Source organism: Hydra vulgaris, chromosome 04, assembly GCF_038396675.1.
Source record: "Hydra vulgaris chromosome 04, alternate assembly HydraT2T_AEP".
Lineage (NCBI taxonomy): Eukaryota > Metazoa > Cnidaria > Hydrozoa > Anthoathecata > Hydridae > Hydra > Hydra vulgaris.
Genome location: NC_088923.1, coordinates 2,969,091 through 3,113,269, shown reverse-complemented (window position 1 = coordinate 3,113,269; position 144,179 = coordinate 2,969,091). Strand labels below are relative to the sequence as shown.

The 144,179-nt window shown below is 27.7% G+C and overlaps 1 protein-coding gene and 1 long non-coding RNA gene across 2 annotated transcripts in view; both read left to right on the top strand.

Annotated features, from left to right (window-relative positions):
* The first annotated feature begins 44,508 nt into the window (after positions 1 to 44,508).
* LOC136079123 (uncharacterized) lies at positions 44,509 to 104,974 on the top strand. The gene is made up of 10 exons (XM_065794840.1): positions 44,509 to 44,622; positions 49,606 to 49,723; positions 56,551 to 56,676; positions 60,561 to 60,701; positions 67,967 to 68,082; positions 68,414 to 68,471; positions 84,276 to 84,323; positions 100,142 to 100,243; positions 100,932 to 101,048; positions 104,955 to 104,974. Exons 1-10 carry the CDS (start codon positions 44,509 to 44,511, stop codon positions 104,972 to 104,974), a joined length of 960 nt encoding a protein of 319 aa, XP_065650912.1.
* Positions 104,975 to 120,461: 15,487 nt separating this feature from the next.
* The window catches only part of LOC136079518 (uncharacterized), a 25,850-nt gene continuing 2,132 nt past the window's right edge, over positions 120,462 to 144,179 (top strand). The window contains exons 1-3 of the long non-coding RNA XR_010637979.1: positions 120,462 to 120,611; positions 121,384 to 121,443; positions 135,424 to 135,468. This is a non-coding gene — a long non-coding RNA (uncharacterized LOC136079518). The remainder of the gene's footprint in view (positions 120,612 to 121,383; positions 121,444 to 135,423; positions 135,469 to 144,179) is intronic.

Below are 144,179 nucleotides of genomic sequence, written 5' to 3'. Positions count from 1 at the left end.
CTTGAGTTACTGTCCTAACTTTAGGAACAGTTTTTTTTGGCGATTTAAACCGTCTATTATGCAGTAAGGCTTTGCTTATAGCTGTTCGTTTAGAAAGCGATGTTGATGGAGTTAAGGCAAGAGGAGGTAAGAATGATTCCTCGGTCACGCTTAAAAAAAGAAGAAATTGAAAATCAAGAAACTAATATTAAATTGGAGTGTCAGGGTAAACATTTACAGAACACATGCAACTTAATATAGGCTATGCTATTTCAATAAAATTTAAAGGAAATGTAAATGTTACCTTCTACATGGCTTCTTTTCTCTACAGGGCCCGTTGATATTCTATTTACATTTTTTCTTTGTAAAAAATTAAATAATTTTTCTTTAGTGACAAAACGCAATAATTCTAAACGAGAACACTTAATGACTGAGTCATCGCTTCCAAATGAACATCTGCAAAAGATATGTACAAATTTAAATGGATTAAATGTTTGTATGACTATTGATTTTTTATTTAATGCTTGAATAGTTTGAAAGTTTGATGAGTAAAAATAACTTACAACATTATAGTTGCGCCTGGTCCCAGTGATTCTATAAGATTAGTGCAATATTTATCAGATAAGGTTTGAGTCCTAGCAATTAATTTCTGAATAGGATCTACTTGAGTGCGTCGCTCCACCTTTCCATCTTGCAAAACATCTTCAAGCAAAAACGCCTCGCTTGAATGCTTAACCTCTTTTGTTAGTTTGCTATAATCTGGGGCTTTTGGGTTAAAGGGATAGATGGTATATTCTAGTAGATGGTATATTAAATGAATTTCTGATTTTGTCTTTGCTCATAGTAGAACAATAAAGCGGAACGAAAACTGGGGCAAATGTTAATAATGTACATATTATTGTTCTTTGCTCTGTATTCTTTAACACGCAAGTCCCATGCTTGTTTTAATGGGGATATTATCCCAATATTGAGAGGTAGGAGGAAATGAGTAGTATTTTGAGGAAGCAAGAGAAGATGTATTTGCAGATCGACCAGCTATTTCACAAAATGATAATTCATTTTTGTTTCATGTTTGTCTGACCAGACAACGAATAGTCTTTGTTTATTGTTGTTAATAAGCCATCTGTCAAAAGCATTAGCTAAATACTTAAAAAAAGGTCCTTTTATATATAGCCAGACTTGCTTTTCCCGATAGCAGCAAATGTTTCTGGAAATGCCTCGTACACATTCATCCGAATTCTTACGTTTTCATAGATAATTAAAGTTGGAGGGAGAGACCCATCAGCACCGATATTTGCTGAAAAGAAAGAAACGAATAGACCTAAATGAAACCCAAAATTTAAAATAAGCATCTAGTTGAATGAATTTTAATGTCCAGTATTTTATTAAAATAATTAGGCATAGCAAAGATATCAATAGATATAGGCAAGAACATTACGCTAGATTGAATGCATAATAAGAGAAATATTACCACGAGGTTTCATAGGTAGGCTAAGCTTACCAAGCACTGCAACACGTTTTTTTTCATTTAATGATGTTGCATAGTGGACATTTTTAGAGCTTTTCTCTGCCAAAATCCTCCTAATTCTTGTTAAAAATTGAAAATAAAAAACCCTGATTCATCAATATTAAAATTCCTGTTTGCCTCGTTTGTTATGTTAGATATATTATTTTCTGCCAAGTATACTTATGTCTGCAAACCATTGCTGCAATACTTGCTTGCTAAAATTCATTTTTGCTGCGCTCAAAGATTCGCTGGTGTGCGTGACTATATTTGAGTGTCTCTTCACGAAGAGTGAAAACCTAATGAAATAAAATAAAATTTTGAGTCAGTATAGCTTATTGATATATTTACATATATATAAATTATTAAATATAACAGACCAATGTTCAAAACAAGAAGTTGAAACAAATTCCAAGAAACAAAATGACAACTAAAATTGTAGTTTTTGATTCAATAGTATTTAATAACTAACCATTTATCCCCAGGCACCAAATCCCAGCTCGCTAAAATTTAAATGGCCGATTTTTGTTTATCTCAAGGAAATTCTTTTCATTAGATAAAACCGAAGATACAAGTGATAAATTGGTATCTTTTGTCACAGGCACAGCACACTTTTGGGCACTTAATATATAATTTGCCAGCACTTGTTCCCCTGCACCAATCAAGAATGTGTTTGGATCCATCTTTTTGACAAATGGGGCTCTGCCACTAATTTTATCATGCAAGTAATCCAAGGAATGTTTTAAAATTTGGAAGCTTTTGAAATAGACTTCCTATTACTGAAAAATATACAGAAATTTATACAGAAAATTTACAAAATGTTATAGCACGGCTTTAACTACAGTATAAACTGAATTTAGAACTAATTAGCTAATAGAACATTAAAAAATGTCCTATTTACTTTAATTGCATTGTCAATGTCATCTTCAGTATATCGGGATCTTGATGCCATACTGGAGCAGCTGCTTATTTTAGGAAACATCTTTATTTTACTTTTAATTTAATTTATTCATGTCAAAACACAGAGCAGGAAACAAAACCGCGACAGATAAAATAAAGATAAGATTAATATTAGAGATTTTTTTATTAACAGTTTTTCAAGCTGCAACACTGTTAATCCCTTGGAGATTAATTCTGAAGTAAAGAATTCTCAAATAAATAAATGTTTGCGTTGTTATTAAATGTGATTATATTCTTCAAAATCATTCGATCAGCGAATTAACGAATCGAGCCATTAACGATTGCAGCCTGCAATCGTTAATAATTTACGAACCTTAAAAAGTCCATAAGGAATTGTTGTTTAACAATCATAACAATCCATAAAGTATTATTATTTTATGGTAAATCTTTAAAAATCCTTGCAAACAAAAAAAAAAAAAAATTTCGTCGATGACTACAATGCGGTCTTGTCGAATAAAATTCTGAAATAAAATTCAATAACTTAAAGAAGTATTAGTTTTAAACATAAATCTCTGCCCAAAATTACATAAAATATGAGGCTCAGAACCCTAATTATACGATAAAGTAATAATAATAATAATAAATCTTTTGTTTTTTTGTCGAATACTGGTAAACATAATAAACTGCTTCCAGTCTTCGACACCCCTTCTATCCCTCACTTCCATATCATTTTTTTTTAATTTTAAATGATTGTAAAATTAATTTTATATATTTCATTATCAGCATAAAAGAAAAAAATTTCAAATAAATTATATTTATCATGCGTTTCTTGTGGTTATTTGGAAATAGTTATGAAAATTATTCTGTAGAGTTAGGGGTAATTACGGAACTTTTTTTGCTCCAAATCATCGTATGCGCTTATTTTCATGTTTTCAGCAATTAACGTTTTTAATCGTGGATCATATTTTATTTTTGTGGTATTACAAACGCATTTTGGGAGCTTATAACTTCAAGTGTCCGTGGCATTTAAACTTTTTCGAAAAAAGTTTAAAGTGCCTAGCATTGCACCATCTTGTCAAAGTGTACAACTAAAATATTTTTTATTATTTATTGCTTATTGAATTTTGATTTATGTATAACGACTAAAAAGCGATTTAAACCAAAAGGTTTAGTAACCACTGTTTAAAGTATTTAAGTTTTCTGCGCATGTCTCCTTTAAATACCATTCGTAGTAATTTTTTTAATCTGATCTTATTTGTTTTCTATCGGACTTATGATCATACTAGCAGAGTTGATATGTTTGCCTCTTTTATATCTGAATAACCTCCGGTATACAGGAGAAATTCCATTAAAAAATGAAAAGGTTGAAATTTAAAAACATAGTATGCAGAATAGAGAAATTAGTCGTAGAAATAAAAAATCCATGGTTGGTAAGCCAACAAAGGTGTCAGAAAAAAAAGCAGTAATTACGTAAATAAACAAAACATATTATGTCAAAAAGCCGATAACCCAGCAAACTTTCCAAAATGTCTTTCTAATAAAAATTCATGCAGTATTTTAAAAGGTCTTTAAAAAGACTTGAAACCTTAAGTGTTATTAAAGTCAGTTTTGTTTTTCAGTTACATTATTTTATGATAAAAATAAATAAACAAACTTTAACCATTATTCTTATTGTTTTACTTTAAATCTTTTAATCAATATTTGAAAATAAAATAAATTGACTCGTAATAGTAATTTATGTAAAAGTTTATATTAACAATTAGTTAAGAAACTAAGAAAAAAAATTAACTTCCATAGTTAAAAATCTTTACATTTAAGATTCGTTTTTTATAAAATATTTCTCTCACACTTTTTTTCATTTTTAGTTTTAGCTAGCCGATGGTTAATCTATTCATTAACCATTTATTTATTACTTGATTGCTTTAGTTATGTTAGTAATTTAATAATACACGAATATATATCTAATAATGGAAGTGTGATGTCCACCAATTGTTAATTATTCTGTAAGAAGTAAGCTTTCATTAAAATCTTGTTAAAATTCTTTTAGTTTTTTTATGACTATGTCAGTCTCTATGGTCCAATTTTGATAAACTAAAATTTTTCACATTATATCTTCTTTTTACTACTGTAAATAAGGTAAATATAAATGCTTCTTGATTTTAATTATAAAAATTAAAGTTCGGTATTTTCTCAACAATAATTATTTTTTTTGTTATTGTTCTATTAGCAAGCTAGTTTCTATTCAACAAGCAATACCAACACGCATTGTTGAAGAGAACTATTAGATGTCTTCTATACAAGAAAATTTAAACGTCTTGAACTAAAACAACTATTAATTGTCTTTGAAAATCCGTCTCTATATTAGTGGTCTTTAAAAATCCCCAATACAAACAAAGTTTTTAGGCGTCTTTAAACTACTTAAATATGTTAAATGTATTTAAGTAATGAAAATGACTAAAAGTCTGTATGAATATATTTCAATGGGTATAGAGTGTACGGAAATACAACCAAAATACAGTAAAATTACCAGTATTACTTCCAGTGTTATACTAATAATAATACCTACTACTAATCCGTATATTTACACTTACCTTACTTTAAATAACGTTAATAAAGTTTAAGTGATTTTGGTGTTTTAAAATATAATAAAAAATATGGACTAATTAAATAGTTTGTACACTTTTTAATAACGTGATATTTTATAAAACATCATGTTAAAAAAACATTGGTGCTTTAAATTTATTACACCATTTTACTCTAAACATGTTGTTTACATTTATTTTACGTTATGACAGTTTTAACATCCTGAAATAGAGGTAGGTGTTTTTAAGACTTAGAGTTAAGCATTTAAGTTAAAGCATTTATAAGAAAAAATTTTTACTGATAAAATCTTCACTTTAGTGGCAAAAGTTATGTTTAATACGCCAAAAAACACGATTGAAACGTGTTTATACATTTTTTAGAAGTGTAAAGCCTGTGTTCTGTGTGCTTTTAGGAAACTTTCACAATGATAATAATGAATTCTACTTAAGTTTATTTTATTATGGTGTCAATTTTTTATAAAAAAATAAATAATTATTTTATGTTTTTTATCCGAAATTTTACTAATATTGCATTTATTATTTAGTTTGTTATTTTTACTTTCTAAAATTACTTTTAGAATTTTTGATTAAGTATTTAATTTTATCTGTTTTTTTTTTATAAATAAAAGCTATTAATACTAAATAATAAAATATTACTGAACAATAAAATATTATTACATATAATACTAATTAATAAAATAAAAATAAAAAAAATAAAAGTTATAAATACAAAAGTTTTTTGGTAAACAACAAAATACTTACGCGAAACAGTAGTTTTGTGTTCTGAAAAATACACAGATTACGCGAAACAGTAGTTTTGTGTTCTGAAAAATACACAGATTACGCGAAACAGTAGTTTTGTGTTCTGAAAAATACACAGATTACGCGAAACAATAGTTTTGTGTTCTGAAAAATACACAGATTACGCGAAACAGTAGTTTTGTGTTCTGAAAAATACACAGATTACGCGAAACAGTAGTTTTGTGTTCTGAAAAATACACAGATTACGCGAAACAGTAGTTTTGTGTTCTGAAAAATACACAGGTTACGCGAAACAGTAGTTTTGTGTTCTGAAAAATACATAGATTACGCGAAACAGTAGTTTTGTGTTCTGAAAAATACACAGATTACGCGAAAAAATATGTTTTGTGTTCTAAAACAGTTTTGAATAGAATTGATATCAAGATGGTTTCAATTTCACATTCTCCACTAAAGCAAGATCTTTTTGTTGCAGAAAGAATTGATGTTGTAAAAATGCTTATCTTACCATTTGAAGTTTTTTATTATAATTTTAAATATCGTGAGGGAAACATTTAATTTTTAACCAATATTGTAAGATTAATTAGATTTAATTCCTAATTTTTACATTATGCTCTTCTTTTGTAAATAATATTCGAGCTTATAATAACTATTTTAATAACTAAAAGTATATTAGGAAAAGTTTTAAATTGCTGAAAATGGATTTAAATTATCTAACACTCTTACCCCCAAGACGGACCAGCGCAATATAACTTTTCTTTTAAAGCAATTTAAAAAATTTGTTTTGTAATGTCGCAAAGTAATTTTATAATTTAATGTTATACTGTTTGATTCATAAAGTTGAAAACTTGTTTTCACATTGCAGTGCATTAAAGATAGAAAATGAGGTGATTGGCTATGGTGAGAAAAGGATTTTTCTCAGCTTCATTAAAGGGAGGTATCTATGTATCAAGTCTAAGACCCTGATTACACTAATAGTTACTTATATGCTAGGTACAGTTTTATACATTATGATAAAACTGTAAATGATCGCGATATAGACCCAACCGGTTGATTCAGAAATCGAAAGCTGAGTAATATATTGATATAAAAGCTGTTTCAATTACTGATTATTCTGTCAAAGTAAAATTGAAAGCTCTTATGAAACATACAGCTGAGCGATTAAAATAACTAGGGAAGAGTGTGTATGAAAGAGCCAGGTTTTGAAGGAGCCAATACCACTATCTCTAACTTACTGGCATCCGATCCTTATTGTATTTGACTCTTTGTGTGGCAACACTGGATACCTGAAACCCACAAAAAATGTACAGTTCCACTAAAATAAATAGCGTCGTAAGGGAGCACTAAAGATTTTGGAAATAAAAAGTAATTTTTCGGTGGTTTACTTATTTATTTTTAAGATTAAGTGTAACATTTTATTTGATAAAAGAAACATGCTGCATTCTTATATATATATTTGCCCTTCATTTACACAAAAAATATTAAATTAAAGCTTTTGTCAAAGTTGTTTAATTTAAGGTTATATATTTAACCAAACAATTTTTTGAAAGAGCCGACTGTTTATGCTATGAATAAGCCAACTTTTTTATTAACCTTTTTTTATACTAAATAATCATTAGGCGCTTTAACAACTTCATATATTTTTCGTAATGTTTTATTGATACTATTCTATTGAAATTAGTTGTTTTAATGACTTTTCCTGAAGTTGTAAAACATAGCTTCGTTTGAATTTAAAATAATATTTAATAACATTTTTAAAAGTCAAAGTTCTGAATATGTCATACTTTTTTTTTTAAGTTTAAATAAACTTTTAAAACTTTTTTTGTATTGTTTGATTCATTTTATTATATTCTATTATGTATTTAATATATTATTATGTATTTTTATTATTATGTTATTTCACTATTTTCGTTCTCATTTAATTTTTTGATTTTGAATAATTTGTAAAACTATTATTAAAGCTGTTTTATCATTTGCTTTATCATTGATTATCATAGAGTTATAAAACTTTAAATACAATCTGACTTTTAGAAGTCTACTTAACAGTGTAATATTTTTAACAGACTTGATAGTGTTCAGAAAATAGTTACGGCTTATTCATTGCATAGAGGTGGCTCTTTCATTGACGCAATGTTATGAAAGAGCCGTTTTCTTTCTTTTTTTAAAACAGGTGTATAATAGATTATTGGCATTGTTATCCGATTTATTTTAGTTTTAAAATATTACCCAACAATGTAATTATTGAATTATATAAAAAAAAAAAAGTTATTACAATTGAGTTTTTTTCACGCTATTTTAAAACTGGCTCTTTCATACACACTCTCCCCTACGTCGGGACAACATTGTTCCAACGTCTACCGTATCATTAGAAAGACGTTGGCATGATGTTATAAATGAAACATTGGAAAAACGTTGTTTCTCAAAGTTATTGCACTAATGTAATGATGACTTCGTAAGAATGTTACAATTGAGCTAAATGATGTATGAAAGGCGTCGAGCGAAATTAAATTTTAAGAAAAAAGACGTTATAAATCCGTCGGGCAACTGCTGCATTTTAAAAAACGTTGAGAAAATGTCTTTCCTATAGTTGTTTAGACGTTGGGCTAATGACAGATATGAAACATAGGTCAACGTTATTTTGATAACGCGTTTTCATCCTGTAAAAATTTTGATATTCAGAAAAAAACTCTAATTATTTTGAATGCCTCTTCCAGATGTTTCGTCAGAATTTCTAACTATTTTATACTATTTACAACCCTAAACTAAAGAAGAGACTTGTTTAGGAATTATTCATCTTAAAAGAGTATTTATCGAGTTTACTTGTTCTACACGGTCGTTCAGACTTATTAAACAAGTGGAAAGTTATTATACGCAAGCGCAGTAAATTTGGATATTTCAAAAGTTTTAAAAATGCTATGCAGACCGAATAAAAAAAATTTCTCATTGACAATGAGCTACTTTTTCTAATTTTTGGCCATTAAATATGCATTTAACCGTTTATTAAAAGGAAACTGTTATAAAAGTAATTTCCTGTACGTTATGCAATGATTCAAGTAAAATATAAAACCTCTCAAACTGAATAAAATGTAATTTCAGCAATAGCTACTTTAGTGTGTTTTGTTTATTATTTTCAAAACCTTTTTAAAAAATTTTTGAGCGTAGAAATTTATTATTTTTTACATTTTCAGATAGATAACACTTTTATCTTTTTTAGAATGTTTACTAATATTAGTATTTTTTCCAAGATTAAAAGATATTTTTTCAACAATACCTTTCGGTAAGCTGTTGCTAGGCTACTCGAAAGTCACATCACATAATTACATTGATGTGATATGAGTTATATACGATAAATATACATATATATATGTATATATATATATATATATATATATATATATATATATATATATATATATATATATATATATATATATATATATATATATATATATATACATATATAAAAATGTAAATATATATATATATATATATATATATATATATATATATATATAAACACATAAATATATATATATATATATTTATATATATATATATTTATATATATATATATATATATATATATATATATATATATATATATATATATATATATATATATATATATATACCTATCTATATTTGTCTCCAAAAGGCTATTTCTCCTTCTGTATGTTCATCAGGAAGAACCTGATGATGAACTTACAGAAGTAACACTTAAAGAAGAAAACAGCCTGTCAAAACAAAATTAGATAAGTGTGTATATATATATATATATATATATATATATATATATATATATATATATATATATATATATATATATATATATATATATATATATATATATATATATTTTAATAAACAAGACAAAATTTTTAATTAATAAAACCATTTTATTAATTCTAAACAAAACAATACATGTTTCAACTATCAATAATCATCTTCAGTTGAAGTTTAATTTTTAAATTTGTTTAATACCTATATTGGTGATTTTCAAAAACTTTTTTTTAAAAGTGTTTTTTCGTTTAAGATTCAGCATCTAATAAGTTCGAATTAAAACTTAAAGAAAGTATGTTTATAGAATGGTTAAAACCTGGTATGAACAAACAGGTCAACCACGTCCAATTGACACTTTCTGTTTAGTTATTACTTTCTATGTATTTTTTTCTTAATCTATTCTTTCGTCACTTCCTATTTGTTTTTTAGTATGACTTGTTATTCTTATAATAGTTTTTGTTGTATTTTTGTAATTAAATTAATATTTTGTACACAGATAATTAAATTTTGTATTGGTATAGAAAAAACCACCTAAGAGGTATTTAAACAAACTTAAAAATTAAAATTCAACAGAAGATGACTATTGATAGTCGAAACATGTATTGTTTTGTTTAGAATTAATAAAATGGTTTTATTAATTAAAAAGTTTGTCTTGTTTATTAAAATACTTACATTTTTTGTGCTAAAAAGAAATTTTATATATATATACATATATATATATATATATATATATATATATATATATATATATATATATATATATATAAAAGAACTAAACATTTTTTATTAAGTCATTCCCATCATGTTTTGGTAGAGGCAGTGAGGTTGTAGGGGTATTATAATAAACAATTTATGAACTTTTTAGTAAAACATTCAGATTTGACCAATACATGAACCATAAATAAATTTAGTTTAAAAAATGACGGCTACAGGTAATGGAGTAATAACATTTTAATAATTTTATTACTCTAAAAGTTTGTGGAAATTTATAAAAAACTTTCTTGAGCTAATTTCATTTAAAACTATTAATAAATAGTTTATAATAAAGTTAGCTTGATTTTAAATTTATATATATATATATATATATATATATATATATATATATATATATATATATATATATATATATATATATATATATATATATATATATATATATATACACAATTGGCTATAAATTAGAGCAAACTTTTTTTTATATATCCTGTTGGAATAAAATAATTTTGGAAACTATTTAACTTTTTAAATAATTTATTAGTTCTAATTAATAAGTATCGTTTACTATTTAATTGACATTTTGTTTCCATAAAATTTATTTTGTATCCCTAATTATATTTAACTTTATAACATTGACTATATTATTTTGTTTTGTTTTTTTGTTTGTCAAAAGTTAATGCTTACTGCCTTATTTTTAAAATTAATGTAATATATTGATGATTTTTTTTGATAATTTTAACTTAGTTTTTATTAGCATTTAATAACTCTAAATTTCTAATTTTTAATTTTGAAATAGAACAAAATACACAAATACATTAGATATAAAAAAAGCTACATAACGAGCCAAGAAACACAGCATGAAACTCCATAATCATGGTCGAGAATCTTTAAAAAAACACGTTACAATTCTATCTTTTTTTTAAACCAAGAACTATACCATCTTCAAATAGTTAATAAGTTAAATATTGGATATTCAGTTGTTGCACATATTTGAAGACATTATACTAAAACAGATGACATTAAAGGTTGATACAATCCTTAATGTCATCTTTAGCAACATCTGTCCAAGCTTTTTTTTAAATGAAAATAATATGTTTTATTTATTAATTTTTTTCTAAATCCTTATGTTTAAATTTTTCTTTTCGGATTTTTATAGTACATATAGATTTAACTTATAATATTAAAAAATAAAAAAAATAACATTTTCGTTTTTAATTTAGTTTGTTTTGAATTAAGGTTTGAATTAAGGTTTGAATAAAGGCCAATTATTGTTTTGATTTAAAGTTTAAATTAAGGCCAATGGTATATATATATATATATATATATATATATATATATATATATATATATATATATATATATATATATATATATATAATTAATTATTGCTCTGTATATATAAATATATACAGAGCAATAATTAATTAGTAAAAAACACTTATCTAACTTTTATCTTCGACTCGGAGTTTCACCATCGCTGGATCATCAGGAAGAGTTACTAAATCTCAAAAAAAATTCAATTTATAGAAAAAAATATTTTACAGGAAGTTATAAATTATTATAAAAAATTTTTAATTACTATATTTTTTTGTTAACGGGAAGTTACAGAAAGTAATTATGAAATAATTCTTTGGAATGGGGATAGTTTAATTTGGTCATTTGTTTTTATAATTTTTTAAGAGGTATTTATTTTCGTGCCTACATTTAGAAATTAATTCAGATTTTTTATTTAATAAATTTTCTTGATTCAAATGAGTAATTATTTCAAATTTTTCTTGCAAACATAGCATACATTTTTTGGAAATGTTATTATAGGCAGGGGCAGATTTTAGAATAGACCATTGTAAATTAAAATTTTTATTTTTTTCTTTTAAATCCCAAATATATTTTGACAGCATAGTCTCTTTTGAATATTTTTTGTGTTTAAACGATTGTTTGTGGTTGGCATAACGTTTTTTCCATTCCCCCTCGGTTAAGCCAATATATTGTTTATCAGGGTTGTTTTGTGAGGAAACAATGCACTTGTAAATTACATTTTTCGAAAGGCATTTTCCATTTAGAGGGCAATCTATTGTTTGTTTACAATTACAATAATCAGTGTTTTTTTCTTTTATATGTTCATTTTTATTAATTAACGCGTAGTTGTGGCCTTTTATAATTCTTTCTACATTTTTTGTACAACTATAACTTACTTTAATGGTATTTCTGTTAAAAATCTTATGTAATTTATTAGAGGGAGGAAAATGTTTGTCTACTAATTTTAGAAAAATTTTACCAATATTTGTTGAAACATTTTTGCTGTACGGGGGGTTGAACCAAATTATGTTTCTATTTCTATTACGCTTTTTTGCAATTTTCTTTTCAAATTTTAGCTCGAAATTTTGAAAGCCACTTTTTTTAAGGGCATCTTCATAAACGCGTTTAGAGGAGTTAAAAATATTTTCATTAGAAGAGTTTTGGTTTAGCCTATTGTTAATTGAAATTGGAATTTGTTTTAGAATTTGAGGGGGATGGTTCGAATTTACATTAATATACAATAATTCGTCATTAGGTTTTTTGTAGGGCTTATAGGAACTTTCTGAGAGGTTAAATGTGACATCAAGAAAATTGACAATTTTTAAATTTATATTTATTTCAATTAGGAAGCCAATATTTTTGAAAACTTTAATAATATCTTTTCTAATTTTATCGAGTTGTGGCCCTGATTTTTTATGCATTATTACTAAACCGTCGTCGCGATAATTGCAAGAAAAATTTGAAATGAGTAATTATTTCAAATTTTTCTTGCAAACATAGCATACATTTTTTGGAAATGTTATTATAGGCAGGGGCAGATTTTAGAATAGACCATTGTAAATTAAAATTTTTATTTTTTTCTTTTAAATCCCAAATATATTTTGACAGCATAGTCTCTTTTGAATATTTTTTGTGTTTAAACGATTGTTTGTGGTTGGCATAACGTTTTTTCCATTCCCCCTCGGTTAAGCCAATATATTGTTTATCAGGGTTGTTTTGTGAGGAAACAATGCACTTGTAAATTACATTTTTCGAAAGGCATTTTCCATTTAGAGGGCAATCTATTGTTTGTTTACAATTACAATAATCAGTGTTTTTTTCTTTTATATGTTCATTTTTATTAATTAACGCGTAGTTGTGGCCTTTTATAATTCTTTCTACATTTTTTGTACAACTATAACTTACTTTAATGGTATTTCTGTTAAAAATCTTATGTAATTTATTAGAGGGAGGAAAATGTTTGTCTACTAATTTTAGAAAAATTTTACCAATATTTGTTGAAACATTTTTGCTGTACGGGGGGTTGAACCAAATTATGTTTCTATTTCTATTACGCTTTTTTGCAATTTTCTTTTCAAATTTTAGCTCGAAATTTTGAAAGCCACTTTTTTTAAGGGCATCTTCATAAACGCGTTTAGAGGAGTTAAAAATATTTTCATTAGAAGAGTTTTGGTTTAGCCTATTGTTAATTGAAATTGGAATTTGTTTTAGAATTTGAGGGGGATGGTTCGAATTTACATTAATATACAATAATTCGTCATTAGGTTTTTTGTAGGGCTTATAGGAACTTTCTGAGAGGTTAAATGTGACATCAAGAAAATTCTCAATTTTTTTAAATTTATATTTATTTCAATAAGGAAGCCAATATTTTTAAAAACTTTAATAATATCTTTTCTAATTTTATCGAGTTGTGGCCCTGATTTTTTATGCATTATTTCTAAACCGTCGTCGCGATAAAGACCTAATTGATTAATTTGGATTATTTTAGCAGGGGTATTTAAAATATATAAACCTACAAATTCGCAAATTTCTGCTCCGTCGTAACTTCCCATTGTTACATCAAAGCATTCGTGCGTGGTTTTTTTCTTCCACGTTTCCTTATCAAAATAGAGTAAATTTTTTCTGCAGTGCTTAATTATACGGATAGTGTCCTCAGTAATTTCTAAATGGCATTTTCCAAATTCTATTGTTTTATCTAAAATTTCTGCTGTAATTGAGGGGTAAAAATCAATAATATCAAATTGTATAAATGTGCATTCATTTTTATTGTTAATTTTAGAAAACCAATCTATAACATCAGTGGTATTTTTCCACTGATGTAAACCTAATTTTTTCCGAATAGAGTAATTAATTTTGTCTAGTTTTATTTTACTAACGTGCCCTAGTTCACTTTTTGAAGGTACTAGTAGCCTACAAGGGAGTTTATTTTGAAAATTTGGTTTGTGATCTTTTAGCGAAACAAACGCTTGCGCTGGTGCAACTGATTCAATTCTCGCATCTAAATTAATATTTTTGGCGATGTTTTGAGCTTCTAAATTAATGGCGTTTTCCAAGTTTTTTGGTGCTTTTGTATAATTATTAGAAATATTATCGCGCAGTATTTTTTGATGAGTTTCTGGGGTAATTTGGTAAATGTTACTTGTTTTGTCAGCAAAAACTAAAATATTAGTGTTCAATTTTATATTATTAATGTCTAATTTTAATTGTTTTTGGAATTCATTATTTATGTTTTGGAATTTTATAGTTTCAATTAAGTGTAATAAATCACTTTCAAAATTTTTCAGGTCAGAAATAAATGGTGGGGCGTTTTTTGTTTTGAATCCATAATTTTCATTCTGTTTTTTTTCAATTAAAGGGTTTTTATTTTTTTCAGATTCTAAGAAAAAATGGGCTTTCCAACGAATTCTTTTAATAAAGTGTTCTACTTTGTCTATTAATGAAATAGTATAACTTTTTTTGTCTGGGATCGGGATATTTTTGAGAGAGTAAGTAAAATTGTTAGTTTCCATGTTTAGGTTAGGTAAAATACAATTAAAGAGTGCTCAACAAGTATAAACTTGGAGCTTAATATGTAAATTATGTTAGTGTATTTTACAAATAGAGTGCTCAATGTTCTTAAAGAACAGAGCAATAATTAATTAGTAAAAAACACTTATCTAACTTTTATCTTCGACTCGGAGTTTCACCATCGCTGGATCATCAGGAAGAGTTACTAAATCTCAAAAAAAATTCAATTTACAAGTGCATTGTTTCCTCACAAAACAACCCTGATAAACAATATATTGGCTTAACCGAGGGGGAATGGAAAAAACGTTATGCCAACCACAAACAATCGTTTAAACACAAAAAATATTCAAAAGAGACTATGCTGTCAAAATATATTTGGGATTTAAAAGAAAAAAATAAAAATTTTAATTTAAATGGTCTATTCTAAAATCTGCCCCTGCCTATAATAACATTTCCAAAAAATGTATGCTATGTTTGCAAGAAAAATTTGAAATAATTACTCATTTGAATCAAGAAAATTTATTAAATAAAAAATCTGAATTAATTTCTAAATGTAGGCACGAAAATAAATACCTCTTAAAAAATTATAAAAACAAATGACCAAATTAAACTATCACCATTCCAAAGAATTATTTCATAATTACTTTCTGTAACTTCCCGTTAACAAAAAAATATAGTAATTAAAAATTTTTTATAATAATTTATAACTTCCTGTAAAATATTTTTTTCTATAAATTGAATTTTTTTTGAGATTTAGTAACTCTTCCTGATGATCCAGCGATGGTGAAACTCCGAGTCGAAGATATAAGTTAGATAAGTGTTTTTTACTAATTAATTATTGCTCTGTTCTTTAAGAACATTGAGCACTCTATTTGTAAAATACACTAACATAATTTACATATTAAGCTCCAAGTTTATACTTGTTGAGCACTCTTTAATTGTATTTTACCTAACCTAAACATGGAAACTAACAATTTTACTTACTCTCTCAAAAATATCCCGATCCCAGACAAAAAAAGTTATACTATTTCATTAATAGACAAAGTAGAACACTTTATTAAAAGAATTCGTTGGAAAGCCCATTTTTTCTTAGAATCTGAAAAAAATAAAAACCCTTTAATTGAAAAAAAACAGAATGAAAATTATGGATTCAAAACAAAAAACGCCCCACCATTTATTTCTGACCTGAAAAATTTTGAAAGTGATTTATTACACTTAATTGAAACTATAAAATTCCAAAACATAAATAATGAATTCCAAAAACAATTAAAATTAGACATTGATAATATAAAATTGAACACTAATATTTTAGTTTTTGCTGACAAAACAAGTAACATTTACCAAATTACCCCAGAAACTCATCAAAAAATACTGCGCGATAATATTTCTAATAATTATACAAAAGCACCAAAAAACTTGGAAAACGCCATTAATTTAGAAGCTCAAAACATCGCCAAAAATATTAATTTAGATGCGAGAATTGAATCAGTTGCACCAGCGCAAGCGTTTGTTTCGCTAAAAGATCACAAACCAAATTTTCAAAATAAACTCCCTTGTAGGCTACTAGTACCTTCAAAAAGTGAACTAGGGCACGTTAGTAAAATAAAACTAGACAAAATTAATAACTCTATTCGGAAAAAATTAGGTTTACATCAGTGGAAAAATACCACTGATGTTATAGATTGGTTTTCTAAAATTAACAATAAAAATGAATGCACATTTATACAATTTGATATTATTGATTTTTACCCCTCAATTACAGCAGAAATTTTAGATAAAACAATAGAATTTGGAAAATGCCATTTAGAAATTACTGAGGACACTATCCGTATAATTAAGCACTGCAGAAAAAATTTACTCTATTTTGATAAGGAAACGTGGAAGAAAAAAACCACGCACGAATGCTTTGATGTAACAATGGGAAGTTACGACGGAGCAGAAATTTGCGAATTTGTAGGTTTATATATTTTAAATACCCCTGCTAAAATAATCCAAATTAATCAATTAGGTCTTTATCGCGACGACGGTTTAGAAATAATGCATAAAAAATCAGGGCCACAACTCGATAAAATTAGAAAAGATATTATTAAAGTTTTTAAAAATATTGGCTTCCTAATTGAAATAAATATAAATTTAAAAATTGTCAATTTTCTTGATGTCACATTTAACCTCTCAGAAAGTTCCTATAAGCCCTACAAAAAACCTAATGACGAATTATTGTATATTAATGTAAATTCGAACCATCCCCCTCAAATTCTAAAACAAATTCCAATTTCAATTAACAATAGGCTAAACCAAAACTCTTCTAATGAAAATATTTTTAACTCCTCTAAACGCGTTTATGAAGATGCCCTTAAAAAAAGTGGCTTTCAAAATTTCGAGCTAAAATTTGAAAAGAAAATTGCAAAAAAGCGTAATAGAAATAGAAACATAATTTGGTTCAACCCCCCGTACAGCAAAAATGTTTCAACAAATATTGGTAAAATTTTTCTAAAATTAGTAGACAAACATTTTCCTCCCTCTAATAAATTACATAAGATTTTTAACAGAAATACCATTAAAGTAAGTTATAGTTGTACAAAAAATGTAGAAAGAATTATAAAAGGCCACAACTACGCGTTAATTAATAAAAATGAACATATAAAAGAAAAAAACACTGATTATTGTAATTGTAAACAAACAATAGATTGCCCTCTAAATGGAAAATGCCTTTCGAAAAATGTAATTTACAAGTGCATTGTTTCCTCACAAAACAACCCTGATAAACAATATATTGGCTTAACCGAGGGGGAATGGAAAAAACGTTATGCCAACCACAAACAATCGTTTAAACACAAAAAATATTCAAAAGAGACTATGCTGTCAAAATATATTTGGGATTTAAAAGAAAAAAATAAAAATTTTAATTTACAATGGTCTATTCTAAAATCTGCCCCTGCCTATAATAACATTTCCAAAAAATGTATGCTATGTTTGCAAGAAAAATTTGAAATAATTACTCATTTGAATCAAGAAAATTTATTAAATAAAAAATCTGAATTAATTTCTAAATGTAGGCACGAAAATAAATACCTCTTAAAAAATTATAAAAACAAATGACCAAATTAAACTATCCCCATTCCAAAGAATTATTTCATAATTACTTTCTGTAACTTCCCGTTAACAAAAAAATATAGTAATTAAAAATTTTTTATAATAATTTATAACTTCCTGTAAAATATTTTTTTCTATAAATTGAATTTTTTTTGAGATTTAGTAACTCTTCCTGATGATCCAGCGATGGTGAAACTCCGAGTCGAAGATAAAAGTTAGATAAGTGTTTTTTACTAATTAATTATTGCTCTGTATATATTTATATATACAGAGCAATAATTAATTATATATATATATATATATATATATATATATATATATATATATATATATATATATATATATATATATATATATATATACCATTGGCCTTAATTTAAACTTTAAATCAAAACAATAATTGGCCTTTATTCAAACCTTAATTCAAACCTTAATTCAAAACAAACTAAATTAAAAACGAAAATGTTATTTTTTTATTTTTTAATATTATAAGTTAAATCTATATGTACTATAAAAATCCGAAAAGAAAAATTTAAACATAAGGATTTAGAAAAAAATTAATAAATAAAACATATTATTTTCATTTAAAAAAAAGCTTGGACAGATGTTGCTAAAGATGACATTAAGGATTGTATCAACCTTTAATGTCATCTGTTTTAGTATAATGTCTTCAAATATGTGCAACAACTGAATATCCAATATTTAACTTATTAACTATTTGAAGATGGTATAGTTCTTGGTTTAAAAAAAAGATAGAATTGTAACGTGTTTTTTTAAAGATTCTCGACCATGATTATGGAGTTTCATGCTGTGTTTCTTGGCTCGTTATGTAGCTTTTTTTATATCTAATGTATTTGTGTATTTTGTTCTATTTCAAAATTAAAAATTAGAAATTTAGAGTTATTAAATGCTAATAAAAACTAAGTTAAAATTATCAAAAAAAATCATCAATATATTACATTAATTTTAAAAATAAGGCAGTAAGCATTAACTTTTGACAAACAAAAAAACAAAACAAAATAATATAGTCAATGTTATAAAGTTAAATATAATTAGGGATACAAAATAAATTTTATGGAAACAAAATGTCAATTAAATAGTAAACGATACTTATTAATTAGAACTAATAAATTATTTAAAAAGTTAAATAGTTTCCAAAATTATTTTATTCCAACAGGATATATAAAAAAAAGTTTGCTCTAATTTATAGCCAATTGTGTATATATATATATATATATATATATATATATATATATATATATATATATATATATATATATATATATATATATATATATATATATATATATATATATATATATATATATATATATATATAAATATATATATATATATATATATCTATATACTGTAATATATTACATAGTATACTATGCTTGGACATGTATTATTTTTTTTCTGAGTTTGACTTGTATGCATTTAAAGTGTGTTCATTAATAAATAAAATTGTACAATAAAAATTGTGCATTAATAAATAAAATTGTGCAAACAAATTTATTGCATACAATAAATTGTATTTAATATATGGTTAAATGATTATAATATATTATATTGTAATATATTATATAAACTATATTATATAGTTTATATTATCCATATTATAAAAACAAATTTAAATTAAATGCAAACATATCACATAGTATATAAACTATGTAATAAAATAAATTTATATACAATTTATATAATTATATTTTGTAACATAGTTTATATGTAACTAGTAATGTAGTTAGGTACTTAAATATTGGCCGTAACTTGAGTAGGAAATTGCCCTTGGTTTTTCATATACTTATATAAACCCAATTTTTAGTCATCTCTGGAGAGTGTGTTTTTTTAAAACCAGACTGCTCTTTAATAATAGGCCTGTTTGTATTTCAAAATTGAATACTTAATCTTTTCATAAATAACTTGGAAATCCTTCATCCAGTATGTTGTTAGTGAAAAATTTGATTTTCAAAACAAGGTAAGTTTTTATTTTCGAAATATTTTGCTTTTTGTGCTAGATAGTCATTTTTTTAATTAATTTTGCATGAGCTTATATGTATCTAATTTACTATTATGTATTTTTTATGTAAATAAATAACCCAATTTTAAAAATAAAAGCTTACTAACGAGCGTACTCTCAAGTAACTTATTATTAATACCGATAATGGGCATTTGTGGTGTTGCACAATCCAATTTAGAATAAATGTTTTAAACATATGTTTGTTAAACTGCTATTGTTATTTTTTCAAAATATGGTTGAATACTAATTTCATAAAATTAGAAATTTTTTTTACTTAGTTATAATGATAATAAAGTGTAGTAAATAGTGCTTAGCTTAAATGGCATAATAATTAATAAATCAATAATAAAATAATTGAAGTAGCTATGTCTTATTTATCATAGGTTAGTTGCTAATTCAAAGATTTATTTAAAAATTAATACTTAGTAGTTTTACTTTGTTTTTATTAAGTTGCCTAGTTAATTATTAAATATATAAATCACTTTTTTTTTATTTCAGTTTTTTACAATAACTTGTTTTTGTGACATGGAGAAAATAATTAAAAAGGCAAAAGACTTTAAAGATCTTCTTTGTTTCCAAAAGTATAAACTACTTTTAAATGGTTTTGTGCACAATGTTTTTTTTACAACAGAACAGAAATGCTACAGAAACAGCTAAATATTTAATTCAGCAATTTAATAAAAATGAATGTAAAGTTTCATCATTAACACTATCAGTTCTGAGAGTTAACGAAAAAATCCAGTTTTTTAAAAGACACATACATTATAGCCGGGATAGGATAGTTGTTTTTTTAAGTGAAGACTTCAAGTTTCCACTAGCCAATGCATCACTTCTCCCTGTTCAGCCAAAGACACCTCCTTCTGTGTCTCCATTAAAGACAAGGATTGACAGAGAATGTCATTCCTGTGAAAGAAGGAAACTTTATAATAAAGCCTTACTTACTCAAAACAAAAAGCTAAAGATGATCAGTGATCAAAACAGTAAAAAAAAAGAAAACAACAATCAGTAAGACTTTTCATGTCAAGAGAGTGAACCAACTAACTAAAAGAACCTTAAGCCGGATCTCAAAATATCAGTTGAAGGCCCAAAAATTTGAAGCTGATCTTATATCTTTAACAAAATCTTTGAAAAAATTAAACCTCAAATGCAAAAGTTTGGTTAAAGAAAATAAAAGTTGTATGCAGACGATCCTGACATTAGAATTTACTATCTTAGATTTATAAAAAAACTTAGAGCTCAAGACTTAGCATTAAAAGAAAATGATATTATAATAGACCATCTAAACTGCGACACCAATCAAATTAAAAGGGGTTCAATTTTTACAAAAGAAAAGAGAAGTTTCAATGCCTAAGTGCGTCTGGTTGTTTACCATTTTCTTGAAAGCAACGTGCCTATAGATGCCATAACTAAAATGATCATGTTATGTGGAAGTGTTGGTAACCTGATTTTGAAGCTCAAGATCTGCCCAATCTGTCAACGATTGCGAGAAAATGGGATGTCCTGAGAAATTGCTCTGCTACTAGTCGCAGAAGCAATAATAAATGCTAATGTTATGACATTAGCATTTAATGCAACAACAATTAAGGGCAGTCACATAAATAAAATTTATTTTGGTGCTAAGCAACAAATCCTTACAGCCAGCATAACTGAATTATCAGGAGGCAAGGCAGAGGACTATGTAAAACACATTACTGATACCTTTGAGAATTTAGTCAACACATATGCAGCATATAAGGATATAAGCTGATGTAAGGAAAAAACTAATGGGCAAAATAATGTCAACGCTGACAGACAGGGCCTTGGTTAACCACGCAGCAGTTTTAAAGCTAAACAGCATATTTGAAAAAGAGCTGTTAGAGTTAAACTGTCATCTGCATCCACTTGAAGGAATAGCCAGTGAGACCAGGAAAGCTCTTCAAAAGCTGAATGATACAATACCCTGTACCACTTATGGGTCAGGTTGCAGAGCTGCAAATCTTTTGTACAGCATTTCAAAGTTAAGGTCAATGTTTGAATTATGTCTTTGATCCAAATAATGTAAACAAACTGCATATTGTTACTTTTTTTTTATAAAATTAGAGTTTAATTGCTTGCTATATTTTAAGTCTGAATTATTGTATTTCAGATACAAGGCCAAAGGAGATCAGCATGGATTTAAATCCTTTCTCAAGCAAAGTGGATTATCTTGCAGTACTTTTCCAAGGTATGTTGGCAACCGATTTCACATACTGTTTTATTCAGCTGGCATAGTATACAGGTACTGACACTTGGTATCCAACTATCTTGTCCATGCACTTGATTTTCCAATAGAAAATGCATAATTTGTTTTGTTTTGTTTTTTGACACAGACAATTACTTGTCAACTATCTGGAGAAGTACTGCAACAACACGACTTTACTGAGGACATCTCTACTAAGAGATTTCAAGAACGAGGAGATAATGACCCATCTACAAGCCCTTGGAATCTGGTGCAAATTCTTAACTGGACTTGGATGGCCCTTTTTTATGCAGAGGAAAAACAAAGAAGCCATTTTGAATTGGGATGCAATTTTTTATTATTCTTACAATGTAATGTAAACATTTATTTATAATCTAAAAAAATAACTTCTAATCAAAAATAATTTCTTTTTAGGCTGCAATTAAGGTTGTAGAAATACTTTGTGATGAGCCCGAATTTCTTTTGTCGTCACAGTTAGATGCATTTGGTCGCCCACTGATTTTTGATGAGACATTACTTGCATTACGCATTATTGAAGGGAAGTATTTAGAGCAATTGCTTTCTGTTTTAAAAATGATAGCTATTGCTACAGTGACAGTTTTAAAAACGCAGCTGTCAAGGTACTTGACTGGTGAATTCTCTACACCGACCCAGTTTATGCAAGATAAGGCAGTTGGTGCCCTTGGCACGATAGACTTGCTTACTCGCAGGGCGCCCAATAAAATTTCATTTTTAGATGGCAAGACAAAGGTTAAGGTGAACAAATCTCTGGACTGGCTGTGTGATAATACAAAATAAGAGCAAGAAAAAATAGTTAAATTTTGTATATCTAGGGGTGCAGTTTCAAGAAAACAAAGTAAAGAGATGATGTTGAGAGGAGGAGAGTTAGCAAAGTTACGGTTAAAAGAAAAAGGTCAGAAGAGAGAAATGAAGCAGAGAAATAGATTAGCTCGAGATATAAAAAAACTTATTTTAGAAAATAGTTTAGATATTGTACATAATTCCATTTTCTCTTCGTTCTCAGAATTCCAAAGGGTCAAAGTATTAGACATGTTAAATGAGGATTCAGTTAAAATTGAAGGAGCTAGAGTTAAATATTTATGGAATGAGGAGGGGAATGATGTAGCTTATAAGGGAAGAATAGTTATGAAGTTACCGCCTGTTACTGGAAAAGTTGTTAGTTCTAGAATTGCATATTGGAAAAAGGATGAAGAAGAAGATGATGCAGAAGACTTTAAAATACCAGTAGATAGCCTCTTGGCTGACGTTGCTCTTGGTGATTTAGTTTTCTATTGATTCAGGTTCTGCATTAAGTTACCGGTATTTTAAATATTAGACAAATGTTTACAATAGTATTTTATTTTAGTTATGCATTTTAATCTTTTTGGTTCTTTTGAACGTATAATTTTTTATGATTAATTGTGTTTAACTTTATGTTGTTGTCAATTTTATTCCATTTAAAAAGATTTTCAATATTATATTAATAATTAATATTTATATGAGCCTCCTTTCAGCAGGCTAGTAATTTGTACCTTAAACATAAATTTTTATGTAATGAGTCATATACCTTAGAAAAATTAGTCTTCTTAGCACTTAGTTTGTGAACTATTAATTTTTAAAATGCGCCCTCGTCAAAATTCACCCCCATCCCACTTTGTTTTTTGTATCTGATAAGATGAAAATTATTTGATCCATAAAAAATGTAACAAAATAAAGATCTAATAATGATGAATCACTGTTTTAAATTTTATTACATTATCTCAGTCGGTTTTTTAGTTATGCAGTTTTTAGTGCCAACAACACAATAATTATATATTTGTCTGTCCTCATTTGTCTGTCTATGTTAGTTATTACAAATAAGTCATAATTAACATAGACAGACAAATGAGGCGTCATTGGATAGCTCTCATTAAGCTCTATGTAACAGTAAGTTTTGTAATTGTATTATTATATTGAGTTTTTTATCAAAATACCTAATGTAGTTTATATGTGGACTTTGTCGCCTATTATATGCATTATAATCATTCACATATAACTATATATGTATATATATATATACATATACATATATATATATATATATATATATATATATATATATATATATATATATATATATATATATATCATATATATATATATATATATATATATATATATATATATATATATATATATATTCATCTATCGATCTGTCTATCTATCTATCTATCTATCTATCTATCTATCTATCTATCTATCTATATATATATATATATATATATATATATATATATATATATATATATATATATATATATATATATATATATATATATATATATATATATATTTAGCTATATAGATGAATGCAAGTGTATTTATAAATTAAGACAAAATCTATAAAATAAAACGAAAGTAGTTTCAGGTGAACTCTATTTTTGTTCAGAAAAAAAATTACTCAGATCTGATGATCAGATCAGATGAAAACAATTATGATGATCAGATCAGATGAAAACAATTTCAAATCAAGATAAGACTGTTTTAAATAAAAAAGTAAAAATTAATAAATTGTCACGCTTAAATTTTTAGAAGAAGAGTTTTGAAAATGTATACAAATCACGTTTTTAACTGTTAGATAAATGTAGAAGAGAATCCCAGTTTTTTATATACTAAAACATCTTTATCTTGTTTTTATCATTTTTGAATCAGCAATTCAATTATCTTAATAATAATTTCATTTTATCAAAAGTATACAAATTATAACTACTAAGTAAAACTTTATATACGTTATTACTACTCAGAAAGAATTTTTGTATATAAAGGCCGTCACCATCTTTAAAATTATAATAATTTTATAACAGCACAGCGCTTGCGTTTAACAACTTTCTACATAAATATGACCGTGTCTAATAATAAGCCCCGCATATTACTCAGCATTGAACACTCGATTGAAACACGGACTAACCTTTTTATGTTTTCAAATTCTCCATCGCAGTTTAAAAATGAATGATTCTTAATTCAAAATAATATTTGATAGTTTGAAAAATTTTATTATCTGACAAGTTCTGTAAAAATATTATTAATGTACGGTTTTTCACATGAATCAATAAATAAAATAAGATTCTTTACTGTTGGTAGCAATTCACTCCTTACATAATTGTCTGAAGATTTTTTTCCGTGTATTTCATGGTACATAAAAGTTTCTGCTCGCTCATTTTTAAAATTATGAACGCAAAACATAAAACTTCATCGTTTTCTTATATAAAATACATCCTGCACAAGTATGATTGGAAGCGCAAAGTTTTGCATGAAGTCAAAAAACAATGGAGCAGTTATATCATGTGACTTTTCTTTCTATGTTTTTCTTTCTTGGTAAAAGTTTTCGACTCAATTATTGTGGACCATAAAATCTACGACAGCGGCTTTTTAAGCATTTTAATTCAGTAAAGGTGACTTTGATTTAGTAGTTTAATTCCTCGCATTTATTTCAAACATCAATTTAGGGCTGACCAAAGTGTAAATTGAATTTTTCTTTAAAATATCTTCTGAAGAAAACATATAAAACTTTTATTTCTGAATTTTTTTTGCAAAAGTTATTGTACAATATTGTTATATTTAATTGTGCATCCAAATAGTATAATATTTTTTAGGAACAACGAACACTTTTTACATCATTTTAGCTCATATGATTTAATAATTTAATACAAACTTATACCTGATATTGCTATCGAACTTCGAGATAATCTCTCTCATATTTATTAATGTTTTATTAACAAAGTAATATGTCTTATTAACCTTAGTTGTAACTGTAGGAAGCCAAAACCAAAAGGAAAGTTGGCAGTCAAGATAAAACAAAGTATTTTAAAGTTTGATGACTTAACGCTAGAGTTTGAGAAAAAAAAAAGTTTAATTTTTTTAAATTAGCACTTGGAAGGTTGCATACTTCCAAGTGATTCTTCTCGCGATACCAATACTTAGTTTAGCTCTAACACATTAAATAACAAATTATATTTGGGTGAGTATGTTGAACTTGAGTGAAGTTTTTATAATCTCATTTTGATAGCTAAAATGGTTTAATAGAAAACATATCAAAAACAAGTAGTTTTATATTACAATATATTACATATACATATTAAATATATCCACAGTAATCATAATTAAAAACTGTACTGTTTTTGATTTTCATTAACGATCTGCCAGATCAATTCAAAAACTCTATTAAACTTTACGTTAAGCCAATATCATTAGTAATGATGACTACGTTTATACTGATACATTATTTGGGTAATCTGACAAATAGTATGAATTTTACATTCTAACATACAGCGTAATTATTTGTCTGTTTTCTTTATGCTATCTTTCTAACTTGAATTCTTCTGACCTTCACTCTAACTTTTTTCTTTCTTCCTAAACTCACATACTCTTGGTCAGCAAAGTGGGTGATGAGTTCAGTTTTTGAGTGAGCTGAACTTGTCTTTGCTAGCCGGGATATGTGGCCTCTATTTAGCAATTAGCTGGAGGAGGATAAATCACAATACCCAAACTTTACGTTACAGAAAAATTGTAAGTATAAAAAATCCTAATGATTCAATAAGCATTGCCAAAAATATACTAATATTATAAAATCATGGGCATCTAATTGGCTCACCAAATTCAATTATGAAAAATGCGAGATTATGCGTATTGATAAAAAAACTATATTTCACATTTTTAGTATTTTAAATTGATTGCAAGTAAAATTATACATTATGATGCTGAATGTGAATTGAATTATGGATCATTAGGATCTAAAATAATACTTACACGTTGACTATATTGCCAGTAAAAAAAAACGCAATGTTCAGTATTATAAAAAAATGTTCAGTATTATAAAATGAAAAGTTCAATACTAAATGTAAACATAGTAAAACAGTTCTATAAAACGTTCATAAACATTGAATTTGCAGTTTAGTCATGATCAAAACTCAAAAGATCAAAACAATGGCAATCAAACCGCCTACAAAGAAAAAACTATGTTTTTAAGCAAGGTTAGATATTATGAAATTAACAACAATTGAAGAGCATAGCCTACATTGGGATCTTATTCAAAAGTATCAAAAAGTCATTAAAACCATTATAAAATAAATTGGATTTGAAATCATCATCAAAATACATCAAAATAATGGAACAGTTAAAATAACACGAACTCATTTGCAGAAGTATATTGCGGTACTTCTTTTACCAAAATCAGGATGTGTTTTCATGAAGTAACTTACTTTCGATATAAGGAAAGCTGATTTAATAAATAAATTTAATAAAAAAAACTTAAAAATTTAACTTTGAAAAGACTATTTTTCAAAACAAAACGTAAAAAAAAAACTATTTATGTCTTTTTAAAAGGGGTAATTTCTTTTAATAGGAGTTTGAAACATTTAAGTCCCTGTTTAATCCATTTAACCATTTTTTAAAATATTATACTTCCCAAAAGCGGATCCAGGCTGTAGGCTGTAAGTAGGTTCTTTTTATTTGTTACATACAAATTTTTTTCATGTAAAAGATAAAAATAATCTTAAAATTTTCTAAGTTATTGCTGAGCAAAGTTGACTATATTACGGAATTTCAAATAAGGAATTTCATTCGGAAAAATGAATTGCTTCACGTAAAGATCCATGTTTTTTAAGGGTTTTGTCTCACAAGCCTTAAAACTTTTGAAAGAATTTTGCAGCGTATCGACTTAAATTGGACTGAGAGTTAGATAAAATGGCATAATAAAATGACTGTAGCAACTGTAGCAAAAGTCAATTTGTCATGTTTTAAAACGACTTTATACATACCCCAGATAATTTGTTATATATTAAAGCTATTTACGTGCAATCTTTTTATTAACAAGGAGGTCTTATGTAGTGACTAATAGTAATCAAGCGAGAACCTGTAGCAAAAATAGAACTTGCGTAGCAAAGACTGTTAAATATCCACTCTCCGTTTATAAAACCTTTTTTAATGAAGTGGAAAGCAATCATTAAATAAAAATGATAATTTTTAATTATGAAGACTAAATTAAATCGCACCGTTTGTTGGTTCGCTTATACTGTTTCTTTTTTTAGTCTATTATAAAAATGGTGAAACTTGTTTATGTTTATAAAAAATGGTGAAATATGTTTATTTCTAATCTACAAGTTATTTATCATTTAATTCAAACAATTTAAAAACATTTCAAAGAATTTATAGACTTCCGAGAGACAAAAAGAAGTAAACACATTCGATAGAAAGTTTACCCAATGCGAGTTTTAAAACGTCCAGCAGCACTACAGAGTACGATCTGGTTGGCATCAAAATTTTAAAAAGATTAAACTAAAATAACATTTTGCACAATATTTTTCACATAGAGATTTTTAGTTTATTCTAAACTTGCAAAGAAATTTTTTTCTAAACTGCTTTTTTTTCTACCTTGAAGATGTCTACTAGAAACTATTATTCTCTGTGACAAGGTGTATGTTACAAAAATGCAATTGTATCAGGAAGTTGCTGTTTTCGGAAAACCACTGATATGAATTCTCATTCAAAAAGTGTTTCAAATGTTATGATAACTATAATACAAAAGGTATGTTTGATGGTCCTAAACTTCTTTTGAAAATGTTGTGAAAACCTTTGAACAAATAAATTCCTATATGATCAAGTTCAACTTTAGAATTAGTAAAATAGTAAAATAGCAAAGCAAAGACAATTGATGTGTGATAAAAACCTAGCTCTATCCTTTTATGAAAAACCTTGGTTAACTACAGATGGAACTCTTTTGCTGTTTGACTTTGGTCCACGCTATTAAAAAAATACATGATAATGGACTCAAAAAACAAAAAGTTTTTTTTCCTGATAATTCTTACAATGCTCTTCTTAATCAACCTAAAACTTCTAACATCTCGACCGTTAATATGACTGGTGATTTGATTAAACTTGCAGTCAATTAATGGAAAACTTTTAATTTAAACACAATTACTTGAAACAGAAGTTTAAAAAAAGTATTTGTAGACATATTTTTAAGTGTTCTTTGAAACCAAAGATGTCTCTTGATTACACTAACATGCATTTTGAAACTATTTTTCCTTATTGAAGTTAGATTTTCTTAATGAATATGAATTTTTGACCAATATAATGTTAATTTTTTAAACTTTAATCAATATCCAAAGTCCTTTGTAATAGGTGGATTAAAAAGTTCTTTTAACAATACCGATCAATGGGTTTTCTTAAACTTGATTGTTAATAAAATTTGTTTGACCATATTAAATATTTTTATGCTTTACTGCATTACTTTATAGAAATTGAGTGCTATTATCACAGTATACTTTCCTATATTATTTTATCAAAAACCACTGAAAATTTTTTACACAAAAACCGAACAAAGAACAATGTTGTTTTAATCAAAGAACCATCATAATAAGTTTGTCTTGTAAGTTTGACATTTATTCATTGACACTTGTTTTAATCATTTGCTGAGATTTTGTAATTGTATCACTATTAGTTGTAATATGCCTGAAGTTTGATGTTTTTATATTTTAAAAGCATTCCTCAGGGCCGATGACCCCCAGGGGGACCAGGGGATACGTGCCCTTCACATTTTTTCTCAAGGCCCATTTTTTTGTTTTAAGAAAATTCTAGATATAGAAGATTTTTTTTAAGAATTTAAAATTGTGCCTCCCAACTTTAAAACCTGTGTCGTTGGTCCTGTTCCTTATTTATTTAAAGCCTTATTATTATTATTATTATTAATAAGTTTATAAATAATATTGGGCCTAGCCCGTAAGGGTTAGTGTTACGGTCATCGGGCTCGACTATTTTCCAAATCACAATTACTGTCACCGCGGAAGAAGTTGTTTGTCTCTGGAAGTCGCATGGGCTAGTTTTTCAGTCATAAGTCAGTTATAAATCCATGCATAGGTGTTTAATCCATCATGGTTTTCTGGAGTATGACTGGGCTGGCTTGGTGTAGTTAAGAGATAAATTTTTTACGCTGGTTACTAACAACACAAGACTCAACAACATAGACAGCACGGACTTACACATTACACCTATACACCCTTATGCACATATAGCCTTTTTACTTCTTTTGCATGATTTTTGTTCTTTTATATGATAAACTATCTTTGTTTGAACTCATTCTTATTTAGGTAATATTTTCTTTTAATATATAGTATGTGGTTGGAATGTTAAATGCAGATTTGTATGTTATGTATATGTGGTTATCATGTGTGATTGTTTTTTCATTTTAGGATTCATATAAATATACATAAGAGCGATTCTTTTTGACTAGCGGCTTTCGACATGTTTTGCTAATGGACGTCTTTTTGTTTGTTGTTATGGTCTCAAAATTACGTTTAATTCGGACCGTAGAGAAAGCTTTACTTTTTCGGAAACTTCGATTTAGATATGGTCTCAAAGTTACCTTTAATTCGGACCGTAGAGAAGACTTTACTTCTAAACAATATTTTTCCCGCTTCGTACATCGTTTTTATATCACGACTATTATTATTGCTTTATGACCCAAAATAATTTTTTAACCACTCATTTGGCTTAAATTTATCTGGTCTTATTTTAGTATTTAGTTAATCTTATTACAATATTTTTTAATATATGATTTATCCGCTGATTTTCATATTTTTACTAGTATCAAGGAACTTTTATGCTATATTATCTTACATTCATTACTCAGCTTTGTTTTAATTTTCAAAGGCGCAATTTTCGTCTTTTATCATTATTCGGAGAATTTCTTATATCTCTCACTACATGTTTAATTCTTTACATTTTTGCAATCGATATAAATATATGTTTTTTTCTACTTTCAAATATTACTTGATTTTTAGTTATGATTTTAAGATGCGCGGGTTGTTTCATTTTCTTACACTTTAGATTGGTTAACAAAATTCGAATGAAGTATCTATGATAGCGTTAGAGTTATTTGAAGACTCTACTATGTTTTATTTTATTTTAAAGAATGAAAAAAAGAATGGAAAAAAAACATTAATGCCAATGTGTAAGCATAATTTGTGTAGTGATTAAGTAATAAACATCACCTCAGAGTCGCGTCTATTATTACTGGCGTTTCGATGAGGATCAGCACTTATAACTAGTTTATGATGATATATCTCTTAACTACACCAAGCCAGCCCAATCATACCCCAGAAAACCATGATGGATTAAACACCTATGCATGGATTTATAACTGATTTATGACTGAAAAACTAGCCCATGCGTCTTCCAGAGACAAACAACCCCTAAGACCATTCAAACCACTTAGGTACTTCCAGCACAAATAAACCAAAAACAATCAAATGGCAATATACCCTATTAAAAGCCCTTTTAAAATAAAATAAAACATAATAGAGTATTCAAAAAACTCTAACGTTGTCATAGATACTTCATTCGAATTTTGTTAACCAATCAATAATAAGCCTTATTATTGTTCCTTATTTATTTTATTTCAAAGTTTAGCTACTTTAGGGGCATTCCACGTCAAGTGGAACCACTTTTTGGTCAAATTCAACATCACCGACTCGGATTTTGATGAAAATTGGCTCACATGTTGGGCATATGGACAGAAGAAAAGCATGTAAATTTTTTTGAATTAGGTCAATTATTTTGTGAGATATGACCTTTCAAAGTTTTGACCTTTTCACTTGACCTTGGTTATTTAAAACGTCATAACTTTTTTGCTATTATACTTAGGAAGTTGATTTTTGTGGCAAACAGAAGCTTTTGCATAGACGAACAACTTTGTGTCTATACAAAAAAGTGATAAGTTCAATAAAAAAAAAGTTATTGGTCATTTGGTCATTTGACCTTTGACCCTGGTCGATGGCAAAGGTCAAAAGTCATAATTTTTTTTTTACAGATTGCTTTTTTTATTGTGGATGTCCCATGAAAAAATCTTTTTGGGATTCCCATAAACAGCTTTGGGAATATTATTAAAGTATAAGTAGGTTCTAAAAATTTAATATTTATTTGCCTTACAAATGCGATATTTTGAGGTTATTTTCTGTAAATAGCCTATTGGAAATATATATTATTAACTATTTCCTTTTTTTTCTTTTATTTTCTAGGTTGTAATTTAATTACTAGTACTCTAAATACATACTAAGTCAGAATTAAATTATATGAGGCTTAAAGCTATATATATTTATATTAAAATAATCAATTCATTTCCATTGAATTAGTCATCAAAAGACAACTTTGTTGCATTCTTGTATTCGTTTATATATATATATATTAAAAACAACTATCTGAGCGTTTTTCAACCTTCTGTATTATTACATAAAATCGCATATAAATACAAAGTTATAATACCCATGACAATTATAAAACAACAATAGTCATTAAAAACCATAAATGAATGCGTGACTTTCATCACGTTTATCTACATGACTTTTACCACGTATACGTAATAATTTTAATTCACCAACTTTAATAGAACAAACTTAGGAATTAGTTTTTAGCAACTTTCAAATTAAGTTTAGATTAAAAATGGCATTTCAAGCACAAGTAAAAGAGTTAAAGAAGAGACAACACTGTTGTTATGATCCTTTCCAACACCATAAGAAAAAACAATATAAAACCTTGAGGGTAGCTACTAGTCGGCAAGTAGCTATGTATCCCTCAAAACTTATGGCTGGAGCAAATTTATGTGATACTTGCCGAAAGAGGATCACTGGCTTACCTTCCGAAATAGGATTATGTGATGCTAAAAATTCTGCAAATTGTAAAACAGAGTCAGATTCTCAAGGCAGTTGCAGATTTCAAGATACTTGTAGCGACAAGGGAGATGAAAATTATCAGTGCCAGGAAGTAGAAATTTCTATTTTTAATAAATCCTTGTCGTTATTGAGTGAGTCACCGTTGGATAAACGCAAGTTACTAACTGTTAAAAGTTATATTCCGAAGAAAAAGAAAAAGCTTAAAAAACTTGTAATAAGGAAGTTAGACCTTTTATCTACTAATTCAGATGCAATTGATACTTTAGAGGATGATAAATACAAAGCAACTAAAAAAAACAGCACTTTAATAATGTCAACACATGTGCTGATGACATTATTAAAGTGCTTCAGGATAAGTATAAATCAACACAAAGTAAGAGTGAAAAGATCATGATTTTGACAATATTTGTTGCTCAATGGAGTAATCGAAAAGTGATGAGAGAATTTAATTGTTCGCATCGACTTGTATCTCAAGCAAAAGAAGTTTTAATAACGAAAGGTGTTTTATCTACCCCTAACCCAAAAAAAGGGAAATCACTACCTGTACATGTGAAAGATATGGTAAAAGAGTTTTATTACTCTGACACTGTTGGCCGTGTAATGCCTGGAAAAAAAGATTTTCTATCTGTTATGGAATATGGGGAAAGAAAACATATTCAGAAAAGATTAGTTTTATGTAATTTGAAGGAAATTTATCAATTATTTTCAGAAAAGTATCCAAATATCAGAATTGGGTTTTCGAAGTTTGCAGAGCTACGTCCAAAAGAATGTGTCTTTGCAGGAGCAAGTGGTACTCACTGTGTGTGTGCATGTACCATTCATCAAAATGTTAAACTCATGATAGTCGGATCACATATGGATGATTTACAACTAGAAGATGAACTAGAAACCTCTATTAAGAACTAAAAACATGCTTTGGCAAAAATCCAATGCAATCCTTCCTTGCCAGCATGTTCTCTAGGCGAGTGTAAAAATTGCCCTGGAGTTGCTATGCTAAAGGAACGGCTGTTGCAATGCTTTGAAATTAAAGGAGTTGAAGAAATTGAGTTTAAACAGTAGACTACAACAAATAGGTCCCAGCTTCAAACCTTTATCTAGTCCACTGATGAATTTATTGAAAGATTTTTAGAGAGTTTGAAAACACTTACTAGGCATGATTTTATTGCTCAAGAGCAGGCAAAATATTTAGACTGGAAGAAAAACAATTTATCAGATGGAGAATTTCTGTTTATTGGTGATTTTTCAGAAAATTATGCATTTGTTATACAAGATGCAGCACAGGGATGTCATTGGACAAATAATCAAGCAACTTTACATCCTTTTGTTTTTTATTATAAATATGAAGGAAATTTATGTCATGGAAGTTATGTGCTGCTTTTGGAATGTAATATTCATGACACAATTGCAGTTCATCTTTTTCAACGTAAACTAATTAATTTTTTAAAAGTGAAATTTGAGGTATTAAAAATAACATATTTTAGTGATGGCTGTGCAGCACAATACAAAAGCTGCAAGAATTTCATAAATCTGTGCTATCATAAAGAGGATTTAGGTATTCCAGCCGAATGGCATTTCTTTGCCACAAGTCATGGTAAGGGCCCTTGTGATGGAGTTGGAGGAACTGTTAAACGTGAAGCAGCAAAAGCAAGCTTACAACATCCATACCATGACCAAATAATGACCACTTATCAGTTATATACTTTTGCTAAAGAAAATATCCATGGAATTTCCTTTGAATACCTCACTGCAAATGATTGGCAAATCGAATTCACAATATTAAAGGAAAGACTTTTGAATGCTAAAACGATTCCTGGTACCCAAAAACTTCATTGCTTTAAACCATTATCCAAGAATTAACTTCAAGTACAAGATTATAGTTCCAGTTCTGTGTCTAGAATTGAAAAAATTCACAGAATGTTTGCCAGCTCACTTCAGTTCAATTACTGGTTACATGGTTGTAGAGTATGATGAACATTGGTGAATAGGTTGTGTGTTGGAATGCAATCTAGAAAAAAGAGAAGTAACCATGAACTTTCTTCACCCTCATGGTCCAAGTCAACTTTTCTCCTTCAGAGATCCTCCAGATATTCTTACCGTTGATTTGAATGATCTTTTGCTAGCAGTCGAACCCAAAACTACAACTGGTTGGTCATACTTCATTACTTCTAAAGAGTCTGAAGAAGCAACCAAAGCACTTCACTTGCATCATCGTTAACTATTATAGCTTTTTTAATTTATTATTAGCAAATATGTATTGCAATGGTAATGGTGTAAATATTATACTGCATTCAGTACTGTACTGCTATGTAGCTAAAACTGCTAAATAGGCATTTTTGTTACTTTTCAACTATATATATATATATATATATATATATATATATATATATATATATATATATATATATATATATATATATATATATATATATGGGCCAAGTATCACCAAATCATAGTATATTGGTATATGGTAGCTATTATATAACCTAGGGCCTACATTCAATAAATTACCTTAAAATACTGTATGATTTTAAGGTATTTAAATATTAAATTTTTAGAACCTACTTATACTTTAATATTATTCCCAAAGCTGTTTATGGGAATCCCAAAAAGATTTTTTCATGGGACATCCACAATAAAAAAAGCAATCTGTAAAAAAAAAATTATGACTTTTGACCTTTGCCATCGGTCAAAGGTCAAATGACCAAATGACCAATAACTTTTTTTTTATTGAACTTATCACTTTTTTTTATAGACACAAAGTTGTTCGTCTATGCAAAAGCTTCTGTTTGCCACCAAAATCAACTTCCTAAGTATAATAGCAAAAAAGTTATGACGTTTTAAATAACCAAGGTCAAGTGAAAAGGTCAAAACTTTGAAAGGTCATATCTCACAAAATAATTGACCTAATTCAAAAAAATGTACATGCATCTTCTGTCCATATGCCCAACATGTGAGCCAATTTTCATCAAAATCCGAGTCGGTGATGTCAGATGGTTCCACTTGACGTGGAATGCCCCTTTAGTTTTATTTTTCATTTGATTTGAAAATTTTTTTCGCTATTTAAAAAAAAATTATTGTAATAAAGTAATGATTTATTATTAAAAATATGAAAATATTTATAAACTGTTTCTGCAAATTTACATAAATCGTTACAGTGTCTATTTTAATTTTTAGATATTTTATAAATTTTTTAAAAACCATTAAGCACACCATACTGTGTTTAAAAATAAGTTTAAATTAAATTAAAGAATTGAATGTCAAACATATTTAGATTAAATTTGTCACTTTCATTTTCAAATATCAACCCCCAAGTTTTTGCAGACCAAAACATATTTTAACATCCACAAATATTTTGTTGATTTGAGTATATAAATAAACTTACATGATCATTTTGTGAGTTTTTTATTTGGCATAAATACATTAACTAGCAATAGGAATATATCAAGAATTAAATATAAATACGCCAACATAGGATGAGGGTTCAGCCTGGGTTTTAGTTTTGATTAAAAGTCATAAAAGACAAATAAACTATCATTTTGTGAAAAAGTATTTTCTTTAACGGCATAGCTTTAACGTTGCCTAAATTAACGTTTTTCCGCTCTAAATGGACGAACAAAAAGAGTAGTAGTAGTGGGCGTCATGAATCATTATAAGCTACTCTACATCTAAGGCTGACGCGAAGTTAAAGCTACTCTACATCTAAGGCTGGCAGAGAGTTAAAATATTTTAATTGGATGTTAATTTTTTCGATGAGTTAATGCATTTCGCTACACCAGTAGCATTTAAAAAAAAATTACGCTTGATTTCTGTCGCGTGTTTAAAGGCGTATAAAACAAAGAAAACAATACCAGCCAAAAAAAAAAGGGTTTTTATTCCGTGAAATCACCTATTCCTTATGCTTAAGTTCGCATGCATAGACTTTTTTTTTTTTTTTTGCCGTTTTATAATATATACAGTTTCGAAGCATATAAATAAAAATAAATATTGTCGTGGTAAAAAGAAGACTTATTTAGCCTTATCACCGTGCCCTATTCTCACGTATTTACGAAAACCGTTATATTTAAATATCTATAGTTAACAAACTATTTATTAAAAAAAATATAAAAGTAAAATAGATAACAATTTGTTGTTAATTAAAGAAAATTTAAAGCAATAAAATTTAAGGAAAGAGTAAGATCAATTGAATAAGAAATTACAAATAAGATATTATCATTTGCTTAAAACATAAAAATTTTAACTTAGATTAAAAAAAAAAAGTAAATAAATTAATATACACCATAGAAATAACATAAATAAACTAGTATAATTCATAGAAATAACGTAAATAAATAGCAAACGCCAATGAGGTAATACCATAATTAAGGTAATGAAAACAAAAATACTTATACACTCAATGACCAAATTTTTGTATATTTATTTTTAAATTTGAGTTTTAATTAAAAAAAAAAACATAAAATATCGGATATATCAAAATCCATAAGTAAGAATGCCTGTTTTGGTTCATTTTTAAACTGCTCTGTACTAGTTTATGTGTATTTACAGTCTTGTGAAACATTTTCTACAAGTAAACTCCACGATAAAGAACTGAATATGAAGTTAGTTTTGAATTATATTTTGGGACAACAAACCCAGTGGGCACAAGAACGTTTTGCGAACGTTTATCAATGGTCTCGTAAAAACGTTTTTAATTAGTAATTTAAACTTCCATATGAAATGGTGACCAGACGTTTTTTTAAAAACGTTTCGTGAACGTTTTTTAAGGGTTCTACAAAAACGTTTTTTATTGGTTTTTTGAACGTCCATATGAGTCGGTAAACAGACGTTTTTCTGAAAACGTTGTTTATTGGTTTTTATTAACTCTAAATGAAACGTTTTATCGTTTTTAACGTTTTCCTAAAAACTTTTTTTAAGTATGATTTATTTAAGTAAATAACTTATGTTATATGATTTATTTAAGTAAATAACTTATGTTATAAAAAAACAACCTTTTCACAAACGAAAACTTAGGTCTAACAGCCTAAATTCGGATAAATAACTAAAAGTTTAAACATATTGTGTTTATTTACAATATAAGCATACAAAAACATAATAAAAATAATTTTTATCATATTCTATTAAGAGCTCTCTTCAAACGATCGTTTATCAACTTATCGACCATATCGAATTTTGCAGTTTGTGACACTAATGTTCCTAAAAATAAAAAAATCATAGAAATCTTTCATGCATTTAACTAAAATGTAAATAAATCAAAATGTAAATAATAATAACAAATAAGTAATGTAAAACTTCACACAGTATATAAAAGAAAGAATATAAACGACATACACACCACATTTAATAAAAACAACCTATAATTACTCTATACAATATTTCTTTTTTTTTTTAATGATCTATTTCCATAAGTTCCAGCATTCTTAAACAATGCTATAACACATTTTGACATAATGTAATTAAAAACATATTTAGCAGAGCTGAAAAAGACCTTAGAAAAATCATAGAATAATATTTAGTTTGATCACATTTTACTTTATTTAGGAAAACTTTATACATAAACGTAAACAAGAATATAACAACTAATAAAACATTACTTTATTATTTAAAATTTATATATATATATATATATATATATATATATATATATATATATATATATATATATATATATATATATATATATATATATATATATATATGTATATATCTTCAAAAGTCATTTCTTGTTATACGATACGTTTATAAATATATGAATTGATTTTAATAAAAAAGGCAGCGTATAACTATTTTTTTAATACATTTTAGATAAAATAATATATTAACAATATTTCGTTGACCTATTGTGGTAAGCTTCATCAGGTAATGAAAAAACGTTACAAAACAACACAAAACCAACCGTATAAAAAAAATAAGAAGAAATTAAAAAGCGTAAAAAAACCTTAAAATATCATAGAATAATATTTGCGTGAAAAATGGATTACGTTAATGGTTGTTGTAACGAGCGGACGTGTTTTTGCAAGTTAAAAATTTACAAAAAAAAAATATATATATATACATATATATATAATAACTTAGGACAAAAAAATGTTTTATATTATATTAACAAAAAACTTTTAAATTAATAGTGGTAATAAATTTTATTGATATTATCGCAGTTACACTTGTAGAAATTAAAAAAATGATAAAAGACTTGTTTACAAACTACACAGTAGAGGCGGAAACTGCGCTAAAACAACAAGAAAGCAGCTTTATAAGTATCGTTAGTGCAAACACCAAAATCTTAAACGAAAGATTAAACAAAGTAGAAAAAAATATTTTAGAGAACGCTAAAAAAGTATCAACACTGGCAACAAAAGTTGAAGAAATAAAGGTTAGTCTAAATTTTCATGAGGAACTTATTGAAAAAAAAACAAAAAAAAACGCGTTCGATATTTTCATAAAAAGTAAATCTAATCGTAATGAAATACAAAATAACAACACTGATCTCAAAATTAACAGTATGCTAAGAGAAATTGAGGATAGAACAAGGAGGAACAATGTAAGAGTTGACGGAGTTAAATAAGATGATAGTGAAACCTGGCTCGAAAGTGAACAAAAAGTAAAAGAAATATTTAATGAGTACTTGATTGTAGAAAATGTAAAAATTGAAAGAGCACATAGAGCTTGTAAAAAAGGCGTAAAAGAGAACAGTACAATTGCTCTGAAATTATTGGACTTTAAAGATAATGAGGAAATTTTAAGAACATATTTATTAACGAAGATTACTGCATGGAAACGAATAAAATTTACCTTACATGTTTCCAGATGAAATAAATAAATATTTAAAAGATGTTAAACCTTATGAAAGCCTTTCTCTTGTTTATCTTAATATTAGAAGTGCTAAAGCAAATTTTGAAAACTTTAAAATATTCTTAGAGGAAAGCAATTTTATTTTTAATATTATTTGTTTAAGCGAAACATGGTTAACTGATGACAAATTTGAAATTTAACAAAAGCACGCTTTTTCAATTAAATAACTATAAAGGAGTGCATTTGCAGAGGAAATCAAAAAAAAGAGGCTGGGTGTTGTAATTTACATCAAAAATAGTTTGCGGTATAAATTACGAAACGACCTATGCATATCTGATTACGACAGGGAATTTGTTTTGTTTGCTATTGAAGTCATTAATAATGACTCTAAAAATACCTTAATATCATGCTGTTATAAACCGCCACAAACATCAACAGAAATATTCTCAAATCATCTTCAACGTATTATTTAGAAAAGTTTCCAAGAAAACAAAAAATTATTTATCCTCGGAGATTTTAATCTTAATGCTCTAAATTATGAAAATAATAAAGAAACACAAATTTTTTGCAATAAATTATTTCGATTTAGTTTAATTCCTCTTATAAATAAACTAACCCGTATTACAAAAAATTCGGCAACACTAATAGATAATATACTAACAAATTCTTTATTTGAAATCTCCTTAAGGTGGTAGACTGCTAAAAAAAAAAATTTTTAAATCTGACATTATTCCAATTGATTTTCTCATTTTAAACACGATAAATAGGATTAAAAAAAAAAAAATTTTTTTTTTTTTTCCTCTTTCTAATTTTTGGGCAAATTTAAGTGTTTTTAGGCCTAAAAAGTGCAAAGTTCTTGGAAAAGATATCTCAAAAAGTAAAATATATCAAGTCTCAAAATTTTACAGTTGTGTACCTTTTAAGTAGATAAATGTCCTGAGATAAACAAAAAATTTGAATCTTTTTCAATTTCGATGCACCATAAGCTTTTTCTATGCGTCTAAGTTTAGGCCAAATTCCTGACCCCAAAACAGCCCAAAAAATTTAATTTTGATTTTTATCCAAAATTTCTTTATCTCAGGACATAAAGCTCATAAAAATAAACATCTGTACAAAATTTCAAATCAATTGGACAACTACAGCTCCCGCAATCTTATCCAGAATATGAAAAACTTTACAACAGAGAAAAATGCAAATAAAACTTTATATTTTGAAAATACAAATATATTAACACTTGAAAACAGGTTAAAACCCCCCCTTTTCATATAATGTTCCTTCTTCATCATTGTGCTTATCATCAAACCCCTTCCTTGTTGCTCTAAGCTTTTTTCTTTGTTTTTTAAACTTTTCAGATGATTTTATGTCCATAAGCTTTTCACGTAGCACATCACTATTTTGAAAACCGTTTTTAGTAAAATGTCCTGGTAAAATTCCTAAACTGTGAAGAACATCTATCATACCAGTTTTACCATCATTAAACTTTATGACAGCAGATGCAACACTAATTTCAAGTGTTGACCTACCCACGTACACATTTTTTGGGCATTTTGTCCAAATTACATTATTGAGCGATTCATTTGCATTCTGTGTTTCTCCATAAGACATCTTTTTAATAACTTGTTTGCACCAAGATCTTTGTGTGAAAAAAGAGTTTTTATAAATTCACAAACAGCTTCTGGAATGTTCATACTGTTTTTATAAGTCAAAGTTTGATTAATCTTGTCCTTTTGATATTTACACTACGAATCGCTAGTACGAGGACAATACTTATGGCGTTCTTCATCGCTGCTGCTTTCAGAACAGTGATGAATTAGTCCTGCTATGGATTTTTTCATGCCATACAAATTCCCTTTGTTTTGTCGTATACTCATTCCATAATAGTTTTGCAATGTATTAATGACTTTATCTGTCATCCTTCCTTTTCCAGTAAGTCTTTTACCATCTTTTAAAACTTTTCCCTTGTACAATACTTTAAGAGAGCGTAAACGAGACCCAACTCTTTTTTGAACATGACTGACACAATCACTTTTTTCAATTTTATACCCTGGGTAAACATTATTACTTTCTATATTTTGGTAAGACTTACTGTCACCATCACCACAGTATTTTGTATAACGCAGTTTGTTAAAAACAGTTGATCGTTTAAATATTTGCAATGCCCCAATAGCTTTCATTGCACCTGCACTACCTTTGTGATTAATTGGGCAAATATGTGATTCTACCCAGTCATTGTATCCCGGTATATCTTTGTTTCTCTGCCAATATTGGCAACTTTTACAATCCTTAATGAGAGTTTGAGTGTCAACACACTTCCCATTACTAATAGGAAAAACCGCGTCGCTGCCACGTTCCATCAACACTTACAGTAACATTTTTTATATCAGGGTCACCAATAGTAGACTCACTTGTACGTTGTGCTTGTGCAGCTGCTCGCTTCATTGAGTCTTGGGCAACTTTGATATAAGACGAATGCAATTTATAGACAATGTTATTGTATGTTTTTTTTTGCATTGGTGGTGGACTGTTTATTATGTTACAAAAACTTTCCATTGCAGCATAACCTTTTCCAATTTCTCTGAAAGCTACACACATTCTGATATTAATGTCAAACGATTTCATGCCTTGTGTTTCATTAGCACTGTTTTTTTCAATTTTTTTTGAGGTAAAAAACTCATTTTGCCATTGACACTTTTTTGCAGTGCAAGATAAAACAAGTTGATGTGAAAATCCTTTCTTTCTTGATAAATCATTATTCAATTTTATTAAAGATTGGCATTTTGGACAAGAACCAACAAGATTTAAAATTGAACTCAAGACATCAGAATTAAATATAATGTAACATTCAGGATTACTATCTTGACTAATACTTGGAGTATCAGAAGTAGGTAAATTTAACTTTTCAGCAGATGCTGATTTGCTTGAAGAAGTATTTGTTAGAGATGTATTATTTGATGTATTATTTAAACTTGAAGTAGTATATTCAGAAGTCAAGTGAATTTTATTCGCAAGTAATCTATAACATTTACGTTTTTTGCTTTTAGACTTATTTCTTCTTTCTGCAGAACCCATGTTGATAGTATGCACTTTTATCGAGTTAATATATAGTAAAAAACCAATTCAACAACGTTGTTCTTTCACACCAATATATAGTAATAAACCAATTCTTTCACGTTGTTCTACCACCTTAAAGAAAGGAGTAATTAAAACATCTATATCGGATCACTTTCCGATATTTATTTTAATAAATACCTCAAATAAAATTAAAATAAATAAAAAAAAAAAAATCACAAGGCGGCATTTTTCTTTGGATAGCCAGGTTAACTTTAAAAGTGAGTTAGCCAATATCGACTGGTCTAATTTAGAATCCTCATATGATACCAATTTAATGTTTAACACGTTTATAGATATTTTTTTATTTCTTTATGATAAACACTTCCCCAAATTAGTAAAAACAATTGAATTTAAAGGCATAAGTTCACCTTGGTTGAGTAAAGGTCTTAAAAAATCATTTAAGCGGAAACAACGGTTATATATAAAGTACCTTAAAAAAAATGCGATAAAACAAAATTGGAATACAAGAGTTATGCTAGTCTCTTTGAGAAAATTAATAAAACCGCTAAAGCTAATTATTATAATAAACTACTCGAAAAGTGTCAAACAGATTCTAGGAAAACATGGCAATTATTAAATGAAATTATTGATAAACCAAAAATTAACAAACTGTGCTTTCCTAAAACTATAAAAATCAACCACAAAACAATTGATGATGAAAACGTCATTGCAAATGAGTTTAACAACTTCTTTGTTAATATAGGATCTAAACTTGCATCCCAGGTTCCTAGTGTAAATAAATCTTTTGATAAATATTTAGATCGTAATAAAAATGAATTGAATAACGAAAAACTAACCATGTTAGAATTTAACAATGCTTTTAAAAGCCTGAAAAGAAACAAAGCAACCGGAATCGACGATATCAATAGCAACATTATAATTAACTGCCAAAACGAGCTTAAAGTTCCTTTATCTAAAATATTTAAACACTCCTTAAAGGAAGGTATCTTTCCTGAAAAACTGAAAACTGCGAAAGTAAAACCTATTTTTAAATTAGGAGATACAAGTGAAATAGGCAATTACAGACCAATATCAATACTTTCTACATTCTCTAAGATACTTGAGAGAATTATGCACAATAGAGTATATACTTTTTTTAAAGAAAATAACTTTATTTACTCCAAGCAATTCGGCTTTCAAAAAAATACATCAACTGAACACGCAACCCTTCACCTAGTTGATGAAATAAAAAACTCTTTTACAAACGGAGAAGTTACATTAGGTGTAATCATAGATCTCTCGAAGGCTTTTGATACAGTCGACCACAAAATATTACTATCAAAGCTTAACATGTATGGCATAAAGGGTAGAACGAACGAATGGATAAAAAGCTACTTAGATAAACGTGTGCAATCTATATACTATGGAGATAATAAAATCTCTAATCCTTCTATATTAAAGTGTGGTGTTCCTCAGGGTTCAATACTTGGGCCTTTTTTTGAATCTATGTTAACAATCTCTATCGGGCATCAAAAAGAATTTCAACTATAATGTTTGCTGATGATAGCAACTTTTTTATCTCCGGAAAAATTTAAAACGAACTGTGCGTAGAAATGAATCAAGAATTAGAAAAAATTTCTGGATGGTTTAGGGCAAATAAACTTTCTATTAACTCAAGTAAAAGCAAACTAGAACCTCTCTATCGTAAACAGAAGCATGCTATACGAGTAATTAATTTTAAAATAAAAAAGAACACACAAAGCCTCTTTTTGAACAGATGTCTTTACTAAAATTTCTTGAACTAAATATATATAATGTTTCAAGTCTTATGTATAATAGTAAAAAACAAAAAACTCCATCAATTTTCTATAGTCTTTATAATCAAAAGCCAGAGTATAAATACCTGTTGCGCACAAATAGTACCCTTTTAGAGCCTTCATGCAAAACTAAGCTTGAGCAATTTAAAATTACTTATCGTGCACCTAATATCTGGAATAAGTTTTTATTACTTAATCAAAATATTATTAACCTTGAAAACTTAAATGGCTTTAAAAAAACTTTTAAAAAGAGTATTTTAAAGTATAAAAATTTACTTACTGATTTTTTCTAAATTTGTTCACCGCTAGCTTTTTATATAAACTCTTATTTTTTAATATACTTAAATATATATTTCAAGCATTGCGTTAGCAATAAACGTGGTAATATTAAAAATAAGTAACGATACATGTTTGTCTAATTGTTATCTTTAATACAATTATAATGTAGCAATTTAACGTAAAAATTTTGCAAATATTTTTATTTTTCTATACGTATATATATATATATATATATATATATATATATATATATATATATATATATATATATATATATATATATATATATATATATATATATATATATATATATATATATATATATATATATAAATATATATATATATATATATGTATGACAATGTAAAGCGGTTCTTGATGATAAGACCTTTTGGTCTTCTGCAAGTTTCCGGAGTTCTTCTTACAGTTCGTAATACAGAAGTTTTGTTTATTATTTTTTTTTTGTGATTTTTTTATATTTATATGTATATTCAATCTTAGCGAATCTTTATTATGTAATCACGAAAGTGTATACTATGGAACAAAAATAAAATAAAAATGAAATAAAATAAAAAAAAATAAAATAGAATATAAAAACCAATCAAATAATATAATAGTGACGTCAGTTAAAATTAGTCCCCAAGTTTTTGCTTTCACATTGTCCCCGTCATCTCTATTTAGAATAGTTTGCCCAATACCTATCTCGTATCGAGTTCTTGCTTTATTTATCTCTAGGGATTCTCTAACTTTTCTTATCTTGTATTCTGGAATGACTGCCATAGTTTTAGGATTCAGCCAATCAAAAGTACGGTGTTAAAAGTTAGAGCGGCCGTGGCGCAGTGGTTAGAGCGCTTGCTTTATAAGCAGGAGATCCAGGTTCAAAACGAGCTCTGGACAAATTTTCGCGTCACGGTAAGGAAGGAGGCGTGAACTTCCTGGTTAAATGCACTTCCGCGGTGCTCTGTGACAAGACCGTTAGGACTTCTTGGGGCACCTAAAATAAAAATAAAAAAAAAAAAAAAAGTACCACGACGTTTTCTAGAATGTTCCATGGCTCCTGAACTCGACCATTTCAACAGGCTCTTTGGTGTTCCTGTGTAAAGAAATGCCTGTGTAAAGACAGCTATTATGATGGTTATTAGTTATTATATTATCAAGAAGTGTAAAAGAGTTGTTAGTCACTCTCATTGGCTTTGATGTTTATTGTCGGAACTAAATTACTTTTAAGCAGAGTGCTTATAAAATTATTAACATTATTATTGGAAGCATAGTTTTATAGGTCAATGTTAAAATCCCCAACTAAGTAGGCATGACTTCGGAATATATTTATATTTGTTAGGAATGGTTTAAGATGAGTTTTAATTTTTTTTAAGCTTGTAGATGGAGGTTTATATGTGGCATTTATAATAATTTTTTTTGCTGGTTTTATTTATCAATTTAATGCATAATAACTCACAATCTATTTCATTTACAAAGAGATCGTGACGTAAATTATAACTAATTGAGTTGTGAATAAAAATTCAAACGCCCCCACATACACCATGACCACGTGTTTGGTGAACTGATGATAAATTAATTAGCTCAAATTGAGCATTTGTTTTACCATGCTTACAACACATTTCCGTTAGACAAATAATTTTAAAATTGTGTTTTACTCCATCCAACAAAAACATAAGATTTTCAAAATTTTTTTTTAAACTTCGAATATTTAAAATTGAAAAACCAATAATAAGAGCAAAATATTTAATAAATAATTAGCAATAGTTAAAAGAAAACTAATAAGCCCAAATCCTTACTATCTTGACACGGATTCAGGATTTCTTCCGTTTTTTTAGACACCTACTCGCGTACAATCAGCTTAGGATATTACATGTATGCAAATTTTCCCAGCGCCGCTCAATTCTCATTTTTTCTCTAAGAACTTTTCTTATTTAGTTCTTATTACTTTTCTTATTACTTTTTTATTTGATTACTTTTCTTATTAAGTATTATTAAGTATTATTCTCTAAGATCTTTTCTTATGAAGTATTATCTTATTAAGTACTGTTACTATTTACCAAAACATCAGTTAAAATAAAATTCAAAAACATCAGTTAAGATATTATTGGTTAAACCGTTACGGAAGCGTAGAATTATATTTTATTCAAATGAAGAAGTATCTTTTATTTAAAAAGTCAACATTTTTTTTGATTACTTAACTTATAAGTAAACTTCTTTATGTAATTAGTAATTTATTACTATATCTATCAAATACTTTAGCAAGGTCAAAACTTTATGACCAAGTCTATGCTTTAGCAAGTTCAAAGAAAATAACTAAAGAACTACATTTACTTTTTGAGTTATTGGTTTTATAATAATTCAATTAAACTTGTAGTCTTAGATATACTTTAAGTGAATAAATGTTGTCTAGTAATAATTATGTTGTTCAATTTTAAGTAACTTTTTATTGTTGCACATAGTTAACTTTTGTATTTAATTATTTAAAAGTCGAAAACGGCAAAAATGTTTAATAATTTGTTCAGTTTTCGTTATTAAGAATTGAATTAATATTTTTTACTTCCAGTTTTAAATGCTTCATTACAGTAAAATACCCGGAGCAAAACAGTATTAGTGACTAAGCATGCAATTGTTAAATTAAGAACGATGAAAAATTCAAAAATATAGAAAAATATTTAAACTAACGCAAAAACTTTAATACCTTTTTAATCCAAGAAACTAGAAGATTATGGAATTTAAAAAAAAAAAATGCTTATTATTTTAATACTTATCATTATTTCAGAAAATAAAGCAAAACCTAATCGATGGAATCAACTTCTGCACTAAGTCTTAGACAACTTCTTTTCCTACTAAAGTCCACTCCCTAAATAAATCTTCAGCTTTACTTATTATTTTGCCAATTTAACGCAATTATCTTAACCCAATTCCTCAAAATTTCTCAATGGGACGGACTGTGGTTAGTTTGATGGATTCAAGCTTTTTGGTACGAATTTGATGTCTCACGAATTGTGCAACACTACTTCTTAGGCCTTCATAGAATAACGACAATAAGTATAATTAGGCTAGAACCCATAGGGACATCATGACTTCAATATAATGGCAAAATTCTAGCTTGCAAGCATTCCTTGTTATAAAAATTTAAAGTTGACGATGTGACGAAAGTTCGAGATCTCAAACCGCAGCTGTATATTGCTTGCAACAAGAGAAGTTTCTTACCAAATTTATTCAATCAATTATGCTTGAACTTGTTGCTGACACGTCCACAAACAATTGAAATTTAAAATATCCACAATTATAGAGCCATTAAAATTTGTAATCGCTTTGTAATAAAGTTCAAGCTTAAGCAGTCAGTGATTGCTAATCTGATCGGTTTGAATATTTAATGGCTTGTTAAGACTTTAAACTGTAAATTTCCTAATTTTCCTTAACAAAAAACTCTGAAGCTATATACCTTTTGGCTCGTTCTCTGTTTAATACGCCGGAATATTGCGCGAATGATCGTTAAATACTAATTGCTGCTTTCATATCCTTAAACCAGCTCTTTCTTCCAGATCCTTTTGATCGTTCGATAAATAGAGAGCTCTTGTGTTGTTTTATGGAAATATAAGCAGTAGTTTTATTAGATTCATATGCTTTATCGATTGAAAGTAACGATGCAGAATGGATTTTGTAAATACTTGTGATACTTTTTATCGTTTTTAAACTGTTTCAATGACATTTTAATTAGGAGAAATATTTTGACTTGTTGTTGATTTTTTATAATTAATACTATCATTACATGACGTAATTCAGCAAAAAATAATAATTTTAAAATGTGTTAGTGATAAATTTATAACATAATTCATTAATCCAAATGTAATAATTGCATGCTTAAGAACAGATTTGCAGTTTTTTTGACAGCAAGTCAAAAAAACTGCAAATCTGTTCTTAAGCATGCAATTAATCTGAGTAGCAAACATAACCGTTTACCAATCATGATAGTGTAAAAGAAAAAAAAAAAAAAAAAGGAAGTGAAGCTAAGTCTATGATTCCTTTATTGTGTCATTAGATTATTGTGTCATTAGATTATTTTTTAATATACTATTTTTGCATAGATTTCTAATGTGTGATATTAAATAGAATATTGTAAATCCTTATTAACTTTTTTAAGTATTTAATTTTTGTTTTGATTACTTTTTAATTGTGGATACTAACAAATGTTATTTTTGAATTTAAAACTATTTAGAATAATCAAATTTATGGATCATTTTATATGTATATATATATATATATATATATATATCGAGAGATATTAGATTTATTTCTTTAGTTGTGTAAAAGATATACATAATTTATATAAAAGTTTTTGTCAATTGTAATTAATAGAGTTGTTATTTAGATCTAGCACTATAACTGATGGCAATGAAAAAAAAACAATGTATATCAAGCGAAAAACAAGTAAACCAAATTTAACAAAATCTTTTACTTTTTTGTTTTAGATTTCTTAATTAAATTTTGAAAAGAAAACAAAATGGGTTGTAATAGTAATGTAAGTTAAAGTTTAACTAACAATTAATAAAACACTACGAAAATAAAATGGGGACTTTTACTTCTTTTATCTCACTTTTTTTCTTTTAGGTATTTATTTATACATTACTTATATGCTTTACTTCTGGTACATATTCAATAGTGCACGATTATATAACTGATAACAGAAATATGATATGCCCTCCAATTGTTGATGATTCAATTAAAAGTAAGTTTTTTTAAAATCTCTGTGAAATATTAATTGTTTGTTTTCATGAAACACAAAAAAATTCCACTATCTCTCTTTTTTTTTTCATTAAAACTGCGAGTTTTAAAATTCTGAAGAAGGAAGTATTGCTGACTAAAATATTTCTTGCGAGCCAGTACTTTTTCAACCACTAATTCTTCTTCTATGATTTAAAAAGTCATTGGTAGAAAAAAAGTTATGTTAAAAAATATAACTTTTTTCTATCAATAACTTTTAAGTTAAGTTAGTTTTGAAAAAAATTTAAGCAACATCAATTTGATGTCAGAAAGGAATTTGGATGATCTTTGTGTCAAACATTTATAAAAAACATCAGCTTAACTAGATTAAGGTAATGAAAATGTTAACAGTTAAGTTTACAAAAAACAGAAAACTTGCGTAACATTTTTACAAGCAATGGTTGTTTTAAATATGATTTTTTATGTAACATGTGATAACTAAAGCTGTGGACAAACTTAGAAATGGTATAACTTTTTAACGGAGTCATCTTTTTTAACAATTTAAAAAATATAATAACAAAAAACATCTAAATTATAAAAATAAATAGATTTATAAATTTTTCATGCCATGACGACGAACAGTGTCTACTCTTGTAAATGTGGTAACAGCAAGCCGATGTATACGTTCTATGTTGATTCTTTTAATTGAAAACTCTATCGCCTTTTTAAGTTTGCCCAGGTTTTCACCTGGCAGTTTTTTTTGTACACTAATCTCTTAAGTTCAGACCAAAAATCTTCAATTGGACATAATTCAGACACATTAGCAGGATTATGCTTTTTTGGTGCAAATTCAATACTTTTTGCTTTAAGATAACTTTGTACTTTACGTGAATAATGCAACGAAGCTAGATCAGGCCAAAAAACTACATTGTCATTTTTATGATGTTTTTCAAAAAATTTCTCCAATCTAACAAGGTATTTTGAAATATACACATTTTCATTGACTGCTTGGCCTGACAATGCACTGCTGAGAGATTCCCTTTGTAGAGAATGCAATCCAAACAAGTAACTTTGGCTCAAATTGGTCTTTTCTTTTTAACCTTCATCATTTGATGCTGCATTAATGTCAGTAGAGTAAAATCCAGTATCTCCAGAAATATTAATGTTGCTCAAATAAGAATAGATTCAATGTCAATAATAACAATTTTTTCCGAAAAATTGAAATCAACCTGCAGCACTTTGAACGAACAGCTGCTTTTTGAACCAGTGTTTTTTTTGGTGATTTAGTTTTTTTACGATAACGAATACTAGTTTTTTGGTGAATAATTTTGCATATGTACGGTTGTGATACATGAAATTGTATTGCAAGACGACGCTCTGAAATACCATCTTTTTGATCAATCAATTTTTTAAGGCGCTTTATCACTTTTGCAGGCATCTTTATTGCTTTGCGACCACTTCCGACTTTTCTTTCTGGTACTATATTGTTCCCCTTTTCTTTAAGTATATTATAAACAGTAGATTTTAGCATGTCCTCCATTTGATAATGATTTACAATAAAGTTTTTGTTGTCATCCGGATGCAAATCCAAAATGTGTACACTCGTTTTCCAAGGGAGTCTTCGTTATAAGCTTTATTTTCATTTTTAATTATTCCTAAATAAATTATTTCTTAATAATACATTGAAAGAATTTAATTTGCAACAAAATAGAAGTGATTGCAATTATTTATAATTTTTCCTTTGTATTTTTATATTTACACAAACTTTGTCTGGATTTTTAGTTATCACATGTTATAACTTAACTTCAAAAAGGGTGTCTTTATCTTAATAAAGTGCTTTTTGTTTAATATCGTACGTATGTTGTACGACATACGTATGATATTAAACAAAAAGCATATTGTATATTTTAGAGGTCATAAATAACTCAATTTTAATGCTTACCAAATGCTGTAACCAGTACTTGAAAAACATTTTGATCGTCAAATCAAATCCTTCGTATTTTAGCACTTAAGTACCATACGCATATCGTTGCACCATTGCAAAATGTTGTCAAGGAAATTTTCCATGAAATTTTCCAATTATGCATCTTACCGGCTATACCAAATGCTTTAATCTCTTTCAATAACTTTTTGTGTTATAGTTTATTAAAAGATTTTGCAAAGTCAATATATATTATGCATTACGGTTTACCGTGTGCAGTCGTATGTAATGCTGTCAATTGCCTCAATTAGATTTGTTGCGCATGATTTATACGTCAACGAAACCAGTTTGCTCTTCAGAAACATGACTATTTGAACTAAATATTTCAGAATTGTGTCCAAAAAAGCTATTCAAATATTTTACAAATCACACACGATATAAATAAGGTCATAGTTTTGTGTTCAAGTTCTGATCCCCTTTATAAATTGGTGATAAATTTGCAACAAACTAATATACTGGATACATCCAGTGTCAAAACTCAAATTAAATATATATATATATATATATACATATATATATATATATATATATATATATATATATATATATATATATATATATATATATATATATATATATATATATATGTATATATATATATATATATGTATATATGTATATATACATATATATACATATATATATATACATATATATATATAATGTTGTCTATTAAATTTGAAATTTTTCGGATCCAAAATTGAAAATGATTTAAATATTTCAATGCTTCTAAACCTGTCGCTAATTTCGTAAATAACTTTATCACAAGCATCTTTAGCATCTTCTATTAGTAGTTCGATTGATGTGTTTCGTTTCATTCGGTTTTCATGCATTTCTTCGCAATCGTTAAGAATCGATCCAGAAACATTATCAGTGATGCTATTTCGCACAAAATTTATAAATAACTCAAATTTTTCAAAAGCCTCCTTGATTGTAATAGTGTTGCTGTTACTTGATTGCAATATATTGTAAAGTACATCAACATGTTTTAAAATTGAATAAAAAAAAGATAAAAAAAAGTTGAACTCTAAATCTTCCAAACATTTTTTGAACACAACAGATTGCCACACGCTTGTATCATCCCATCCTTCATCGTTTATAATTTTATCAAAACATTCCCCAATCATTGTTATGTTTTCTTTTATGCAAGTAACTATTTTTGAACGAAAATTCCATCGTGTTTCGCAAACTCTTGGTATCTGTTTAAAAGTAATTTCGCGAAGTAAATCATTTCGTTTTGGCGAGGATGTAAAGAACACGCCAAATCCACTTAAAGTAGAAAAAAATGTTCTTACTCGCTTATTCGACGAACAAACTTTTTTCAAAACTAAATTCAATTGGTGTGCATAGCAGTGAACATAATGGGCATTTGGGTAAATTTCTTTCATTAGACTTTGGACTCCATTCCTTGATCCGCTCATAACTGCTGCACCATCATAAGCCTGTGCAAATAATTTTTCCTTCAGACCAAAACAATTTAATTCTTCTTTTAATACATTTGTAAGACCCATAGCAGTTCTATCCTGAACATCAATAAATGCTATAAATCTTTCAACTGGTTGATAACCTTTTAAATAACGCAAAATAATGACGAACTGAGAACGACAAGATACATCAGTTGTTTCATCTGCTTGCAAGGAAACAAATCTTGCTTTATCTATCTCACGTTTAATTTCTTCTATGTATACTTTATACATATATTCTAGAATCTCATTTTGGTTTGTTTTCGAAGTATTTTTTGTTATTTTTGAATCTTTAAGATGATCGCTAAATGCACTATCCAATGTAGCTGTGTATGAAACCATATCTAAAAATACCCCTCGATTATTTGAGTCAATAGTTTCGTCATGTCCTCTTGAGGGCCATTCGTGTACACCACAAAATTTTATACAATCTATAACCCTCGATAATGTATGTCTGTTTTTGTCAACTAATTCATTATGTTTTTTTATGCTAAGACTGTATCCAGCATCAATTGTCGATAAAATGTTTGTCTTTCCGAGCATTTGAAACTGCAACGAATTACTTATATGTGTTTTACTGGATTCGTGTTTTTGTATTTGCTCAGAAAGATGTTTTATATCTTTACAGCCATTTTCTGCCCACAAGCTCTCGCCACCAAACAAAATACAATAAAAACAAAACAACGAATTTTTTTCATCACTAACACTTAGCCATGATTTTTTTTCAAACCATGATACACAAAATGTTCGTGTTTTTTTACCATCAACTTGAGTTATTCGAACACCTTTTGGTTGGTACGCCCCAAGATTTTTGATTTCTAGTTTTTCTTGAAGACCCAATGACGAGAAACGTTTTGCCAATAAACTATCAATTTTGTTCATGTTAAATTATCTTATTAATGAACCTAAATTATTGTAATAAGATAACTTTAAACTATATTGTAACTAGAATATGACCTTGGCATGATTCAAAATTTTATCAACAGTAGTTCAGTCAAGAAGGACTCTTAATCTTAATTAATAATCGATAAAATAATAAAGAATGTAACATTACATACACATTTGACTCTCTGATGACGAAAGGTTCAACAAAAACAATAAAGATACTTTTACAACATAAAAAATTTTTTAAAGAATCTTTTCATAATACAACACATATTTTAGTTAATTAAATCCATAATTCTTAAATACAACATTTAGAATGTCAGTCATAAATAATAGTAAACTTCTTAAGATTATTTACATTGTCTTTACATGCTTTAACAATTTTATGTAATTAAAGATAAAAACTTAATATCTGTTTGTAAGCATACATAAATATTTATATAGTTTTAGTTCTTTGACTTTAGCTTTATTCCCCCGCCCCCCTCCAAAAAAAAAAAACATTTCAATAAAATACTCTGATTTTTTTATTTCGATGGCAATGGTAAATGTCCAACATTTTTAAATAATCTAAACTTTGTATTTTTTTTTTAATTAGTGCCTTTTTGGAAGTAGCAATTATTGAAGCTATATTATGAAATGCAACAGTACCACCAGTGGTAGAGTTTTTGTGATCGAAAAAAAATGTTCTTTATATCTTCTGTTGTTTGTACCTCTGTTGTATCGAACTAATAATAATATTGACTAATTTTAATCTTTACTTGAAAATCCAGTCTTTAAAACTTGTGTTTAATGCTTATTATCATGGTTGATATTGGCTCTGGTTCAGCGTCAATCCAATTGACAACTTAAAAGATAGAATGACTAAACTGCCACCAAACAATGTAAACAATTTTCAATTGCTGATTCATTATGCCACAGAATATGATACATAAGCTATTTGGAAGAAATAAACTTTAGCAATCCCTCATTGAGAAAAGAACAAGAATTTCAAAAGCGCAGTAGCTCTTATTATATTTGTAGAAATGACTAAACTTTCTCCTGTCACAACATATAAACTTGCCAAACAATACACAAATCAAGATCATCATTAATATGGCTGAGCCACAATTTTTTTCTCTGTAAGAAAAAAAAAAGAAGCTTTAAAATCTTTAAAAATAAATAAAACAATATATGTCTGAAAAATGTAGTTCACTAACAAGTATTATAAAATGTACAAGATTGTTGATAATAAAAGAAATGCAGGACTTTTCTGTGATATTTTAAAATCAATTTTCTAAACTATAAAATTTCCAATCTTATAATTTTTATTATTCCTGTTTATAATTATAGAATAAAATGACTTGTCCTAGAAAATCTAGTTTCTGAAAAATATTAAAAACTAATTTCTTTTACCTAACTGTATCTCTTTATACCAGTAATTTCTGTTACATTGTTTTAAATATCATATTTTTGCCATGTTCTTATTCCTGTTAATTTATACTCCTAATGACTACTTGGTAAATTTTTTATTTACATATCCAGTTTAAGAAACTAATACTAAAACTGTTAATATTGCAATATAAACACGGTTAATATTCACAGTGAAATTCCAATATTAACTAATGTATAGTGTTTACATTATTTTTACAAATAAATGTTTACATTTAATGTTATAAAGTTTCCTAATATTACTGTACCTTATTGAGTCAACAAAACTTCTAAACTAAATTCTTCACTCTTAAAATCGAGAATTAAAAATGGTGTATGAAGTTTTTAAAATTCGTGATGTTTTTTATGGTTCTTTTCTTTTCGGGCCAGTTCAATCAGGCCCTGCGGTGCGTTTTTTCGTCCCATCTGAAAGCACAATAAATTCTGCGCGCGCATCAAAAATAATATCACTACAAACAAAATAAATGGGGCCAGTAAAAATCGGCCCATCCGATATTGGCAATGAATTAAAACAACGCCACAATACTTTGAATTAATTGCAAATAAACGTATTACTTATAAATTAAAATAGTTTAAAATTAGAACTAACTTAGAACTATTTATTTTTATAAAACTTGTCTGCAAGTAGTTTAGGCTAATAATTGCATATTTGCATATATAAAAATACATATTAATATAATCAAACATTTTATCTTAAATAAATATAAGTGGGGCCGGGCCCCTTTGGCCCCAATTGACGAGCCGCCACTGTATATATATATATATATATATATATATATATATATATATATATATATATATATATATATATATATATATATATATATATATATATATAAGGCCGTGGGAACAAAAATTATATTGAGGTAGTGGGAGAGGCAGTATTTCCTCGAAACAGTTTTTAAGTCATTATTTCAGTAAATTTCTTCAAAACTATTTATTTAAAAAATTATTGATAGGGAAGGGGGGTACAAATGCCCCTGCTGCCCACCCGGTTGCTACGGGCCTGATATATATATATATATATATATATATATATATATATATATATATATATATATATATATATATATATATATATTATTTTATTTATAGAAAATTTTCTTAATCGTATTGTGGCTTGTTCGTTTGATGGAGTAGATTGTACCAAATATATTATAGGTTTTATTAAAAGTATAGATATTGTTTCAACAATTCTGCCAAACAGTTCTTTTAATCCAAGTAAGATTTTTTTTTAAATATTTAATTTTTTTTTTTACTTTTTAGGTATTTGCTTTGTTTTTGATTTCAAAATCATGTTTAATAAATACTAACAATATTCCAACAAAATTTTTTTTCGCATTTTTAAATCAATTTTACAAATACATCTTTAACAGTATTTTAAGTGGACTTAATTTTTTTTGTTTTGTTTTGTATCAGAAACTCAAATCGAATAAAGTAATTCTTTTATAAGCAAATACTAAAAACAACTAACTTTGAAATAAAATACTGAAATAAAATCCTCAGATTCTTGTTTAAATATCCGTTAGAGAAGTTACTTAAAAAAAAAACATTTATCTCAAACAAATTAAACTGCATAAAGTTACAGTGTTATGGATGGACAAAAGCATTCAGAAAAAAGTAAAAGGTTTATCTCGTCTCGTAACCTGTATACTCTATGTAAGACTATTTTTATGTTACTTATTTTATCCATCTTAGTGTTAAATAATGTTCATGAATAAAGTATACAAAAATACAAAACACATTAAGCCGTTTTTTAAATTAAGTTGCATCAATCTACTTTTAACAAACAATATTTCATTAAATACATTTTCATTGAATTACAGTAGTCTCAGATATATTTCATTGATTAACAGGCCCGTAACTAGACTTTTTTTGAGGAGGATGACAAATTTTTTACTGCGAACCATTGTGTTTTTAAACTTGCCGCAGTTTTTAATATAATGTAGGTAAATAAAATTAACTAACAACAAACATTTGGTCTCAATTAGAAGTGTTAAACTATTTACAACAATTGTTTATTGTCTAAAAGTAAGGAAACAAATTCTACTCTTCTCGGATGTAATTTTGCAAACATTTTAACGGTCACATTTAAATAAAAGTTATAATCATAGTGCGTTAAACACAACTCGGAAAGTCACGAGTCTCTTGTGTACAAATAAAAGCGCCGAAAACGCTTCCCGTTCTTCCATATTATGCGGTAGCGACTAGAAAAACACATCCAGGAAAAAAAATATAGTGTAAATATTTGGAAATTTATCTGTCTAACATTCTTTAACTGTTATTACATATTAATACATTCTAAAAGCACAAGCAGCGCTTGAGAGTTGATTGTCTTGTGGACCTTGAAGTCACATTTTTTGTTACGTAATTGTTTCTTCGTCATGAAAATTTGAGTTAAAGAGATCACTTTCACAATGTATCGTAGCTTTTAATTCAAATAATATATGATCAATAAATGGAATAATGAGAGACCGTTTGAAATATTCTTCTAACGTTTCAATGGGTGGATTTACTCGATAAGATTGTTGGCCAGTGCGTAACGGCGGCGTTACTGGCTTTAAATTTGATTTTTCGGCAAGAATTGATGCATGCATGTTATATTCGTTCAGCCAACATATTTACGTCTAGTATCAAGATTTCTATTTCTGAGTTGACAGTTTTAACACACTCAAAGGCATATATAACATTGCTACATTTTTCCTGCAACTTAACTGTAGGCTCACGAAGAAACTATATAGATTGCTGTGGTGTAACTAGTGATATAATAAACTCAAAACTATCGAACGATTTCAGAAAAGAAAGTGCTAGATGCTTGTCTTCAACTATTCCAACACATCTTGTAACACAAATATCAGTAAAATTATTTGGTCAATTTAATGTGTGAACTTGGTTTTTGTTTTGATATACCAAGTTAAGATGTTCTGTTCATTTTGCACAATTTTCATCTATTTTGTTAACTCCTTCAGAATATCTAACACATTTCTTATTTCAGGTATTTGGCAGAATGACTAATATCCTTATAATCATCTTAAGATTCGTGCCTAATAATCACCTTAAGACTCGTGCAATGGATGTATATTGCTTTTGGTTAAATGCTCAGAAGTTGGGCTTAAACACCTGATAAAAAACCTGCAATTGATGCTGCACCACCGTATCCTGATATTTTCAACATATGTCACAAACTCTTCGCGTGTCTCATGCTTCTATTCAACAAATCTTAGTTCTAAGGATACTTACTTTGTGTAGTGAGAAGTAATTGCATCTGCAAGGACAAAAAAATATTTGGCTTCTTTAATTTCTTTCTTTATAAAAGTTTGTACCATTTTATTTCCTAAAACCGAGATAATCTCATTTTGAATCTTTGCTGAAATATATCGAGCATTTTTCATTTTGAACTTAACAAATGCTGGTACAATTCATTGTTAGATTCTTCCATTAAAATAAGCAGAGAAAGAAAGTTATCAACACTTCCACTTTATCTATATTTTCAAGCGTAACATGCATAACATTCAAGGTATACATTATTTTCCACAAAAAATAACAGTTTCCATTATAGATTACAAATTTCGCGTATTGCATTTGATTCGTTCTGCAAGTTTTTTATTTAGTTGACTATTAACTCTAAAATACACTTTTTCAAGTGTTGATTGATTAAAATAATATTCGTCCAAGCAACGTTTAAGACAAACGCTATTTTTGTAATAATCTATTTTTTTTAATGCTTATTTAAATTATTAAAGGGTTTGTTAACAAAAGACCCCTTATCATCTTCTTTTAGAAACATGGGTGATAATTCGTCTGACTTTTTTTTCCCGCAAAGTTTGTAAAAACTGAAATTTTCCGTAAGTCAGTGGAAATTTTCTCTTTAAAAGATGTTGACATTATTGTTCTTGCACGAGTTCTATTGAAGAACTGCTCATGTTTTTATTTTACTTCTGACTGTCTTTTTTATAAAAATAAAATAAGAATAAATTTCACATATTCTTTTGCAGAGGAGTTTAAATTTTTTGTCATTTAATGCATTCTTCTTCAGCCTTAGCATTTCTTTTTTGACTCATATTAAACTAAATAATTTAAAGGAATAAAACAACACATATTAGTAAATGCAAGTGGTAAAAATACAGTAAGAACCAAACGCTCGAAAAAAGTACTTAAATGTACCTAGCTTCCAAACTTTAAATTTTGTGCCATTATTATCAATTTCTATCTTGTTTTATTTTTACTTTTTGTATACAAATACCACGATGGTTAAAACTATATTTTTTTGCATTTCATAGATGATGTCAGACCTTGCTTGTTTTGCATGAGTTTTATACAATTATAGTCCTTCTCACGAAGTCATACAAATGTTTAAAACACAAAACTATTTCACGTGTTTCATTTTTTTTCAAAATTTAATGACTTTGAATTACAATTATGCTGTTGCCCTATTGATTACAAATAACTATATCAGTTTCATGGTATCGCAACTTACAAATGTCATTCGCAAACTTTACATTCAATAAGAACAATATTTTTGGATTTCTTTTGTGTATTTTCATGTTTTAGCAAGCAATTTTTTAAAGCAATTCTCTTAATAAAAAATTGTTAGTTATCCTTCAAAAAAAGTTATAAATTCATCATGCTAGAGAAAATACCACTATTTTTGCTGTACAAATTTTAGGAATTCACCCTTTTAATGTATAGATTAAAGATTATATAGTTTTTTCAGCTGTTTCCTAAAAGCTGTTATTTATATGTTAAATGTTATATTGGGTATTACTAAGTACCACAAAAATGAATAACAATTAGTGACGCATTAATTGTTTCTTATAATTGGCAAAAAACATTTTTTAACTGTAAATATTTTTAGTGCAAAATTTCTCTAATAATCATCAAATTAAATTCTACGTCATATTATTGCTATATTAGATTTTGATTTCCTAAAATTTTTCCAATTTTAAATATAAAACTTTTTATCGATAACTTATAATCTTATTAACATAATATAAAAATTTTTTATACTTTTATTTACTCTTATTTTTTTTTTTCTTCATTTTTTACTACTTGCATTAAAATTATTAAAAGAAACCTTTGATTAAATCTAAATTAATGCTAACTAGGTAATGGTGATGGATATATTTATGGAAGTGGTGGTGTCATTACCATAATGGTTGCTAGGAATATACTTACTGATTTAAAAAATTTTGATTTATATATATCTATGGCTTATTACATACACAACACATTAAATGGACCAGCTTGTAAGCACTTAAATTTTAATTTAACTATAAAAAACTTACTGAATATTTAATATCAACATTTTTTTAATATAAGAGATTTGAAATCATAATATTTTGGTTTTCCTTTAAAATCTTTTTTTGTTTAAAGATAAATTTTGTTTACAATTAAACCTTAATGTTTCATTGCTTAGGATTTTGCGATCTAAGGTTATAACTCAATCCAGCGGGCACAACGACGTCACCTCATCAACCCAATGGGTACAGGAAAGTTTTGCAAAAGTTTTCAAAGGTCTCGTGAAAATGTTTATAGCTGGTTTTTTGAACGTCAATATTAAACGGTGACCGAACTCTATCTAATAACGTTTTTGGAACGTTTATTAGGGTCTTACAAAAACGATTTTTAATGGCTTTTACTATGTCTAAATGAGATGCTTTAACGTTTTAATAGTCATTCTAAAAACCTTTTTTACACTAATGTTAGCTACAGAAAACAATATTTTACAAATGCAAACTTTGGTGTAACACCCTGGAGTTTAATTACTTTGTGTTTGTTTATGATGTATGTAAGCATACAAAAATGTAACAAAATAATTGTTAAGGTTTTCTCGTATGAGCTTTCTTTAAATGATCGACTCTCAACTTACTGAATAATTTTTTTTGTTTTATCTAACACTAATGTTTCTAAATAGAAAAATAACATAGAAATCTTTTACGCATTTCACTCGTACGTATAATGGGAGTTACATAAATACACATATATACTAAGGGTAAATTCTAAAGGTTACGTTAAGAATATTTAACAATTTTCTTAACATCGTTATTATTTTATTATGTAATAAAACTGGAAAAACATCTTATACATTTGAACTGTTATAAATAAAAAACTGTTAAAATCGATCAATGGTTTTTAGCTAAAATATATATCAAATCAAATCAAAATCAAATTAATTTACTTCAAAAAAAAAAAGGTTGTTACGTCAAGGATATTTACAAATAGTAATAGCTACTAATATTTAGTAAACACAATTCTCAATTTAATAATATAAAAATGAAGATTTCATTGATGGTATATTGATGAAGATTATATTGATGGTATATTGATGAAGATTATATTGATGGAATATTGATGAAGATTATATTGATGGTATATTGATGAAGATTATATTGATGATATATTGATAAAGATTATATTGATGGTACATTGATGAAGATTTTATTGATGATTTTAATACAAGAAGGAATAGTAAAAATAGTAATAATGATAATAGCAGTTGAAAAATAATATTAAAGGTTATAAAAATTATATACTATACTAAAAGCCTAACTCACGCAAAGTTTTTATTATCAATAGCTTTTCTAACTTTCTCTGTTTCTTTTATTAACAAATCAAAATTAAAAAGATATTTCCAAAAAATCAAAAACTCGTTTACGTTTTGTCTATTATTTTCATAACAATAAAACTGGAATCAATAAACCAATACGTTTCCAAAAAAGTTGGTGTTTACATTTCAAGGTTGTTTACAAATAGTATTATTACTAACAAACATTTAATGACATTGATTAAATTAATAAGGGTTATAATGATAAAAATAATTTTTATGATAATAAACATAAGAATCACAACATTATTAATAATAAAAAAGCGTTACAAATAATAAAAATTATTGCAATATCAACAAAAAAATGACAATAAGTTTGGTGATAAGAAGTTTGTCTTCTTCTTGCCCCGGTCATGTAATTATTTTTTATAAGTTACGACAGTAATTTTTTTTCAATGGCATAAGTGTAAATAAATAAATTAGTCACTATTTTTGATAAATGCGGTAGTGGTATAGTAGCAGAGCGCTTGCCTAATAAGCGAGAAGTTCCGAGTTCGATGCCCACAACGTCCCTGGTAGTACCGCGCTCAACTTGTTTCTCTGCGTAGCGGCCTTGCTCGTCATGGCTCGTGTTTTAGAGCTATAGAGTTGAGAAAAACTTGTAACCACAGTTAAAGTAGCCTCCTCGACTGTAAACGGTTTTATGGCCTAGAGAAAGTGAATTGAAGTTGAAAAAAACAAAAGCAAAAAAAAAACAGCTAGATATATAAAGTTAGACAGTTATAAGCAATTACAAACTAATATAAAGCAGCAACCAACAACGATTTAAAACATTTATTTAAGTAGTAGTGTTGCGGAGGTAAAATTTACCAAATAAATTACCATGAAGGTTAACCGCCTGGTAACCTTTGACATTTTTTTTCAAATTTTTGTAATTTTTAAAACAAAAACTTTTTTTTAAAGAAAATTTGCCCTTACCGATTTTATATTAACCGCTAAATTTTGAATCAAATTTTACAGGAAAGTTTACATCACTATTAAGAAGAAAGTAAGAAAAGATGACAATAAGAAAAAAATATTATATAATAATAAAAATTTTTTTTTGAAAGTATACACAATCAAAGAAGCAAAACTGACCAAAAACAAAAAAAAATATAGAAAAACAAATATTGAAAACTTCAAACAAATTATTTAGCATTGAGAGAATTCGTATTCTCTGATGTTTTAAATTTATATATATATGTATATATATATATATATATATATATATATATATATATATATATATATATATATATATTTACATATATATATATATATATATATATATATATATATATATATATATATATATATAAACTCTCGTACAAAATGTCAACATAAATATCTTCTCGTGGCCACTATTTGTATAAAAAGTTAATTCCGAAATACACCTTATTTATTTATACTGAGAAAATATTTCTTTTAAATCAATATTTAAAAATCTTGTTATTATATAGATATTTACATAAACTGTTCTTGTTCACTTTTCTCACTTTGTAGATTATTTTAGTTCAAAATTTGAACTAAAATAATCTACAAAGTGAGAAAAGTGAAATACACTCGTTGAAGGAGTGCCGGCAGAAGTTAGTATAAATGAATGAAAAGCATGGTTTGCCCGATTGCGTCTTGCAATCCAAGCTATTAATTCACGCGGTAAGTTAACCTGGCGTTACGTAAGTTAATCTGGCGTTTCCAGGATTAATTTACGGGTAAGTTAATCCTCGAAAATTATCCAGGAGGATTAATTTGGAGACATCTTTCCAAAGATATATGGGCCTCCCGTCGTAAATCATGATATACTAAACTAGATGAAGGTAAAATTGATTCGTTCACAGTTTGTCTTAGAACTGAAGGTAGTTAAGTTGTTCAAGTATTAAGCTTCGCCTTGATCTAGTTTTAACTAAATTTTAAGTGTTTAATCTAAAAGCATTGTTGAAGCTATTAAAGCGTAATGCTTCGGACCAAGAGATTGTCTTTTAGATAAAGTAGTTGAAAAAGAAACTCCATGCGTTGAACTTGATGTTTCGTGCACATACGCGATCTTCCTTAATGAAATAAATCAAATACCATGTTTACATTTTTCGACAAAATTAGACTTTATAATGGTATCAAAATAAATCTCAACTTACTGAATAATTTTTGTTGTTGTATCTAACACTAATGTTTCTAAATAGAAAAATAACATAGAAATCTTTTACGCATTTCACTAGTACGTATAAATCACCTACGCACATAGTTGCGGTACCAATATAAACATAATTGGAGTCGCCAATTTTTGCAAACTTATAGAAGCAAATATTTTTGCTACGCAATCTTTAACTTGACAAAGAGTGTTCGAAGAAGTTAGGAAAAGATATTGCTAACATAGTTTACTGACTTTTATATGCAATAAAAGACGATTTGCCGCCTGATTCAATGATGAGACTGAAGCCAAAGCAAACGGTGGCTTCTTATAGAAATTAATACTGGAATCTTTTGCTGTTTATCTAAATGTAAAACATTTAAATGAGGGATACTTATCTATTGGTCAACTTGTGGCCAACGAAATGAGACTACGGCTTCATATGAATATTAAGGCTTTTGGGGGAGATGCTAATGTAATCAAAACTGAAGATGTCTACGTTTGCGCCGTACATGGAGATCAAGCATGAATTTAAGTTTTTTTAAGAGACTTTCAGGCTGGAATATAGTAGCTGTTTAAAAAATACAGAAAAACCTTTATCTGAATTGAAACCTATAAACTTTTATAACACTCCACTTGAATTAAAAGCCATTTCCATACCAATATGTAAAAGAATAACACTTTCCAATGAAGAAGCCACTGATAAAGTTAACTGGGCTAAGGTAGACGCCTTAATGCCAACGTGATTTGTTGAATAAAGCAACGATATTACCAACATATTTTTGGATTTTAATTCAAATCACGTTGTTCAAGGACAATTAGCTTTCGAGGCACATGTACCTAGATCTGGTAAAACCTTTTTTGCTCAAAGATGGACTGAACTCACAGAATAAGAAAATTTAACTGTTATTGTTTGCCAGTAAAACGGCCTTGTTAGTAAATAATTTAATCATGGTTTTAAATCTGTCATTATTTATAAACTTTGCGGCAGACTCGCAGTTGATACCAAAAATAGAAGAAGCTTTAAAAAACATATAAACTTAAAATGGTAACACAAATGTTGCAAAAATGTAGCTCAAATGTAACACAAATGTAACACAAATGTAACACAAATGTAACACAAATGTAACACAAATGTAACACAAATGTAACACAAATGTAACACAAATGTAACACAAATGTAACACAAATGTAACACAAATGTAACACAAATGTAACACAAATGTAACACAAATGTAATACAAATTTACACTTTGAAGAACTTTATCTATACTCTTTCAACCAAATCAGATCTGTGTTTTTATGAATAAAAACTGTAATAAAAACACTTATAGCATGGCCGGCGATCCAGACCAGCTGTTACCTATCACAAAAGCAAGCCTTTGGCATTTTTTTTTCCGCAATGCATCTTTATTTGCGTTAATAAACGCGTTAAAAATCAGTTATAATTAAAGAGAATGATGAAACCTTGCGATGAACTACGCTCAAAAGCTCCTGGCTTTTATAATACAAAAGCTTTTAGCCTTTATTATACTCAAAGCTCAAAAGCTCGTAGCGTTTATAATACAAGACTTTAAATTAAAAAAATTTAGTTTTGAAAATCTTGGTAAAACAAATACTAGATACAACCAAAAAGCAGCAATTTCATTCAATTAATTGTAAAACCGATATTGATATATACGCAGTCTCACAAAATTTTTACGGATTTGATGGCTGTTATAGCCAAGGCGGTCAAAAAATTACATCGTTAAATACTTACAGTGTTTCATTTGTTGAAAAAAAAATCTCACTTTAATTGCTCCAGACGGTCAGCGAAAAGTTACTTTTGCAGCTGCAAAACGCTACCTTAGGCGACCTTATTATAAAACTGTCCATAGTACGATATATCCTTCCTTGACGAAAATTTTTTTATTTTATACATTTTTTGGGAAGCCATATAGCCAACCTCCGATGAATGCAAACCGCCATAAGTTGATGTACTTCACTCGATATAATATTAATTCAAGGGTCAACAGGGTTCCGATATTGCTCGTTCTCTTGTAAAACTCGTATCAACTGCCTTCGAGCAGAAGACGAATATGCAAAGCATAATCGTGGGAAAGAAGACAAATACATTACGCCAAAGAGATTTTTATCTACACTGTATTAGCAAAAATACAACTGTGCCGTATGGTATAAACCATTAGTACTTGACTGGGGAACTGATAAAAAAGATAACAATCTACCTTGCATCAAATAAAACTATGAAATGGTGAATCATCATTGTCAATTTGCAAGCTGCCACCGTGAATAAATCAAAAAAGTAAACAGCTATAATACGGAAAATATAAGAATAATATTTCGAAGTTCTCTGCCAGGTTAGAGTTTATTGTGTCGCTCGTCTTTATCCGACAATAAAGACTTAGAGGCTTCTAAGCAAAATATCTTGCTAATGTAACTTACTTAAAAGATTATGCCGGGGTAAACAAAAAAATGGATTGTATTTTTAGCCACTTTGAAGTGAACAGCTGCTACGTATACCAACGCAGTCTCGCTAAAGCGGCGAGAACTTGGAGAACTTATCACATTGAAATCGCTACGTCTGGATAGATGATGTTTAAGACCTCGTTGATGGTCATAACTCAATCCCTTTATGAGCTTTAAATGTAGCTTAGTGTGGAAGTGTGCCTTTTATTATCGGACCGTCCGAATAGAAATAATTACAGCTATCTGACTTATAATATGCAGCAGCACTACAAAGGTAAGGCGATGCTCTTAACACCAAGCTTAGCGAAAAGACTTTGAAAAAATCCCGTATTGTTTTACAGGGCAAAATGCTACTTAGAAGACGGAATTTGGACGACTATATCACGTGTAGGAGTAAACACATTTATCATTGATGCACTGCCGCCTAATCACCAGCGGCAAAATAAAACGTTCCTTCTGCCTGTAACGGTAAAAGTTTGTTGCCTCTAGACCAGGCGCATTATGTTCCCTTTTTGTAAAAAATACAGACTGAAAAGGGTTTTAGTAACTCATAAAAATGTTGACATAAAAAACTTTTTATACCAGTAAATAAAAAATACCCATGGAAACCCTTATCCTCTTGTTATTGAGGGTTGGGTGCGCTTTTTTTGTAAAAAAATTTTCCAAAACTATAAAAAAAAGCTCTACGTCAAAAACTTTACAAGGTGAAAAAAAGACTTTAAGTTATAAGACCTTGATATTTTAAGTTTTTTAAAAAAACGTCCTCTCCAAAACTCGTTTTAGTTGCTTATGTAACGACAACAATATGATCTGATCCAACTTTCACCTTAGCTTTTAAAATAACTATTGTTGTCTCTAACAAAGAAAGGTTTTGTTGTTATGTTACTAATAGCATTGCATTTTTAACTCTCAACTCGTTTCTATACAAATCAGGATAGCATTTTCTATAAATCAAGTTTGTAGTGCATTTATTAACCAAGTTTTTTAAATTTGCTAAGAAGAATAGGTGGTTTAGGATTTTGTAATGTTGAATCTAAAGATGTACTTAGAAGGTCTCTTTCAGATATGCACTTCTTCCAGGCAATGTGCAAACAAAAATGCTTTTATTATTTTAGTGAGATTGTTATTGAAAAAACTAGTTTTTTCAATAACAAACTCACCATTGAACGCTTTGTCCGTTTTAGTACATACTTCTCAATAGCATAATTGCTGATAAGGCTTGTGATATATGTGATTACTCATTAAATAAGAATTCTTAATGATTTGCAAACATTTTTTTTACGTTGTGCATTACAGGCTCTTGATATATATAAGTATCTAAAATATTTTTTTTTTAGCTTCAAACGTGACTTATTACTTAAATGGTGAAAGTGATCCTTATTTATACAGAAATAGTACCTCCACCTGGAATGTATTTAATAAAAGATATACTTTTACTGAATCTGAAATTAATGTAAGATTTTTAATGCTCTAATTTTGAGTATTAACTCTATATGGATTCAACTAGTTTTTCATTTCATATTTATATTTTATGATATTTAATTTTGTTTACCGTTTACTATTTAGTTTTATCATCAAACTATATATTATAAAAGCAATGACAAAAATGATGACCTTTACTATCATTAGTCAATTTCATTATTTACTTTTCAAACTTTTTTATTTCTAAATCAGTTCTAATAATATTTAAAAAACTTAATAACTAATTTAATAACTAATAATAATGTTTATAATAAATAACAATAAAAATTAAATAACTTATATTTTTTTAAATAATTATGTAGTTCACTTTGAGCGCATCTGGTAAATTCATGAGGTTTGATGATCTATGCATTTATCAAGGTAATAACTTTTAAAAGTGTTAAAAATACAATGTACAAATAAAATGTTATAATAAAGTTCTGCACATTTTTATATTTTGGTATACATTGTGTAATTTTAACAATCCAGATACTGCTCATTTTAATATTTCCAATAATTAAATATCTTTAAAAACTATTTGTACTATAAGAAATAATTAGAAAAGAATCCTTAAACCATTTTACAATAAAATTACTTGACATAATTAGATAAAAAATAAATTAGCATTTCATTTTCTACTACTAACATTTTAGCAAAATAATAAACAACAATTTTACTAAATGTCGCTGTTTTTGTTGTTGGCTGTAAATTATTTATCATGACTTTAATTAACAGTTTTAAGATTTAGCTATAAGAAATAAGTCTATTAAACAGTTTTTGGTAGCTTCTTATGGCTTATTCTATTTATATATTGTATTATCTAAGTGTTTAAAATAATTAATTAATGAGAAAGAATTCCTATAATAGTCAATGTAAAACAAGGTTTTTTTTATAAATAAAATACACTTGAATTAGCTAGTTCATTAATTATTAATTAGCTATAACTTTATAAGTATTACTTATATGAACAGAATTCGTAATTGATTACATTTTTCTTTATAAATTATTTGTTGCTTAATAAGTAATAAAAAAAACAAGATAAGTAAATATTTGCATGTTGTCAGCCTGGAAAACTAGTGCCGTTTAATAAAATTACACTCGGAGTTTAAAATGTATAAATATTTATTTAAATAGGCATAACAGAGATTTTATAAATACAAAATTATTTAATTTATGTAAAATTAAAGTAATGTAGTTGTTAAAAATTATTTTTATATAGCATTACAATATAAAGTAATACAAAAAAATTTTATAAAATTTATTTTTTTATAAGATTGCAATGTAACGTTGCAATATAAGGTTACACAAAAATAATATTTTTCATTAACATAAAATGTCAATAAAAAATATTCTTAAATAATAAGCTAAATTTACGTAAATTAGACATTTATGTATAATTTCTAAATCTAAAACTTGTTTTGTATTTTGCGTTACACAATATATAAAATTGGCATTTTTAAAATAACAAGTTCTCTACCAACAAGGTTAAACTGAGGTCTTACAAGACTGTAAATTGTATGCGTCGTGAAAACATAAAATTAAAAAAGAATTCTGAAGTTTCAATGTTTGAGAAAAAGACTTTACAAACACAAGCATGACTTAATAGTAAAAAAAAACAAAATAAAGTTTAGATTAATGTAGCTGTTTTTAATAGCTTGCTTGAGCAGTAAAAATTCAAGTACATGTAGAAAAAAACATGCAACGATGAGACTGTTAAGATTTGATATCATTATAAATGTTGCATGGAGTTTTTAAAATGCGGCCTTAAATATATAATATTTATATAAATATTAAGAAGAGGTTTGAAATATTATTATATAATGTAGCAAGGTAATATGGCAGCTTTTATGTGCTAAATGTGTATTTGATTATATTTGTTTGTTATATCTTCTTACTACATTTATTATGTTTATATTTAACCCAACAGGTTTTTGTCTTAGAAGCTAATATCAAAGTTTATTGTACAGTGGGTATAATAGATAATTTGAATTGAATTAAAAAGTTGTAGTTTACATGTAAATTAAAGGCTCAAAAGAAATCATTGTTGAGAACCAAGATTTCAATAAAGATTTAAAAAAACATGTCTTTGCATCAGTTACAAAAGATGCCCAAGCTAAAGAAAGATATTTGACTATAGCAGATGTTATGCTTGATCTAAATCTATAACTTCAACTTTGTACAATCAACTTACATTTTATAAAATGAGTTCAGAGTCATTTACTGACTGTTTTATTTATTGCTCATAGTAAAAGCTATGGCATTGTTTCCCACCGCTTTAAAGGTTTACGCTATAGTGAACGATATATATTAGTTTTTTCATTAACTCTTTTATTGTGTTTTACTTATATTATTATTGTTATTGTTGTTACTTATGGATATGCCAGCTCTATAAACCTTACAAGAACTAAATCTCTTATGACATTTACACAAAGACGCTAATCGCATTCAAAACTACACCAATCTAACTCTGTTACTTACTCAAGCAAAATAAAATTTTTTCTTTGGGTTTTTAATTTAATTTAATTTAAAAACTTTATTTTTTGTTGATGGTTACAATAGTTTTAACAAGAATAAACTAATTAAAATCAACACATTTAACAATTATAGACAATACACACTCACATGAAAATCGTTAAAAATAACATTAAAAATATTCAAATTCAAACTCAAATTACAATCGTTTCATTACAGAAAAATGAGTAAATATTGTATTATAATGTCAGGATAAATAAAAATAGTAATTAAAAACGACAGATTTTACAATAACCTTTTTTTGCATACCAATTTTTAATGTGTTTTGAACACCTCAGAACTTTTAGAGGACATGGTCTTGTTATCTAGAGTGTTCCATAACGAGATGGCTCTAAATATAGTTCAACATGTATCCTTATATTTGGACCCATTTGAAGATAAAATCGTTTTTTTGCTACAACGTAGTTTAAAAGGAAGGTGTTTTGTATTGAATAAATCCTTCATAAATTGTGGATTTAGACAATTAATTGATTTAAAAATTTCTATCATAAGAAAGCGCAAATTTCTTAAGTGGATCCTCGGACTATTATCAAAACTTAACAATTCATCAAGAGATAAGTCAAACCTTTTATGGACAATACAAAAAGCTTTTTTATGAATTTTATTTATAAGGTTTTCATAGTATTTAGAACAAAACATCCATATTAGGGGACAATAAGAAAAATTTGACATTATGAAGGCGTTAAACAACAATGTAGCTTTATTAAGGGATAAAGAAATTCTTATGCGTAAAAGAGCAAAACATTTACCATTAGCTTTACTGCATAAGTATTTAATGTGTTCTCCAAAATTTAGATTCTTATCAATTGTAACACCAAGTAGTTTCACCCTATCAGAGGCAAAAACAGTTATATTACCTATTTTTAGGTACTGATTTTTTGTGTTTTTTAAACCAACTAAAAGTAATTGGAATTTATAAGGGTTGGCAACCATCTAGTAAAACTTAAACTAGGCAATGGTATTAGTTGCTTCTTTTTGCAATCGAAAGATAACCTTTTCTAAGCTGTAATCACAGGCATACAGCTTATTATCATCTACAAATTTGCACATTTCATTATCTTTAATGAAGAAGAATATATTATTTATAAAGATGATAAAGAGGATGGGGCCAAGAATGGAACCTTGAGGCACTCCCGACAAAATATCAACCCAATTAGAAACACAAGGTCCTATCCTTACCCTTTGTTTACGACCACTAATATACGATATAAGAAATTTAAGACTTTCTTTTTTCAGGCGTATGGTTTCTTTAGAGAAACCATACGCCTCTAATTTAGCAATAAGTAGGTCATGCGGAATGAAATCATACGCTTTAGATAGATCCATTAATAATGTTCCAACAATACCTCCATTGTTAATGCATTCATGCCACTTATTAAGTAAAAAAATAAATGTATGCTGAGTACTATAACCTCTAGGAAAACCACACAAAAGTTTGTCAAATTTTGGCTCTATAAATAACAAAATCTGTTCATAAACGATCATTTCAAAAACTTTGGAGAGAGCGGGTAGGATACTTATAGGGCGATAGTTAGCTTTATCTGTTGGGTCATTTTTTTTAAGACACGGTAAAACATCCGCCGTTTTTAGAAATGACGGGAATGTCCCATCTAAGATGCTATTATTGATACAATCTGTAAGACTATCCCTAAAGTATATTAAATAAGATTTTAACATAAAAGTTGGTATTTCACCACTTGTTTTTTTCTTTTCTTTCATAGAACCTATAATTTTTGTAATATCATCAGGTTTAATACAATGAAACTTGAAATTATGTGCATTCATTTTGATTTTATTTTTAATGTTTCTTTTACTAGGATGGTCAACATACTTTTTTATAGCTGACTCAACTGGGTCTGAAGTGCAAGGAGAAAAAGACCATTTAATATGGTCGGCAATACTTGTTGGCAATGCAACATTTATGAAATATTTATTAAAAATATTAGTCAACAGAGAACTGTCTGAGATAATGTTGCCGTTTTCAGTCAAAGTGATACGCTCGTTACAATTTGTAGATTTGTCCAAAAAGAAAGGCTTAGTAAGCTTCCAGAGAGAAGTATTTAAAGTCGAAAGTGTATTGATTTGCTCAAAGTACTTCTTCTTATTTTTTCGGTTAAGCTTAACCACCAAATTCCATTGTTTTTTGTACAATAGAGCTGAAAAATCTGATTTATCAACTAAAAATTTTTAATATAATGAAGAGCGGAGCATAATTGCTTTTCGTAAGTCTTTATTTATAAAAGGTTTATTGTTACCTCTTAGGATTTTTGATTTAAGAGGGGCATGAATATTAAGCAAATTGGTGAATATCTCATTAAAAGTACTAATATCATAACAAGATTTTAAGTTGAAACGAAGTATTTTTTCAAAAATCTCACTTGAGAAATTTTTGAACGATCTATAAATAAAAAAAGTGGATCTTAGCATGGTGTATATTAAATGGTGATGATCACTCACACCCGTACCAAAGGTATTTGAATGTTGGAACTAGTTATTACAGGAAGAGTTATTGACCGATTTAAAACAAGTCGGTTTTTTAATTAAATTAATACATTGATAAAGTTGAAGGAATTCCTTCATTTTTTTTTCTGAAGGTTGTATATTAAAGTCTCCTATTAGAATAAAATCAAGATATGATTGCAAATAAAAGTCAAGTACTCCTTTAAGGTGATTGAATAAATAGTCACAGTTCTGATTTGGGGGTTTATAAGTAGCTATTATGAGCCATTTCTGCATTCTTAATTTATTTTCAAAAGTGATAGTTTGAATGTCTCTGGGGAAATCCTTTTTAGCTAATCTTTTAGAAATAATATTTTCATTTATGTCTACAAGAAGACCTCCACTATGTTGAGAGATATCAAGCCGATAAGGCGTTTTATAACCTGGATATAATAATTGATTTATTGGAAAGGAGTCCTCTAACTTGGTTTCACCTAAAATAAGTATATCAACATTTTTATTTATATAGGTAACAATATCTGAAAATTTTTTACGAATTGAATCAATATTTAAAAATGCTAAACTGATATTTTTGGGATATTTGGCCCTTAGATTATCCAAATCAGAATTTAGACTAATTTCTTCAATAGTACTTGGTAAAGTAGATTGGTGATAAGAATCTATAGGGAAATGTCTATCAAATAGACTTTAGATATGCAATAAAGTTCATGGTTCAAGTCTACCTGACCCTCATGTGTTTTGGTGAAGACCACGTAGCCCAAGGTGTTCATTAGACAAATTAGAGTTATCAATAATATTATATTTAGTTATTACACATTGTTTTTTTATTGTTTGAGTTTGAGGATACAGCTAGTTCAAGAATATTATTTTTTTAAAAATTTAAATATTTAATGTTTAATTGACGGCGAACATCTGCTAAGTCATTATTTAAACGGTCTTTAATCACTTTGCTTTTACTATCAATAATTTTAATACTACATTCTTGTTGCCGGAAGGAATTAATGGTTTCAGCTTTTAGTGAATTAATTGAGTTTTGGTTTAATGGGCTATTAAAATCAAAATCGTTTTTAAAAGTTTAAGTTTTGACTTGTTTTTAAATCAGTCACGGTTGATTTGACTTCTAGCTTATCGATTAAAACGGCAATAATTTTCCTGAACTCCGATAACTCCTCTTTTAGAAACAAATTTTCATCTTTTAAAATTGAAAGACTAATTTCATTGCTTTTTGAGTTTTTTAATTCGTAATTCAAAATTTTAATTTCAGATTCTAAGGTTTTAACTTTTTTGTAATTAATTATACAAAGATCAGGTTCTAATTTTGTTTCAGAAACTATAAGTACTTTATGCGACTCCTTAGCATTTTTTATTGAGCAACTTAAAAGGTTTTTTGATACAAGTAAATTAAGAAACTCACTTACATGTAATTTTTCAAGCCGATTTTCAAAATGTTTCAATACTTCTTCGTAAATACTTTCCGTATCTGCTCTTTTTTTTCTTTTATGGATGTTGTTTATGGCATTCATAAAGATTTTTGACTGTTCCATTCTCAAGTTTACTTGTGGTTCATCGAAATCTAGTAAAAAGCTTTCAAAATCATTTAGGTAACTAATAGTCTCTGTTTGATTTGCATTATTGTTGTACTTAGTTTTACTTTCTTTTAATAATAGATTATCCGTAAATTTAGCTGCCATCTTTTTCAAAAATTTTCTAAAAATAAAAAAAATACACAATCGTTGAGAAAAAAGCTGCAGCTATAGTGGAATACTGCAACAGATCTCAACACCTTATAAACTTAGTACTAGACATCAGTATCACTATAGACCAAAGATCCATTTCTCTTATCTTTAATTAAAAGATAGTTTTGTAGAGCCCTTTTTAAGACATGCCAGGTAGGCATGTCTTAAAAAGGGCTGTTTTTATGATTGTTTTTCCAAAACTCCACAGGGTCTTTTTCTTTCTCTTCTGTTGGTAGACAATTAATAAAATTGTTGACTTCTGTTGATAGACAGTTAATAAAATTGTTGACTGGCTAAACTTTGATGTCCATTTTGATCGTATTTTAGAAGCGCAGCTTTAATTTCCTGAAACAGAAATCTCTTTGCAGTAGAATAATTTTCTACAAAATAATTAACTTACATCAACTATGTAAATAATTCAATACAAACATTTTAATATTAAAATTATAACACTATATGGAAATAGCTATAGTATAAAAACTCATTTATAGTACTATAATTAAACATGCCATACAATTTACTAAATTAGTATTTTTAACATTTATAATTTTTATTTTATTTATAACATACTTTATTTATTTCTAGCTTACCATCTTTCAATAGTTTATTGTCATTGTTATGAGTTACATTGCTAACTGCTGCCAGTGAGTTTACACTTTTTGTAAAACTTGATTAAGTCTCTAGTAGTATATTAATTGCTTCATTATTTAGAAAAATGGGCTTAAATGCTGGATTAAACAGACATTATAATTTGGCTGTTTGTGACAGTTTTGGACGCTATTATAGTTTTGAGCTACAAGCCATTTTTAGCTTTTTTATAACTGGTAAATCATCAATATAAACCATACGAAGCAATGCAATTTTATGTTTGATCCTTAGCAGAATAGAGAGAGAGTTCCCCTACTCACAATATCTGTCAAATTTTGAAAAGGTTTCAGGAACTTAGTAAGCTACCTTAGTAATTGTAGTATCAGAACTCTTTTTCTGAGTTGCACTAACTTGAAAACAACTGTTAATCAAACTTTAAACTATTATTGGTACAACATAAAGTTGGTTTTTTAAAACAAATTTCTTTCAGTGACTTTGTTGCTTTGGTTGCTGCTTGGTTGAGATTGTTGCTAAAGTTGTTACTAAGCAGCCATCCATTTGGTCTGTCTATTTGACGGTGCATATTGTTCCACTATTTTCAGCTATCTAAAACAGAACAAAATAATTTAACATAACCATGTACACGAGTGCAACTAGTAAATTTTACATAACTAAATTAACAAGAAAGTTAAAACATATTATTTTAATTATACAGCTTAAAATAAGTAATACTACCATTATTTAAACCTATGATACTGCTAAATTTTGTTTTCTTTGTTCAAATATGAAGACCCAATATAAGTACAATAATAGTCAAGTAGAAGAACAACAAGAATATACTAGCGGATAAATATCATAAATTGCTTCTTAAAATGTAAGAAGCATTTCATATTTTATTATTAAAGTTAAATAATATAATATCAACTGAAAAGCTCACTTCATATAACTTGGTTAAAATAAGAAAAGTCAAGACCTTGTAAACAATACAAACTTAAGGGGTAAACAGATTCTATCTGTTGACCAGCCACGCACCCCTTCTTCATCTATTAGGCTAGCGCAGATGTATTTTTAATACATTGTTTCCCGTTTAGGATGTTGAATGCTGGATCTTCTTGACTCAATGCATGGATTTTGCTTGTGTCTCTGTTTTTTATGACTAGGCAACTCATTCTATTATCTCCTAATGGGGGAACGGTTTTTTGGTTCTGAGGTTGGCTAGTAGTTAGGTCTCCCGAACTCTGTGGTAGCTCTCAGAGAGACTTATTCCATCAACAGCTGAAAAATATCAAATTATTAACAGCGCCATGTTACGCATGGATGGTGTCCCTGTATTTACTTTTGGTGTGCATTGCCAAGGTCACATTTGGAGCCCTTTGTTACGGCTTAGCGTTTATTAATAGTAATAATGCAACCGCTCGGGCTATTAAACAGTTCACTGAGTAATGTCTATGGTTTGAGTGTAGTAGTTCTTTAACAAATTTAAAAAGGACTAAAGTACAAAAAATTATAAAGAAACAATAAACAATCGTCATTACCAAGTTCTCTAACTCTATCATTCACTAATATTTGTGGTCATTGAAGTAACTTTTCTTTTGTTGAGTCTTATTTTTTGCAAAGTTCACCAGACCTTCTTGCTCTTTGTGAGACTAATTTGAGTTCAGCTGTCTTATCTTGTGATTTTAGTGCTGATAGTTTTTTTCCTTTAATTTGTAAAAACTCCAACTGTAGCTCAAACTCATTGAGACACAGTTCTCTTTTGCCAATTTTTATTAAAAGTTTTTTTACATCATAATAAATTTGATCAATTGACTCTATTATAAATAGTGCACTGTTCCACCGACTACATACTTGGAGTTTTAAACTTTTATGTTGTTTCGATTTTTACCTTGAGTTTTCTACAAATAAATCTTTTTCTTGACATTTATCTTCACTATCCGAAATAATGGGATTGTCATTTGGGCTTGCTTGATTAGCTTAGGGATTGTTCATCAAGCTTAACAAGTTTTTTCGCTTTTGCAATTTTCCTTAATTTATCATAACGATCTCCATCATCATTTGTTCACAAAAATTCATTAATAAGTAAAGTTGATTTGAAGTTAAACATGTTACAATATTTCGACATTTCTTAAGTAATATTAAGATTTCAGGGCATTTGAAAAATTTTAGACAAGTGGGAAGGCTTGTTATTATCCAATTTGACTTTTTTAATTTCCAAACATGGTTTGCAATAACAATTATTTTTATCTAAATTTTGACACTCTTTATTTATTAGTTCTCCACAATAAGTCCATACAAGCGATTCATATTTTTTTTTAAAGGTGCTGCATAACTTAATCTTTAAATATTTTAAAGATAAACTTTTATTTGCTTCACAGCGATATAACACTGTATTATCTATTGATCTTTATATATTAAAACTCTATTTAAACAAAAAGAAATGTACCCTGAAAATAAAAACAAGATATTTCTGGAAAACAGGTGTTCTCGTATGTAGCGGCAAATACTGTCAAATAACAAATTGAGCCAAACAAGAGCACGCAAAAGTTCGTTTTAGATTTAAATTTGGATTTAACATACTTGAACATAGTGTTAAAATAAAAAAAATTATAGATTTTACACAAACCATATTTGCAATAATGAGAATGAAATCTGTTAAGTTATTTTTAAAAACAGTATAAGTTAAGGGTAAGCCGTATTTTAAACCGTATTTACAGCGGCGCACAGTGGGCCAGGTGGTGGACAAAACCTAAAAAATAAGTATTTTTTAAATTCAAAACCATATATTAAAACATATTTGTAATACTCAAATTTAAAGTTTTGAAAATTGTTTGAGTATAAAAGTATTTTTTAAAGCCACAAAAATTAGCTGCGGTTTCATGTATAATGAAAAACGTTTATTTTTTAAAAAAGCGTGATATTTTTTTTTTTTTATACATACTATAATAAGCAGTAACTTTTAAAATTTTAAAAGTTTACGGAATTAGTTTATATATTTAAAATATTTTACAATAAAACTTTTCGAAAAAAAATCTAAAGTAAAGATCAGTCTTTATAATAGACTTTTAATCTGGCTGTAAAATAACGAGGTGAATTTTTAACATTTATTACTTTTATTTTGTACAAAAAGCGTCATATAATTTAGGGAACCTACGAGAACCTATATTAAATACTTGAACTAGTAAATGTAATATGTATACTAGGGATATGACAATTTTGCAACCCTATATCTCCATACTAAATTTAGTGGAGATTTTGTGCAAAAATCAGAAAAATAACAAGCATTTTTACTATATGTCAAAAAATTTTACCCCCAATTATAAAATATTTGTAAATTTTTTTTAAAAAATGAAGTTTTGCAACACATCTTCCACTACTTTATAGAAACCAATAAACATGTATAATTAAAATTTGTCTACTGTGTATTTGACAATAAGTATTTAATATTTAGTTTTTCTATGCTATGGCATAATGGCATTAAGTCTTGCATCACTTTCACAGCACGTTCTGCACATATATTTGAACGTTGTGTTGGTATTGGTGTTGGCTCAGTGGACCAAAACCTTTTCAATGATTTCAATGCTTTAGGATGCTCATTTCATGCTTCTAATAGATTAACAAAGTCTGCAGGATTGAAGTAGTGAGCCCCAAACCATATATCACCCCATGAACCACAGATAAAGTCACATGCTGCTTGAGCTGATTCTGATTCTTGGTATTCTGGTACTAAAATGTAAGCAAGTAGAATAAAAATGGCTCTCGAATTCCACCTTGCATTGCTTATAGCAGGAAGTGATTTGAAATTAACTTTTGGAAAGTTACCTGTGCTTTTAAACTTTCTATAACATGCTATTAAGTGATTCAGGAAATCCATGTCATCTCTCCAGCGAGTTCGCTTCACTTTCGTCAAAGGATTTCCAATATTACTAAACAATAGCTTCAAGTTCTCGTAATCTTGCTGCAACCTTGTCACAAAAGGGTAATGGAGATATGGTGACATTGTCGATCCTTCAAAAAGATCATTCATGACATGTTTCAAAAGAGTATCTAGAATATGGTGTTGGCATCCAATAAAAACAGGCTTTTCTAGTTTAACGGTTTTAAAATGTTAATGTAACCGTGTAACTACACCATTTCTTAATCCTGTATTTGTAGATGGTGTGTCAGATACAATCATTTTTATGGCAGGCCACAGCTCATACTCATCTAGCACATGCTTTATCACATTATATATTGTTTCACTTTTTCCATTCATCATTTCCAGAACAGCAAGCCTAACCTCTCTATTTTCATTTTTAAAAACAACTACTTGATGTTCCATTTTCTTTATTTGTTTTACATCAAAGTGCAAAGACCACTTTTCATTTTTTAGGTTTTCCATATAATTTGCTTTCAACTTTTCTCCTTCTTTCATAACACCTTTGTAGATACCACTTTGCGTTGGAGTATGAATAGAAATACCACTTTCTGAAAGAGTTTTACAGACTTTATGTGCTTTTTTGGTACTAATCTTAGCAGAAATCACTAAATTTACTGCTGAACTTGTTTTTTGTTTTTTAGATGATGATGAAGAACCTTCAGCTTCAATATCACTGCTGGAACACTGCTCTTCACTTTCTGAAGTTTCTCCTTCACTAGCTGATTCAACAAAATCTTGTCCTTGACTGATGGACATTTGTTTCTTTATCAACACTAATTTTCTTGGATGAATACCTTCAGCATCTTTAATTGTGGTACAATATCCAGCTCTTCCATTTGTTGACTTTTGAAGACAATAAAATTCTTTATCTTCCTGACACAACCATTCACCTTCCTCATCGGTTATGTCAAACAATCGTGTAAAATTTTGAGTTTTCGACTATCTTTGTCAAGTTTTTTCAATACATTTTCTATTTTTCTTTCTGCTGCCGATTTCCCTTGTTGAATAGGAATATTTAGCTTTCTCCATAGCAATTTAGTTTCTTCAGCCACAATTGCAATTCTCTCCTTTCTACTTTTCACATTTGATGACAAAATTTTAAATCGATCAATGATACGCTGTTCTGTTGGCATCTTATTCATTTCACTAATACTTTTAACAACAGTAGTACATTTTCTGGAAGTTTTAGCTTTTTAAACCTTACTAAATTTGATTCCCAAACTTTCTTATTCTTGTTTGAAGCAACTTTATTTTTGGACATAATGTTCAAAACACAAGATAACAGTTTGACAAAGTTAAAGAAGACAATTCCGGTTATATACAAAAAACCAATTATAAAATGCTGAAGCACTTCCGCGCGGTCCAACAGGGTTCAAATCGAAAATTGCAGTTATTAAAAGTTTCAGTTATCTTGTAAAGAAATCTGTAGAATTTATGATGTTTGTGATCACAGTTGTATATTGAGTAAGATTGGGTTCTCTATTATATTTCTAATTTATAACTCACTAAAAAGATAGGAAAAATTATTTTCAGCTTGAGGGGTGATCTTTTTTGACAATTTACATAAAAAAAATATATTTTATGTTTATAAATATAATTTCTCCACTCATGGTTACATGGGGAATAAAAAATTCTTAAATTTTATTTTTAGTCATACCCCTAATGTATACAACCAATTTGAACTAAATGCATTGCCCCTAACTTCCCCTTTTGGGTTTCTTAAACATTTTAAAACAATGACTTGTAACTTGACTTAAAATGTTATTTGCTTGAAATCAATTTTTATTTCTTGTAAACAAAAATACATGCTATTTTGTTTGTTATTTAATCCAATACAAATTGCACTGTTTACTTAACAATTTTTCTGTTTTTTTGTTTAGCAATAAAATAAAAATTGGTGACATTTACGGACTTTTACCACAAAATAAACTAGTTCCTAATGATATACTATTCTTTTCATTGAAATTAGCTGTTCTAGTTTCTGCAGATGTTAAGCTAGAAGATTATGAGTGAAAAACTTTATAAAATTATAATGTAAAAAGTTAATAGCTGCAAACAATGGTAATACTCATTTTGAGAGAAGTAATGAAAATTGGCTAGCTCAAGATTTTCAATACACATTCGGTACATTAAATGCCACATCATCAGTTAATGAAAATGGGAAACCATGTGGCTCTTTTGAAAAGGTTGTAACAGAACAAAATTTAAGCCTAAGAATGTTAGTAATATTTTATTTAGCCATAAATTACATCATGCAATAAAATTAAAACAAAGAAGTGAATTTAAGTACGAAACTGACACAAAAATATCTGAAATTTGAAATAAAAACCCCATTAAACCTGGTTACATATATTCACCTGATGAAACTTTATCATTAACTATTAATAGTGATATATCATAATCAACATAACAGCTTCGAAGAAATGTTGCTGAAAAAAAAGGCTACCACATATTCTTTATATAATGGTATAAGATCTTCAAAAGCTAAATGCTATCCAAAGAACATTCAAGTAGATGGCTAGTCAGTACAAATATTACTAAAAGATCATCTAAAACATACTCTTAAAAAGCTATGTGATATACAAACTACTGTGGTAATCACAATGCTAAGGACTAAACTAAACTAATGTTTAGATGCAAGGCTGGTTTTGATGGTGCTTTAGGATATAGTGTTTACAAACAGGTAAGCTAAAATTAAATGTATGACGTATAAAGAGTACCTGTTGATTATTTGTATAATACCTTTAGAACTCAGTAGACTTAAAATAATAAAAACGTTTAATATCATTCACCCAGAATCTGTGGTCAGTATATTAAAAATAAAAGTTATACATTATTATATATAGAGATGATAAATAATCTACAGACTTATTCAAAACGTCGTGATCATGTAATAATATCAATAATAGATTTTGAAATCTATTCACTTATTTATATTTTTTATTTATTCCGATATATTTATTTATATATTTCAAATCGATTATATAATAATATCGGTAATAAAGTTTCAAATCTAGTGATAAATTTTCATTTTTTCCGAAGTAAGTGCGCATTTTTACTTTTAAAGGTTGTTGCATCAATTTTTATTTTAAGTTTATTCCACCAGAAGAGTTTGTTATTCAGTTCCACGATTTTAAGAAGTTATACGATTTGAAATTAAAAAAATTTGAATCCGCGTTTTTAAAGCTTTATAAAGTTTGCTAAATAATTTTTATTATTGGCAACTATTTTACTAAAACTTATAATAAAAGTAAATATATCTTAATAAAAAGTGATTCTTTGGACATATAAATGGTTTTAGGAAAAGATCAAAATAATTTTGTCCATGATATGTCTAATATCCGGCCCACTGTGCGGCGGTTAGATTTGAATTAAAATAGCGGCTAAATATGACTATTAGTAAACAACTGGCGGTTACTGACAGTTAAAGAAATTGGCGGCGGCGGATGGATAGTGGCGGCGGCTAACAAGTACACCTGTGACTAGTACCTTTTTTACAGATCATACAATTAAAAGTTCTATTCAGTTTACTAATTCTTCCAATTCTCTGAATCCAACTTTTTTTATTTGTTTTTTTTTTGTGTTATTTTTATCACTTTGAACAGTTTTTCAATAACTTACTGATTTTTCTGGAGATTTAGTTAATAAAGTACTTTTACCCTGTTTTTTTTTTTTTTTTTTGTAGGGCATAGATGAATGGTTTCAGGGGAAACTATTTTTATTGATGGTTCTAAAAAAATGCTTGTTTTTTTGTATATGTTTTATATATATAAACTTTGATTATCTGATTGTTGCCTTTTTTATTGTTTGATTGAATAAGGTCTGTCACTAACAATAGATGATATAAATAACTTTCCTCAAATATTTTTTTATGTGGAAAGGTTCCAGATTTTAGAAACCCGCCACAAATATTTTTTAATGTGAACGAAATATTATATGCTATGCGCGTTAGCTGAGGTAAAATTTAAATGTCCATCACACTTTCAGGATTGGAAGCAAATTCTTAGAAAATGAATACAAGATTTAAAAGAACTAAACATTGAAACATCTAATGTCTGCAATCTATGATTGTGTAGCAAAAATGTTAATAAAACCAAAAAGTTTCCTTTTGAAGTTTTTTTTTCAAAGTATGTGCTTTCATGGTTATCTATTATTAACAACACTAAATAATCAACAGATGGCTTAGTATAGGATAAAAAGTGCTTTATTGCAACTTAAAAGTGGGATTTGTCATCCAACCACTTTTGTTACAAAACCCTAAGCTTCTTGCACGTGCTTTATTTATCATAGTTCTTGTAGTTTACTCTAAAGAAATATAAATATATGTGGAACTGTATTACGCATAGCATTCAAAAAAGCCAACTTTGTCACCTACAACCTTCTTTCTGCTAAAAAAACTTGACAAAATCACAAAGATTATTTCAACTTGCTCCACAAGTTGAAATAATCTTTGGTATACAAATATTTTGCAATAGCAATTTCTTCGAAAGAATGTTTTTGTATTAATTTTGTGTTTGGATTCATCAAAAAAATTTAAAACTTTGTATAACAGCTAATATATGTAAGCTTCATATGACATTTATATTATTTGATACAAGTATATACTCATTTTTGCATGTTAGTGGTGTGTTTGAATGTTATTAACTATTGTCATAGTTAACATTTTGTAAAAATGTTTACAATAACAATAACAATTTCATTATTGTAAGTGCTGTTGTAAGTTAAATGCTTCTTATAGTTTAAATATTTATTAAATATAAATTACTTTGAGCAAACGCAGTAACAACGATACTAAAATATTGATGACATTAACAATAATGATGATGATGATGATGATGATGATGATGATGATGATGATGATGATGATGATGATGATGATGATTATGATCATGATCATATTCATCGTAATAGTAATAAAATCTATAATAATAACAGGTATTTTTTTGTTTTTAGTCTGTAAATTTGGTTACATTTTCAATAAAACAACTGGTCTATGCGAAGGTATTTTAACATTTATTTTCCACTTAATACATTAAAATATGTCCTTACTTTAGCATCAGTGGCATTTTATCTAGACCTAAATCATTCAGCAAACAAGTTTAGCAAACTGACTGTTTAGAAAACTTAGATAATAGAAACCTAGGTTAAAAAAGAGTAAATCATTTTAATATGGCTGTTCACCGCTGGGAAAATGACAACTTAAACTCGGTAGCAAGAGTTTGGCAAAAGAAAAATCTTTCACTATTTAAAAGTCTTTCGTTCACTAAATTAAATCCTAGTTAAGAAAACCGTAATGTAAAATAGTCAATTAAAAATTATTTTCTCCCCAAAATCCAATCTAAACAACACAGTTTGTGAAAAAGTATGGAGTCTTTAAAATTAACATACATGGAATTGAAAAAAAAAACGTGTAAAAGAGTATACGAAACATCGGAGCGACTTCTTTTTTATTTTTTTTCTTATTTAGTTGTTTATATAAAGTATACATCTCAGTGGGCAAAGGATATATATATATATATATATATATATATATATATATATATATATATATATATATATATATATATATATATATATATACGTATATATATATATATATATATATATATATATATATATATATATATATATATATATATATATATATATATATATATATATATATATATATATATATATATACATATATATAGTAAAGGCCTTAAAATTACTGTTTGTTGTTAAAAATGGCTCTTTGATACTACTTTTTAACAAATTACAAGATAAAATTAAAAACAGTTATGTCAAATATTTCAGTTAATATCGTAAATAACTAATAAAAGACATGAACTTTTTTAAAAACAATAATATTCTTTTTTGTTAAAAAAAAAACAAAACAGTCCAAATGTTTTTATTATAATTATTTTTACTGTTTACATACGTTAACTGACTAATAGATAAACATGAGAGGAGTGCTGCTACATTGACGAATAGTTTGTAATATATTTATAATGTATATATGCATTACACATATTATATATATATATATATATATATATATATATATATATATATATATATATATATATATATATATATATATATATATATATATATATATATATATATATATGTGTATATATATATAATAATTTTCATACGTTAACTGACTAATAAATAAACATGAGAGGAGTGCTGCTACATTGACGAAAGGTTATATATATATAATGTATATATACATTACACATATTATATATATATATATATATATATATATATATATATATATATATATATATATATATATATATATATATATATATATATACATGAATATATATATATATATATATATATATATATATATTTATATGTATATATATATATATATATATATATGTATATATATATATATATATATATATATATATATATATATATATATATATATATATATATATATATATATATATATATATATATATATATATATATATATATATATATGTATATATATATATAAATATCGGGTTTTTCTCATTCTATGTGAATACCTGCTTTAACTTTTAATTCAGTTTTATTATTGGCACGATGCTAAGTTGGAAAGCATTCATCATTATTATTAGTAAAGTAATTTTATTTTTCATAAAGATGCTTATATAAGAGAGTTTTTATCCCTTCTTTAGTGTTTTATCATTCGTGTCTTTAAGTGGCCAGTAGTTTCACCAATATGAAAAGATTTACGCCTTGCACAAAAAATTTTTTTTACAACGAAAGATTTTAAATCTTCACGATGGTGATCTTTAAATAAAAAAAAATTAGACGCTTTTAGCAAAGTGAATTCCGACCTTAAAGTAAACAACGTACAATGTCTCTTAATAATTGCGTATAATTTTCGTTTCGTGAGCTCAAATATTATACCAACAAAAGGGAATATAAATTAGCAAGAATATGTTTGGTTTTCAGACGGTTAAGGAAAATCATAATTATTTAAATAATTATAGGTAAAAGTTGTAGATTTTTTCTATTATCTAAGATGAGTACATATCAATTTGAGAGTTTTAAAAGGTTTGTTAATATAGTAACGAAGAACAAGAGTATTTTTAATTTTGAAATTTTTATCAATTTAACAGTTTATATGATTTAATTTATATAAAGTAAAACTGCAAAAGCAGGTACAAGAATCTAGTGAAGGTTTTCTATGGAAAAGTTTTGCAAATGTTTTTTGATCTACATATTTTGCTTAAAAATGATGTTTTTGAGTTTTCTTATTTTTTCATCGTAAAAGAATGTTTTTTATATTTCAAAAATATGAAGACATGGTTTTCCAAAAGGAAAAGCAGCAAAAATGTAATTATGTTTATAAAACAACTCCACTTTTTTTTTAAAAAAATTTCATTTATAAAAGCTTTTGGATAACGAATCAGATATCCTTAAAAGATAAAGGAAATGACGTTGTTATAATTGATAGGAGGGTTTATGACAACAGGATTTACATTATTATTAATATTGCAACTAAAGTGAAACACTTTAAATAAGACGTTACCATTATTAGGAAAGCGAAACTTTAAAACTTCTTTGGGAAGCTCAAAAGTTAAGGTTTTTCGATGACTTGAATTATAATAAAGTTTATCCTTAGAATTCTCCTTAGAATTGTCGCGTTAGTAATTAGATGGTTAAATAAGTAAACAAAAAGTAAAAAAAGTAAACATATTAAAGTCTCGCTTGGTTCAGATTAGAGATTATTTATAGGTACTTATCTATCTCATTAAGGCCCTTAAAAATAAACGCTTTTTTTTCAAATCTTCGCTTCCAACAAGGCTGCAATCAACCACTAATTAGAGTTGGAAGTTACTGGAAGAGAAAAGATAAAGATTGTAGAGCAAGATAACGATTGACGGTCGACTTGAAGGATTGCAATTTATATGAATCAGGAAAGCAAGATGAAGGAAGCGAATTCCAAAGAGCTAATGTTCAAGGAAAAAAACTAGAGGAATAAGCGTTTTTGGAGTTTTTGAATAAATTTGTACTAAAATCAGGCATGTTTAAATATAATTAATCGGCTGGCGTAGATATACTTATAATAAACTAGCATAGAGCAACCAGTAATACGGGTTATGGTCGGTCTGTTACATATTAAATTTATAGTGGCTGTTTTCTACAATTTAAAGTTGCGAAACCTTAACTAATACCCTTTTAGAAAAACACCTTCGAATTGAAAAAATTAAACCATCTGCAAAATTAATATAAAAAGCAAGAGGTAAAATAATTTACCAATTAATTAATATTATTTGAGTAATTTACAACTGAAATAGTTCATATCAGTGTGAGGCAGAACCGTTTTCCTCGACATTCCTAAGTTCAACTAATACGTTTTAGTTACTGAGACAAAATAATAACACTTCGTCACGCTTTAAATTGACGAAAATATCAACTAAACTCTTGAAATATTTTTTAAAACATGAACTTTAATTATATATAAGATTAATATGAAGTGAACATATATTATATAGGAGTTATTAATTTTTTAGTATCCCCTTGTTACATTTTTTTTTAATAAAGAAAATTATTTTTAAAACGTTGAATGCACACAACTAAATAAAGTTATTAAAATAACTAAGCAGTTGAGTATAAATACATTTCAAACAAAAAAAAAATTAAATTTACAATCAAACATGCGTATAACAAATTTAAGAACATATGTAAACTTTGATCTTTTATATTGCATTAATGCGTCATATAAAAAACCTAAAATAAAAGTTGTAACCGATAAGTAGACATGAATGAAAAAAACAAAAAAATTGAAAAGCATCTTACCTGCTTTTCGGTAACCTGTTGTCATACTTCAGTTGCTGTCAAGATGCAGTTCGTTAGTGTTGTTTTATGAAGTTGTTTTATGTTGGCTTTTAGTAAACTTTAGTTTAATTTAAAAGACATTACAATAGGTTTAAAATATCTTAATTACAAAGCAAAATAAAAAAAGCTTAAAGGAGCTAAGCTATAAACATTAAAGATAAAAAATCAAATTGAGATATAAACAATATGCATTTATATAGCTTAATATATTGTTTTGGCTAATAGTGAATTTTACAAGAAGTGAGTGCAATAAATTAAACTACCAATTCATTATTTTTAACAATTGAATTGATCATTATATTTTGATAATTGGGTGATGAATCAATTTAACTATATTTAAGTTTAATTGGTGAAAAACAAATAAAATTTTAATTAAAAAAACCAAAACAAATCAAATATACAACATAAAATATCATTAAAAAAAAGTACAAAATTAAATTAAAAAAAAAATCCCCGAAGAAATAGCAGCAACAAAAAAGTTAAAAATATCTTCGTAGATAGAAGACATTTATAACATTTTGGTTGCTGTTTTTTCTTCATTGTCTCCCAACATCCCGTTATGGATGAGCCTTCCATTTGAAGAAGAGCTTATCCATACCGCCCGTACTACACCACTTATTGAAGGATCTCTCCGAGAGAGGCCCGGGTGTTGTGAGCAATAATTTCTGTACTGCTCAAATGTTAACGACTCTAAAATTACAAATAGAAGGATATAGTAAAAACTATAAATATTTGCAATTTCATTTAATCAAAATTTAAAGCATAACATCACCAATTCACAGAATGAAAAGAATGCTAAAAATATTATATAAAAAAAAAGAAATAATTAGCCATTCATTGTAGATCAATTTGTAAGAAGAGTTGCTGCTATGTCAGTTCATGCAGCTGCAGCAGTTTTAAAGCCCCTACATATGGTTTCAGCAATCAAATATTGATACGTAAAGGTTTCTCCACTACCAGTGGAAATCTTTACGCATCATTATTTGATACGTAAAGGTTTCCACTGTTGTGTTTACTTAATAAAGGTTTCCTTTACGTATCATTATTTGAACTACCAGTTTTGCTCCTTCTCTAAAATACACTAATTGATTTTCAGGTAGATGTACTTTAATGCGTATAATAATGTGTGACATGACTTATTGGATACTCAAAAATTTGCTACAATGCTTCAGGTGCACTAACATAACGGCAATCTAAAAAAGTGTTTACTTAATAATGTTTAATTTGTTCATTTAATAAAATATTAGCACATTCGTGGCACTTGTATATGTATTTAAACAATTATTTAACAGCCTTAACAGACATTCAAGCTTCAACATACTTCTTTGATAACCATGGATTGTAAGATACTACGCAGCGGTTAACTAAATTGTTACCTTTAGTATTGATGGCCAAACCATTATCACGACGTCTATAGCGTGGATAACCAATTTGAATTGCTACTGTGTTTTTGCTGCACACCCCATCTTTAATGCAGGAAGAATTTGGATTCAGTATGCCACATAAACCGTGAATCATGCAAGTTTTAACAACCTCATAAAAATAACGATTAACAATCAAATCTGGAATTTCTGAAGAAATTCCAGATTTGAAAGAAATTAGAAAGAAATTGTCTAACTAAAGATTTATAATTGTGATACTGAAATAATGTAACTTGATTTTTAACCAATGTAGCACGTTTAGGGTTGTGAACCAATTGATTATGCCAACCAGCATCTCCCCTTGGAAAAAATAGAGGACAAATCATAGGATCTAAGTTGGCAGACATACTTTATATACTTTTAAGAGGTTGACCTCTTGGATAAAAAACATCTTCCCTGGAAGCAGGTGGGGCACCATCTTCACCAACAAATATAACTGCAACTTAATTATGTAAAGGAAGATTATAGTAACGTCATCTTGACTTTCAAGTACAGATATTTTTACAGAACGACTTTTTATAACAGCTTGATGAATTTCTTCATCTTCCACTTCATAGGTTCCTTTAAATAAATCTTGTAAATTGTGTGGAAATGGGGAAGGTTACGATTAAACTACCTTTGCATTATGGCAACATAAAAAATGTGTATTATCGGGAAATTTTTTATGCACCACAATGTCGACAAATATAATTCAATTCTCCTAAATAATTATAATCTGGAATAGTATTACTTCTTGTTATACAATACATTCTTTCGTATCTAGCAGCAATTCTAGCATTTTGTCGATTATTAATTTCATCTCTTTTTAAGCTCTTTCATTTCCGCGACGATTATTTTCAACTCGCCTAACCAAGCTCTGTTTATGTGGGTTCGAATTATTTGCTGCTTGCCTAGCAGTATTTCTAGCATTTTTTTCGATTTTTAACTTCATCTCGCCTAAGCCTATCTCTTTCATTTCCGCGACGATTAACTTGCCTATTATCATTTCTATTTTCTAAATTAATATCTGCTTGTAGCCTAATATCGTTCATTAAAACTTCACTTTTATTTGAAAGTAGTAACAAAAAATCTAAATTGAATCCTGAAGATTGTGATCTTTCATATATATGCACGATAAGCAATGCAAGTCTGATTAAACTTGGTTCGACAAAAGGGCTCATGTTTAAAGTTATTGTTTCTTAGTGTATATTTATTCAAAGGTTTAAACAAAAGAGATCTTTAAAACGGGTTAATGTATATCATTTTTCCACATATACATAAAGCACAAAACATTAAAAACATAAAGCTCATAAATATTGAGAATTTTCATTTCAATAAAAAGTGGTTTGGAATGAGTGTATCGATTCGCAAAATTTATTTAATGGATCGTATGTTTCTGACAACAATAAAAGCATTTTAACTTTTTTTTAGTGCTTCCCCATGCAACATTAGCATAATTTAAATAATTACGAATTAAAGAGTAGTAAAGTTGAGTTAAACTTTTTTTACATAAATATGTTCTAGTTTTATATAAAATTCTAATAGTTTTTGAAATTTTTGAACCAATTTATGTACCTAATAGTCGATGTGCCTTTTCCCTGTGATGTTATCATCAAGAAAAACACCTAAGAACTTTGTCACATTATGTCCTTTTATTTAAACATCATCAATAAAAATTTTAGGCAAACTTTGGGGTAAATAAGTTTTTAAGGAGACTGGGTGGAAAAAAACCCAATTTGACTTTTGGATATGGTTTTAAGTTCCTCATTTATAGTATATAAGAGTTTGCATATGTTATTATCGGAAAAGATTAAGTTAGTGTCATCAGCAGGCACGATGCTATACAAAAATATTGGAAAATGATCAGGTATGTCCGATTATAGGATACCTGTTTGGATGTCATTGTCGGATATATCCGTTGTAATAATATTATTAATCAAAGACCTTGAGTTTTTTTGTTAATCTTGTTGGGCGTTTAATCAAGGGTATTGCTCCAGTTTCAAAAAAAGAATCGTAAAAGTTTTTAATTTTATTTTCGTTATTGTATAGAAAATAATTCATACTTAGGTTCCCAATTATGAAAGTCTTTTCTTTTTTCAATACTTTTTTTAAAAATACTTGGTTAAAAAAACGTTAGAAAAAAACGTGCGTGCTATTAAAGATGGCGGTCGTGTTTTTATTTTAAAAATTTATAGCTCAAAAATTTAAAAAAGTTTAAAATTGTAACTTTATAAACCTAACGTAATGAAATGGCACCAAAAGTTGATTATGTTTTAAAAAAACAGCTTGAAGAAATAATTACTAGATTGTCAGAATTGGAACGTAAAGACATTGAAAACTTGTCGAAAATTGATAAATTAGTGTGTGATAATGTTTTATTAACAGAACGAGTATTAAAATAAGAAAAAAGGGATAGCATTTTAGATTGGAGTAAACTATTTAATAATAAAAAGTACGATAAATCTACAGAAGAAATAAAGATAACACAAAGTTTTATAGATTTAAGTAAAGATGTAAGTAAAAGAGAATTAAATATTATTATTTTTGGTATACAAAATTCGACTGATTCGGATGCTGAAAATAGAAAAAGATTTGATGAAAATATTCTTAAAAATCTTTTTTCTGAAATAAAAAATAATCATGACAAAATAAAGAGAATCCATCGCTTCAAAAATACAAATGGAAATAATACAAAAATGGAAACAAGTACACCTTTGTTAATCAAATTACCTGATAGTTCAGATAAATTTTCAATATTAAAAGCTGCCAAGCAACTAAAAGATTCTGAAAGATTTAAAAAAGTATCTATTCATCCAGACCAGAATGAATTAGAAAGAAAATTTACAAAGAGCTTGATCTTAAAAAGAAATAAACTAAATGAAGAGCTAAATTCGAGGTCAGTTAAATAATCCCTTTGGATTTGGAATCAGACATAATCAAGTTAAAAGGATCAGATCAAATTAGTCAAAAAATAAACCAAAAGGATAAGAAAAGTTTAAATCAATGTATGAGTTCCAATGATAATATTTCTGTGTGCAAACCACATGATTCACTAAACATTAAAACAATGTTTGATGATTCAAATAGTAATAGCAAAGAAGTGCATCTGAGTTGTAATTTTCAAAACTGTTTTTATATAAACGCCACATCACTGAATAACAAATTTGATGAGTTAATTTATGAAATAGCTTTTAATCAGATGCAAATTATTATGCTTTGTGAAACCTGGTGGACTGATAAATCAGCAACAAATATTGATGGTTTTAACTTGTATAGAAAAGATTGTGGACATATTAGAGGTGGAGGACTTTGTATATACATAAAAAATACAATTAAATCTTATCCTGCAACTGAAAACTGTTTAGTTGATACTGCCATCGAAAAAGTATGGTGATCAGTTGAGATTGGTCTGGAAAATATCTTATGTGGATGTATATATAGAACAGGTGCTAGTGATATATCAAGTTGCCAGAAAATAGCTAAATCTATTCGACATGCTTATAAAGCTTGGAAAAATCGTAAATACACAGGAATTCTAATCTGTAGAGATTTTAATTTTTCAAATATAAAATAGTTTAATGATGGGTCATGTAAACTTGAAAATGATTCAGATTTATTTGCCTTAGAACTTATAGAATTTTTAAGCGATTGCTTCATATGTCAAAATGTCTTGTTGCCAACATTTCAAGTTAGCTTTGGGTTTGACACAAATTTATTGGACTTGGTTCTCACAGAAATCGGGTTTTTTCTTTGAATCACTTACCTCCCCTAGGTAAAATTGAATATGGACACCATATATTGAATTTTAAATACTTTTATAAAAATAACAACATTGATCAAAAACCAAAAATAAAAAAAAAATTATTATATAATAAAGGAAATTATGAAAAACTTTCAAATATAAGTTTTGATTGGGAAAATGATTTTAAAGATTTAAATACTAGTCAAGCTTATAAAAAATGGCTAAGTATGTATCATACTGGATGTGGTAAATTTATGCCAATTATTAGTTACGATACAGGTAAAAAATATGCTCCATGGATGACTAAAGAACTTCGAAAAATGGTTAAGTTAAAGAAAAGATTATGGTACAAATGCAGGCATTCAAGATTTAAACAAACTGACATGGTAAATAAGTATAAAACATTGAACAAAAATGTTAAAAAAAGAGTCAAAAAAGATATAAAAGCTTTTAATTTAAATCGGGCTAAAAACTCAAAGAACAACTCTAAAGTGTTAAAGCATATTTAAATGGTAATATATTTATAAAAGACTCAATTAAAGCACTCAAAACCTTTGATGGTTCAATTATAACAAATAAAGTAGATTGTGCAAATTGTTTAAATGAGTTTTTGTTTCAGTATTTTTAAAAGATGAGGTATTAGACCATGTAACTTTTTCTTCAAAATGTAATTTTTATTGTAGCGATCCAAGTTTTAATGACACTGATGTTGAATATCAGTTAGTAAACCTTAATGTTAATAAAACAATCGGTGTTGGCAAAGTTCAACCTCGTATTCTCAAAGAATGTTCAAAATCACTTTCTCATCCTTTATCACTGATATTTAAAATGTCATTTTATAGTTGTGTTATACCAAACGAATGGTTAACTGCAAACATAACTCCACCATTCAAGAAAGGGGATAAGTTAGATCCTTCAAATTATCGACCAATATAAATAGCATCAATAGTATGTAAGATTATGGAGAAAATTATTCACAATGTTATGATAAACCATTTGGCTTTAAATAAGTTAATAGCAAGTGAACAGCATGGATTTGTTAATGGTAAAAAATGTTGCTCCAATTTATTAGAGACTTTAGATTTTATAACAAGCAAAATTGAAACTGGTAATAATATTGATATAGTATTTTTGGACTTTGCAAAAGCCTTTCATTAAGTTTCTTTATCGAAATTATGCTGCAAGCTTTATGGTTATGGTTTTCAATCCTATATTCTACAATGGTGTAAATCATTTCTCAGTAATAGAAAACAACGAGTAGTTCTGTGTGAGTTTGTTTTAGATTGGCAGGAAGTCACAAGTGGAGTTCCCCAAGGTTCTGTCCTCGGTCCACTCCTGTTTATCATATTTATAAATGACCTAAAAGTAAACATACTAAATAACTTAGAACTAAATAACTTACTAAATAACTTAGAACTGTTTTTCTAAAATATTAGAGCGGGTTATGTATAATAGACTATATTCCTTTTTAAATGTTAATAATATTCTTTTTCATAAACAGTTTGGATTTAAATCTGGTCATTCAACTGATCATGCAATCACTCACCTTGTTCATGATATATTTAAAGGGTTTGATGAAGACAAGTATACCCTAGGTGTATTTATCGATTTAAGTAAAGCTTTTGACACTGTCAATCATCAAATCCTTCTATCCAAACTGAAAAGTTATGGTATAATAAATACTAATTTGTCCTGGTTTGATAGTTACTTGTCTAATAGAAAGCAGTTTATTTCATATGATAGCGGAAAAACGGAATATAAGTCAATCACCTGTGGTGTTCCTCAAGGATCAATTTTAGGACCACTTTTATTTCTCGTTTATATTAACGACTTATATAAATTTTCTAACATTTTAAACTTAATTTTGTTTGCAGATGATACAAACTTGTTTTATTCTAGTAAAGATATCAGTAAATTATTTCAAACAGTAAACAAAGAACTTGAAAAATTAACCCAATGGTTCAAATCAAACAAACTATCTTTGAACATCAATAAATCCAAATACACTTTGTTCCATCGTCTTCATAAAAAACAAGATATTCCATTAAAACTTCCTGATCTTTTTATTGATAACGCATTATTAAAAAGAGAGCAATCAATAAAATTTTTAGGTGTGGTTCTTGATGAAAATTTAACCTGGAGGGACCACATAGGTCTAATTGAGCCAAGCAGTTTTTAAATCTATCTTGTTTAAAAAACTTATATTATTCTTTAATTCATTGCTACTTAAATTATGCAAACGTTGCTTGGTGCAGCACAAACGCAACAAAAGTAAAAAAACTGTTTAGTAAACAAAAACAGGCTATAAGGATAATTACAAACGTAGACCGTTTCTCTCACACTCAAACATTATTTAATAAACTTAATATTCTAAATGTATATAAACTAAACCTTTACCATATTCTTATCTTCATGTTTAAACTTGATAAAAAAATATCACCAATGTTATTTAATTCACTTTTTGAAAAAATAAACCACATATACCCTACCAGATTTTCAAAAAACAATTACATTCAATCCAAAACACATTATTCAGCAACCAAATTCTCAATTGCTAACCGAGGTCCTAAGCTGTGGAATACAATATTAAATAATGAGCTGAAATCTAATTATTCTTTAAACCAGTTTAAAACAAAACTTAAGCAATTACTGATGATACATGAAAATGAATTAAAGTTCTTCTAAAAAGCTTTTTAAACTAGCAAAAGAAAACAAAAATTAACCTACTAATTACTCTTTAATATTATATTTAATATTCTAAACAATAGTCTGCTATTGTAAATGTATTTCTTATCTTATAAGTTTTGAATTTACAAACGATTTTTTTAAGTTTTATTATTTGAAATACTAATTACTAAAAATATTGTAAAATTTTATAATTTCAATTTTTATTAAAAAAAGTTATTGTAAATTCTTTTTGTAATATTAATACTTATATATCATCTTATTTTACTAATCAGTTCTTAAATATAAATACTCTTTGAATTACTAAATATTTTAAACGTTATATATTTTATTTTTTGCATTTTGTTAAAACATTTTATTTGATGAATATGCAATTTTTTTGGGGGGGGGCTTAATGATAAGATGAATTTTGTCTTCTTCAAGCCCCAGTCATGTAAATATTTGTTTTTATAAATTACGAGTGTAAATTATTTTCAATCGGCAAATACAATACTAAAAAAAAAAAAAAAAAAAAAAAACTATTTGCAGATGATACAAAATCAATGTCAGTAATTAATAATGAAGTAACAACAATGCTCTTCAAGAAGAGTTAAATAAGTGGTCTATTAAATTAAACAGAAAAAAGTGTAAAGCAATGCACATTGGTAATTCGAATCCTCAAATAAGGCAAATCGAACACTCGGTTTTTTAAAACACGGATTTAAATATCTTGATGTTTCCATATTAAAGTTATATACAAGTAAACTACTAGGCCACAGCTTAAATATGCAGCATCTGTATGGAGCCCATTTTGTACTAAAGATATTAAGACACTCAAAAATGTACAGCGTCGATCGATAAGGATTGAATCACTGAAAGGTATCTGTTAAGAAGAATGAAGAAAAATATTAGGTTTACCAACCTTAAAAGAAAAGAAAAGAAGAGGCGACTTGATAGAAAGGTTTAAAATATTAAATTCAACCGAATATATTAGATTTGAAGAGCCTTTGAGTTTTTATCACAGCATGTCCAGATATCGTCATAATAAAAGACTTCATCGACAATATACTAAAAAATTATGCAGGTATTATTAATTAACAAACAGAGTGGTCAACGATTGGAATTTACTTTCACAAGATGCAATCGATTCTGCAAACAAAAACACATTCAAAAATAGAATAGACAAAATTTTGAACTTTTGATACCAAACTCTATTTACAAACTTTTTTTTTTTTTTAATTTACGAAATTTTACATATAACGGCTGTTACAGTCAAAACTCTACGTAGTTTTGACTCACCTAACTTAAATAGTTTGTGCAGCAACTTTTATATTATTATATTATTATATAAAAAAAAAATGCTCATATTCTTACTCACTCCGTCAGGTGGTCGATAACAACAGCCTAATAATAAGTTTTTTGATTCATTGTTATAACTTCAATAGCTAAAATTTTTTTATCGCCATCAGATACACTTATATCATTCCTAACATTATAAACAATGTTTTTATTTACATATATAAGAACTCCTCCGCCGCGTTTATTTACTTGCTTTTAGAGAGAAATTAATTTAAAATAAGGAAAATGAGAGTTTAAAGAACTATTTAAATTATTCGAATGCCACATTTCAGTCAAACAAATTGTATTAAAACAAATTTTTGTTTCCTCTAACAAATCGAGAAGTTTTTAAAACTTTTATTAAGACTTCGAATGTTTACGTGGAGAATTCTAATTTGATTTAAATTTTTGTGGCAAACTTTTTTAATAAGAAACCCTTCTGCTTGGTTAGTGATATGAGCAATCTGTAAGCGTGTCGTGGAAAGTATTTATATTGGGCTTTATATTTTAATTAATATTTATTTCAGAAAAATTGGAACTTACAGATTCAAAATCACTAGGCCCAGCCATGCTTTTCTATTTTTATTTTTAAGGGGCATTTATTTATGAAAAAATTTCTTTTTAAAACGTAATGTTTGGGTTTCTAAATTCCCTGCAAAAAATATCATATTTTATAAAAGCATACTTGCCTTCACTGCGTAATCTTTTTACTTCCTCCCATAACTTTTTACGTCTCTCAATAGTTTCCTTTGCAAAATTTTCGTTAATAAAAACCAGTTCCACGCAAGTTTTTCACGGCGTTTAGAATTTCGTTTTTGTCTTGGTAGTTTACTATCTCTTGATTTGCCCACACAATGCGCTCTTTTCCAACTACATCGCTGTCAGTTTACAGTTGTTTTTTGAAAATTTTTTTACTGTATTTTCACAGCCACTCCATGTTTCGCTAGGTTTTTCTTCAACTCCATCTATTCGTAGATTATTTCGACGAGATCTGTTTTCTAAATCGATTGTTTTTTTCCGTAAAATATTTAAATCCTTATCATAGCACTTTTTAATTTGAACAATATTTTCCATTAGGTTTGTTTCTTGGAAGTTTAGAGTTGTTTTAAGATCACTTATATCTTTTTGAATATTCATCACATTAGATTTATTATTGTTAGATAAACTTCTAGCTTTTTAATTCTGACCGTTAATATTTTTAAGTTTGCACTCATAATCGATGAAAAACTTTTTTCTTGTTCTTTTAACAACTGCTTTGTTTCTTTCAGAACAGATTTTTTTTGTTCTTCTAATTTGTTGGTAATTATTTTTTCTATATTTTTAATTGAAATTTCCATATTTGTACAAGAATTGAAACATGCTGTAGAAAAAAACACGTCTGTTTGCTTCGATAGCTATTGCGCAACTTTCAGGGTTAGGGTTAGGGTTAGGGTCAGGCTCAGGGTTACGGTTAGGGTTAAAATCTTAGTTGTGATTCATGCTATAACAATACTGTTAAAAGTAAATGTGCTATTTCTATAATGTATTCAGGAGTAAATTTCTTTTTTATTAAACTTTTTTTTTCTTCTATTAAATTTTTATAAAATGTCATATGTCAGAAAAATGTTTTTTTTTTTACAATTAGAGAATACACTATAATTAAATACTAAGGTGTTATGCCCGTGAGATTTTTGGTCTATGAAGAAGTTCCTGGATTTCCATTTAAAACTTGTGATGTGACTTTTTTCATTTTTTGTTGGAAACTTCAATTTACTAATCATATTTATTAGATCTCTAAATTCCTTTTTGTCTTATTATGGATGTAAACAGTTTTGTCGTAAGAAATAGTAAAAATCGCTTTTTTGGCAATAAGTTTTTTGTAATAATGGCTGGTAGCAAAAGACTTAAAACCATACGTTATATACATAATTTATAATTTTTCATCAGATACCAAATTTTAGTTAACCCTATATTTAAAAAAAAAACCTTAGTTAAACAATATATTTAATTAAATCACTTTAGAGGACAACTAGGTCAGTTAAAATAACCTCGCTGGCGTTCAAAACCAATATAAAATAATTAGGAAAAGTTTTGAAAAGTGTTCTTTTTATAATCAATGATTCACTGAGAAAAAAACTCTTGTTGAATCAATTGCACAGTAAACAATATTGCTATTCGTTTTAAGGTGAATTGAATTAATTAAAAGCATTTTTTAAATTTATGATTTTATATTTCACTGGCTTTTACTCATCTATTAATGCAAAGCTAATTAACGACGAAATCATAAATAATGTCATACTTTCATAGTAACTTGATCAATAAAGGGTAATTGAAAAGAGTTTGTTGATCAACAATTATTTATAAACCAAGAAGAAAAAAATTTTACATGCAGAATGTGATTCTTGGATTAGAAAAACGGTGAAATATTTAATATGGTAATGTGTGTTCTTGATAGCGCAGCAGTATGCAAACTAGTGAAAAAATTTAAAATAAATGTACAATCAGTTTTCAATTTTACAACAGGCAAAAATTAGCTTTATATCCAGATGGCAGTTTACCTATGTTTAAAATATGAAGTGGTAAAAAAAATGATAAAATAAAAAAATAATAACATAGAAATTTTTAAAACAGTTACCTCCATTTATCAATCAGCTGTAATATAAAACATGCAAATTACCTAAGCTTAAAGCTAAATTTTACTAACAGTACCTTACAACCATACTCAAAGTCAGACACCAATGACATACAAGCTCATTCTAATCACTCTCCAAGCATATTAAAAACTCTTCTGCAAAATATATACATTCTTTTATATAATTTTTTATAGCATAACTATTTTTAAGTTGTTATTTGTTACTTAGGTTTTAATGTTTTAAGTACAGCATTAAAAATTAGTCGCAGTGGAATGTCTCAATCAGGTCTGATGGATGTTTACAGAAGTAAAGATAGCAAAGATTCCGTAGGTAATGTTTTTATTTAAATCAAGAATAAAATAATACTTGATTGTATTGGTTTATTATTTCCTAATACTGAGGATTAATTGCTGGAGCTTTTTTTTGGTATTTAATATCAAGTATATTATAACTTAGTATATTTTATGATAAAAATTATAAGGTGATAATAGTTTTAATAGTTAAGAAATTGCATTAAAAGTTTGCTGTGTTTGTTTAGCTGAAGAGATTTGGCTAATGCATTTCAATCTTTAATATCAAAGTCTATTATTACTTGTTTGATTTAAAATTAATTTAATATTTTTTTCAAAACTAATAATAAATTTATTCTATAAAACAAACTAATGTAATTTTTGTGTAATGCTTAAATAATATAATGTTTTAATAGTGTAATGTTTAAATAGTGTAATGTTTAAATGGTTTAATCTTTAAATAGTGTAATCTTTAAATAATGTAATGTTTAAATAAACTAATGTTTAAATAATCTAATGTTCAAGTAGTAATTTATTATCAAAATAAAAGAAAATGAGTTAATGTGTTTTTAACATTCTTTTATAATCTGATTTTTTAGTTAACCGATATTAATAATCGATATTGAGTTGCTGTTTTTTTTTTGTTTTTTTTTATTTATATATAAAGTTTAATCAAGTCTTTATAAAGTTTGTTCTAACAATTTTAATTTTGAAAATATTTTATAAAGGTTTTTGGATTGCTTTTGAGAATATGGGAATATACGTTTTCATACAGCCACTAGCATTTTATGGAGAGAATGTTGTTTTAACATACAGATTTTATTCAAGTCAAAGAATAACTTTACGTAAAATAAGTTTTTTATGTTATCTTTTAATGGTCGATTTTTTATTGTTTTTTAATTTGCTCTATTATATGATTTTTAGGAAATGTTTTAGCTATCATTAGGATTTTTACGTAATCCCATAACAGTATGTACTAATAAAAAACACTTAAAAAACCACTAATATCAACTTATAACTACTAAAAACAATTATAAATATCTCTAATAATAAATAACAGTTACTAATATGGGCATCCCCGTGATCTTCAGGTAAAACACACACATGTATTGTGTATTTTTAAGTATCATTTAACAACTTTTAATAATAAGTTTTAAAAATATTAAAATGTAATTTTTAATATTATATTTAAGTTTTAAAATATTTTAGGTTAAATTAAAATACTTTACTGAATTTAAAATTTTTAAATACTAAAAATATAATAAAAAATTTATTTTTAAATTATTGGCAAGAAGTGGTCCTAGTCAATTCCCGTACTTTAAAACCATAAGAGACCCATTTGGGATTGCAACTGGGATCCATATGGGAAACCCATCAGGAACCCACCGAATCTTAGCCGCAGTTTTCCTCTAGGACCCATATGGGTATGCCAGTCAGATGTATATATATATAAAATATATATATATATATATATATATATATATATATATATATATATATATATATATATTTATGTATACACACGTATATGTGCATATATATACTTATATACATGCATATATATATATATATATATATATATATATATATATATATATATGTATATATATATATATATATATATATATATATATATATAATTAATTAGTAAAAAACACTTATCTAACTTTTATCTTCTACTCGGAGTTTCACCATTGCTGGATCATCAGGAAGAGGCACGAAAATAAATACCTCTTAAAAAATTATAAAAACAAATGACCAAATTAAACTATCCCCATTCCAAAGAAAATTATTTCATAATTACTTTCTGTAACTTCCCGTTAACAAAAAAATATAGTAATTAAAAATTTTTTATAATAATTTATAACTTCCTGTAAAATATTTTTTCTATAAATTGAATTTTTTTTGAGATTTAGTAACTCTTCCTGATGATCCAGCAATGGTGAAACTCCGAGTAGAAGATAAAAGTTAGATAAGTGTTTTTTACTAATTAATTATTGCTCTGTTCTTTAAGAACATTGAGCACTCTATTTGTAAAATACACTAACATAATTTACATATATATATATATATATATATATATACATATATACATAAATAAGTATATGTATATATATATATATATATATATATATATATATATATATATATATATATACAAATATATACAAATATATATATATATATATATATATATATATATATATATATATATATATATATATATATATATATATATATATATATACCTGCATTCTCTTTTAAAACATTTTCAACTAAAACATTTTTTTGTTGTTGCAATTTTAAAACAATTATCACGTTAGCTGAAACAAAATCCTCTGAACCTTGATAATTTTTAAATTGTAAATAGTGTCTTAATGAAATGGTTCCTGACCCAGCAATATAAGGAATTATAAACTTTCGTTTATTTCATTATACGTGTGTATTTAAGCAAACATGCAGTCTTTGAACAAGCTTTTTTAATTTGCAAAAAAAAAAGTCATATTTAAATGAAGGACATCTGTCAAGTACTATAAATTTAACTGCATTATCTTCTATATGTATTAAAGAACAGACATTGAAAATTGGCTGATCCTTACTATAAAGTTTACCAAATGACTGGACAAAACAAATTAGAAACTGGCAACCAAAACCAACATATTTTTTATTAAAATAAGATATAACAAAATTAGAACTGCAACTGAACGATCTAAAAAGTTTAAATATATTTTTGGCTCATTAAACCTTTATAAAACAACTGACCCAGTGTAAATTAGAAAAAATCTTCAATTACTTTCCATTATTTAAAATCTAATAAAGACCTTGGTTTTCCGAAAAAATCTGTTGGAATGTAACTACGTTTCTGGAACAATAGGTCACATAAAGTATTGACTGTAATCTACAACAATTTAAAACATTTGCGTCATTTAATCCTAAGTTGACAAATCTTTGCATTAAACCTATGGATACTAGATGCATAAAGTTGAAAAGAAACGTTGTCACCATGTCAAAGTTTCATTCAAGCAAACACACCAATAAACACAGCTTTAATGCAACTTAACACACCACTAAGATGTTCAGATTTCTTTTAATGACTAAAACTCGAATCAGTCCTTCAAATTGATGAAATATGTGGGAGTTTTATATTGCAACACCACTCTACCTTCAGAATACGACGCTCCTTACCAGTTATAACTATTGTTTGCCTTAATACACTTAACAAATGCTCTAGCTGGGGCATCACATATAACAATAGCAAGATTGATTTCGTACTCAATATTTTTAAAGATAATACCATTTTTTGCAAGAACTTTGAACTTGAAAATTTCAAAAAAATTATTAAAATAATCAAAATTGAAATTAGGTTTTTGGGTAATACTTTTTAAACATACCTATTTTAGGTCCCCAAAAACTGTGAGTGCAAGGCCTAGGCTCTGACGGGAGCATTTAAAAATAGCAACAGCTTTTGGAAAACTTTATTTAAAATATTTTACCTGTATGCTTAAGTTGTGTCACTATTTCAGATTTTTATTGAATCATTTCCTAAATTTTTTTTATATAATACATTTATAGAGTATTATTCTATTTTAATATCTGCTATCAAGCTGATCAAATTGACTTGATCAAATTAGCCTTAATCTAAAGCTGATGAGTTTAAAGCTGAAGCTGATATATCAGCTGCAACCACTACTTTATAAACAGCATAGTTGTTTTGATGTATATACTTTATCATAATACATATGTTTTTTTTAATAATAAGTACACATTTTTTTATTTTATAATGCTTGTTTTAGTTAGTCTCTCACTGATTCTAATAAGTACCATTATTATTATTATTATTGTTATTATTATTATATTTACTAACCTGTCATTACTTACATTTATCAAAAATACATTCTAGTTGCTGAAGTCACTTTTACTCGTATCAGTATGCAAATGTTGTAAACAGATAGTGTGCACTAAACAAAAATGTTCTTAAACATGCAGCAAAATACAAGATATACATAAGATACATATCATATAAGACCTGTTTTTGTTCCTTTAACCTGGAACTTAATATTTTTATCGCTACATTTTAAAACTAAGACATGGAAATCAAAAACGGTGTTTAACTTGTTATAACTCAGTTACAACAAACATGCGTGTGGTTACGATCTATATAAAACCTTATTGTTAATTATGTTAAAGTTAACAAGTTAAGTTAAAGTTATTTAATTAAAGTTTGAAGGCAAAAGTTTATGTCAATAAACATTTTATCAGTATTGTAAGTATAAGTCATTATTATGCATATTATGATATTATTTGTGATATTACAAGCCGACAATTTTAAATCAAATCCAAAAAATATCAATGATTTAAAAATGCAGTTGATGCACAACAATATATCCATTTTTTCATTTATTTTTAAACATTTGATAATTCTATGTGACAGTGGGTAAACTTTGTTAACATCAATTATTTTCCTTGCATAAAATATAGAAAAATCAATGGAAAAGAATGGATCTGTAAAAATAACTTCAAAGCTTTAAACTTCTTAAATATAACCTATTCGTTACAAAATTTGACTGTTTTTTCTTGAATGTTCTGCCTTAACCAATTTTTTGAGCAACTTCAAAGTATTTATCATTTTAAAAATGCAAACAGTGTCCCACTCGAATATTTACAACTGTTTCATTTGAACATATGTTTAACATATATGTTAAACATATATTTTAAAATTTTTTAATTTTTTTGTGTTTTTTTATCTTTAGAATGTTGTGATTCTATATAACTCATACAAATTTATTAGGTCTAGGAATTAATTCATGCGCTTTTTAATTGAAAATTGAAGGTTTATTTCAAAAACTAAATGGATGAATGCATTAATGAAAATAGTGTCCATCGCTAGTCACTACTTTTGCCCATCTTTCCAGCAATTTACAAATTCCTTGTCGAAAAAATGGTTCATCCTTAGAAGTGATCCAATCAGAGACCCATTTTTCGATATTTTCTGAAGAAGTGAAGCGCTGTCCAATCAAATCGTTATTCATGCAATCGAACAAGTAGTAGTTAGAAGGAGCAATGTCCGGAGAATACGGCGGGTGGGGTAACACTTCCCATCCGAAATTTTCCAAATAGTTTTTGACAGGTTTTGCGACATGTGGTCGAGCGTTATCATGCTGAAAAATGAGTTTATCGTGTCTCTTACCCCAATCTGGTCGTTTTATGACCAGAGCTTGCTTCAAATGCATTAGTTGTCGTCGATAACGTTCTCCATTAATAGTTTCACCAGGTGTCAGAAGCTCATGGTACACTACACCTTTCATATCCCACCATATACACAGCATAACCTTTGCACAGTAAATATTCCGTTTGGGTTGTGATGGACCTGGTTTACCTGGCTTTACCCAGGCCTATTTTCGTTTAGGATTCTCGTAATAAATCCATTTCTCATCACCAGTAACGATTCAATGCAAAAATCCCTTTCTTTTCTGTCTTTCAAGCAGCAATTCACAAATGGTCTTTCTTCTTTCCACGTCTCTGTCTTTTAATTCATGTGGAACCCAATGAGACATTTTTGAATCATACCCATGGCTTTGAGGCGTCTAGAAACTGTTGATTGTTCAACTCCTAACGATTTTACAAGGTCCTTTTGCGTTTGACAAAAATCCTGATCGAGCAATGCTGCCAATTCTGCATCTTCAAATTTTTTCGGCTGTCCTGGTCGCTCTTGGTCTTCCAAACAAAAATCACCACTTTTAAACCGTGTAAACCACTTCTGACACGTTCGCTCAGCTAGAGCATGGTCACCATAAACTTCAACCAAAATACGATGACTTTTGGTAGCACTTTTCTTCATGTTAAAGTAATAAAGAAGAATCCCCCGCAAAAACACTTTATCAGGAACAAAAATCAGTTAAATTAAAAATAGTGTTGTTTACGCTTAAATCAAATGATTTATAATGAAAATGATGCGCAATAACAGTGATCTTCGCACGCATGCGTGGCTAAACGAAACGCTGAGACAATAAGCTAGTTTCGTAATCCCTTGTCAAACCGCACAAATTAATTCCTAGACCAAATACAATATTTATAAAATATATTATGGTATGAGAAAAAAAAAGAAAAATCCCACAATTTTATAGAATACAAAAAATATAACTGCAGGGTATCATTAATTTTAAAAGAATGAGGAAAACTTGCAAAAGACCAAATGGTCTTGTCATCAAGAAACCGCTTGTACTAGTAATATTTTTTGCATTTTTGTTTTACATGTTTCTAGTTTCACAAAGTATAATTGTAGTTCATTTTAAATTGAATTCACATATAATAAAATGTAAGATAATAAATAATTGATAAATGCTAGATTTTGTACACATAAATATATGATTAGGCGTAAATAAAATTATAATTGGTTAATATATTTTTTATATTGATATTTGTTATTGAAATTTTTGGGATTTTCGTATCGACGTTAATTTTGGTTCTAGTTTCAGTATTAGTTTAGTGTAAATTCATACAATTGTTTATATTAAGACGAATTTTTTTGTAAGATTTTCAAACAATTTAGGTTAGCTAATTTGGTGTTTATGATCTAGAGTTATCTAATTTTGTGATTATGGCATTTCTGGATATCAGTTTATTATAGAAATAGAGACCCCAATATGAATATGTGAAACGCAATAGCTTTGTTTTTCTAAACGGTATATTAAAGTTTCTTACTTTTCAAGTGTCATATCTATTTCTATTGCTTTTAAAGAAATCATTTGAGAAACATGATGAGACAATGAGAAATATGATGTAACAAACTCTGTAAACTTTTTTAAAAAAAATAAAAAAATTCTTATATAATGGTGATAAATAAATGAAATTCTAAAAATACATCTTTTTAAAGGAGTTTTACACTGAAAAAATACTCGGAAAAACAACTTTTTTTAATTAAAATTTTTGAATAATGTATACAAATATTATAATAAATAAAAGTTAAATTTTAAAATTTATTTCTCGCACATTACAAATTATAAACAACAACCATCGAGTAATTTTTGTAATGAGTTTTCTAATTATCAGTTTAAACCTTCTGGGAACCTTAAAGGAAACCCGTAACCAGATAAAACCTAATCAAGCAAACATGCTTGATTTTTTTGCCATATGAGACCCGTCCGGAAACCAAAACGTTTACCCGTAAAAATAAGGGATGTTATAACAGCTTAACGGGTTTTCCAAATTGTGTTATAACTTTAAAATTGAATACAGCTTTAACCTAAAGTTTACATCTTTTAAAAATTAATGATGATATAATAAAAAAAGCAGTTTTCCTATTGTCCCAGACTGTTACCATAAAATAAATTTGAGTTTCAAATTTAAAAAGGTTTAGATTCAATTACGAAATTTTTTACTCAAAAAATAAAATAATATATAATTATTAATGGTTTATTTTTTACAGTTTTTAACGTTTTCCAAATAATTTTTTTTTTTAAATAAAATCAAATTTACTCGCGAAAAGGCAGAAAATCACCGTTGTTATGTTGGGAGTTCTAAGTTCTTAATGCAGGAATAAAAATAGTAAAAAGGAACAGCTTTGTTCAATTCACGCAAAATTGAGTTTTTATTTATGCCACTAATAAAGAAAGCTCCTGTAAGACCGTGAAAATGTCATTTATATAGGTAAAAACTTAAAGTAAATTCAAGATAATAGCGAAAACGATAAAGACAAGAAGCAACCTAAGCAGATGATAACATTGCAATTGATTGTATATATAGTTTCAGTAAAATGTCATTATTATTGAAGGTCATGAAAATTTAAGGATATGTAAAGAAGAGGGCTTAAGGGTTCAGTGAGAGGGTTGTCCTTTTTTAGAAAAAAAAATTTAGATAGTATTACAACAAAGATCAGTTATTTACTGATTGCAGTAAATAACTGAGTTTTGTTGAAGTTAAAATTCATAACCCAACTCAAGCCCTGAGCTGTTACATAAATGAAATAAGGTTCGATATAAACTGCCTGTTTAAAGCAAAAGAGAAAACTTTTTATCAAGACAGGAGTAGAAAGTTTAGCCGTGAGAAAATAGAGCCCTATTTAAGTTTCTATTTTGTCGCGGCTAATAAATAGAGGAAAATAGTTATTGTAGATAGAAAATAACACAGGACCAAGGATAAGGACAAAAATCTCAAAAAAAATTGGCATGATCTATAGAGTTAAGCCACTCTTAAATTTTAAGTCCTTAAAAAGTTCATATTTTTTCTTTATACATAGTTATTTAACTTACAGCAACATCATGTGGGCAAGTGCTAATCACACTAAGCTAAAAAAAACTTTATAGCAAGCAAATACATGCTGTTAGAATCATATTTGGAGCTGGTAGAGCGATTCCTTCTGAACCTCTTTTACGCATAACTGGTGCACTGAATATTTTCAAACTTAATATCCATCTTGTTCTACAGTTTATGTATAAAACAAAATATGGACTCTCCCCCAAAATATTTAAAACTTATTTTAAAGAAATACACCATAAATATGCTTCAAGATTTTCCGCAAACAACTTTATACCGAAATAATATTCTAAAAAAAATTCTTATTCAGTTCGGAATTGCGGACCACTTTTATGGAAATGATTCCCAAACATTGTTTCCGGAAAAAAAGTCTCTACATCAGTTCAAAATTGATTCAAAACAGTTTTTATTAAACACAGATTTTGATTTATACTATTATAAGTCTTTCTTTTAAAAGTTATTATGTATTCACTTTTTTTTACCCAATCTATTTATGATATTATGTATTAAACAATATCTTACTTTATTTGTTATATATTTTTTGCAAACATTTATTCAATTTTTCTTTTATACTAAACAATTTTTATCTTAAGTATTTACAAGGAAAACTGTAGTATTGTGCCTTTATATAAGTGAATGTAGTTTGTGGAAAAAAACAACTAAAAAAAAAAGCAACTCTTTCCAATAGCTTTTGCATTGCTTTTAGCAAATACTTGTGACATCATTATTGCCTTGAGATTGCATTCAACTAAAATTAAGGGATCTAAGAGACGATAGGATTCAGGGTTACGTTAATTTATAAAAATAAAAATAGTGTACATGTTTACAAATTGATACTATAAGCACAGGTCGTAATTTAACGAAAGTACAGTATTCTAAAAATTGAAGTCGATAGCTTTCTAAATTAAGCATAAATTAAAATTTTTAACTGATTATTGTAAAATTTCACAATTTATTTCTGCATAGAAAGAAACAGTTATTTATAAAAATTAAAACAATAATTTAGAACTGTTGCATCCGTTGTTACCTTTCATTCTAAATTAGTTTGTAACTGGCTCACCGTCATAATAAATAAACAGGTTAGTTTAAGCCAATCAAAATCAAGTACAGTAGTAAAGTAAATAAAGTATGTATAATGCTTAATAATGAAGTTATTGTTAAAGTTATAAGGTTTGCAAGATATTGAATAAAAGAGAGCTTGTTTTAAATAAAAAAAAAAATAATAATAGATAAATAGAAATGGGTATTTTAGATAAAGTTATTGAATAATTAAGTTATAATTAAACTGAAAATGACAATTGAATTACAAATTTATAGACAACTCTAGTTTTGAGAAAAAGCGTAATGCAGGCGAATTACATGTATATTCAGAAAGTTTAAATTGCTGAAAAGTAGGGAGTTTTAAATATTGATATTGCCTCTATAACCAAAGTCGTATTTAATAAGTGAATTTTTTTTAAAGTAAAGTATGAGAGGGGAGAAAGTTTAAAAAAACTTTTCAAGAAAATGATATAAATGCACTTTTAATGTCACTGTGTTTTGATAGTAAAAGTAGTCATACATTCACCAGGGAGAAAAAACGGAAGTTGTATTTGAATAATAAGACAACATGAGTTAGTTGCTAAACCTAGAAATAAATATTTATATTGTGTTTGACCAAAATCTAGAAAAATTATAATCATTGCAGATTGCATATTGTTCAGTTACTAGTATTAGTTGCGATTAGAAACACAATGTATTCCTTTTAGAGGCAAAATGGATGATGGCAGGTAACTAGATGCAATCGATGACGTTTCTGATGTAATGACAAATGATGATAGTTTTCGAGAATTGCTAAAGTTTAAAACAAGCTGTGTCGATTTAAATTTAAAAAATCATTTGAAAACAGCTAGAGCTTCTCCAACATAATTAATTGATTGAATACTGTGGAGAAGAAATATGTTAACAAATTGTAATTCGTGTTACAGAGTTACCTGATTATGCTATTATGTTTAACAAAACAACTGATGCATCACATTAGTCGTGAATGACAACAATATTACGCTATGTCATACGCGATGGATAAGTTCGAGAAGATTTTGTCGGATTTGCTCATTTACATGATCCAAATCATCAAACTAAAAGTAACGTATCCATTTAAAAATAATCTATTCTTGATGCAAAGTTAATGGTCAATTGGCTATATACATGTTGGGAAAAAAGTTACTCTTTTCTTTAGAAAAATGTTTCAGTATGGGAATAAATGGTTATATTGTTATGTTGTTATTGCAAAAAGGAACGGTAGATGAGATTCAACAAGTTGAGTCAAATGCTGTTTGGTGTCCATGTTATATTCGTGCTTTAAATTTAACTTTATACAAGAGTTTGAACGTACAATCAATACGAAGATGTTTGGGGGTTATTAGCAAAGTTGTTGCTTTTTTCGATGCTTCTGTAAAACGAAATTTTATTATAAAAAAAATTGTTAAGTTTACAACTGCTTTCACTCTGCGAACTACGATGGGTTAAAAGACATGATGGTTTGTTGACGTTTAGTGTTAAGCTTTCACAAATAATTTATACAGTGGGCAAAATATCTAAATGAAATGATATCTTTATTAAAAGCAAGAATTTTATTATTTAAATTAGAAAAAGTGATTTTATTGCGCCTTTAGGTTATGCAGTATATGTGTTCTCCTTAAGAAATGGGCTCAATCAGTTGCTTAAAAAAAATGTTTAGATTTACATAAAGCAAATAATTGAATTAAAAACCTGGTAATTGTTTTGAAACATAAAAGAGAAAACTGCGAAGAAATGTTTAAGGAATCTTTTATAGCCGCAGAAAAAATATTAATTGAAAAATATGGTAGCTTTAACTAAAAAAGAATAGTACAATGACGACATGTAGTGAAAACATACCTTCAGTTACAATGGCAGAATATTACAGGCAATTAATTTACATTCCTTGCCTTGTTGCGTTGATATTTGACATAAATACACGTTTTCTAATGAAATTTGACGATTTTTTTGAATTTATGTTTTGATGCTAAAAAATATTATTACACTGAATCATTAAGATATTGTTGAAACTTGTAAATATTGTTGTAACTTGTAAAATATTGTTGTAACTTGTAAAACTCTGTAATGTCTATGGCATCATTTTTGGACTTTTCAAAACTTACCTGCACCTGAATTTATATCGGAAGTTAATTATTGCAGTGCAAATGTATACAGAATGAAGATGAGGGAGGATTCACATCACTACCTACTGATTTTTCTGTTGTTTTCTCACAAACACTCACAAGTTTTTTCAAGTTGTGTCCTGTAAGTGTTCACATTATGTTTCAAGTCATGTCCTGTAAGTGTCGCCTGTGCTGAACGTAGCTTTTCTTTTGGCTCAGAACACGAATGACAGAAAACAGACATTAATATTGCCATAAGATTAGAAAAGCTCACCCAAGATTTTTCCAAATTGAAACCTGGACCAACAAATCACAGTAGTTGGCTAACTATATCAAAGTTTGTTTGTAGACTTTTTGCATTCGGTGCATCAAATTTCACTACGGATTAGGCAGGGATGGATGAAATATTTCTGTTTTGTTTGAGGGTGCTAGCTTCCTGACATGGAGTTAATTTCAAACATATATGTGTTTATAATTGTTAATTTAATACAATGTTGAATGCATAATTGAAAAATGAGCCATTTAAATTTGACAGACATATTTTTTTATTGTAGGGTTGTTTTGCCATATTTAGTTACACCAAAACCAGTTTTACAAAAGGAATTTTTTTTTCAGCTCGGCTGAAAGTTGAGGGTTGCCTGAAAAACGAGTCATAAAGTTGACTATTTGAGTAAGAGATTGATGAATGCAGAAACTCTGGGATTTGTGCCAGAAGAGTCAATGATGTTAACGTTAAGCCATTCTGCGTGATGAGCATCAAAATCATTAGTAACAATAATATTGGCCGAGAGGTAAAGTTTATATGGATAGTCTATTTTATTAGAAATCCTTTTAGAGTTTACTGAGAAATTAATATTTAATCTGTAATTTTTATTTGAAAACACTAACAGATAAATCATCCGTGCGCAACATGGCACTGTTATTACTCTGATTATTTAAAGCGGTTGATGAAATCAGCTTCTTATAGCTAGCACAGAATTCCAGAACCTTTAATAAAAGGCGGCCTCCGAACCAATAAATTGAGCTTTACAACTGCACCCACATTAAAAGATAGCTTCAAGAGTTGCATGGCCACTTTCAATAAGATATAATCATAAATCTATGAGTAAAGTCATGAATATTCGCCATTCGTCATTCTATGCTGGAAACATAACACAAGTTTAAATCTTCGCAAAAAAGTATGTCTTTTTATGTTCTGTATGAACCTAACCAGAGGTTTATGCAGAATAATTTTACTACACTTTCATTCAAACCTACACTTAGCAACTTATGGATTTTGCCCTAGATTTAGGCAGAGCGCAAATAACATACAGTAAATTTTAAGCTGAGCTAACACAGTAACCAAAACAACAACAACTGTTAAGCAGACAGATACCACTATGGAAATGACATTCTAAATGAAAAATATTTATTATAAACTTATGGTTTTTTATACTATAAAAAGTAAAAGAAAGAAAAAAACTAAAACGTTAGTAGAAAAAAGATCTAGAACTAGAAAACTATATTTTACCGCATATATAAATAATGCTTATGATGTTCACAATTATTGTTTGTTTTAATTAAAATTAATGTTTTAGATATTTATAATTAACACTTGTGTTGTTTACAATTATAAACTGTGATACCTTCTGCTAATGGTACACAAAGTTTTAAATAAAACGCAATTAAAAATATAAGTGCATATATCTTTTTTCTTGTTCTCGTAAAGAAAGGACACTGAGTAATAATTTTTCCAAAAATGGCCAAGTACGCAAAATTAGTTTTAAAACCACTGTTTTAAATAGCTATATAAAAAAATACATACAAATATAGTAAAGATGGAAGAAATAGAGAATAAATGTTTCTCAATTATGTTGAGGAATTCCAAGACGTTTTGAAAAATTAAAAAAGAATTATTTGTAGTAAATAAGGTTAATCAATCTGTTAGGCGGAAAACCTGTGGAAAAAAGGAATCAGCTTTTTAGAGTGTTTAGTTAAAGCTTCGCTACTAATTTTTTAAACGAATTAGGTTAAATTTTAAAAACTTCGGATTAGGAAGGTGTTTAGCAGATGTCATATTTTACGATAAACTATGCATAACAAAATCCTAAATAAATGAATAAGTCAAACGGTAAAAATTTATAAAAAAACTGGGCTCATTAGAATGTGGTTCATGGCAAGGGTAGTTTTGCTTTAACACACAAGTAAGTAGCAACCATTGAAACTGTTTGAGTGTTTTAGATTTCATTTTATTTTCTACCACTCTTCAGAATGAATGAATGATATAACATAACGTTTATAGGTCAGAATCTGATCCTTAAACGTTGTGTTTTCTCATTCATTCATTACTTCTCATGTCAGCTCATTCACTATTTCCTTTTTTGTTATAAGTCTGGCTTTTTTTAATAGTTATTGCTCTTCTTTTTATTATAACTATTTTTGGTCTCCAATTCTCTAATATTATTACATTTTGTTTTTTGTTTTGTGCCTTATTTGTTTATTTTATTAAGGTGTCACTCCAATGACTTGTTTTTAAATATATGAATGACACCGAACCTAATTTTGCAAAATTTTAAAAAACTTTGGAATATTTTAGATATTATGGTTAAATAAATGCTGATGATAAAAAAACGATGGTGATACTAAACAAAACAAAAAAACGATGGTGATACTAAACAAAACAAAAAAACGATGGTGATACTAAACAATACTTTTTCTCTTTTTTTTCTTTTTTACATCTACACTTCAAAAAAGGGCTACAGGCAACCACTATTACAGTTGAAAGTTATTGAAAGAGAAAAGATAAAGTTTATAAATAAAGTTAACGAATTTTTGAGGAAAAAAAACATAAGGAATAATAATTTTTGGAGTACTTAGGAGCAGTCATGTAAAAAATACGGCTTAAATGAATGACGCACACGAAAACGAATTTTAAGTAAAAAGCACAACAGACACTTGCTCTTTAGAGCAGCATCCATTAAAGTGTTTATAGAAGGAGAAAAGTAAGAAACATTACGACGGTGTGGCAATAGTTAAAGGTTGGCTGTAAGATCAGATGAAAATATGTTTACAATGCCTTTTTTACACTTTGTCTAAAAGAGAAATGCATCAATTAAAGATCCGCTCTATAATTAGCCACAGTATTCCGTAAAGACAGATTAATTGTGTATAGAGATAAAGAAGAGTATCCAAATAATGACAGATCCAGAATTTTTTGAAGTTTGAGGTAACTTTCAGATATGGGGCAAACTCTAAATTTTGGTGTTTTTACTTATGTCAAATAATAATGATTTGCAAAACAATTGCAATGATTTAAGGCTGGGAACAAACAACCCTTAAAATTCATTTCCTTCAAAATACGCGAGGAACAACAAATTGATAAAATAATTTTTGAATTATTTTCAACTAGATTTAAATTCATCAATAAAATATAAGTTTGATAATATATTCTCACAGCGTTAAAAAATTATGACCAAATGAATTTCTAACCCCCTTAAAATGAGGGGCGTGTAAACTTTATATGGTTATAATTTTTAAACGCCAAGAGATAATAATATAAAACTTTAAATTTATTGATAAATATAAGTTTTATTATCTGACATAAGTATAAACATGCAAATGTTTGGAGTTTGTTTCATGTCTGGGAAATCAAACGCCAAACAATGCTAGATTTGTCTTTAAATCCTGAGTAAGAAAGTGGCGAGCACGATAAGGAGAAGCAATTTTAACAAATGCTAATTTTACAATAGATTAGATATATTAATTTAAAGAAAGATCGGAAGTAAAAATTATTTGAAGACAAACGCGATAACAATTAGCTTTAAAAAATTTATCGGAGTTATATCGGATTTAAAGTTCACCAGCAACTAAGAGCCCCATGCTGTAGCAGAAGTGGTAAGTTTTTTAAGCTCAAATGCCCCCTCTAAGCAATCAGAGAAAACCTGCTTCATATCAAGACAAAAATGAATGGTAGTTTTATCAACAAACAATGCCACCCAAGATGTGAGAACTTATGGAAGATTGTCAATGTAGTTTAAAAAGAGTGTAATAAATTTTATTAAAGGCTTTAGAAATGCTAAAAACTTAACATTTCCAATCAAATACAAAATAAAACCTATTGATTATTTTTGCTAAAAAATTAGCAGTAGAATGAGAAGATCAAAATTAATATTGATGTTCATGAAGTAAGTTCTCAAATTTTATGTTTGAGTTTAAGTATTTGTTAAATAAAGACCCAATAACTTTGCTAATGACAAGAAGAAGCTCTCCATAGCTCTCCAGATTAAATATGTTGAGATTTTTAAAAACAGAGATATATAATGCCGCTTTCCAGAATGATGGATAGCAAGACTTCGATAAGCACTTATTAAATAGTTTTGAAAGTATAAACGGCAGCTCTGGAGAATATTTCTGCAAGGCTATAACAGGTACGTTGTGCAAACCATGAACTAAAGAAGAGTCTCAGCAGAAAATCACTTTGAAACAGATTCTAAAATAATGCGACTTTTAGGCGATAAAATATACTCTTTGTCGGCTGTATGAAATTGAAATAGATTAGCGGAATTAAGAAACGAAGTTGATAAAAAGGTTTTAGCAAAAGAGTTCAGATTTGTCTTTATATGAGGAAACAGAATCTAAACCATGCATGAGAGGAAAAATAACAGTTTTTTCTTATAATAAAAGACAATTTTACAATGATTTTTAGCACAAGTAAACAGACGTCTGTTTTCTGGAGAACAGTTTTGGTTATTTCAGTTAATAAATATTGCAGCAGCACCGTTAGAGGGAAACTTTGCAAAAGAATGAGGTTGATTTGGAATTGTTAAGGACGGGCAAGAGATTCCATTCAAGCCGGATTTTAAGACATTACATAAGATACATATTTTTCAGCAGAAAGACGAAAGATTTTAACAAGGGCCATCATGAAGAAATTCCCAGACAGAATCTAAGCCTGCTTGAAAGTAGTTATAAGAAGTACGGTAATAGGGATATACCAATGATAAAAAAGAATGATATAATAGTTTTAAAGAGATCAAACCGTAATTAGAAGCAGCTAGAGTTAAATGTCAAGCAACTGAGAACTGACTTGGAGCACAAATCAAGTAGCAAAATTAAGCGATTCGGATTGTCTGGAAAGCGAGTTAGAAAGTTGACAATTTTTGCTGGAGAGTGAAAAAGGCAATATTGAGATCTTAAACAGAGTCAGTGACACTACAACTAAGCCACACAGTGCGATGACCAATTCACCAACAATAACGATATTGGCTGAAGCATAAAGACAAAGGGCTTGGTCAGTTTATTCAGTAATTAGCATCGATAGAAGTGCAGTCTTGACAAAAAGGAGAGCAATATTGTAAAAAGAGAAAAGTGATTGAGTAAAGTGGTGCAGTAAAAGAATAGATTAAAGTGGTGTAAATAAAAGAATGGATTCAAACTAGTTTCATAACAAATGGGGAAACTCTAACGAATGCAACTTCACATGCCAAGCATGTGACTATTGGAATTTTATATTTAATTTCATGATTATAGGTAACTTTCCTTAATTCTACGAATTAAAGGAAGTTACCAATAGACATGAGATTACAATATGAGACTGCTGAACTTAAATTGGTCTCACAAAAAGCAAGTAGGTCTGGTAAACCTTGCACTATAATAGAATGAGCAAAACTCATGCATTGAGTCAAGAAAATTGAGCATTCAACATCCCTATATGGAAAAAAATTGTTATAAATGCAGTTACCTTATTCTATTAGATAATGAAGGGGTGCAAAGCTGGTAAGCAGAATTCATTTACCCTAATGTTGTTGAATAGGAGGCCTTCTACAAGACAATAGCCGTATGCATTTAATTTCTGTCCATTATAAGTACATGTGTCGAGACACCCTATCTAGCTTTTACTCAACCAAGGGCCCTAAAGCAGGGTGTGCGTTAAATTGGGTTTGATAAAAATTAATTAATAGAACTTAATTAATAAAGTTAACATAGTTATCAAAAATAATTGAGCTGGGTTTTGTAAAATTAGGCCCACGCCAGTGCTATGGTATAGGGTGCATAGATGTTGACAAGTATTATAAATCTTTTGCACACACATAAATACTATTTGATTAATTATCTCTTAAAGAAAAACACCTAACAGTTTTGTAACTAAATCTCTTTTTTTTCAACTTGATTGATAAAAGTTTGCGACATATTCGTGTGTAAGGAGCGTTTTTCGAAGAGGGGATGAAAGAGAATCTATTTTGACTTGGTTATGTTTTGGGTTAATTTGTTACATTAGCACTAATTTGATTTTTTATGCCGTCCATCATTCATAGGCAAAAAAGGTTGGTAAATATTATTGCTAGAGAGAAAAAAATTGGTAATATCTGAAAACATGATACTTGAAGTATTTGAGGCTTTTTAAAAGTCATTTACGTAAATCAAGAACAAAAGTGGGCGTAGAATAGAACTTTGCGGAAACCACAACTATTTCTAACAAAAATTTTTGATAAATATAATTTAAAAGACAAACTGCTTTCAATTTGATAAATAGCTTCAAAACCATTGTAGCATTCTTCTATTTATAGCGTAATGTTTAAGTTTGTAAAGTAAAATATCGTGATCTACAGTATTAAATGCTTAAGATAGATAAAAAAAAAGTGTCTCATGTAAATTAAACATTTTCAAAAGAATTGGTGATTTTGCGTAGAAACTGATTAATTGTATGTTCAGTTGAGTTATTGTTTTTAAAATCAAATTGTACATTCTATTGTATAAAGTTTTTTCTAAAATTTTTAAATTGTGCATTCTATTGTATAAAGTTTTTTCTAAAATTTTTGAGAAGATCGGAAGACGAAAATTGAGGGTTAATTACTAAATTAATTATGTCACCTGCTTTAAAAATTGGAATATATTTGGCAAATTTTAATTGATCAGGATAAACTCCTTGATCAATAGATGCTTTAAAACTTTAAATACAATACCTTTTAACTGTTCATAACACTCTATATGTTTCCATTAATTTCATTAGCTCCAAATGCTTTGCTATTTTTTTAAAGATTTGTTTAAAATTTAAAACAGGATATATCTGTTTCTATAAATCATTTAGTTCTCTAATTTTTTTATTATGTTCCCAAATATGTAAATAATTTACAAACTAGAACCATGCATTGAAGATGCGTTGGACATTTTAAAAGTGATTTTTAATAAATTTATAAAAATATTTAACAAAAAAAAGTAAAAAAAAGGATCTTTAATATATTTTGACACTATATTTATTTGTAATTCTGGTTTGTTACCTAAGTCAAACTATTACAAAAACACCCTGATTTTTCAAGTTAACATATGGTCCTAATCTGAAAATATCATATTTTAAAATTTACACATTTGCTAAAAATGACGTTTAGAGAAAAATAGAAAAAAAAAGAAAAAATTCGTTACGTTACAAAAACAAGCATTAATCAATTAAAAACGATCACTAAACATAAAGCACATGATAAAAAAGATGCTGAAGTATAAACAAGATACTGTTGTTTAAAAGTTTGAACAAGTTTATTTTTCCTTGTTTAAAATTGCGTTGCTTTAGCGTTGCAAATAAGCTCAAAATCCCACTATGGCCAAAATACAGACCTAATTACATACTTATTTAATTGTTTTATTAAAAAAAAATTCATAAATATGTTTTATGATCTAAACATATAAATACTTACAAAATTCGCTTTTTCTAAAAAAATTTCAAAGTTAATTAGGGTGTACCACTTTAAAGAAGCAACAACGTTACTTAAGGGGTGAAGTGGAATTCTTTTACTGCACAAGGGCACCTAGTAAATTTAAGCGGCAAATTAAAATATCAAGCAAAACTTGAAGCTGTAAATTAAAAACAATTAATTTAGTTTTGTATTTGTAGCTTTAAAGTTTGTAAATTAACCTTTTGCATTTGTAAATAATATTAACAAAAAAAATTATAATAATTAATGTAAATATAAATATTCTCTTTTATGTTTTAAGCAACTATAACATAAATAATACGTCTCATTGCAAGTTTCAATTTAGATTTTTTGTAGTTAAAATTTGTTGATAGTTGTTGTTGATGACATTCGTTGATAGTTGTTGTTGAAATTTTTGGTATACTTTACCAGCAAATTTAGTTTAGTGGCAGCATTTTTAATTCCCTTATTGAAAAATCGTTAATAACTTATTCTTAAGTATTTTACTAACTATTATGCACAAACTTCAATAACTTTCCTTACTTAAGGTCACAGTAGAAAAAATGCAGATAAAGAAGTTTTAAATAAGAAAACTAAATTTAAACAATATAATAAACGCAATGAAAATTATAAACCAGAAAAATCAAAAGAATAACTGACGTCAATTTGTAAATGAAGTTTTTTTTAACTTTTTAATATAAATGAAATTGTTTGTTAAAAAATACGGTTTTTTTTTTCATACGTTAAAAAAAAAAACATTGATCTCGAACTTAAATATTTTTTCGTAATGCATATTAATAACGTTTTCTTCGTGTCTACCGTCATGATAATTTTTACGCGTCAAGTTAATTTCAACGTATCTGGTGTCATATTTACAATTTATACGTGTCAGGCGTAACACTTAAAGCCTGAGCCTTTGGAAACTTTTACCAATTGGGAATTCCGCGTTATGCGCGTTGCCATCAGACTTCCAAACACCTTCGTCAATGTGTGACTATAAAAAATATGTATACGTAATATTAACTTTTGAAATTATTTCAAATTTATTACATGATTTTTTTTATTTATATAATTGTTTACTTTATTAATGGTTTGTTTTTATAAACAAAGAGTTTTCTCAACTTGGTTTTTATATAATTCAAACATGGCTATAACTCATAAAAATTTTTTAGGTATATTTTACGAAAACCTTGATGACAATTTTACAGAGTTTAATTCCCATCAATTCCAAGAAGAAACTTTTGAAAATTGGTTTGATATTAAATCAAGCGTCCGGATCGATAAAATTTCACAACACATATTTAATGCTGAGAAAGAAAAAAAAGTTTTTGTAATGATTATTTGAATTTTAATTAACTTCTTGGTAATGTTAAATAATATAGTTTGATGTATTATAAAAAGTTGTGGTATATTTGTTAAGCATTTACTGAAAATTCTACTTACAAGTACATTTTAAGCTCTAAAGCTGAAGCTTTAGCCGAAAACACAAGTTGATGTTCTAAGTAAAGTTTGGCGTTTGGTTTCAATGTTAAAACGTTAAAACTTTGTTTTTGGTTCTCGCTGGGCCCCACCTCAGCTAATTTTTGTATGGTAAAGTTTATCTACAGATAAATTATTAAACATACAAATGCATTTACTTTAGCAGGTGTTTTCTGTCCTAATTTATGATGACGTTAAAGTTTACAATGTTTTGCTTTAAATAGTGAGTTTTTCGCTGCTAATTTTAAAAAATTTTAACATTGATATGATCATATATTTATCAGAAATAGAGATGTTTTTCAAAAATTTATGAACAATAAAGCTTCTAGGATAAATTTATAACTTTAGAATTCTCAGGACTTTTGTGAGGTTGTGAGAATATAAATATTTTTTGTTTTAATTTTTAATCAACGATAAGTTAAAATTCCTTTTAAAATGTTATGTCAAGTTAACATTTTGTGGGTTTAAAATATTATTTCAAGTTAACATCATCTCATTTTTGGGTTTAAGTGTACTTTTAAATATCAAACTATTTTTTAATAACTTTTTATGTTTTTTGTTTAGATTTTTAACATATGTACACACTTTTATTTTTATAATTGAAATTAAATACTTTTCATTAGGAGGAATGCATAGCAACATTTGGTAATGAAAAATGTGAGATAGCAAAGGAATTTATTAAGGTAATTTTTTCAACGGTGTTTTTTAAATCATAAAGGTATAATGATTCTTTATAAAAACTGAAATATATTGTAAACTATAATAAAAAACAAAAATAAAGTTTTTATTTATTAAAATATAATGAGGCTTTAGGAGTCCTAAAATTAAGTCGAAAAAACGCATTTTTTCTTGCTAAAAACTGCAAATTATTTTTAGAATGCGTTTTTTAAAAATTAATTTTTTTTATCAATAAACATGGAACTATGAATATTAGAAATAAATTTCATGATTCCAAATGTGTTTTAGTCCTGGTGTAAAACTCTAATACCCGCTGATTGTGTGAAAAATGTTTTATAACTGAGAGTTTACCCATTGATTCCCATGGGGTTTATAGATCACGTAAAAAAATGCTCTATTATTTACAATAAGAACACTCTGAGCCTTACTTGGAAGTGATGCATTCGTAAAACGGTCAAAATTATTATGTTTTTAGTATTGACGAAGTATCCGGTGATGTATATTGTTATAACGCAATATTTATGGTGAGCACTTTTGAAAATCACCTTTCAAATTTCTCTTATTGCACATAACATGCAAAATGACAGTATCCATTTTACAAAAATTTACAATTTTGCAAAATTTCTGATTAAATTAGCAGTAGCAACCCGTAAAATAGGTAATGTTTGAGCAACTAACTACACAGTGTGCCAACCTTATGTTCAATTTTAACCGGATTTAGTAAGTGGTAGCAAATAATAATACTTTTTTTATGGATTTCAGTTAATGAATTTGTTAGAATTTATTGCATATTTTTAAGTACACATTATGATTGCTTTACACAATTGCCACACCAATTTTGTAACACCACACACCTATAATAAACATTACCACACCACTAATATAGACATAAATACAAACCATAAATACATATAACCTTATAAACATAAACACATTTTATAACAGTTGTAAACACATATTACGACAAATATAATCATCAAAAAGTTAGATAAAAAGTTCAAATACTAACAAAAGTTATAAATACAACATGAGCTCCCTATCTACAAGCAATAAATTTCAAACCAAAAAATCTTTTTTTTTCTTTCTTTTCTTTCTTTTTTTTTGCCGTATAAAAATATAAATACAACCAATATTTCCAATATACAGATGGCCGGGGCAAGAAGAAGACACAATTTGTCTTACCGCCAAGCCCCGAGATTGATTCCGTAAAAAATAAATAATTTCGTATAGAGTATATAAATGTTACCAATATATTTAAAATAAGACTCTATTTTAAAAGGATAAAACAAAAACAAAAAGTTACAGGGTCATAAAGAAATTTTTTTTTTTATTTAAAAAAAATAAAATAAAATAAAAATAAAAAAAATTGTTTTAAAGTAATAAAATAATCAATAAAAAGTAAAATAACAAACTCTTAGAAATAAATACTAAATAAATAAGTATATAAAGATTAATATAAATTTGCACAAAGTAAAACTTGCAATAAAATAAAAAAATAAAAAAAAAGGTTTTTAACAAGAAATTGAACCTTTCCAATCATAAAATATATACATATATTTATATGTGTTTAAGCATGCTTCAACCAAAACCATAAAAGGGTTGACAAAGATGAACTTTAAACTAAATCGAAAAAATTTATCTGCCTCACCCGAAAAAGTCAAGCATTCCATCACTAACTAGGAGCATTTGCTTCAATTTTACTTTAAATTCGTCAAGAGTTTCAAGAGTTTTAAGTTTATTAGATAGGATTTTATTCCATACTTTTGGTCCTCTAATGGATAATGAAAACTCAGTTGCGGCATAAAAACATTTGGGCAGAATATAGGTGTTGTTTGAGTATCTGGTTAAGTATCTATGTTTATTTATTTTGAATAACAAAATCTAAAGACTATAAAGTAAGAAAACAACAAAATATCACATTTAAAGAAATGTTTTATGTTAAAAAAAAATGTAAATTAGAATCTAATGCAGTCAGTTTAATTTAAGAATAAAATATCAGTTTACTCTCAGAGGCACCATAAAAACCTCTATAAGTATAGCTATTTTAAAGTGCACAAACATTCATTTGAATGCCATTGCATAACGCAGCTTCGATATCTGAATTTCTAAATAACATACTTACACAATCAATTTAATGTTTTATATATTAGGCGTATCTGAAGTAATTAGGCTGTTCAACAAAACTATATATATACTTTTCTTTAAGGTTGCAGCCTCAATTTCATCAGTCCTTAAATAAATTCTGACTTTACCAGGTAAACGTTAAAGCTTTTCTTTATTGATTGACAATGAATCCATATTAGTTGGTGTCAAAATGATATATTTGGCATAATCATCTTATTTAGTATTTTTGAACATCTTTTCAACAATCCAGTTAATTATTAACAATCCAGCTAATAATGCATGGATGCTGTAGTTTAATGCTTGCTTTAAAAGGATCTTTTCCTTTGACAGATATTGTTCCACATCCGAGTATAAAAAGGTAAATAAGTTCCTTTTCCCCATCATATATTCTCTATTTTTAGTTAATACAAACTTCTTACAAGTATAAAGAAAGTTTTAAACATGGTTCTACAACTTAAGCCGGTTGTCCTCTTTTCATCACAGGTAGTATTTGTCTATAAGAAATGACTTTCATTTTTTTACAAAAAAAAAATGAATTTTTCTCCAAATGCAAAGTAGTTGTTGCAAACATCTTTTAATAACATATCGATTGCACCTAATGCAATTATTTATCTAATAAAACAAAAACAAACTAACGTGCCTCTAAAAGTTTCCGTGAAAATAGTTTACATTTGGTACATGTAGAGAAAAAGTGTCCAATATTAAGACAGGAAGTTACACTATAAATCCATTCCTTGTTCCATGTAATGTAGATTATATTTGTAAGCTACATGGATCCATTTCATGAAATATGTAGTATAGATCAGTTTTACTTGGCTTGATGAGCTGGGGTAGATTATTGTTGAAAAACATATTGCTTTTGCTTAAAAATTCTTTGCGAGCGGAGAAGTAAATACTTAATAAAAAATGCAATAAAAGTTTGTAAGTTGGTTAGTACCCCTCTGGAACAAAACTAGAGTTGTTTAAAATTCATCAAAGTAGATACCGGCATAAACCATAACCTCAATAGGGTGCTTTCTCTTTGGATTAAATCTGTCTTTAATTGCGTATTAATGATTCTGTTATTATACCGACTTGGTTCAGGAATGTTGTAAGCTTAGAGAAAGTAAACAAAATATGTGAAGTTTTAAAGTCCCGCGTTCTCTGAGAAGCTTTGAAATATAGCGGTTTAGATTACACTGCAACATAAAAACAACTGCATTTTCGTATTTTTTGGTTTTTGCAGTTCCTTTTTAAACAAATTTTTCCTGAAATTGTCTCCTCCTCTTTAGCGATCTGTTAGGAATTTGTAAACATTAGATGTTTTTAACTGTGTGTTTACTTTCTACAAAATAGTTGTTTTCTTTAGTTGCGCCATCCACTGGTTTTTAATTGTCTTACAGGATGAAATGATGCTTTGAACTCATTTGACATTTTTCACAATTAAATACAAACTTTATTTTGAAAATATTTAAAAAACAATCATTTCATAGTTATTGCAATTATCTAGTTGATATTTTTTGACGCAAAATTTTCACATTCGTACTAAAAAAAATTTTCTTTTCAGTTTTGAGTACCCCATTAACGATTTGTAAACGTTTTCCCTTTGGTCAGCAGCTGGTCCATTCATAAAAACCGCCGTGATTGCAAATTTTCCACACTTTGTTGTTCAATCAATGCGGCAAGGATAGAAATATGCAGATTTAATTGATTGGTGATTAGCAGTGGTCTCATTCTTTTGAGTTCGCCAATTGATTATTGAACGTTTTGATTAAAAAAAGTTTAGATTATATAGAACAAAATCTTTAAACTTTTTTAGAAAAGACAGATTTTAACGAATAATTGTTTAACCACTTAAATTAATATTCTTTTCAACTTGACAAAGAGTTGCTTGTTTGGCTATTATAAGTGAGACTAAACAGTAAATGAAGTCCTTTATCATAAAAGCTTTGGTGTATATTACAAAGATGGAAAATGTTGTATCGTTATTTAAAGGTCAAATCAATTGAAAATAACTGTCTAATTAATACTTTAGTATACGCATTCAAAATACCTCAGAAAGTGAATTCTGTTATTCTGTGTCATCTTGTAATAAATCACCTAAAGCGCATGCGTCACGAATTTTTTCAGCAACAATAGCATTAACAATGCATACATCCTTTTAAAGCATAGCTTCTTTTACCTTCAAAAGTAACAATTTAAAAGAAAATAATTTTAGAATTATATTAACTTTACAAATTATTACTATCACCTTGTTACCACTCTTTTGTCTTGCCTCTATTCACATCAATTATCATAAAATTAAAGTAAAAAGGAATGTCTACATATGAATAGCAATATGGTTGTTATTTTCAGTATTCAAATTAAACTATGCTCTAAGGTATGTATCTTGTTGAGCTGCATGACCTTAAGACATTTTTTCTGCTCTTTCTCTAAAATACTCTAATTGGTTATCAGTAAAATTAACTTTCTAGTGGATAATAGTGTGAAGCATATGTTTTACAAGATGCTCTTATATTCACCACAATACTTCATGTGCATTGGCAATCTAAAAAAGTGTTTACTTTATGATAAATTTGTTTATTTATAAAAATATTTGCGCAGTTGTGCCGTTGTAAAAACATTTAGCAGTTATACCGCATTGTATTTGGGCAAGTTAAGAGTCTTATCAGACATGAAAGCTTCAACATAAATGTTGGCTTGATATTTTTATAATGTGGGCTTGATATTTTTTCATTTGTAAAATTAAATAAAGTATGAACATGTGTCAATCCACGCTTGTGAAATTTGATAACCTGAACATAAGTTACAACTTTTACTAACACGCTGTGCTTAAAAATATCATTTAGAAAACTATTTATTTTGAGTTTTAATACATGATTATTTAAGAAAGGTATATTATTTGCAGTCTTATCTGGATATAAATTTTCAGTTATCTCTCACCATTTTGGGTTGCAGGTAAATGTAATAGAAAAGTCTGCTTCACCAAACTTTTTGTTTATAGCTATAGCATTTTCAAAATATCTTTAAAAAGCTTTGGGGCATCCTCCATAAGTTGGCAAGTGCAAAACTACAACACAACATGGTCTTGCTCACATTTTCATGTAAGCAACCTTGGCATCATCATGCTTCTTTCTTAGTTTGTTTTTGATATTGCAGATAAAAGCAAGGTTGTGGCCTTAACTTTGGCATATGTTTTAACAACATTTAGAGAGAAACGAACTTTAGACAAAATTTGTTTAACTAAAAGCCTATAATAATAGGTCTAAAAAGTAAATTTAGTATAATAAAATAAAGGAAACCGTAGCACAGTGGTAGCGCACTTGCCTCAGGAGCTACAGATCCCTGGTTTAAAGCCACCTCTGAGCAAGTTTTATAAGATTGGTGAGAAAGGAGGCGTAAATTTCCTTATAAATGCTTTTTCGAAATGGTCAGGGGGAAGACCCTAAGTACTTCTTGGGGCACCTATTACAAAGGATTTAAGGTTGTTTACCAATTTAATAGGCCAACAAGCATCACCTCTTAGGAAAAATAGAAGATAAACAACGGGTTCTAATTTGTTATTTATTCAAGAGGTCATCCCTCAGAACTATATCAAGTTAAGCCATAATTAATATATTTATTAAAGGATGGCCTCTTGGATAAATAAAAAGTTTCCTGGAAGCAGATAGAGAGAGAGCAGCTTGGAGAGAGTAAGAGGAGGACGGAGGGTCAAGGGTTTGGGCGCAATGGTTTATTAGATCGCCAAAAAAATTTAAACAATTTTTAGACATAAAAGTTATTTTTAAAGATATTGCTTAACTTTAAAAATAAAACAATTATATTAAATTATGTTAAATTATTCGATATAAAATAAAAATTGTTGAAATGTACTTCAGTTGTGAGTTCAATGGTAGTTGTTAAATTTTACTTCCAATGTAAGTTTATTTTTTACCATTGCACTATTAACTTAATTGTTTTATGGTCAATATTAATTGTTATATGATCAATAAACTAAGACGTTCTTAGTGAGGACTTTAGGCATTGCAATAGATGATAGAACCTTATGCAAACTAATTACAAAAGCAATTACTAACTTCCTATCATTATAGATTTATATGATTTTATGTTTTTAGTTTCGGTTGCATAAAATGCCCTTTTAGGCAGCTTCTACGAAACCGCAGCTATAAAAAATTAAAAGTCGATGAATGCTTACATTTTATGACCACCCACATTTCATGACCGCCCACAGTGAGATGACATCATGATGCGCGTGAAGTACCATTTTCTGAAGAAACAGAAAGTATAACCCCATGTAGGGAGACTGTTATGAATATATTTAGTCATGTGGTGTATTGATAAGTTTTAGATGAGCTTTCAAAAGAGGAACTGATTAAAAAGGCTACTTTTAAAATCTAGAATAAGAGCCTTTTTTAAAACCGCAACAATTGTTCCTTATTGTATAACCGCAAACTTTTACCGCATGGAATGAAAACGCAGGCAGATAACGAGTACTTTTAACACTCTTAAAAAAACACAATATTGCTCTCCTTCTCAATTTTTTGTTGCGGTTGTGGAACCACGAATCGATTTTTTGTTAGGAAATAGCTGAATCCTAACATAAAGCAGCAAAAGAATAATCAACCTCATGTTAGTTATGTTTTTCTTTGAAAAGTTTTAGAAATTAGCCTTCTTCAGGAATAAACGATTGATTCTATTTTTATTGTGGAACAAAATAAGTCATACAAAATATTTAAGGTCATTCGAAAACGATCTATTTTTTTAGTGTTGTAAGCAGAACAAAGTATAACGCAGAATGGCCATTGAAAGACACTATTAGTGGTATCTGGAAAATACTAACATTTTTCCATAAACTATGTTTTGGCTAGCTCAGCATAACGCAGTGGTAGGTCATATTACTAAGGTTAATATATTTTGCTAAGGTTGAGGAGGCACGTAATAGTAAGTAACCTACAGTGTAATATCTCTCTTCTGTAATAAAAAATGAGTTTATGACTCTGATTTGTGATCATGTTAAGATCACTATTATGGATGACAAAGGAAAACAAAATGTTACGCTATTGTGTTTGATAGCACACCTTGTATATTCCATATTGACCAATTGTTTTAAGTTATCAGATATGTGATAATGAATATATTATTTGAGATATAGAAAACAATGAAGTGGCAACATTAAAGTCTTTCATTAATAATAACAAGTTAAGTGTAAAACAGTGGAAGTGATAACTCAAATTTTCAAAAAGCTAACAGCAGAAAAAAAAAAAACAGAAAACCGTTATGCACAAAGCTTTGACAATGCAGCTCAATAGCTGGACATATAAGTCGGATACAAAATAAATTCATGGCAATCAATCCCAAAGTTCATTTTTTACCATGTGATAACCATTCACTGAATCTTGCGTGTGCGCACACAGTAGGTAGTATGCACGCAATTATTAACTTTCTTAGGCACGGCATGAATGTAAAAAAACTACACTTACTTATGGCTTTAACTTAAAGATTTGATAATTTAAAGAGTCGTGTGCCAAGAAATGTGAAACGCTTTTGCGAGACCAGAAGGAGTTCTATACTTGACTCTGTTTGTTCTATTGGGTTATATCTAGTTAGTAAATTAGATGCCCTTGAAGAGCTCAATGATGGTGACCATGAGGCTATCAAATTTGATGCTGGAAATCTCATGCTATGTGTAATGACTTTTTTCTTTTTAGCTTTTCTTTACTTCAGGAGCACTCTTTTTTTTTTAATTTTATGATGCTTTAAAGATTTTACAAATAAAAGGATTTTTATTAGATCAATGTGTCATAAAAATGGAAACTTTAGTGTTTTTTTTTACCAGAGAACAAGATACAGTTGTAAAATGACAACAGAAAAGAATTATCGCCGCAATATATAATGCTGCATGAATAAACGAGCGATGTTAGCGTAAGTTTTGTTGATAAAGTTAGACAAGATCATTAAAAAGCTCTCGATAAGCTGCAAACAGAAATTGGGAACTGCTCATCTGATATAGAAAGAACTTGACAAAATGCAGTATGGCGGTGTGAGAAAAATAGTGAATTCATCAAACACCAGACTGAGCATATGTCCAAAACTTACAAAAGCAAGAAAAATGTGTTAACTCTTAATCATTTTAGCGGAGGCATTAAACTCAAATACCTTTATTGATCATTATTCTGATTAGTAGCTGTCTTGCAAGTATGATAGCATCGTATTTTTATTTGTTAAATTATTTGGTAGCTATCTCAAAATTTGAAAATACCTCATGATTTTTGTGATTCGCGTTAAATTTAATTTCGTAGTCCTCGTGGTGCTGAGAGAATCACTAAACCATATTGATAAGTACTATTTTTGTCTTGTCGATACCTCTTGTGTTCGAAGAATAAAGCGCAAAAAATAGGTTATCCCACATTCCTTCTGCTATTAGACCAATTCAATTTTCCAAAAAGATTCCAATTCAAATTTTGAAAGGTTTATTTTTGTATAAGGATGAAAAAATCATGTCTGCTACAGAAATGGAAGAGTTTTTATCAGGTTTGGAGGACTTCTCTAATAAAAGCGTTTAAAATTGCTTCGTGTTTCACTCAGATAAAGTAGAATGACTTTTCAAGCAAGCAGCAAAACTATTAGCTTATCGATTAAAAAAAAAGAACCTTTTTGACAGCTTTACAAATTTTCCTACTTTAGAAGAAGAGAGAAAACATTTGTTAACTTTTTTTCAGATGTTCACTTATTTGTTTTCTGTAATGATATTTGATGCCTTCTATTTCTGTTAAGTATATATTTATATAATCTTACAAATTGGTTTAACAATAGCTTAAAATGAGACCTCAAATGTGTCTGCTTTAACTATGGTAATTGACCAATTGACCATTCTGGTTGTCCCTTACCATGAAATTAAAATGGTGCTAAACCATTTTGTTTGTCCCTTACCAAGTTATTCTGCTTGTCCCTTACCAAGAACCTTTCCAAGATATTCAAATGGTGATTAACGTGATTACACATCTAGAACACGATGTTTAATCACCTTAAAATTAAATTTCCATGTTTTCTATGCATGTGAGTTATTTGAGCGAAAAACCAATACTGGAAACAAAAAAAATGACAAGTTCACTACACTCACACAGTGGCCATGCCAAATATTGCGAATGAAGCCATTGTTATCAGAAATAAATTGTTTTTCCATCACTCCATCTTAAAGTTGATTTGAAACAATTGAATAATGAAATAACTGGTTAAAGCACTAAAAACTGGTAATGTTTGTTTTCAGTATTCAATTAAAGCATTAACTAGTTTGTTATTAGAGAGAAAAAAACCCTGGAACTTTTAATTGGCCACATAAATGCTTTCTTATAAATGATAAAGAATTCTTTAATACAATAGATGGCAACAAATATATCGCATGGTTTTCGTTTGTGAATGTTGTAAAAAACTTTTTTAGAAATAAAAAAGCTAAAAACTGTGGTGTTTTAGTTGTTAGACTGTTACAAGGCGTATTTAATCTTGGATATAAAATGAGTATTAAACTTCATAATATATATTAATATAAATACTCATCTTGACTAGTTTCCTAAAAATCTTGGATATGTGAGAGAAGATCGAGGTAAGTGAATCAATCAAGATCTTAAGAGAAATAAAGATTGTTACCAAGAACATTTGTACAAACACATGATGGCTAGTTGCTGTTGAGACATCAATTGAGATGACTCAGAAAAAGTTTATAAAAGAAAAAAAAAATAAAAGTTTCTTCTCGAATAAATATAGTTTACTAAATACTTTTGTCTACAATACCATTCAAAACTTAAGTTCATACTATTTTTTTAGAAATCAACAAAAAATTCAATGGTGTTATATTTAAAACATTCTCTTTATTAAAAATTATTGTTTCCAATATTATTTAAAACTAAAATTTGCATTATTTTTTTTTATATCAACAAAATGTTAAATGGCATTAAAATAAAAAAAGTTCTTTATTAAACAATTTGGTTTGCAATATCATACAAAACTACAATTTACATCATTATTTTAAAAAGCAACAAAAAGTTCAATGGTATTAAAAAGCAACAAAAAGTTTAATGGTATTAAAAAGCAACAAAAAGTTCAATGGTAATATGTTAAAAAAATGAAGTTTTATAATAATAATATCTTTACATTAAATTACTATAAATATTTTTAAACATTTTTATCGCTCAATACTTAGTGTCCTTGGTTTAGCGTCATTGTTTTCGGGCTTGCATAAGTTAGATGTTTTCAAATTAAACACAATTTTTTGTTAAAACATAGAATATATGTATTCAGCTGCTTTTATTTTTATTTTAAAATTTAAAAAAAGTTAAATCGTTTGAAAACACCCCTAGTATTTATGAATGAATTAAAATCTGCTTTAGATGAATACCTTGGAAAATTAGTCAACTATGTAAATTTTAAAAAGTGAAAAAATGTTTATTACAAAAAATATGTACCTTGCCATAAGCTGATTTTAAATTTGTATCAAGCTTAAGCAAAAGCAAGTGTCAACATCGATGCAATAAATTTTGTTTTGACCTGTGTTGTCAATGAGATTCAAATGAATCAAGATGTTCATTTTTAAATCTAATATTATTTCAGTTTTATCAAAAATGGAAAAACCAAAACTAGTTTATAATAACATTATTTTTAAATCGTCATAGTATTTTTGTAACGATGAGCTGTTGAGACAAAACTTTTAGAGCATTTATATGATCAAAGTTAGGTGTACAGAATTCGCTTAAATCAAAGTATTTATAAACTGTCTAATGTCTTTTGACAATAACTATGTTAAATAAAGAAGAAGTTTATTCATCAGAATCTAAAAACTAGATGAAGCATAACTATTAATTTGATTAAAAACGTTATTTAAGTAAAAAGGCAGGAAAAAGTTTGCAGACCGAATAAATCATCTGTTTTAATAATTTCATCAGAAGAAAATAATTGTTTAAATTTGTTATTAGGTACATCTGCGAATGCAAAGACACTTTTAGAACAGTTTACACAATACCGCAATTAGAGATTTAATTGTAGTCAACTATATTCATTATCATTAAGCAACATATTTATTGTTTGTATACATTAAGATATGTATATAAACAATAAAATAATAACATAAATAAACATTTTATACTGAAATATCATGAAAAATAACCAAAATTATAAATTTGTAACTGAAATAAATATCGTGAAGTAAATGAAGTGTTATATATATTATAATTATTCTAAAAAACCAATAACAAAAAAAATTATAAAAATTATAAATTGATCTTCATATCTTATTTAGTTAATAATATATATTTTTTCCTCTAGCGACATTGATAACCTAAATACTAAATTAAAAATAACATTCAAAAATATATTAAATTTTGTTCTTATTTTCTTAACGGATGATGCGGAAGTTATTGGACAAAATAAAAACGTCAATAACTTATTTATAAATAAAAAAACAAACTACTATTATATTTTTTTTAATAAAGCATTTATCTTTTAATAGAAATATATTATTTTTTATTTGAAAAAACACCACCATCTGCAAATGATCTCAATTTTGCTCTGACGCCTTTCATATGTGACTGTAAAAAGTTTAAATCAATTTCTTGTAGTTTTAGTTTAATGCGATCAATCAAAACTTGCTCTGTTGAAGCTTGCCAATCTCCCTCGTAAATCTTCTGTGCCAAATGTCCCCAAAAATTTTCAATTGGGGGATTGAATTCTTTATCAACGTAATAGACATATTGATCCATCCAATTTAGAGAATCTTTAGAATAATGAAAACTTGCTAAATCTGACCAAAATAAATAGTTAAAGTCTCCATGATACTTGTGAATAAATGGAAGAAGTCGTTATATTAAACATTCATTAATATAGATTGATGAATTGATCGCTACAGCCTTGGAAGTGCGAAACAATGGCTCGGATATACCACGGTCAGATATGGCTAACCACATTAATAATTGTTTTGGAAATTTCTCTTTTCCTATAAACCGAACACTTTCTGGGCATGTCTTTTTGTTGTTTGTGTAGTATCCAGATTTTCCAGGCATATTGTCCCCTGCAAAAGCAAAAGTATTTTTCGTCATCGATGACTAGAAGCGATTTTGTGTTATAGAGTTGGTTAACTAGTTTTCTGCTTCTTTTCTTTGCCTTTATTTGTTGTTCTACAGTGTATTTTGGAGTCTTTTCACGTTTTCTATATTTAATATTCATTTTTTTTTCAACTGACGACCAATTGTCGATTGATTTACACCGAATTTAATACTAATTTTTCTCTGACTGACCCCTTTTCGATTGTTGACAAGTCTCGTTAATTCGGCTTTCTTTTCTCTAGTCCAGGATGTCGGACGACCAGGGTGCTTTCTATCAGAAAACGATTGAACAGTTTCAAGTCTTTTTAGGTTATCATATATTGTACTTTGAGCAAATCCTTCCTTTTCAAGATGATTTACGATTTTTTTTTTTTTACATTAGGTTTATTTAGAAAAAACATTTTTAGTCGCATTCGAAAAGATTCTCGTTCAGCTGCATTTAACCTCATTTTAAATAGTTGTGTTTCAAATAATAAAGTTTATATTTTATAGAACGTTTATGCCTACGCATAAAACCAGAAAAAAATAATTATTATGCTCAAATAATGAAATTAGGATATGTTCGATAACTTCCGCATCACCCGTTAAAAGAAGTATTTCAGCAAACAAATTTAGTTAGAGTTGAAAAACTTTATCTACTAATAATAAATAATCTAAATCAAAGGAGAATAAACAAATAATAAAAAAAATGAACATAGACCTGCAATTCAAATACGCATTTTTAAAAAAATTTTCCTTGAAATAATTCAAATTAACTAAGTTATTCAGTTTGAAAAGGTTTTTATAATGCCTTTTCTTTATGACATCTTTTCAAGTATGACATTATGAAAATGTAAAAACAATATTTTTTCAATTATACCTTCTCTGTGACATTATTCAGTTTTCCAGATCTGGAATCTATCAGATTTGGAGTATTTTTATTGTTTTATTTCCAATAGGAAACTCCAATGTTTTTAATGGAAACTCTAATGTTTTTAACCTCCAATGTGCAATTAAATTTATATATTTTTTAAAGTAATGACTTTAAACTGATCTTATATCTGACTCGTAATTCATACATGAGATCAGTTTAACATCATTAAAACGACATGTTGATATGCTCTTATACACTAAGTAGGTACAACCTAACGTGATACATTTATATGTAGGTTAGTAAATGCATTAGTTTAGTTGTAAAAACCTTTGCACACATTTGAGATGTTTTAGCTTCAAATTGATCCAATGGAAAACCATGATCAACTTGTTTAATTGTATAGCAGCTTGTTTAACGAAATAAACATATTTAAAAACACTAAACATATTATTTTTTAATATGTTTAGTTTTTAAACTGATTTTCAAATTGGAATGTTCTTTAAAACTACTAATAACAAAACTTTCAAAATTCTCTGCAAATGTTTTTCAATAAAATTCTCTACAAAATGACTGTTGAACTTAATTTGATGTTTTCTTTTAATAAAAATAATTTTAACTTTTATTAATTTACAGTTTTTCTTTTTAATTTATTTTTCTTATCCTAATTATTATAAATATCAAAGCAACAGTTATATGTATTTTTTTAACGACTCCGCTCGATTAATTGATTAATTGACTTTTTAACCTAAATTTTAAGGATCTCTTTCTTTTTCGTAATACTTTTTAAACTTTTTTTTTTATTTTTTTTGTTTTTCCTGAAAGTAGTCTTAAAAGTTTTCTTATTTGTCTTAAAAGTAGTTTCATTAAAGTTTTTTTACATTACTATTTTTAACATTTGTTATCTAATAATGTATAACAACTTGTTTTATTATTATTAGGGAGTATTGGACGGATGTAATAATTGTTTTATTCTTAGAATTACTGTAAGTTATTTAACTTATATTTTTGCTAGTATTTCTTTTCTGTTTTTTTAATCTCAATGTATTTAATTGTTTGTTGTATTTTATTACCTCTATAAGATTTTGTTTATATTTTGTTTTTAAACTAATTCACTTTTAACCAGGCTGTAACCAATTACTATTAAGGTGGGATTTCCTTAAAAGCAACGAGTAGAGTAAAAAAGCGAGGAAGCAGTTGACAAAAGAGGTTAAAAGTTGTCAGTTGTATGAATTAGAAAAACATGAAGATAGGAGAGACCTAGTATTTTAGAAAAAAACAAGATTAATTAAAATATTTAAGAACATGAAGATACAGGCACATTAAAAGGATGTTACTTTGCTAAACAAAGAGTAAGGCGACAATAAGTTTTGGTTGAAGGAACTAAACATGATAACTCTTTTAAGCAGCAAAAAGGATAATATTTTTTAAAAAGATAACGAGATACAACATTATAACAATTAAAAGACATTCAAAGTAGGAATATTCAGCTGCTCCAACTTTTTTACAATGTTAAAGAGCGTCTATAAATAGATCCTAAATTTGCAATGGAATTTATTTATGGTTTCCATAAAAGTTCAGTTGAAATGATAACTAAAAAAGACGTTAAGTTGAGGATTTAGTGAGATAGTCGCATTCATAGACAAAGAAACGTCTACAATATTTTGATAGTTGCATGCAGTAAACATCCGAGTTTTGTTGGAGTTAAAATTCATTATTCAATGAAACCCACAAGAATTTACAGAAGAGAATTCAGATTTAAAAATCAAAATAATATCAAAAAGTGAAGACTTTTTTTGTAAGCAAATTGAGTCAATTTAGATAAACAATTTTCAGCAAGATTAATATATGAAAAAGCATTGAAAGAAATTAAATTAAAGATTGAAAAAAATTAGAAAGGGAAATCTTTTCAAAAACATTTAAAATATCTGTTTTGATAAATTTCTTTAATTTTTATTTAAATTTAAGAAATGAAAAAGTATAAAAGTGCTTTTAGTTTCAATATCTTTTTTTATTTCTTAAAAGTAATCATGATGGTAGTGACGCTCATTAATATCTGCACAATCTTTATAGTCATTTTGCTACTTTTGGTTGGAAATGCCATTAACAATTCTTGTATTGAATTGTTAGTTTTGGCAAGTTTACGCAAATATCCTCTGTTTTTTTCGATGGACAGGAATTGTGACAGCTTGGTGGCTTGAGCTTAACTAATACAAAATTAATCTTTTTCAGTTTATACCAATCCAAAATTTTTTAGCATTGCGGCACAAAGCTAAATCAGCCCATAACAAACAAGGTTTAGCGCGCGTTTAAATGAGCGGCAAAAAACGCTTTTAAAGGCACACTTGAATGTAAACTTATTTATGTCAAAGTTTAAATTTTAAAAAGAATATGCTTTTATAATAACCAAAAAGAAGTTTTAATGTGGGCTATATATAGCAATTGCATAGTAACCATATATTTACAATTCTCCTTTAAAGGATGGCGTTGATGCTTTGGCTTATATTTGACTATAAAGTTTATAACAACGATTTTTTTATTAAGTGTGTAAACCACACTTAAAAGAAAAATCACCACACTTTACTTGTACAAAGAAGTTTTGTTTGGCTCACGTGTGGAAAGCATATGTTAGCCATATATGCTGCTCCTCCTTTTGGGATTGCGCTGGTGCGGCCGATGTGTTATTATAGCGCTTAAATTGCTCAAAACCACACACAAATAGAATCAAAGCCTTAAAGCTACATTATATTTACACAGGAAAATTTAATTATATATATATATATATATATATATATATATATATATATATATATATATATATATATATATATATATATATATATATATATATATATATGTATATAGATAGGGGAAAGTATGCACCCTTAATCCTAAAATCCAATTTATGAAAGGCAAAATTATAAAACTATTTTAGAGTTTTCTATATTTATGGTTCTAATAAACTTTATGAAAATATATATATATTTTTTATAGTCAATACTATTTTTACAAGTATTATTAATTTAGGAGAATGTTATTAACATAATGCGACCTGGATTTTATGATCAAGGGTGCACGCTTTCCCCTATATCAGGATATTAGCCAGGAAAATTTTTATACAACGTTTTTGCAATATTGGCAATTATTATAGTAATTGTTCCCCAAAATATGAGGATTTTTAAATGAAATTTTCCTTTTACAACTACAAAAAAAAAAAAATCAATTGTTAAAAAAAAATTACTACTTACAAAGAACATTGCAGCAGATCATCATAAACAACTCAAATTAACTGTCGTTCACTCGACACATCTAGATCCGCTTTAGAGCTGGCTTTCTCTAGTGCTGCTGTTGAGTGCTTAGGAAGCATTGGTAGACAGTATACTGTTGGGAATGATTTCAATTTAGACGTATTAGACATTTGCTCAGTGCTACTAGATTCACCTTCCTGTAACGGCAAAAGTGATGAAGAAGACAAAGACTGAATACAAGATTGCAATTTTTCAGGAGACGTTGTGACAGTTACAGAACCTATGCAATATAAACATAATTTATTTAGCAATAAATAACATAATACTTATAACTTTATTACCTATTTATAACGTAAATTAAGGCGTAAATGATAGAATAAAGCTTTACAAAATTTCATTTTTACATCAAAAACCTACAAAAAAATGCAATCACATTATCAAAACCGTTTAAAAATGGTGCTAACTTTTTTCACTAAAAGCCAAGAAAAAAAAAAGGCCATTATAATCAAAAGGATTATGATGAACTCTTCTTAAAAACAAAAACTTTTGTTTTTCAACAATTTCGAAGCCTACAAAAATAAAAAATAAATAAAAATAAAAAAATCCAATCAACACATTGTCTTTTTTATACTCTGCATTTTAACAATTTAATGTACTAATACCATTAATAATAAAGACTCACTGTAAACTTGCCATTCTTCACCATCACGAAGAGCTAGCAACACTTCACCCGAAAGACTGAGTAAAATATCACTTTCATCTACTTCTGTTCCATCGCTATTTACAATAAGGTGAAAGTTGAAACTTCTCAAACACTAGAATTAAAATTGAAAAGTTAATTTAATGAGAGTTAGTTATATTTATATTTTTTCGGATTAACTCTTACCAAGAATACTTAAAATAATAATGTATTTATAATGTAATTGAATTATAAAATTTCTTACCCTTCACTATCAGCATATCAAAATCTTCAGCAATAATTGCTTTTTTTACTAAGCAATCACCAGACCATATCTTGAAAAGAGGCATATTAAATTTGATCACTTTGTTGAATTATGAAAAATTTTAATACTCTATTAAATAATAAAACATTTATAATAATTTTTTTCCCGCAAGATCTTCGTAAAACTAGATTAAACTAATAAATTATAAATAGTATATTAAAATAAAAAACAGAAAATACCAAAAGAGCAATATCATCAAACTAATTAAATACAAGTTTAAGAAAATTCAAAACTGCAAATAAAATTATAAGGGTGTCTGCCAATATTTTAAGGTAAATTACCCTGATTTCTTTTAATTACCTAATTTCCCAGATTGCTGCATGATTTATTTTTTGTGCAAAAATCTGAGTTACCAGACTTTTCCTAATCTAGCAGACACCCACCCAAGTAACATATATAAAACTAAAAGTGTAAATATTTGTAAAAACTAAATTTTAATAAGTTATAAATGTTTTAATTTTCTTATTCATCCTTTATGCAAACACGATGACGAAATAAAATGCCTTCCTGATTATTAACAAAATAGAAACCCATAGACGGATGATTGACATGTTCACCAGGTATCACCACAACCCAATTATCGGACTGCTTTATATTGTAAAAATTCGCAAACTCTATATATTGTTTTACTATTTGTAACACACAGCCAATAATCCAAGTTTCTTGAAACAATAATAAATACTTAACTTTTCCGATTAAAGGCATGTCATTGCAACCTTTTATTAGACAAATAATACTTGTACTTGTATAAAAGATCTGTCCATTAATTCTAAGTTTTGCGGCAGATATAAACTGCTCATATTGATTTACTTGATGGGTATTAACAAATTTTTTTTTTATGGCATCAATAAGTTCAAATGGAAGTGAATCAACAGATAATATTTTTTGACAACTTAAAATTTCTGGACCCTTATAGTAAAAGCTTCTTCCAAAATTCATAACGCACTTGCGCATTTCATGTCGTTGTACCAAAGTAAATGTTATGTTTTTAAAATTTTTTACACGACGTGCAATTTGTTTAAAATATTAATGTTTAGCTTCAAATCTCATTACTCAGAGGTGTCGCAAAGCTCCAAAATGCAATAGTAATCTAGGATAATGTAATAAAAAATGTATTTTAGGTATAAATGATACTGGGCTAATTCGCTCAAGTAGAGAATGATGTCTTTGAATCAGATGCTCAAGAATAGGGGTCCAATTTATGTCAATTTCTGGTGCCAAAATGATTTGCACAATTTGTCGACAAAGCAAATGAAGCAGCCCAAAGTCATTGCTTAGGAGTATATCATGATTTTTTACAAGACGACTGACAAATATGGGCAAAAAATGAAATACCATCGCTCTACTGCTTTTCCATGGATTGTTTTATTGGATATTGCCAAATTTTTTGGAACACATGATATAGCAGGTTTATTACAAATATCTGGAATGCCATACTTGAAGTTTGCTGCTTCTTCTTTCAACTGAATAATAGTGAATAATTTTTCTTTGATAAGGTTTCTCACAACAATTGAAAAATTCATACTCAAAAGCCCTTCTAGTCCATCATGCATAAAACCAGGCGGGAAACATTCAATTGCATTGAAATACTGCAAACTAGATAAAGAACAATAGCTATTAACACCGTACACACCACTGAGTGATTTATCGGTCTTTACTTCTTGAACATGATAATTATGTAAATCTAATGTTCTCAACTGGCAAAAAGATTCTGAATGAACTTTTGAAAGAAACTTAAACGAAATCATGCAGTAATCACAAACTCTACCAGATGAGAAGCAAGTAGAAAAACCACTAAAAAAATGAGAGGATAAAATCTCCACAGAATGTAACGATAGTACCATTAATATGTTCAATTTTGCCAAGAATATTTAAATCAAGCCCATCTATCTCAAGCAATTTAATATCATTCCTCAGTTTATTTAAAATTTTATCGCATCCATACATTTTGACAGTACTATATTGCGCAACTAATAGCAAGTGAATATGATCAAGGTTTGTCCATAAATGAGTTTCAATATTTCCAACTATAAAATAAAAAATTGAAACCTTGTGAGTACCTCTTCTGCTTCCAAGTGCATTACAGATTTCTAACTCATCATTATACAAATGTATACGAATAAAATTGTTGCTATTACCATTTAAGGATTTAAAATGTGTACCATCGGAATAATCTCGCATAATCCCATCACTTTTAACTGCTTTTAAGCGGTTCCGTTCACAACAAGCCTATATATCATCTTTTTGAAGATATGTTTTCAAAGTTTGAAGTATTGGAATATAATAACCAACTTTTTTTTTTTTTTTTTTATGATTTTTTTTATTTTCTATTGTATAAATATTATTATCTGTGTTTGCTACTACAACAGGCAAAGGCAATGTTCTATTGCTTATTACATTGTTAGAACCACCAAGACTTTCAGTTACTTGATGAAGTTCATTAGTCTGCACATCAAGTTCTATTGGGGAAACAAACTCAAGGTTATTTAGCATATATAATTTTCTAAGACGATCAGTTGCAAACAGTTGAGAGACACTGTCATAAATTGAGGAAAATGACAATAATTGATTTAACACAGAGTCGTCATCTGATTCAATATTTAGCGCTTTAAGCCTTTTTCTTGTTAATGATACAATACTGTTCTGGAACAAATCAAGCAAACATATAATTTTGTTACATATTGAAGAAGCTGTTGAAAGTGGCAGCATGTGTTTTTCGCGCAACTGCAGCTGTGTTATACATAAATTGTTTCCAAAAGATTCTAAAAAATCAGAAAATTCTGTCATTAATTTTTTAGCATTTTCATCCACACTTTCAATAATCGCTATGTTTTTTGCTTCCACTTCCACAATATTTTCAAAGTTTTCTTCTCTATCTTTATATAAATTTAGTTTATCGGAAGTTATGGAAACTAGATGAGACTGATGAACCTTTAAAACATGACATCTATATGTTTTAACAGTGTTATAGCAATGAACACAACCATCTAAACTACACGATAAATTCAGATGTTTTTCATGACCATGCTGCAACATCATGTGATTGATTAACCCTCGTGCATTATAAGACCCTTTTCTGCAGAACTGAAATTGACAATAATACTCCATACTGAAATTTGAAATCTTTAACTGCTGCAATGCCGCATGTATCATTAAAACCAGATGCAGCAATAAATCTGGTATTAACATAAATAATTTGATTTTTTAATTGTCTAAGTTGTTTATTTTTAAGTTTTTTGTTAGTATAAAAACCAACTAAATAGTTTTTATAAACTATAAAATACTTTTATTCATTGTCAGCTTTGTATATTTAAAGGTAAGAGCTTTTCATAAATATAAAGAAATTTATGCTTTGCGAGCGCATTCTGGCGACATCTAACGCAAAGGTAGAAAACTCTTCAAGGGTAGAACTTTCTACCATTTTAACAGCTTAAACTTAATAAACGATTATTCTACCCTAAAAATATTAGTTTCTACCTTTGGGTAGAATAACATACCTCTATTATATCTTTTTTTTTTAGTGTGGAAGTAGTAATTTATGCGGTGTTAAGAGCATACGGGAATCTATTAGGGTTTCTGCTGTTGGTTTTAGTTAATTTAGCGGTTATAGGATGGCATGGGTCTGCAATGATCTTTTTGAGTATATTAATACAGATCCTGTCAAGTAACTCTTCAATGTCAAAAATAATATTGAAGCTGCTTGAATTGGTTACATCAATTCCAATAATTTGCAGGGCATTTTTATGAAAATGTTGGATCTCTCTTTTTTCAGCAGCACTGCACAAAGTGAGAATAGGAGCACTATATATCAAGTGGCTAATAGCGTAAGATCGGTATACCTGTAAAAGGTTTGGCTGAGTGTGTCCAATATGCTTTAGACGTTTGAGCAGATACGGTACTGATTTTATATTGTAGTGAACTTTTGTCCATTGTTCATCCCAATCAATATTCTCATTGAGCATTCCAAGGTATTTGTGGCTGCTGACTATTTCAAGCTCAGTTTTATTGAGTACAATGGATGGTAAAGCTTGAATTTTGGAGCATCTGGAATAATTCTTGTGATTTTACATTTCGGGCCATTAAGTTTCATTCCGTTAACCTTAGACCATAGAGCAACGCCATCAACAATGGATTGAGGTAGGTTGGTATGAACTTTATCATTAATTATATAGATCAGTATGTCATCAGCATATTTTTCGAGGATAGTTTCAGGTGGAAGATAGACGGTAATGTCGGAAATAGATAGAACGAACAGGATTGGTCGTAGAACACTACCCTAAAGTACACCTGCTTTGATACATTTCCAGTCAGTGGTGTGAATATTTGTTTTAATTCTTTGTTGACGGTTAGATAAGTAAGCTGCGATCCAAGAGGTGAGCCAACCAGGTAGAATGTTCACTAATTTTAACAGTAACTTCTCATGACTGATAAGATCAAAAGCTTTTTCAAAATCAAAGAATATTGCATAAACTGATTTGTTGTTATCTTTCGCATGACTCCAGTCCTCTATAATTTGAATAATTGCGTCCATCGTAGTTATTATATATATATATATATATATATATATATATATATATATATATATATATATATATATATATATATATATATATATATATATATATATATATATATATATATATATATATATATTTACACACATACATACATTCTCTCTGTTTTATAAGTATATAACAGATGATAAGATCGAAAGCTTCAAAATACAGTTGACGATAATGTTCTTTTGGTGAACCATGGAAGTGATAGATTTTTTTATGGATTAAGAGTTGTTTTTATAAATAATCCAGCCTTTTCCTTTTCCTTTAGATTTTATAGTCAGCGACACCAGTCTGAGTTCTCCATTTCATAGCACGCTCCTAAAACAGTTCGTAAATTTGGCTGCCTCGAGATTTTTCAGTTCATTAACAATTGGAGATGCTAGTTCTATTCTTCTTCTGCCGAAATACTTCGACCTTGGAGTGTCTTACTCAGATTGTCCGTTTGTTTCAGGAGGCAGTCCCCTAAACAGCAACAAAAGATGAAGTCAAATGTCGAAATTATAAACTTCAATCCTCGAATTCATGCCCATTTTGGTATTATTTATCTCTTGCAATGACTCCAAAGTTCCATTACCTTGCCATAGCTTTTTAGAAACTCAAAAACATTGCTACGCACTGTCCACCGTGTGAGACAAAACTAATGAATAGACTTTGAATTGTTTTCTGTTAAGTTTGAAAATTTCTTTTGCATTAAGTTTGAAATTTCTTTTAGATAATTTTTTCATATGTTTGCAATTATATAAATTACAAATCATATGCTGTTCTAAAGGTTTTGTTGAGACTCGGAATATTTTTGATGACATCACTGATGGCAAGGTTTTATGCGTGACCGTAGCAATGCGTGTGCAATCACTTTTTGTTAAGTATCTTTATCTTGGTTGCTACT

What these genes read in the sequence shown, in the direction of transcription:
- LOC136079123 (XM_065794840.1), top strand. Translation starts at nt 44,509, where the DNA reads ATGAATCAAGAATTAGAAAAAATTTCTGGATGGTTTAGGGCAAATAAA. An exon ending in TTACTGAATCTGAAATTAAT is followed by an intron (nt 68,083 to 68,413) that starts GTAAGATTTTTA and finishes ATAATTATGTAG; the next exon opens with TTCACTTTGAGCGCATCTGG. An exon ending in AGATAGCAAAGATTCCGTAG is followed by an intron (nt 100,244 to 100,931) that starts GTAATGTTTTTA and finishes TATTTTATAAAG; the next exon opens with GTTTTTGGATTGCTTTTGAG.